General features: G+C 45.0%; 7 protein-coding genes across 10 annotated transcripts in view; 1 reads left to right on the forward strand and 6 right to left on the reverse strand.

The window, feature by feature from the left end:
• LOC110490739 (diacylglycerol kinase iota) overlaps positions 1 to 15,591 on the reverse strand; it is a 68,323-nt gene extending 52,732 nt beyond the window's left edge. Inside the window, exon 1 of one of the 2 annotated variants that reach the window (XM_036944558.2) lies at positions 14,925 to 15,591. In XM_036944558.2, coding sequence (XP_036800453.2) covers positions 14,925 to 15,157 — 233 coding nt within the window. In that variant the 5' untranslated portion in view covers positions 15,158 to 15,591. The remainder of the gene's footprint in view (positions 1 to 14,924) is intronic. The other variant, XM_036944559.2, reaches the window with a different exon arrangement.
• Positions 15,592 to 21,208: 5,617 nt separating this feature from the next.
• creb3l2 (cAMP responsive element binding protein 3 like 2) lies at positions 21,209 to 49,430 on the reverse strand. The gene is made up of 12 exons (XM_021563548.3): positions 48,662 to 49,430; positions 28,707 to 28,938; positions 28,298 to 28,482; positions 28,099 to 28,174; positions 26,248 to 26,456; positions 25,785 to 25,931; positions 24,889 to 24,947; positions 24,578 to 24,646; positions 23,913 to 24,012; positions 23,546 to 23,669; positions 22,585 to 22,819; positions 21,209 to 22,305 (listed from the first exon to the last, which is right to left on the reverse strand). The coding sequence occupies exons 1-12, from the start codon at positions 48,758 to 48,760 to the stop codon at positions 22,233 to 22,235; spliced, it is 1,608 nt and encodes a 535-aa protein (XP_021419223.3). The 5' UTR covers positions 48,761 to 49,430; the 3' UTR covers positions 21,209 to 22,232.
• A 333-nt stretch (positions 49,431 to 49,763) lies between these two features.
• Positions 49,764 to 52,428, reverse strand: LOC110490261 (single-stranded DNA-binding protein, mitochondrial). Of its 3 annotated transcripts, none has more exons than XM_021563550.3 (6): positions 52,297 to 52,428; positions 51,693 to 51,765; positions 51,515 to 51,572; positions 51,111 to 51,339; positions 50,798 to 50,886; positions 49,764 to 50,702 (listed from the first exon to the last, which is right to left on the reverse strand). In XM_021563550.3, the coding sequence occupies exons 2-6, from the start codon at positions 51,714 to 51,716 to the stop codon at positions 50,656 to 50,658; spliced, it is 447 nt and encodes a 148-aa protein (XP_021419225.1). In that variant the 5' UTR covers positions 51,717 to 51,765; positions 52,297 to 52,428; the 3' UTR covers positions 49,764 to 50,655. The 3 variants fall into 3 exon arrangements, with proteins under 3 accessions (XP_021419225.1, XP_021419226.1, XP_021419224.1); XM_021563551.3 differs by having other exon boundaries at positions 51,693 to 51,737; positions 52,297 to 52,357; XM_021563549.3 differs by lacking the exons at positions 51,693 to 51,765; positions 52,297 to 52,428 and having other exon boundaries at positions 51,515 to 51,599.
• A 122-nt stretch (positions 52,429 to 52,550) lies between these two features.
• Positions 52,551 to 74,611, reverse strand: c15h12orf56 (chromosome 15 C12orf56 homolog). Its single transcript, XM_021563546.3, has 13 exons — positions 73,942 to 74,611; positions 72,019 to 72,196; positions 64,771 to 64,849; positions 56,999 to 57,431; positions 56,761 to 56,846; positions 56,366 to 56,510; positions 56,153 to 56,244; positions 55,660 to 55,749; positions 55,405 to 55,525; positions 54,741 to 54,815; positions 54,538 to 54,615; positions 54,225 to 54,403; positions 52,551 to 53,464 (listed from the first exon to the last, which is right to left on the reverse strand). Exons 1-13 carry the CDS (start codon positions 74,197 to 74,199, stop codon positions 53,350 to 53,352), a joined length of 1,929 nt encoding a protein of 642 aa, XP_021419221.3. The 5' UTR covers positions 74,200 to 74,611; the 3' UTR covers positions 52,551 to 53,349.
• A 2,690-nt stretch (positions 74,612 to 77,301) lies between these two features.
• Positions 77,302 to 90,549, reverse strand: LOC110490262 (uncharacterized). The gene is made up of 5 exons (XM_021563553.3): positions 89,666 to 90,549; positions 80,471 to 80,662; positions 80,021 to 80,177; positions 79,191 to 79,373; positions 77,302 to 79,045 (listed from the first exon to the last, which is right to left on the reverse strand). Exons 1-5 carry the CDS (start codon positions 89,946 to 89,948, stop codon positions 78,769 to 78,771), a joined length of 1,092 nt encoding a protein of 363 aa, XP_021419228.3. The 5' UTR covers positions 89,949 to 90,549; the 3' UTR covers positions 77,302 to 78,768.
• A 10,396-nt stretch (positions 90,550 to 100,945) lies between these two features.
• On the forward strand, positions 100,946 to 124,041 carry LOC110490263 (solute carrier family 13 member 4). Its single transcript, XM_021563554.3, has 15 exons — positions 100,946 to 101,692; positions 104,659 to 104,787; positions 107,612 to 107,748; positions 107,855 to 108,036; positions 108,134 to 108,188; positions 108,310 to 108,343; positions 108,441 to 108,536; positions 112,982 to 113,166; positions 119,479 to 119,598; positions 119,737 to 119,838; positions 119,973 to 120,074; positions 120,249 to 120,483; positions 121,372 to 121,533; positions 121,889 to 122,026; positions 122,658 to 124,041. The coding sequence occupies exons 1-15, from the start codon at positions 101,570 to 101,572 to the stop codon at positions 122,793 to 122,795; spliced, it is 1,938 nt and encodes a 645-aa protein (XP_021419229.1). The 5' UTR covers positions 100,946 to 101,569; the 3' UTR covers positions 122,796 to 124,041.
• LOC110490264 (cytochrome c oxidase assembly factor 6 homolog) lies at positions 124,034 to 129,354 on the reverse strand. The gene is made up of 3 exons (XM_021563555.3): positions 129,225 to 129,354; positions 124,994 to 125,158; positions 124,034 to 124,743 (listed from the first exon to the last, which is right to left on the reverse strand). The coding sequence occupies exons 2-3, from the start codon at positions 125,135 to 125,137 to the stop codon at positions 124,642 to 124,644; spliced, it is 246 nt and encodes an 81-aa protein (XP_021419230.1). The 5' UTR covers positions 125,138 to 125,158; positions 129,225 to 129,354; the 3' UTR covers positions 124,034 to 124,641.
• Between the last annotated feature and the right edge of the window lie 646 nt (positions 129,355 to 130,000).

Below are 130,000 nucleotides of genomic sequence, written 5' to 3' on the forward strand. Positions count from 1 at the left end.
ATGTAGTTTAATTTCTGGTACAAAACATTGACCCAGGTGGGACTGAAGGGAAAACTGAGATGGAATAATGTTGTAATAGGGTTAGAATGAGGTCATAACAACATTGTATCACAGTTTAAACAAGAGTTAGATTGTATTCATGTTGTAATAGGGTTAGGCAACGGTTATAATAAGGTTAGAGTTGAGTAGGAATAACGTTGGAACAGGATTAGACAGAGGCTAGGCTTGCTGCTGAGGGAGTGGTGTCTCCTGGCTTCTGTCTCACTCTCATCTCTTCACTGGCTAATAGAATCAATGATTTACTAAATGAGGCTCTGCTACCCAGAGCAATCAGTCCACGCTGGAACAGAGCAGGGTAAACACACACACAACCTCCCAGGCCACAGCTGGAGAGCTGTTCTAGAATTACCGAGATCTCCAAACAACTGTTCTGTGTATTGTGTGCTGTGTGTGTGCGTGTGTGTGTGTGTGTGTGTGCACAGAGAAATTCACAGAGTAAATCTCACATGCATCAAGACTATTGCAATTAACTCCCACACCTGTCTGGATGCTAGAACCACATAATTGTATTCTGTGTGTGTGTGTGTGTGTGTGTGTGTGTGTGTGTGTGTGTGTGTGTGTGTGTGTGACTGGTAGGATTACAGAACACTGCTAGTCCCTCAGCACTCAGAGATGAGCTAATGCCTTGCTTGATCACACACACACACACACACACACACAAACTCTGCTCACACATAAACCCTGACACATTGGCAGATCATGCATTAGGATGAGGATGTGAGAGGTGTGCATCACCTCCTCTCTCTCTCTCCTCTCCCTCTCTTTCTCTCTCTGCCTCCCTCTCTCCATTCTCTCTCCTCTCCCTCTCTTTCTCTCTCTGCCTCCCTCTCTCCATTCTCTCTGCCTCTCTCTCTCCATTCTCTCTCTGCCTCCCTCTCTTTCTATCTCTTCCTCCCTCTCTTTCTCTCTCTCTGCCACCCTCCATTCTCTATCCTCTCCCTCTCCTTCTCTATCTGCCTCCCTCTCTTTCTCTCTCTGCCTCCCTCTCTCCATTCTCTCTCCTCTCCCTCTATTTCTCTCTCTGCCTCCCTCTCTTCTCTCTCTGCCTCCTTCTCTCATTCTCTCTCTGCCTCCCTCTCTCCATTCTCTCTCCTCTCCCTCTCTTTCTCTCTCTGCCTCCCTCTCTTTCTCTCTCTGCATCCCTCTCTCCATTCTCTCTCTACCTCCCTCTCCCCATTCTCTCACGTCTCCCTCTCTCCATTCTCTCTCCTGTCCCTCTCTGCCTCTCTCTGCCTCCCTCTCTCCATTCTCTCTGCCTCTCTCTCTCCATTCTCTCTCTGCCTCCCTCTCTTTCTATCTCTTCCTCCCTCTCTTTCTCTCTCTCTGCCACCCTCCATTCTCTATCCTCTCCCTCTCCTTCTCTATCTGCCTCCCTCTCTTTCTCTCTCTGCCTCCCTCTCTCCATTCTCTCTCCTCTCCCTCTATTTCTCTCTCTGCCTCCCTCTCTTCTCTCTCTGCCTCCTTCTCTCATTCTCTCTCTGCCTCCCTCTCTCCATTCTCTCTCCTCTCCCTCTCTTTCTCTCTCTGCCTCCCTCTCTTTCTCTCTCTGCATCCCTCTCTCCATTCTCTCTCTACCTCCCTCTCCCCATTCTCTCACGTCTCCCTCTCTCCATTCTCTCTCCTGTCCCTCTATTTCTCTCTCTGCCTCCCTTTCTCCATTCTCTCTCCTGTCCCTCTATTTCTCTCTCTGCCTCCCTTTCTCCATTCTCTCTCCTCTCCCTCTCTTTCTCTCTCTGCCTCCCTCTCTCCATTCTCTCTCCACTCCCTCTCTTTCTCTCTCTGCCTCCCTCTCTCGATTCTCCTCTCCCTCTCCATTCTCTCTCCTCTCACTCTTACCATTCTCTCTCCTATCCCTCTCCATTCTCTATCCTCTCCTTCTCTCCATTCTCTCTCCTCTCCCTCTCTCCAATCTCTCACGTCTCCCTCTCTCCATTCTCTCTCCTGTCCCTCTATTTCTCTCTCTGCCTCCCTTTCTCCATTCTCTCTCCTGTCCCTCTATTTCTCTCTCTGCCTCCCTTTCTCCATTCTCTCTCCTCTCCCTCTCTTTCTCTCTCTGCCTCCCTCTCTCCATTCTCTCTCTACCTCCCTCTCTCCATTCTCTCACGTCTCCCTCTCTCCATTCTCTCTCCTCTCCCTCTCTTTCTCTCTCTGCCTCCCTCTCTCGATTCTCCTCTCCCTCTCCATTCTCTCTCCTCTCACTCTTACCATTCTCTCTCCTATCCCTCTCCATTCTCTATCCTCTCCCTCTCTCCATTCTCTCTCCTCTCCCTCTCTCCAATCTCTCTCTGCCTCCCTCTCTCCATTCTCTCTCGCCTCCCTCTCTCAGTTTCTCTCTCCTCTCCCTCTCTTTCTCTCTCCTCTCCCTCCCTTTCTCTCTCTTCCTGTCTCTCTCCATTCTCTCACCTCTCCCTCTCTTTCTCTCTCTGCCTCCCTCTCTCCATTCTCTCTCCTCTCCCTCTCTTTCTCTCTCTGCCTCCCTCTCTCCTCTCCCTCTCTTTCTCTCTCTGCCTCCCTCTCTTTCTCTCTATCTTCCTCCCTCTCTCCATTCTCTCTCCTCTCCCTCTCTCCATTCTCTATCCTCTCCCTCTCTTTCTCTCTCTGCCTCCCTCTCTTTCTCTCTCTGCATCCCTCTCTCCATTCTCTCTCTACCTCCCTCTCCCCATTCTCTCACGTCTCCCTCTCTCCATTCTCTCTCCTGTCCCTCTCTTTCTCTCTCTGCCTCCCTCTCTCCATTCTCTCTGCCTCTCTCTCTCCATTCTCTCTCTGCCTCCCTCTCTTTCTATCTCTTCCTCCCTCTCTTTCTCTCTCTCTGCCACCCTCCATTCTCTATCCTCTCCCTCTCCTTCTCTATCTGCCTCCCTCTCTTTCTCTCTCTGCCTCCCTCTCTCCATTCTCTCTCCTCTCCCTCTATTTCTCTCTCTGCCTCCCTCTCTTCTCTCTCTGCCTCCTTCTCTCATTCTCTCTCTGCCTCCCTCTCTCCATTCTCTCTCCTCTCCCTCTCTTTCTCTCTCTGCCTCCCTCTCTTTCTCTCTCTGCATCCCTCTCTCCATTCTCTCTCTACCTCCCTCTCCCCATTCTCTCACGTCTCCCTCTCTCCATTCTCTCTCCTGTCCCTCTATTTCTCTCTCTGCCTCCCTTTCTCCATTCTCTCTCCTGTCCCTCTATTTCTCTCTCTGCCTCCCTTTCTCCATTCTCTCTCCTCTCCCTCTCTTTCTCTCTCTGCCTCCCTCTCTCCATTCTCTCTCCACTCCCTCTCTTTCTCTCTCTGCCTCCCTCTCTCGATTCTCCTCTCCCTCTCCATTCTCTCTCCTCTCACTCTTACCATTCTCTCTCCTATCCCTCTCCATTCTCTATCCTCTCCTTCTCTCCATTCTCTCTCCTCTCCCTCTCTCCAATCTCTCACGTCTCCCTCTCTCCATTCTCTCTCCTGTCCCTCTATTTCTCTCTCTGCCTCCCTTTCTCCATTCTCTCTCCTGTCCCTCTATTTCTCTCTCTGCCTCCCTTTCTCCATTCTCTCTCCTCTCCCTCTCTTTCTCTCTCTGCCTCCCTCTCTCCATTCTCTCTCTACCTCCCTATCTCCATTCTCTCACGTCTCCCTCTCTCCATTCTCTCTCCTCTCCCTCTCTTTCTCTCTCTGCCTCCCTCTCTCGATTCTCCTCTCCCTCTCCATTCTCTCTCCTCTCACTCTTACCATTCTCTCTCCTATCCCTCTCCATTCTCTATCCTCTCCCTCTCTCCATTCTCTCTCCTCTCCCTCTCTCCAATCTCTCTCTGCCTCCCTCTCTCCATTCTCTCTCGCCTCCCTCTCTCAGTTTCTCTCTCCTCTCCCTCTCTTTCTCTCTCCTCTCCCTCCCTTTCTCTCTCTTCCTGTCTCTCTCCATTCTCTCACCTCTCCCTCTCTTTCTCTCTCTGCCTCCCTCTCTCCATTCTCTCTCTCCTCCCTCTCTTTCTCTCTCTGCCTCCCTCTCTCCTCTCCCTCTCTTTCTCTCTCTGCCTCCCTCTCTTTCTCTCTCTCTTCCTCCCTCTCTCCATTCTCTCTCCTCTCCCTCTCTCCATTCTCTATCCTCTCCCTCTCTTTCTCTCTCTGCCTCCCTCTCTTCTCTCTCTGCTCCCTCTCTCCATTCTCTCTCTGCCTCCCTCTCTTCATTCTCTTTCCTCTCCCTCTCTCCTCTCCATCACTTTCTCTCTCTGCCTCCCTCTCTCCATTCTCTCTCTACCTCCTTCTCTCCATTCTCTCACGTCTCCCTCTCTCCATTCTCTCTCCTCTCCCTCTATTTCTCTCTCTGCCTCCCTCTCTCCATTCTCTCTCCTCTCCCTCTCTTTATCTCTCTGCCTCCCTCTCTTTCTCTCTCTCTTCCTCCCTCTCTCCATTCTCTCTCCTCTCCCTCTCTCCATTCTCTAACCTCTCCCTCTCTTTCTCTCTCTGCCTCCCTCTCTCCATTCTCTCTCCTCTCCCTGTATTTCTCTCTCTGCCTCTCTCTCTTCTCTCTCTGCCTCCCTCTCTCCATTCTCTCTCTGCCTCCCTCTCTCCTTTCTCTCTCTGCCTCCCTCTCTCCATTCTCTCTCTACCTCCCTCTCTCCATTCTCTCATTTCTCCCTCTCTCCATTCTCTCTCCTCTCCCTCTATTTCTCTCTCTGCCTCCCTCTCTCCATTCTCTCTCCTCTCCCTCTCTTTCTATCTCTGCCTCCCTCTCCATTCTCTCTCCTACCCCTCTCTTTCTCTCGCTGCCTCCCTCTCTCGATTCTCCTCTCCCTCTCCATTCTCACTCCTCTCACTCTCTCCATTCTCTCTCCTCTCCCTCTCCATTCTCTATCCTCTCCCTCTATTTCTCTCTCTGCCTCCCTCCCTCCAATCTCTCTCCTCTCCCTCTTTTTCTCTCTCTGCTTCACTCTCTCGATTCTCCTCCCCCTCCATTCTCTCTCCTCTCTCTCTCCACTCTCTCTCCTCTCCCTCTCCATTCTCTATCCTCTCCCTCTCTCCATTCGCTCTTGTCTCCCTCTCTCCAGTCTCTCTCTGCCTCCCTCTCTCCATTCTCTCTCCTCTCCCTCTCTTTGCCTCCCTCTCTCCATTCTCTCTCCTCTCCCTCTCATTATCTCTCTGCCACCCTCTCCCTCACTTTCTCTCTCTTCCCGTCTCTCTCCATTCTCTCTCCTCTCCATCTCTTTCTCTCTCTGCCTCCCTCTCTCCATTCTCTCTCCTCTCCATCTATTTCTCTCTCTGCCTCCCTCTCTCCATTCTCTCTCCTCTCCCTCTCTTTCTCTCTCTGCCACCCTCTCTCCATTCTCTCTCCTCTCCCTATCTTTCTCTCGCCTCTCCCTCTCCATCCTCTCTCCTCTCCCTCGCTCCATTCTCTCTCCTCTCCCTCTCTTTCTCCTTCCATTCTCTCTCCTCTCCCTCTCTTTCTCTCTCCTCTCCCTCTCTCCATTCTCTCTCCTCCCCCTCTCTTTCTCTCTCTGCCTCCCTTTCTCCATTCTCTCTCCTCTACCTCCATCATCTCTCCTCTCCCTCTCTCCATTCTCTCTCCTCTCTCCATTCTCACTCCTCTCCCTCTCATTCTCTCTCCTCTTCCTCTCTTTCTCTCTCCTCTCCCTCTCTTTCTCCCTCTGCCTCCCTCTCTCCATTCTCTCTCCTCTCCCAATTTGTCTCTCTCTGCCTCCCTCTCTCCTCTCCCTCTCTTTGCCTCCCTCTCTCCATTCTCTCTCCTCTCCCTCTCTTTCTCTCTCCTCTCCCTCTCTCCATTCTCTCTCCTCTTCCTCTCTTTCTCTCTCCTCTCCCTCTCTCCAATCTCTCTCCTCTCCCTCTCTTTCTCTGTCTGCCTGTCTCTCTCCATTTTCTCTCCTCTCCCTCTCTTTCTCTCTCTGCCTTCCTCTCTCCATTCTCTCTCCTCTCCCTCTCTTTCTCTCTCCTCTCCCTCTCTCCATTCTCTCTCCTCTTCCTCTCTTTCTCTCTCCTCTCCCTCTCTCCAATCTCTCTCCTCTCCCTCTCTTTCTCTGTCTGCCTGTCTCTCTCCATTCTCTCTCCTCTCCCTCTCTTTCTCTCTCTGCCTTCCTCTCTCCATTCTCTCTCCTCTCCATCTCTTTCTCTCTCTGCATCCCTCTCTCCATTCTCTCTCCTCTCCCTCTCTCCATTCTCTCTCCTCTCTCCTATCCCTCTTTCAATTGTCTCTCCTCTCCCTCTCTTCATTCTCTCTCCGCTCCCTCTCTCCATTCTCTATCTGCCTCCCTCTCTCCATTCTAACTCCTCTCCCTCTCTTTCTCTCTGCCTCTCTTTCTCTCTCTGCCTCCCTCTCTCCATTTTCTCTCCTCTCCCTCTCTTACTCTCTCTGCCACCCTCTTTCCATTCTCTCTCCTCTACCTCTCAATTTTCTCTCATCTCCTTCTCTTTCTCTCCCTGCCTCCCTCTATATCTCTCTCTGTCTCCCCCTCTCCATTCTCTCTGCCTCCCTCTCTCCATTCTCTCTCTGCCTCCCTCTCTTTCTCTCTCTGCACACCTCTCTGACTCCCTCTCCCCATTTTCTCTCTGCCTCCCTCTCTCCATTCTCTCTCCGCTCCCTCTCTTTCACTTTCTGCCTCCCTCTCTTTCTCTCTCTGCCTCCCTCTCCATTATCTCTCCTCTCCCTCTTTCTCTCTCTGCCTCCCTCTCTCCATTCTCTCTCCTCTCCATCTCTTTCTCTCTCTGCCTCCCTCTCTCCATTCTCTCTCTGCCTACCTCTCTCAATTCTCTCTCCTCTCCCTCTCTCCATTCTCTCTCCCCTCCCTCTCTCTCCATTCTCTCCTCTCCCATTCTCCATTCTAACTCCTCTCATCTCCCTCTCTTTCTCGTTCTGCCTCCCTCTCTTTCTCTCTCTGCCTCCCTCTCTCCTCTCCCTCTTTCTCTCTCTGCCTCCCTCTCTCCATTCTCTCTCCTCTCCCTTTCTTTCTCTCTTTGCCTCCCTCTCTTTCTCTCTCTGCCTCCCTCTCTCCATTCTCTCTCTGCCTCCCTCTCTTTCTCTCTCTGCCTTCCTCTCTTTCTCTCTCTGCCTCCCTCTCTTCCTCACTTTGCCTCCCTCTCTCGATTCTCTCTCCTCTCCCTCTCTCGATTCTCTCTCCTCTCCCTCTATTCCTCTCTCAGCCAGACGTGTGTCACAGTGATGGAGTCACTCTCAGCTCAGTTGGGCTGACTGTGGCACCGCCAGATGGACTGGACAGGCCCGAGAGAGGGGGGGGGGTGTATTTGTCTGGGCAGAGAGCTCTGACTGAAAAAACAGCAGGTTTAACAGGCACACACCACACCTGTTCCTGTTCAGCCATCCACTCTGGGGCCAAGTGAATCCTGCTGAAGCTTGGGGCTGTAGTAGGGCCCCTCAGCCTGGTCTGCCTGGTGCTGGGTGATGTGATGTTGGGGGGGGGCAGGAGCCAGGCAGCAGGAAAAGCCTCTTACAGCCAGTCAGACACCAAATAAGGAGAGACTGACTCCACGCAGCCTGAACATCCAATCCCCTTAATGCCTCATCACGCTGCATTATGGGAGAAAAACACCAGCCGCCAGCCCCAACCTCAGCGCTGCTCTGCTCTGGAAAATGCCAGGAGACAGAGAGACCTTTTAAAGGAATAATCTGTCCTCTACTCCTAAAACAGACATCACCCCATTCCTCTCCTCACCACACAGATTAAGACTGACGGTTACCTACACACTCCAATCAAATAAAACACTGGCATGCACACACACACACACACACCTATCACATACACACACACATACACACACACACCTCTCACACACACCTCACACATATCTTAGTGTCAGACAACCAGGACCGGGTATTACAACCCACATGGAGGAGGATGTGTCACACTAATATTGTCCTAGTGTGTGTGTGTGTGTGTGTGTGTGTGTGTGTGTGCTGCATGTGCGCGTGTGTGCGCTCGCGCGTGTGTGCGTACTGCGTGTGTGTACGCATGCGTGCGATTCACAGATTCATGATTAAAACCCCTACACACACACATTCACCGGCTGTCAAAACTCCAGAAACTCAGCAGCTGTCCACCTCCTCGCACCAAACCAAAGCACAGAGAATGATCAACTCCTCCTCTCCCTTTGTAATCAAAGGGTTTATTTAAAGGGGTCACCCCCTGGGCCCTGATCTTTGAGCCCCTGTTTGTCTGTCTTGTCCGTCTGGTTGCTCCCTATGCCTTCTGCCTGCTTGAGAAATACACGAGAAGTCACTGAATGAAGGGACAGAAGGACAGAAGGACAGAAAGAGAGAGAGAGAGAGAGAGAGAGAGAGAGAGAGAGAGAGAGAGAGAGAGAGAGAGAGAGAGAAAGAGACAGACAGAGACGGAGATGGAGAGAGAGAGAGAGAGAGACAGACAGAGACGGAGAGAGAGAGAGAGAGAGAGAGAGAGAGAGAGAGAGAGAGAGAGAGAGAGAGAGAGAGAGAGAGAGAGAGAGAGAGAGAGAGAGAGAGACAGACAGACAGACAGACAGACAGACAGACAGAGACAGAGACAGAGACAGAGGAGACAAGGGGGATCATTGAAACAGGCCAGATAGAAGCAGACAGTTGTAAGCCCTCTCTCTGCTGCAGAGACAGCCGTTCAGTGTGTTATCATTATGTATTCATCTGTATATAACGATGGCGTCAGCAGCACGCTGTCTCTGTGGCACATGAATAAGTTAGAGAGGAAACGGAGGGGATGTACTTCCTCCCTGTTGTACAGCCCAGAGAGAGAGATGAGAGAGAGAGAGAGAGAGTCAAGAGTAACCTTGGGAAAATCCTCTGCATTATTATTAACAGCAGACTCGTACATTTCCTCAATGAAAACAATGTACTGAGCAAATGTCAAATTGGCTTTTTACCAAATTACCGTACAACAGACCATGTATTCACCCTGCACACCCTAATTGACAACCAAACAAACCAAAACAAAGGCAAAGTCTTCTCATGCTTTGTTGATTTCAAAAAAGCCTTCGACTCAATCTGGCATGAGGATCTGCTATACAAACTGATGGAAAGTGGTGTTGGGGGTAAAACATACGACATTATAAAATCCATGTACACAAACAACAAGTGTGCGGTTAAAATTGGCAAAAAACACACACATTTCTTCACACAGGGTCATGGGGTTAGACAGGGATGCAGCTTAAGCCCCACCCTCTTCAACATATATATCAACGAATTGGCGCGGGCACTGGAAAAGTCTGCAGCACCCGGCCTCCCCCTGCTAGAATCCGAAGTCAAATGTCTGCTGTTTGCTGATGATCTGGTTCTTCTGTCACCAACCAAGGAGGGCCTACAGCAGCAGCTAGATCTAATGCACAGATTCTGTCAGACCTGGGCCCTGACAGTAAATCTCAGTAAGACCAAAATAATGGTATTCCAAAAAAGGTCCAGTCACCAGGACCACAAATACAAATTCCATCTAGACACTGTTGCCCTAGAGCACACAAAAAAACTATACATACCTTGGCCTAAACATCAGCGCCACAGGTAACTTCCACAAAGCTGTGAACGATCTGAGAGACAAGGCAAGAAGGGCATTCTATGCCATCAAAAGAAACATAAATTTCAACATACCAATTAGGATTTGGCTAAAAATACTTGAATCAGTCATAGAGCCCATTGCCCTTTATGGTTGTGAGGTCTGGGGTCCGCTCACCAACCAAGACTTTACAAAATGGGACAAACACCAAATTGAGACTCTGCACGCAGAATTCTGCAAAAATATCCTCCGTGTACAACGTAGAACACCGAATAATGCATGCAGAGCAGAATTAGGCCGATACCCACTAATTATCAAAATCCAGAAAAGAGCCGTTAAATTCTACAACCACCTAAAAGGAAGCGATTCACAAACCTTCCATAACAAAGCCATCACCTACAGAGAGATGAACCTGGAGAAGAGTCCCCTAAGCAAGCTGGTCCTGGGGCTCTGTTCACAAACACAAACACACCCTACAGAGCCCCAGGACAACAGCACAATTAGACCCAACCAAATCATGAGAAAACAAAAAGATAATTACTTAACACATTGGAAAGAATTAACAAAAAAACAGAGCAAACTAGAATGCTATTTGGCCCTACACAGAGAGTACACAGCGGCAGAATACCTGACCACTGTGACTGACCCAAAATTAAGGAAAGCTTTGACTATGTACAGACTCAGTGAGCATTGCTATTGAGAAAGGCCGCCGTAGGCAGACATGGCTCTCAAGAGAAGACAGGCTATGTGCTCACTGCCCACAAAATGAGGTGGAAACTGAGCTGCACTTCCTAACCTCCTGCCCAATGTATGACCATATTAGAGAGACATATTTCCCTCAGATTACACAGATCCACAAAGAATTCGAAAACAAATCCAAATTTGAAAAACTCCCATATCTACTGGGTGAAATTCCACAGTGTGCCATCACAGCAGCAAGATTTGTGACCTGTTGCCACGAGAAAAGGGCAACCAGTGAAGAACAAACACCATTGTAAATACAACCCATATTTATGTTTATTTATTTTATCTTGTGTCCTTTAACCATTTGTACATTGTTAAAACACTGTATATATATATATAATATGACATTTGTAATGTCTTTACTGTTTTGAAACTTCTGTATGTGTAATGTTTACTGTTAATATTTGTTTATTTCACTTTATATATTCACTTTGTATGTTGTCTACCGTGATTGCTTTGGCAATGTTAACACATGTTTCCCATGCCAATAAAGCCCTTGAATTGAATTGAATTGAATTGAGAGAGCGAGAGAGAGAGAGGTTTTATAGCTCAGAGTCAGCCTTGAATATTGACAACATTTTGTCTTGTATTTCCCATAGACAACCACTACCAGGCCCAGGCTCTTCCCAAGGACATCCAACCACTAACAGGCCCAGTGCAAAGTTAAAGCTAGAATCCTTAGTTGCTATATCCATTTTTGGACTTCTATGAGATATACCAATCATTATTGAAGACTATAGCCTATAAAGGCCTCACAAGCTTAGTCCAACTGTCGTACTCCATTAGGACCCAAAATATAAGCTTGTCAACAACACAAATGTAAACAAACACTGTTATAGGCTCAAAACATGGTTAAAACTACAAATTTGATGTCATGGATGTCAGTCCATAGCCATGGATACATTTCTCCAGCCCCACAGTTATCTAGCGACACAGGAGGACGCTTTGTTATCGTTTCAGTTAAGGATGAGGTTTTGGATGAGGTTTTGGCAGCTCAGTTGATATACAGCATGAAGCGGTAGAGGTACAGTAGGCCCAGATCTGCCTGTAGGCTACGTCCTCTCTCCTCCGTTCTCTCTCTCCACCTTTTGAAACAAAGGTTAAAAGGTCAACGAGAAGAGGTGACGTGGAGCCCGAACGTGGACGAAAATGCACTTGTAATGAAATGAGAAGCTCCTTGACGTTTACAGGGGCGGATCCCATAATAAATGTGTAAAGTTATCAAAATAAATGAAGTAAGTTGTGCAAGACATTTTACAAGATAAAAGGATAAGTAGCATGTTGTTTCTAAATGTGCTCCGTGCTTTTCTCCTCCGACAACGCTACATTTGATTCTAAGGGGTTGTGGCAGATATCGAAACTCTTCCGCGGTAGGATGCACTTGTGCTTCCTCGCCAAAAGGAGGCTGTCGAGGAGGAGAGGGCCGTCTTCCGTTCGCCTACTAACGAATTGACACACTCCTCGACCACTCGACCCCAGTTTCCCAGCGGTCACGGAGGAGAAAGGACGAAGGAGAGGAGACGGGGGATGGTCTTTTGTCCAAACAAGAAAAGGTCTATGAACCTCTTTCCATCGGAGTTTGTCAGGAACAGAAATCCTTGAATATGCATGTTGAACTGTTCACCGGTTTCGGTCGGGAGGATGAGAAAATGTATCATCTTGAACAACTCTACAATTAGGACTCTGATTGGCTGTTCAAAAAAGCCCAAGTCTCTTTCTGAGGCCAAGTTCCAGGCTGAGCGCTCTACTCTCACACTGTGATAACTGATTACTGTAAACCCATAAAGGCCTGCTGTGGAGTTTTACGCCAATATTTGAGTCTGGGTAATGGATGTTGTGGCCTTTTCATGGCAAACAGACCTTGCCCAATTCTGGGCCGGATTTGGACCGGAACCAATTTTGCTGTCAGCGTCTGTCTGTTCTGGTCAGTTCAATGCTTCCTTCAGTTACTGCAGGCAGGAACTGCGATCAGGGAACCAAATCCAGAAAGCGTCTCAGAGTAGGAGTGCTGATCTCGGATCTGTCCATATAATCTTATTCATTGTGACCTAAAAGGCAGAACTGATCCTAGAACAGCACTCCTACTCGGAGACGCTTTGTGGACGAGGGCCCAGATATCAGAGTTGATGTTATTGCATCTTGTTCCGTTTCTCTCTGTGTGGTTGTTAATCTTCTCTCTGTTGTTGGGTGTCCTGGTTGAGGATCATCACCATCTCTAATTGGGAGATGAAATGAAAACGATTTTATCCCACATGAGAGAGAAAGGCTTTGAACGTCTCCCTCTGGGAGATAGGCTACTCCACATACAACACAGACAAGAACACATGCGAACGCATGCAAACACACACTTGGGTACACACACACACACACATGCGCAAGCACGCTTGCTAATACGCATTCACTCACAGACACACACAGTGGACTAATTTTCAGAGTTTCTAGGGCGGATACATAAGTTAAATTGAGTCAGATTCAGTGAGAGTCAGTTGAAGAGTGTTGTGAGTGAAACGGTAATTTCACAGTATTTCACATAAAGGTGCATGACACAATCCTCTATTCACTCTCACACACACACACACACACACACACACACACACAGTGGTGTAAAGTACTTAGGTAAAAATATTTGAATGTACTACATAAGCAGTTGTTTTGGGTATCTGTACTTTACTTGACTATTTATATTTTTGACTAAATGTACTTGAAATTCACTACATTCCTAAATAAAATCATGTACTTTTTACTCCATATATTTTCACCGGACACCTAAAAGTACTCGCTACATTTTGAATGCTTAGCAGGTGATGAAAATAGTCCAATTCACACACTTACCAAAAGAACATCCCTGGTCATCCCTACTGCCGCCGATCTGGCAGACTCATTAAAGACACTTGTTGGAGTGCGGCCCTGACTATCCGTAAATAAATTAAAAATAAGAAAATGATGCCATCTGGTTTGCGTAATATAAGGACTTTTTTATTACGTATTTTGATACTTAAGTATATTTAACCAAAAACTTTTACTCAAGTAGTATTTTACTGGGTGACTTTCACTTTTACTCGAGTCATTTTATATTAAGGTATCTTTACTGTGCCTCAAGTATGACAATTCGTTTTTTTTCGACCACTGCACACACACACATACTGCACACACACACATACTGCACACACACACATACTGTACACACACACATACGCTGGCTGTCTGAGGGCGAAATTTATGCGTAGCAGACAGAGACGTCTCAAAATAGATGAAAGGACCGAGTGCTTTCTGGGAACACAGTCCTGTGTGATCACTCACCCAGTAGGAGTCAGCTCAATGTGGGGATACAACACACTAAGTACACTCTCTCTATTCTCACTTTTCTCTATCTATCTATCTATCTATCTATCTGTCTGTCTGTCTGTCTGTCTGTCTGTCTGTCTGTCTGTCTGTCTGTCTGTCTGTCTGTCTGTCTGTCTGTCTGTCTGTCTGTCTGTCTGAAGGAGATACCTATTACAGGTCTGAAAGGAGTCATTGTTTACACACACACACACACACACACACACACACACACACACACACACACACACACACACTTAGAGCCTTTGATGTTCAACAGCATAATTTCTCAGGTTTCTTTGAATCACACACATAGACCATGGTGAGCTTGGACTTCAAACAGACACATGAGCTGCATGTAATCATGATGCATTCATTCACTATGGCTATTACAAACCAGACAGACAGACAGACAGACAGACAGACAGACAGACAGACAGACAGACAGACAGACAGACAGACAGACAGACAGACAGACAGACAGACTAAAGATGTTAACATCTCTCCACTCAAGCCAAAAGGCAAACAAATCATTAGAAGGTATTGATTTGACCTCCAAAGCAAACCGTTTTCCAATACAACAGGCAGGCAGACAGACACACACACACACACACACACACACACACACACACACACACACACACACACACACACACACACACAGTCTCTCACTAAGTCAGAACGAAAGCTATAGCTTCATCTGGGTGTTGTTGGGCATTAGCCAATTCCACAACCCCAGAAGCTACCTGTCTCAGCAGGCGATCCGAGCTGGCATTCGGGAGAATAGCCTGCCCTACACACACGGCGTGAGAATACATACATCACGGCGAGAGAACACACACACACACGAACACACACACACGGTCTGCAAATCAATAGAGCTAACCCCCCCTCCCCTCCCACACACGACAACACACAGAAAATACAACAATGCGCACACACACGATGGACACTAGGTCAGAAAGCCGGTGTTCTAAAGCCTATGCTGGTTCAGTCAGAGAGCCTACTCTGATAGTTAACACAATTTAATAATGTAAATGTCTACCATAATAGTAATAATACAGTATTTCAGAGGACCTTATGTCGGAAATATGTGTGCTGTCAAAATATATACATCTCTCTCTCTATATATATAGACATAGATGTGTGTGTGTCTGTTCATTGTGTTTTTGTCAATGTTTGTCAATAACAAACAACAGCCCAAGTGAATGTAAATGGGAAGAGAATGATCTACAGTCCTATAATTCCATCTTCCTCTCTGCTGTCTAAATCCTCGTTTTTATCCAAATGACGTCTAGCCCTTATTCCTGAAGGCTAGCCTTCTACCGTTGACTCACCTATACGAAATCTGTTTCCTAAAAGCCAGACCCTTTAATTTCTCCTCCAGCGTCTCCACCTCCATTTCGACGAGGCTACTGAACGTATCGCTGCCCCCCATGGCCTCCTCTTCGCCGCAGCCGGACTCGCTGTCATCCCCGGCCGCTTCCAGTGCGGTCAGTCGGCCGCTGAAGGTCCCGGGGTTGTGCTCCGCCTGGGACGGGCAGGGCTTGGCCAGGGGGTCCATGCTCATGCTGCGGACGGCACTGGACCCCCTCTCCCCGTCTACTCCGGGAGACAGAGACGGTATACGGTGGGTATCGCTGGATGACAGTGTCCGTCCTTTTTATGGTCGCGGTTGTTGAAGGGATCCAAAGCAGCGGGGACCGGTGTTCACCGCACGGTCAAGCACGCGCTGGTGATCGCGAACAACTAGTGCGAGCTGAAGGTCTGGAAATGGCAGCACGAGCTGCGGCGGCATCAACAAGCGTCAGCTCAACAGAAGCTCACGAGCTGCAGCAGGCAGCATCCATCTCCGGCCCCGACAAGGGCATTGTGGGATACTCCTGCTCACCATGCCTCAGCATCATCACTATGGTAAAAGTAGGGCAGAGCAGGGGTGGACTGGGACAACAATTCGGCCCTGGCATTGCATCCAAACCAGCCCACAGCACCGTGCGCACAGCCAACTAATTTCTCCCTGCTGTCACTGGTGACACTAACTTTGTTGGTGGCACCAGCCCATAATGTGGTCAGTCTAAGTCAATCGTATACCTTCATTAAGAAGTGCAATACATAGGCTACTGAGGTATTTAAAAAAAAAAGTTATTTCATCTAAGCAGTGGAAGCAGGAATGCATGATTCAATATATTTTGATGTGCAACCTAATCCAGGGATTGTCATGAATTGAGTTGACAATTAGAAACAGTTGCTATATAAAATTAAGATGACCAGTGTAGCTGTGTAAATATATATATATTTTTTAAACAATGGCATGGAGGGAACTACATATACTAGACTATACATTTCGCGATAGTCCTTTGAAACACTTGTGTTATTTATAACACAGAAATCAACTACCCATCCACAGTTTCCTTATTAATCTTTGCCTATCTAGCAATTTTACAATCACTCAAGTTTGGTAGCCGATGCTGTTGGATGCACTTTCTAGCCATGGGCGTAGTTGTTCATGCAGTGGTTACAATGTATCACTGATCAAACGTTCTCATTAAAGGTCTGCGTCGTAACCGTAGGAGCAAATGAGTTTGGGACAGGGATAGACATCATTTTTACATGCAAATATGATTGGAGACAGCGTTTGATTATTGAAATATCTGCCTCAATTTAACTTCAGAGTTGCTTTTTTTCTTTCTGAGGGCTAATCGGGGACAATTTCAGAGACCGCTCTAGCTGGGGACAGGCCACAAGAATGTGGGATTGTCCCCGGAAATCAGGAACGACTGGTCACCCTAGTCAATACAGGAGCCCAGAATTTCCTAAGTAAAATCAAATCAAATCAAACTTTATTTGTCACATGCGCCGAATACAACAAGTGTAGACCTTACCGTGAAATGCTTACTTACAAGCCCTTAACCAACAGTGCAGTTCAAGAAGTTAAGAAAATATTTACCAAACAAAGTAAAAAATTATAAAAGTAACACAATAAAATAACAATAACGAGGCTATATACAGGGGTTACCGGTACAGAGTCAGTGTGCGGAGGTATAGGTTAGTTGAGGTCATTTGTACATGTAGGTAGGGGTGAAGTGACTATGCATAGATAATAAACAGCGAGTAGCAGCAGTGTACCAAACAAATGGGGGTGTCAATGTAAATAGTCCGGTTTGATTGTTCAGCAGTCTTATGGCTTGGGGGTAGAGATGTACTGGGCTGTACGCATTACCCTCTGTAGCGCCTTATGGTCAGATGCCGAGGAGTTGCCATACCAGGCGGTGAAGAAACCGGTCAGGATGCTCTTGATGCAGCTGTAGAACCTTTTGAGGATCTGAGGACCCATGCAAAATCTTTTCAGTCTCCCGAGGGGGAATATGTTTTGTCATGCCCTCTTCACGACTGTCTTGATATGTTTGGAACATGTTAGTTTGTTGGGGATGTGGACACCAAGGAAGTTGAAACTCTCAACCTGCTCAACTACAGCCCCTTCGATGCTCCTTTGTCTTGCTCACATTGAGGGAGAGGTTGTTGTCCTGGCACCACACCGTCAGGTCTCTGACCTCCTCCCTATAGACGTTCCGGCCTACCACTGTTGTGTCGTCAGAAAACGTAATAATGGTGTTGGAGTCGTGTTTGGCCATGCAGTCGTGGGTGAACAGGGAGTACAAGAGGGAACTAAGTACACACCCCTGAGGGGCCCCAGTGTTGAGGATCAGCGTGGCAGATGCGTTGTTACCTACCCTTACCACCTGGGGGGCGGCCCGTCAGGAAGTCCAGGATCCAGTTGCAGAGGGAGGTGTTTAGTCCCAGGGAACTAGGGTGTTGAACGTGAGCTGTAGTCAATGAACCACATTCTCACATAGGTGTTCCTTTTGTCCAGGTGAGAAAGGGCAGTGTGGAGTGTGATTGAGATTGCGTCATCTGTGGATCTGTTGGGGCGTATGCAAATTGGAGTGGGTCTAGGGCAGGTATTCCCAAACGGGGTTTGTTCTCTGTTTCTTTTCACATTTTCAAACAGTACATTTATATTTTCTAACGGGGCTACATTTGGGTGACATATTTTTCTCGCCTGAGTAGCCTCGTTTCACTGCCAAAAATCAAATGAAACCATCTAGCGTTCCGTGAAATAACAACACAATGTCAAATACAGGAAGCCTAGTCAAACAATTAACATCCATTCACCTTAACGGTTACTCTCTCATAGGAAATCTTCACTCTTGCGCAGACATTTAGAAACGAAACATGATCATTTGAAAAATACGCCACGGGAGTTTTTTGAGCGAGATTAAAGACGACTTTCGAGTAGTAAGAGATGTATAAACAGAAACCATTAATAAGAAGGGGCTAGAAGTTTATTTTATGGTGAGCTACCGAGTAGTTAGGACAGGCAAGCCCCATTCTATTGTGGAGGACTTAATTATTCCTGCTGCCGTGGATATGGCTGGGACAATGCTGGGGGAAAAGGCCAAAAAAAACAATACAGAGAAGGCCTTCATCAAACAACACAAATGGACTTTGATGGTCAAGATGTGTTGGTATCTGTACTGATGGCGCAACGCTCATGCAAGTAGTTGCTCCTGACTTCACTCGGGTACACTGTAGCATCCTCCGAGAGGCTCTTGCTGCCAAGGGAATGCCTGACAGCTTGAAAAACATTTTGGACACTACAGTGAAAAAGGTTAACCTTGTTAAAGCAAGGCCCCTGAACTCTCGTGTATTTTCTGCATTATGCAATGATATGGGCTGTGACCATGTGACGCTTTTACAACAAACAGAAGTGCGCTGGTTATCAAGGGGCAAAGTATTGACTAAAACATTTTTGAATTGAGAGACGAGCTTAACGTTTTCTTTACTGAACATAATTTTCACTTGCCTGACCGCTTGCATGATGACGAGTTTCTCACACGACTGGCCTATCTGGGGGATGTTTTTCTCACCTGAATGATCTGAATCTAGGATAACAGGGACTCTCTGCAACTATATTCAATGTGTGAGATACAATTGAGGCTATGATTAAGAAGTTGGAGCTCTTCTCTGTCTTCATTAACAAGGACAACACACAGGTCTTTCCATCATTGTATCACTTTTTGTGTGCAAATTAACTCAAGCTTACGGACAATGTCAAATGTGATATAGAGAAGCGCCTGAGTGAGCTGGGTGTGCAATTACGCAGGTACTTTCCCAAAACGGACGACACAAACAACTGGATTCGTTATCCCTTTCATGCCCTTCCTCCAGTCCACTTACCGATTTCTGAACATGAGAGCCTCATCAAAATTACAACAAGCGGTTCCGTGAAAATTAAATTAATTCAGAAGCCATTGCAAGATTTCTGGATAGGGCTGCGCTCAGTTTCTTGCCTTGGAAAATCACACTGTTAAGACACTGATGCCCTTTGCAACGACGTACCTACGTGAGAGTGGATTCTCGGCCCTCACTAGCAGGACAACTAAATACAGGCACAGACTGCGTGTGGATAATGAATTAAGACTGAGACTCTCTCCAATACAACCCAACATTGCAGAGTTATTTGCATCCTTTCAAGCACACCCTTCTCTTGGTCACTTCCCACGAGCCGGATTGTGACAAAACCTCGCACTCATTCTTATGTTTATTAAATGTATCGTATAGTGTGTGTGTGTGTGTGTGTGTGGCAGACTTACAATGATGGCAAAAAACAACATGTGAGAGTGCGCTGACCCTGATGCTTAGAGGGGGTACGGCAGCTGGAGGTTGAATGTTTGAAGGGGTACGGGACTATAAAAAGCTTGGGAACCACTGGTCTAGGGTATCCGGGAGGATAATGTTGATGTGAACCAGCCTGTTGCTAGTTGGCCTTATAGAGTTGGTTTGAGTGCCCTCTTAGCGTTAGCATCGGTCTGTGGTGGTAAATAGACAAGTAATACACTGTAGACGAGAACTCTCCCGATAGATAGTGTGGTCTACAGCTTACCATAAGGTACTCTACCTTACGGTACATACATCTGTATGTGCACTAACTCATATCATAGGATAATTCATTTGGGGTTCAAAACCTGAGGAAGTGGAAACACAAAACACACCAATTAGATCGCTAACTCTAGTACACACAGCTGGTAGCCATGTATTCATCCAACAGTACATTTTATTTCCTACCCATGAGACCTACAGGCTTTGCCCTCGCAATATCAGCTGCGCACTTCGCCATGTCAAAATAGTTGCTATTGAGCTGACTATTGAGAGCTGATAAATAAAATTCTACCTACAGAAAGCTGAGACCCTCCTCTCTTCGTGAAGCTTCCAAAGCGGTGTTTTTCCCGCAATTGCATTATTAAATGTTACAATCAGAACGCATTTGTCTTTCGAGCTGATGGGGGGGGGGGGGGGATAGGAGAGTGGCTCGCTCACCACAACAGAAGGCCCCAGCGAGGACACAGACACAATGGCAGGACAGACACTTTCAATACACTAATCATGAGGTTAATAGCTTTTACTGTTCGAGCAAATCATGGTTTTAGCCACCACAAATTTGTTTTGAGTGAGGTGACAATCCATGATCTTGGCCGTTGCCCACTGATCAGCCAAACCCGTATTATAGATTAGCATACCAGAGAAATTGTCTTTTTTTTTTTTTAATGGCACATGGGCCGCTAGCCATGTCACCTCACTCGTTGTTTTATTTTTATGTTGGTCAGAATTGACATATCAGTTGCATCATTATAACCCACTATGGGAATAAATAGAGAAATGACAAATTAGTTGAGGAATGGAAAGGATGCTTTTGCATTTATAGTGAATCCGTCTGTTTTGTCTTTCTGTGAAACGCAGTTATTATCCAACCTCGCTACCACGAGACGTCCATTCTAAGCCAATCACTCGGTCGGAACATTTTTGCCTTAACACAATTAGGTTAATGTGATTTGAGGTTTTAAAAAAATGAGAATAATCAAGGCTGACAGTTCTTTCACAGGCAGGGAAACAGACACAACCTTTTACAAAATGCACACACAGAAATATGCATATACGCACGCACGATCACACACGCACACTAACACACCAGTTGTGTCCAATAGACCCGTTGTCCAAAGGCAGAGCTTTGATTTGGTTGAACATTGGAGTGTGGGTTAAAACAGCGATTCTCAACTGGAAAGTGTCTGATATTCTTTGTGTAGAAACCAGTAGAACTATTTGGTGGATTTGGTTGATTTCACAGTCTCAAACCAGTGAACTCAACATTCCTCATCAAGAATATGGGCATAATGAAAAATGAAGGACTGTTGTTCCCTTGTCATATAATTAGTACATGTACTATCAATATAGCATTGTAAAAAAAAAAATCCAGATTGCCTTTTATCATAAATAAATAAATAAATTGCAGTGCAAATATTGGATCGCGGCTGAGACAATTTGGTTCTATTTGGTTCCCGGGGTAAAACCAGTGGAGAACCACTGGGTTAAAACATTTGAATAAGTTGATTTGAATGTCTGGGGGCCAAACCTTTGGAATGGGCTTAGTACGACTTCTGGCGCTTATGTCATCATTGACTGACACATGCTCACAGTGAGGGTATGCGTGCTTACAGTCTCAAACACACAGTACATGACTTACGATCACACTTCAAAGCAGGGCAATCGTACACGGCAGTCGATGTTTTTACTACGGAAAATATTTATTTGTTTTAGTCAAAAGCCAAGAAGGACAGAACCCATAAAGACAAAGACAGGTTCCTGTGGAGGCAAAATGTGACTCTACAGTTTATATGGAATAAATAAGAATAAAATGGACTCTTTGGGGATGCTGTGTGAGTGGATTGACTGCAGGGTGCAGGCCAAAGGAGAAGGTGGTTATGGTTCTGTTCATCTGTGTGTATGTGGGAGACAGTGCAGGTGGTAGAGACTATGACCTAGCAGAAACATCATACTGGTTCATTCCATATCACAAGGCCACCATTGTGTTTTCTCCAGCAGGAAGGTTTCTTAGTTTAGCAAACACATTCCCCACACACATTATCTGGTAAAAAGTACTTTGTCATAACGCTGTATTATACACAACTTGATTGTCTCAGCATCCAACCACCGATCAAACATCAGTCAACATTGCGTTTACTGACCTCATACATGCAGGCGGACATTTATATTTACAAAAATAGGACTTGCTACGAAGGCCTGCGGCTTTTGATAGAGACTCGTATTTAATAAGGACACAGCGTGCGATTCTGAGTCCATCCTGACAAAAATCGATAGGAAAAGAATACGTAAAGGAAATAGCATTTGAGATACTAGGCCCCATTACTGTGAAGACATCAGCAGAGTATTCAAAGAGCCACGGGGCCCCATTCTCATAACACCGCCATCACACCAAGGGGAATATCACCATAGAAATACAGAACAAAATACCACTCACTCAAATATAACAGAGCATAATGGCTAAAGCAAAACGATGTCATCAAATATATAAAGAAGTAAGGCAAATAAAGGCAAAAATAAAAGCAAAGTACGAACACAAAAATATATCAAAGAGGTGGTGTACTTTTGGAATAAAACACAATATAAAAGAACAACAACTACATACGATAAAATAACAAAGTTATCCAAAAAGATTCTATAAATACAGAGAGCCTCCGTCTCCTGCTCCTGCAGAGGGAAGGTCAAAGGTGACGGGTCAGAGGTAGACCCTATGACGTCTCGTTGACTGTCCTCTCCAGCTCTATGATTTTAGCGCTGTCGTTCACCCTCTGCTCCAGAGACCTGGCGCAGAAGAGAGACGAACAGATAAGAAACTACAGGACTAGACTTTTACTGACACCAATACCCCAAAATCGTGTAAAAGAAAATAGTTTTTCTGTCTCATACAGTCTCTGATATCATTGCCTACCATAAGTGTGTGTGTGTGTGTGTGTGTGTGTGTGTGTGTGTGTGTGTGTGTGTGTGTGTGTGTGTGTGTGTGTGTGTGTGTGTGTGTGTGTGTGTGTGTGTGTGTGTGTGTGTGTGTGTGTGTGTGTGTGCATGAGTACGTGTGTGTTGTACCTGTGCAGGTCTAAAAGCAGGGGTTTCTGTGGGTTCGTATCACTGCTGTTGCTGAAAGGTGGGCGTGTCTCAGCCCGATGTGACTCCTCCCCTTTCTGCTGCTTTTTCTCAGAGCGCCACGCTGCCATGACAACCGTGGGTCTCTCCAATTGGTCAGGATAGTCCCCACCCAGACCCAGAAGGTGTGGCTCGTCCAGCCCTCTCTCCTCATAGGACAGCAGGCTCCTGGACTTCACTGTGAAGGATCATGGGAAAAAAATATATTATAATTTTACCTGATCACATCATGTCCAGAAAGGAGAAAGTACTCAATGACATGCCTATCTTTTACATCTTTCTTTGTTGAAACGTCTTTTGGTTTTTTAGGGACGGTATAATCCTTTGATGCGATCGTGTCTCCTACAAATGCAATCCTACAACCCTCTTAACAATATGACGTCTTATGAAATGGATTACACATTAAACCCTACCAACAGTAAACCTTGCTCTGTACATATCCTACAAAACAGATTGTTCTGCTGTAGGGGCAGAGTGCCAGCAACACAAATGCTGGGCTCTGTGGCTAACAGGCTGTGTGTGGGAGGGAGAAAAGCTGTAGGGGGAGCAAAGATCAATCATCATAAAATGGCTGCATTGCAGTTTAATCATGCTAATGATAGTCCCACTGAATGGGAAATAATGACATTCAAGTGTACACTCTTCCAGGAGGCCATGCCAAAACACTCCAAAAGGTGTGTGTGTGACTGGTAGGATCACGCAACACTGCTACTTTCTCAGCACTCAGAGATTCAGAGCTAATACCTCGCTAACACACACACACACACACACACACACACACACACACACACACACACACACACACACACACACACACACACACGCCATGCACTGTAAAAAGATCAGCATTAATCCATGAAACATGAATGTGCAATGTGTGACTGACTATGTGTGTGTGTAGTACCTGTAGCTGTGTAAGACTCCTGCATGGCCATGTCTCTGGAGAGGCCAGTCTCTGTGATGGAGGAGCAAGGACCCAGGCTGGAGTAGAAACTCCCTAGGAACACAGCGAAGCACAGCACCACCACCTAGACACACACAAACACACCCACAATATGTTATTAGGCTCCACAGTCAAGCACTTACATGAAAAAGACAAGACAGGCTGCCCACAACAGCTGACACACAGAGCATGCAGGAGTTATATCAAATGAAAAACAAAAGGTTATCCAATCGATATGAAGCACAAATGTGCGCTTGCGCACACACACACACACACACACACGCGAGCACACACACACAGGGCTGAGGGTTGAGTTGAGGAGACTCACCATGAGGCAGGAGGAGGTCTGGGTGCCAGTGACTTTGCAAGAGCGGGGAACCTTCCCTGCCACCACCGCCTGCAGAGAGTGTAGCTGTTGAATTAGAGTCCTAGGGAGAGGTAACGAGGGGAGAGAGAGGGAAAGGGGAGAGGAGACGAGGGGGGAAGGGGGAAGGGGAGAGGAGACGAGAGGAGAGAGAGGGGAAGGGGAGAGGAGACGAGGGGAGAGAGGGGAGAGGGGACGAGGGGAGAGGAGACGAGGGGAGAAGGGAAGAGGAGACGTGGGGAGAGAGGGGAGAGGGGATGAGGGGAGAGGAGACGAGGGGGAGAGGAGAGAGAAAGGGCAGAAGGTAAAGTTGGGCTCAGCGCTTAGTCATTGACACTCACACACATCCTGCCAAAGACAATACACACACACACATACACATACACACCGCTAAATAGACAGCTGAACAGAACAGCAGAGAATTATACACTTCACTGGACTAACATATGACTTCACAGACAATGTTACACGGTGTGTATTCGTGCACAAACACATGAAAACATAGCAAAACATAACGCTCCGTTTGACTCAGCGAGCTGTGTGATCATTTTACAAGGTTGGATTAATATTGTAGGAAAGGATGAAGCACTAAACATAACCTGGAGCACTGTATAATGTATGTCTCTTACTTGTTGGTACACTCCAGATTCTCCAGTTTCCTGCGCAGCTCGCTGTTCTCATTGGAGCAGTTTTCCACCCTGTGGACAAAAGGGGGAATTACAAGATCAGTGACAGGCATAATAACTCAGGGAGACAGAAGCCACTACTGTATTTGTGTAAAAGCACCGTTGAGTTTAATGAATTGTCATTGCCATAATAATAAGTCTTTATCTATTGATAATGACGCTAATTAATTACCAAAGAAATGGGAGACAAAAAACGCATTCCCAAAGCAACACATTTGATTTCACGCTGAATGAGAACATCACGAAAGACTCACTTCTTCTCCAGGGCGTCCATGTACTCCTTCTTCTTTCTGCGGCTCTCTTGAGCAGAGATCTGAAAGAAAGGATGTCAAAATTACACCCCTGTTATGGCTCACGGAAGTATCGTTTTACTGTATCACTCTGAAGTGTGTTATTACGTCTGGCACAGGCAGAAATAGAAAATAATTAAACATATGAGTGAGCATTTCTCCTCTGCCAAGATAATCCATCCACCTGACAGGTGTGGCAAAGCAAGAAGCTGATTCAACAGCATGATCATTACGCAGGTGAACTTTGTGCTGGGGACAATAAAAGGCCACTCTAAAATGTGCAGTTTCGTCACGAAACACGATGCCGCAGATGTCTCAAGTTTGGAGGGAGCGTGCAATTGGCGTGCTGACTGCAGGAATGTCCACCAGAGCAGTTGCCAGGAAATCTAACGTTCATTTCCCTACCATAAGCCTCCTCTCCAACGTCATTTTATAGAATATGGCAGTGCGTCCAACCAGCCTCACAACCACAGACCACGTGTAACCATGCCAGCCCAGGACCTCCACATACTGCTTCTTCACCTGCAGGATCGCCTGAGACCAGCCACCCAGTGAGCTGATGAAACTGTGGAGTATTTCTGTCTGTATTAAAGCACTTTGTGGGGAAAAACTCAGTCTGATTGGCTGGGCCTGGCTTCCCAGTGGGTGGGTCAGGCTCCTAAGTGGTTGGGCCTATGCCCTCCCAGGCCCATCCATGGCAAATTAAGAATAGGGCCTAATGAATTTATTTCAATTGACTGATTTCCTGATGTGAACTCTAACTCAGTAAAATCATCGACACTGTTCCATGTTGAGTTTATATTTATGTTCCTAGCTGTTGTTTGACATTTCAACTCACGAATCGTAATCGCAAGTCCCACCTTGTTCTTGATCTTCCTGCGTATCTTCTTCAGGGCTTTCTCCTCCGCCTTGGACAGGGGCAGCTTGGTGGGAACAGGGTAACCCTCGGCAACCAGGGTTCTCCTCTCTTCCTCTGTCAGCAGGAGAGGGCCAGAGCCCTGCAACTTCTACAGGGGGAGGAGGAGAGAGGAAGTGTCATCAGAGTCCATCAGATAAGCTGACAAACTGTGTCTTATTTCAGTGACGTCCCTGTATCTGTTCTCTGAATAGCTCCATCGCTCATTCCTTCCATTTCGTGAGGTTGCCACTGATCTGACCAGGTTGGATTGGTGAACGCAATAGGGTGGTAACCTCGCATTAACTTATCCAATCTCTCTCGGATCAGTGATTACCCAAAGAAAGGTAGGACGGATTCATATTATGCCGACAGGGTCCCTGTATCTTTTCAGTGAATCCCTGGTCCCCAGTCTGTGTTGTACGTACGTGTGGGGCGGTGAGAAGAGGGGAGTTGGAGAGGGAGGAGGGTGTGCGCTGAGACACCTTGAGGCCGGCCTGGGAGGGTGCAGGGCTGAGGGGAGAAGAGGGGGTGGAGGGGCTCTGGGGAGTGCTGGCGTGTACCGGGCTCTGACAGCCCTCTGAGTCACTGCTGTGGGAGGAGGGAGGGGTGGGTGGCATCTGCAGAGACTCCAGACCTTGTGAGGGGAAACACACACAAACAGGTTACACGCCTGCAAACGTTCTCTAGAGACGATCAACACTAACATTTACAGACTTTACACATTGGATTGTACTTGATGTCAACATCATCCATCAGTGGCTAGAAGGGATCCTCAGAGCAGCACAACACTGATCCGCCTGCATAGCAACTATAGATTTCTTAGGCCATATGGATTTTACATGACTGGGAATATAGATATGCATCTGTTGGTCACCTTAAAAAAAAAAGAAGGTATGGGCGTGGATCAGAAAACCAGTCAGTATCTGGTGTGACCACCATTTGCCTCATGCAGTGCGACACATCTCCTTTGCATAGAGTTGATCAGGCAGTTGATTGTGGCCTGTGATTGTAGAATGTTGTCAAAATCCTCTTCAATGTCTGTGCGAAGTTGCTGGTTATTGGCAGGAGCTGGAACATGCTGTCGTACACGTCGATCCAGAGCATCCCAAACATGCTCAATGGGTGACATGTCTGGTGAGTATGCAGGCCATGGAAGAACTGGGACATTTTCAGCTTCCAGGAATTGTGTACAGATCCTTGCGTCATGGGGCCGTGCATTATCATGCTGAAACATGAGGCGATGGTAGCAGATGAATGGCACGACAATGGGCCTCAGGGTCTCATCACGGTATCTCTGTGCATTGAAACTGCCATCGATTAAATACAATTGTGTTCGTTGTCTGTAGCTTATGCCTGCACACACAACCCCCCCACCTAGGGCACTCTGTTCATCACGTTGACATCAGCAAACCGCACGACAACACAATGCCCTACACATTGGTCTGCTGTTGTGAGGCCGGTTGGACGCACTGCCAAATTCTCTAAAACAACGTTGGAGGCGGCTTATGGGAGAGAAGTGAACATTCAGTTCTCTGGCAACAGCTCTGGTGGAAATTCCTGCAGTCAGTATGCCAATTGCATGCTCCCTCAAAACTTGAGACATCTGTGGCATTGTGTTGTGTGACAAAACTGCACATTTTAGAGTGGCTTTTTATTGTCCCCCGCGCAAGGTGCACCTGTGTAATGATCATGCTGTTTAATCAGCTTCTTGATATGCCACACCTCTCAGGTGGATGGATTATCTTGGCAAAGGAGAAATCCTCACTGACAAGGATGTAAAGAAATTAGTGCACAAAATTTGAGAGAAATAAGGTTTTTGTGCATATGGACATTTCTGGGATCCTTTATTTCAGCTCATGCAACATGGGACTAAGACTTTACATGTTGCGTTTGTATGTTTTGAGAAGAAGAAAAAAAGAAACCCGCACACTGCTCTTGATAGTATCACTGCTCTTTAATAAGCTTTACGTATATGACCTTCATCAGAGCGCTTGTACTTGAAAAATCTATATATTTTGGACATACCATACATATTGTCAAATACTTAAAAGTGTGCTTGATTTATATTCAAAATGTATCTTCAAAATGTATGCACGCATGACAAAGTCGCTTTGGATAAAAGCGTCTGCTAAATGGCGTATATCATACGATTATGTTATTTAATGAGAGGTAAAGAGCACAGTACTTGACACGTATATTTGACCCAGGTCTGGGGATGACATACAGAGAGGTTATGAGTAGTGTGGCAGTACGATATGGTGTGTGTCAGGTCTCACCTTTCGGAGACAAGTTGAGGAACTGGTCCACCTCATGAGGCTCCAGTTTGATCTGGATCTCACCAATCTCCTTCGCCTAAACAATCAAACCGCATAGAGAGACGTCACACACGCGCATACGTTTGTGTGTGTGTGTGTGTGTGTTTGTGAGTGAATGTGGGCCTGTCTGCATGTGCTGTGGCTCTAAACATCTTCTTACCTTGCTGGTCTTGCCCTGTGTGGCCGTCTGTGGGTTGGTCTTGGGGGCTGGTGGGGCCGGGGCCTCAGTGATGTGGCCCTCAGGGGCCAGGGAGAGGGTTAGGGTGGGCAGCAGGGCTGGAGGGTCACACAGCAACACCTCCATCTGTTCCTCCTGCTCCACGGACCAATTCTCACCATCTGATTCTAATAGAGCGAAAGAGACACGACACATCAGCATCAGCACGGTCGCATACTGTTTGTGTCTTGTGTGGCCCTGAACGTACTAAAGCACATAGCTCCACATATCTCTGTATTGCCACCCTCTTTTGTTATAGATACCGCAGATATCCTGCACATTACAGTACGGCATGTAATCTACAACTGTCACTGAGGCCCAAAAACCCTCCCCTCTGTCCTCCTCCTCTCACCTGCATCACTCCCCTGCTCCCCAGGCAGATGTGAGACGGGCGACTGGGGCCGGGAGTCCCCACACAGGGAGTAGGAGTGCTCCGCCTGGATGTGGGGCGGTAGCGGGGAGGACGGGGTGAAATCATCCCCCTCGTCCATGGCCTCTCCTTCCCGGCCGGACAGGAAGGGGTCGCTCAGCAGCTGGCCCAGCAAAGCATCCTGGGAGAAGTCATCCAGGAGGTCTGTGAAGTGCTGTTAGAGGGCGAGAGAGAGAGAGAGAGAGATGGACATTCATGATAGATTGATAAAAGACACATAAGAAACACAGACTTGAGGCTGAGCACAGACATGATACCATCTAGTCATCACACTGTCTAGTTACTACACCATATACCATGTCATTATTATATCATATACTTAAAAGTATATGATATACCCTGCCTGGGCGGCAGGGTAGCCTAGTGGTTAGAGCGTTGGACTAGTAACCGGAAGGTTGCGAGTTCAAACCCCCGAGCTGACAAGGTACAAATCTGTCGTTCTGCCCCTGAACAGGCAGTTAACCCACTGTTCCCAGGCCGTCATTGAAAATAAGAATTTGTTCTTAACTGACTTGCCTGGTTAAATAAAGGTAAAATAAATAAATAAATAAATATGTCTGTAGCTAATTTGTAATAACTGCATATGAAGCTCTTTAATGTCTATCAGCACTTGCCTTTGAGGAAAAGCCCCACAGGCCAGCAACAAACAGCCAATCATAGAGCTGTAAAATCCCCTCTCCTCCTGTGACAATAGAGGCTGATATCGCTCCCACCAATCAGAGCGGCCGTATCTCATCCTCCCATCTCTCAATATGGTGAGACGTTTTGACTTTTGAGTACAGGCCAAGACTGACAGCCACCTTCTCCACTTCTTCTCCTTTCTTTCTTTCTCCCCCCCATCCTACCCTCAGAACATTCCTCCATGCACATTCCTTCCCATCTTCCTTTCTTGATGTGACCCCCCAAAAAAAGTCAAATTTCTCATCACTGCTTGGGACAGGCTAGGACAGGCCTCTCAACCTCAGCTGTTCAGGCGCTTCAATGTTCCTTCCCCTCTCTGCCCTCCGCTTTTTAGATGCCCTACCTCTATGTCATCACGAAGACCTTCGGGTCAAAGAAGTCAACTCAATAAACTGAGGGAGCATTCAACGTGTGTGACGGCATTTGAAAGTCATGATCAGATGGGTGTATACTATTTAACTATCTACCTCTATACCTCTTTCTGCTTATGTACTTCTCTACCTCTCTTTAACATGACCAAACTAATAACGCCTATCAGCCAGCTGGAACGGTAATAATGGTCAGGTTAGGCCATATTATTTGTGGTTAATAGCTACATTGAAACAGCGCGCATCAACAGTAGTTCATTGTGTCTTCTGTGAGCCAGTGGAGGACAGGGACAATACAGTATATAGCCTAGACTTACAAGAGAACTGTTGAATAGAAGACAGTCGCCCGTTCGCGAACACAAAAAAACGTGCTTTCGGTTGGTTTCACGCAATGACGTACAGTGCCTTCGGAAAGCATTCCGGACACTTTACTTAGAACACTTCTTCGTTACCTTACAGCCGTATTCTAAAACGGATTAAATAAAAACATTTCAAACTCAGCCATCTACATACAGTACCCCATAATGACAAAGCGAAAACAGGTTTTGAGAAATGTTTGAGAAAACAGAAATATCTTATTTACATAATATTCAGACCCTTTGCTGTGAGACTTTAAATTGAACTCAGGTGCATCCCGTTTCCAATGATCATCCTTGACATGTTTGTACGGCTTGATTGGAGTCCACCTGTGGTAAATTGAATTGATAGGACATGATTTAGAAAGGCAAACACCTGTCTATATAAGGTCCCTCAGTTGACAGTGATGTCCGAGCAAAAACCAAGCCATGAGGTCGAAGGAATTGTCCATAGAGCTCCGAGACAAGATCGTGTCGAGGCACGGATATGGGGAAGGGTACCAAAAAATGTCAGTAGCATTGAAGGTCCCCAAGAACACAGTGGCCTCCATCATTGTTCAATGGAACCAGTTTGGAACCACCAAGACTCTTCCTAGAGCCCTCCACCAATCAGGCCTTTATGGCAGAGTGGCCAGACAGAAGCCACTCCTCAGTAAAAGGCACTTGACAGCCTGCTTGGAGCCAAAAGGAACCTAAAGACTCTCAGACCATGAAAAACAAGATTCTCTGGTCTGATGAAACCATGATTGAACTATTTGGCCTGAATTCCAAGCGTCACGTCTGGAGCAAGCCTGACACCATCCCTACAGTGAAGCATGGTGGTGGCAACAGTACAGAGAGATCCTTGATGAAAACTTGCTCCAGAGCGCTCAGGACCTCAGACTGGGGCGAAGGTTCACCTTCCAACAGGACAATGACCCTAAGCACACAGGCAAGACAACACAGGAATTACTTCGGGACAAGTCTCTGAATGCCCTTGAGTGGCCCATCCAGAGCCCGGACTTGAACCCGATCGAATATCTCTGGAGAGACCAGAAAATAGCTGCGCAGCAACGCTCCCTATCCAACCAGACAGCGCTTGAGAGGATCTACAGAGAAGAATGGGAGAGACTCCACAAATACAGATGTGCCAAGCTTGTAGTGTCATACCCAAGAAGAGTCGAGGCTGTAATCGCTTCCAAAGGTGCTTCAACAAAGTACTGAGTAAAGGGTCTGAATAAATGTGATTTTTTATGGGGTATTGTGTGTAGATTTATGAAAAAGGAAAAAAAAACAATTTGATACATTTTAGAATAAGGCTGCAACCTAACAAAATGTGGAAAAAGTCAAGGGGACTGAAAACTTCCCGAAGTCAATGTATATAAACCCTGGATTGCTGATGCTATGCATTGGCCATTGAAAGGCTTTGAAGCCACCGGTTAGCCATATTGTCACTCCCTAGTAGGAGCAGTCCTCCATGGAAATGAATGGAATTCTACAGTATTTTAAATACACGTTTCAAGGACAAAATTGCATGTCTTTAAGTATTTTTCTGTTGTAGTTGGGACAGTAACATTATTATGAATTTGTATGTTTAGCGCACATTATATACAATTTAAAAGTATGCATTTAGAATTTAGAATGTAGACAATGTATTTCTATACCTTCCAAAATATTACCACAGCACCCCCTATCAGTCATCTAGTGTATATATAAATCCTTGATTTCACTGCCTCCGCACGCCCAATTTTGGTGAGTTCAACGCTTTATTTGGTTTCTCTCTTTACTGAGACCTGGGGGTGTACTCAACCGTTTAAGAACCAAACAGAACGAAAAGGGGTGGGACCTACCTGAATTTGTCCAATAGAAACTCTTGGTTTTGGTGCAAAACCTTTCCCGTTTGGAGTTTAACAGATTAAATGTTTTGCAACAGAATCGGCTTAATGAATAGGCCTACACCCCTGGTTAGAACACTAACTAGGTTCTGATGCAAAGTGTGGTGTTATTCTAGAGTTCAGCACTGATATTTCCCCGGATTTAACCAGTGGTGGGATGACTAGGATCATTTTATCGTCCCTGCTCTTTCTGGCGTACAGTCTCTGTCACTGAGAATGTCAACCATTTTTGAATCAGACCGCTGGATGGATTTGTATTGGACTTGTATTGAACTGCATTACTGATGTGGGATCTTAATTCGAGCCAGTTTGCTATAGCAGGAAAATAATCCCTCAGAAACAGGAAATGTCAATTATTGTGTGGATTATAATTCATGGACATTTTTGTCGGGATTGATACATTTTTCGTGAGAGAAATTGAAGTCTTTCCTTTTAAAATGGAAATTACAATCGTCAGAAGCCTTTTTAAACCTAAAATACACAATACGTTTTGAACTTCCTGTATTTCTGGAAAGTTCTGCTGCAACAGGGTGATCAAATGAAGACGATACATCTGTAAGCGTCAGGGAACCTTATAGTGTAGCCTATATCTTCAAACTCTCCCATCCTATACCCCGACTACTACATATCTCCATAGACATACACTACCGTTCAAAAGTTTGGGGTCACTTAGACATTTAGTTGTTTTTGAAAGAAAATAACATTTTTTGTCCATTAAAATAACATCAAATTGATCAGAAATACAGTGTAGACATTGTTAATGTTGTAAATGACTACTGTAGCTGGAAACAGCAGATTGTTAATGGAATATCTACATAGGCGTACAGAGGCCCATTATCAGAAACCATCCCTCCTGTGTTCCAATGGCACGCTGTGTTAGCTTATCCAAGTTTATCATTTTAAAAGGCTAATTGATCATTAGAAAACCCTTTTGCAATTATGTTAGCACAGCTGAAAACTGTTGTTCTGATTAAAGAAGCAATAAAACTGTCCTTCTTTAGACTAGTTGAGAATCTGGAGCATTTGTGGGTTCGATTACAGGCTTAAAATGTCCAGAAACAAAGAAAGGTCTTTGCTTCTGGCCATTTTGAGCTTGTAATCGAACCCACAAATGCTGATGCTCCAGGTTCTCAACTAGTCTAAAGGAGGCCAGTTTTATTGCTTCTTTAATCAGAACAACAGTTTTCAGCTGTGCTAACATAATTGCAGAAGGGTTTTCTAATGATCACTTTGATGTTATTTTAATGGACAAAAAAAAAAAAAAAAAAAAAAAAAAAGGAAATTTCTAAGTGACTCCAAACTTTTGAACGGTAGTGTATAATGTGTGTGTGTGTGTGTGTGTGTGTCAGAGAGTGGGGTGATGTTGTACAGTAGGGAACAGTGTTACTGTAGAGCTGAGGGAAAGGGAGGAGGGAGGGATGTTTCAATGTGTTGCTCATTAACAAAGATCCACAGAGACAACACCCTCCTTATGAAACAAAGGCCTTTTCACTCACACAAAATAAAGGCAACCTCGACAACTTCCACAGCTGCTTAGATAGAAAACAGCAGTCTTTAACTTCCTGTTGAAAACTAAGAAGAAGAACACCCGACATTTAAAGTATGCACATCATTAAAACGAATAGGCCTACAGATTTCACAGTAATGCTAAGAAGCATTACTCCATAGGATTTGGAGCCAACTGTTCAGGTTGTATTGCAGTATCCTGGAAACCACTTGAGTAAGCCAAACAGTTACGTTAATTACCTGATTCCACCCAAAAATCAGTTCCCTGAAAGTGCATGCATAACTAATAACCTTCACCTGCTCTAGACTACAGTTCTGTCTCCGGGCAGAACTCACAGACTTGAGCCAATAGGAGCATTAGCCAGACAGGGCCTGTCTCTAAACTGCTACAGCAGGGGATAGGAAGCATCTGGAGAACGTGTCTTGGTAGCATCTCAGGGAGTGGGCAGAGAAAACACTTCATGGGTATCATCTAGTTGGAAAACAGAGAGCAACATTCAGAGGGAAAGGGTGGAATGGCAAATAGGAAAAGAGAAGACAGCAGGCGGAAAAAGTGATGAACACCCTGGAGAATGTGAAAGGAGTAAGAAGGAGAGGGGGACGGAGAGAGAGAGAGAGAGAGAAAGAAAGAAAGAGGGAGCACAAGGAGACAGGGAGCGCAAGGAGAGAAGGGTGGAGATGGCAGGAAGCCAGGCATGTGGGTTCAATTACAGTCTGATTCAGGCCAAGACAGAGAGAGAGAGTGCGAGAGAGAGCGCGAGAGAGAGCAAGAGAGAGAGAAAGGGAGGCTGAGGGAGTGAGACAAAACTGACCACTCGCCATTGAAATGTTCTTTCCGCTCTTTTCCCACTTGTAACATTTTCTACATGTCCGGCTGGAAGGGAACTCAATACAAATGCTAGTCTGTCCAGAGGGCCTACCCCAGTAGAGTCAGAGTGACCTCTTTAACCGACTCTTACACGCTAAACATCCTGTTACATACCGAGTTAGACACTAGTCAATTCCCTATATGGCTCTATATACTCTAAAACACCATAGGAAACACTCAGTCCTGTACACATGATTTAAATAGTACACAAACAACTCCAACCCTCCATAAGGAGTTATGTGGGTGTATATAAGGAGAAGGAATTCAGATCATTTCAGGCATGCCTCTCTGCAATCCTCTAACAGGCCTGGTGTGTGTTTAGTCAGTATGTTAATACTAACACACACACACAAAATGGGCCTCGTGTTAACTGTGTTTAAAAAGTGTCTCGCCCTGCATCTGGCCTGTGCCTTTGGGTAGGGGAGAAGAGAGAAGGGTAGAGAGGGGGAAGGGGAGGGGAAAAGAGAGGAGAGAGAAGGAGAGACAAGTTGGAAGAGAGGTGAGGGGAGAGGAGAGAGGAGAAAGGACTGCTGGCTACGTCACACCGAATCACTAACCAACAGACAACAATTTACAATTTACACTGACGCTGACGTCTCCGAGCAACAGAACAGCCGTCCCCAGCGATTGTCACACAGGAAACTCTGGACCCTTACCAGGACGACCACTGACAGACACACCCCTATCTACCATGTTTGTCCCTTGTCGTCATGTGTTGTGTGACAGTTATGGTTTGGTGAGATAATGATTCTGATAGTGATTATGGTGAGAAAACTGTTGGGTGTTGACTAGCTTTAGACGAGGAGGAGGAAGAAGAGGAGGAGAAGGGAGGAGAGGAATTGATCTCTGGCAGTCTTCTATGGTGTTGGAGGTCTCTAGGGAGAGGTTAGACTCTGTGGAGGCCTACTGAACCACAACCCTCTCCCTCTCTGTCATTACCTTGGCTATTCAGGGACATAAAATGGAGGAGGGGGTTGTGGTGGTGTGTGAGGCCTAGGCGTGCAGGGGGATGTGGGTCATTGGGTTGGGCTCCCTCTGGTCCAGAGGTGCTACTGTTGCTCCTGATGGGAGAGAATGACTCTTTGTCTCAGGCCTGGCACGGTGGGAGCTGGGGTGGGGGTGAGGGAGTGGGGGTGAGGGATGGGTGAGGTAATGAGGTGTTGTTAGGGGTGTTTGGGTGAGGGGTTGTAACCTAACTCTCTGACTCCATCTCCAACAGGTAGACGGACGGTTTCTGCACAACCACATACCCACACGACAGAGTAGGGCCTACGGGGCTACGGTTGGATTACAGGCAACATCCGCACCGAGCTAAAGGCTAGAGCTGCCGCTTTCAAGGAGCACGACACTAATCCGGACGGTTATAAGAAATCCTGCTATGCACTCAGACGAATCATCAAACAGGCAAAGCTTCAATACAGGACTAAGATTGAATCCTACTACACCGGCTCTGAAATGGACTACAAAAGGGAAACCCAGCCGCGAGCTGCCCTATGACGCGAGCCTACCAGACGAGCTAAATGCCTTTTATGCTCGCTTCGAGGCAAGCAACACTGAAGCATGCATGAGAGCACCAGCTGTTCCGGATGACTGTTTGATCGCGCCCTCCGGAGCTGATGTGAGCAAGACCTTTAAATAGGTCAACATTCACAAGGCCGCGGGGCCAGATGGATTACCAGGACGTATACTCAGAGCACGTGCGGACCACCTGGCAAGTGACTTCCCTGACATTTTCAACCTGTAATACCTACATGTTTCAAGTAGACCACCACTAAATGATTACCGCCCCGTAGTACTCAAGTCGGTAGCCATGAAGTGCTTTGAGAGGCTGGTCATGACTCACATCAACTCCATCAACCAAGAAGCCCTAGACCCACTCAAATTCGCATACCGCCCCAACAGATCCACAGACGACGCAATCTCATCCCACCTGGACAAAAGGAACACCTATGTGAGAAGGCTGTTCTTTGACTAGAGCTCAGCACTCAACACCATAGTGCCCACAAAGCTCATTGCTAAGCTAAGGACCCTGGAACTAAACACCTCCCTCTGCAACTGGATCCTAGACTTCCTAACGGACCGCCCCCAAGTGGTAACAGTAGGCAACAACACATCTGCCATGCTGATCCTCAACACTTGGGCCCCTCAGGGGTGTCTGCTTAGTCTCTCCTGTACTCCCTGTTCACCCATGACTGCGTGGCCAAGCACGACTCCAACACCATCATTAAGTTTGCTGACAACACAACAGTGGTAGGCCTGATCACCAACAATGATGAGACAGTCTATAGGGAGGAGGTCAGAGAACTGGCAGTGTGGTTTCAGGACAACAACCTCTCCCTCAATGTGAACAAGACAAAAGAGCTGATCGTGGACTACAGGAGAAGGAGGGCCAAACAGGCCCCCATTAACATCAACGGGGCTGTAGTGCCGCGGGTCGAGAGTTTCAAGTTCCTTGGCGTCCACATCAACAAACTATCATGTTCCAAACACACCAAGAAAGGGCACGACAACACCTTTTCCCCCACAGGAGACATGGGTCCCCAGATCTTCAAAGTGTTCTACAGCTGCACCATCGAGAGTATCCTGACCGGTTGCATCCCCACCTGGTATGGCAACTGCTCGGCATCCGACCACAAGGCGCTACAGAGGGTACTGCGTACGGCCCAGTACATCACTGGGACCACGTTTCTTGCCACCCGGGACCTATATACTAGGCGGTGTCAGATGAAGGCCCAAAAAATTGTCAAAGACTCGTTATCCAAGTCATAAACTGTTCTCTCAGCTACCGTAGGGCAAGCATTACCGGAGCGCCAAGTCTAGTTGCAAAAGGCTCATTAACAGCTTCTACCACCAAGCTTCTACCACCAAGCCATAAGACTGCTGAACAATTAATAAAATGGCCACCCGGATTATGTACATTGACCCCCCCCCCCTCCTTTGCTTTTACACTGCTGCTACCCGCTGTTTATTATCTATGCATAGTCACTTTACCGCTACCTAAACTCAGCAACAACAAAAAACGTTCTCTCACTGTCAACTGCGTTTATTTCAGCAAACTTAACATGTGTAAATATTTGTATGAACATAACAAGATTCAACAACTGAGACATAAACTGAACAAGTTCCATAGACATGTGACTAACAGAAAATTGAATAGTGTGTCCCTGAACAAAGGGGGGGTCAAAATCAAAAATAACAGTCAGTATCTGGTGTGGCCACCAGCTGCGAGATGTTACCCCACTCTTCCACCAAGGCACCTGCAAGTTCCCGGACATTTCTGGGGGGAATGGCCCTAGCCCTCACCCTCCGATCCAACAAGTCCCAGACGTGCTCAATGGGATTGAGATCCAGGCTCTTCGCTGGACATGGCAGAACACTGACATTCCTGTGTTGCAGGAAATCACGCACAGAACGAGCAGTATGGCTGGTGGCATTGTCCTGCTGGAGGGTCATGTCAGGATGGGCCTGCAGGAAGGGTGAGGTTGCCTGCAATGACAACAAGCTCAGTCCGATGATGCTGTGACACACCGCCCCAGACCATGATGCTCCACCTCCAAATCGATCCCGCTCCAGAGTACAGGCCTCGGTGTAACACTCGTTCCTTCGACGATAAACGTGAATCTGACCATCACCCCTGGTGAAACAAAACCGCGACTCGTCAGGAAGAGCACTTTTTGCCAGTCCTGTCTGGTTTGTGCACATAGGCGACGTTGTTGCCGGTGATGTCTGGTGGGGACCTGCCTTACAACGACCGTTCCACAGGTGCAAGTTCATTAATTGTTTATGGTTCATTGAACAAGCATGGGAAACAGTGTGTAAACCCTTTACAATGAAGATCTGTGAAGTTATTTGGATTTTTATGAATTATCTTTGAAAGACAGGGTCCTGAAAAAGGGACGTTTATTTTTTTGCTGAGTTTGTATGTACAAATTAGCTCAACTAACCTGTAAGCCTGCACATTGACTCAGTACCGGTACCCCATGTATATAGCCTCGTTATTGTCATTTTACTTTTTATTTTATTTAGTAAATATTTTCTTAACTCTATTTCTTGAACTGCATTGTTGGCTAAGGGCTTGTAGGTCAGCATTTCATTGTTAAGGTCTACCTGTTGTATTCGGTGTATGTGACAAATACAATTTGATTTGATTGAAGTCGAGAGGGATGAGAAGGGTTTGAAATAATTTTTCTGGTGTTCTGTAATTGCTGACCCTCCAGGGCATACATGTGTGTGTGTTTGTGTGTGTTTAGTGTGCTTCGGCAAAGAGAGGAAGTTGGTTAAGCATGGGGGAAGGGAAGAGGCAGAATTGATGACGCAATGCCTTCCCCTGAAAAAAACAGATGTGCACTGAAAGAGAGAGGAAGAAATTACACTCTCTCACACACACACATATATATATATATATATATATATAAACCATGTCTGTGTGTGTGTGCGCGCATTAGGCTGTACCTTGCCCTGGACTCTTTCTTGTGAACGGACACACTGATAATGACACACACACACACACACACACACACATGTGCATTTCCCTTGGATCCCTTCCATGTGCAACCTAGTCATGTAGCATTAGTCATTGCATCACAGCCAGCACGTCCCTCCTAACTCTAACCCCGAAGACTGATGGCTCAGATAGGAGGCAGGACAGAGTGTCTTCAACAAATGATCAACTCAAAACAACTATGATAAAGACTGAGGCCCTGTTCTGACTGTTGTGGTTGGCTGATATTGGTGTTATTCCCAGCAGGAATGAACACACTCCAGGCCTGGAGCTCCAGCTGCGTTTGGGGGTTATCACGGGCTGACGGCAGGACAGAGGCCCAGAAACAGGGCTCCGACTGGGGGTTTAGTGGGGTTTCAGACAGGGGGGGGCTGGGACTGAAGGGACCAACTGAAGCCAGGGTTGTGTTCCTGTCCTTTGGACCAATGCAATGCTACGATCCAATCCCATGGTCATGCTCCACAGAATTATTTTAAACGGAACACTGAACCTCATGCAGTATTCTTCATTTTTAAAAGTTGTGACCATTAATTTCGACCAAACACGACCGCTATGTGACCCAGTTCTCCCCCTCTGGGCAGGGTGAAGGGTCAGGGGTCAGAATGACCGATGAGACCCACTGATTGGATAGGATTAGGTGGAGTGGGGTAGGGGGTTGTCTGTCATTCCAGGATACTACTACCAGTGGGTGTGACGTTAAACCAGTGTGATGTGTTGACTCTCCACACACTGTGTGTTTCAGAAGATAATCACTAGAAGCAGTCGTGTGAAGTGAGAAGGAAACTACTGCATGACAAAGGACTAGGCTAAATTACATTACTGAAGGGTACATTGACACCACAGGCGGCTGGTGGCGCCTTCATTGAAATGATGGAATGGAATTAATGGAATCAAACACGTGGCTTCCATGTGTTTGATACCAATCTATTTTATTGGATTTATTTTATTTCACCTTTATTTAACCAGGTAGGCAAGTTCTCATTTACAATTGCGACCTGGCCAAGACAAAGCAAAGCAGTTTGACACATACAACAACACAGAGTTACACATGGAGTAAAACAAACATACAGTCAATAATACAGTAGAAAAATAAGTCTATATACAATGTGAGCAAGTGAGGTGAGATAAGGGAGGTAAAGGCAAAAAAAGGCCATGGTGGCAAAGTAAATACAATATAGCAAGTAAAAACACTGGAATGGTAGATTTGCAGTGGAAGAATGTGCAAAGTAAAGATAGAAATAATGGGGTGCAAAGGAGCAAAATAAATACAGTAGGGGATGAGGTAGTTGTTTGGGCTAAATTATAGATGGGCTATGTACAGGTGCAGTAAGCACCAGCTGTCAGTACAGGTGCTGCTCTGACAGCTGGTGCTTAAAGCTAGTGAGGGAAATAAGTGTTTCCAGTTTCCAGATTTTTGTAGTTTGTTCCAGTCATTGGCAGCAGAGAACTGAAAGGAGAGGCGGCCAAAGGAAAAATTGGTTTTGGGGGTGACCAGAGATATACCTGCTGGAGCGTGTGCTACAGGTGGGTGATGCTATGGTGACCAGCGAGCTGAGATAAGGGGGACTTTACCTAGCAGGGTCTTGTAGATGACATGGAGCCAGTGGGTTTGGCCACGAGTATGAAGCGAGGGCCAGCCAACGAGAGCGTAGAGGTCGCAGTGGTGGGTAGTATATGGGGCTTTGGTGACAAAACGGATGGCACTGTGACAGACTGCATCCAATTTATTGATTAGATTGTTGGAGGCTATTAGATTGAGTAGATTGTTGGAGGCTACAGTTTTACAAGGGTATGTTTGGCAGCATGAGTGAAGGATGCTTTGTTGCGAAATAGGAAGCCAATTCTAGATGTAACTTTGGATTGGAGATGTTTGATGTGAGTCTGGAAGGAGAGTTTACAGTCTAACCAGACACCTAGGTATTTGTAGTTGTCTATTCACTCCATTCCAAAATGTCTTATGATCCGTCCTCCTCTCACCGCCTCCTGTGAGTGACACCCTATTGCCCATATAGTGCACTACTTTGAAAAGCAATTCACTTTATGGGAAAGTGTGTATCCTATGTGGTTGGGGAGGGCAGTTGGATCTGGAAAAGAAGACTTTAAAAACTAGCCTAAAAAATGTGGATGAAAGTAGTGAAAATGTATATTTGTTGGTGATGAATTTCAGATCGTCTTAATGACTGACCGTTGAGCTCGTGAGTTGAACATCCTCGGGGTCAGAGTTCAGACAGTGACTCACAGTGTTAACAGACACACACACACCCTTGACAGTCAGACTAAGCAGCAAAGATCTGAAATGGAAAGAGGGAGGGAGGGAGGGAGGGAGGGAGGGAGGGAGGGAGGGAGGGAGGGAGGGAGAGAGAGAGAGATACAAGAGTGTGGAAGATGACTAGTGTCTGGAAAACTCTCCCTCTCTCTTTCTCTTCCCGCCTCCCATGGTTTCCTACCAAGGCAGCTTAATTGAGTCCAGAACTCGCACACCCCGCTTCAGTGACATTTCACTTTTTCCAGGCCTGTTCTGACACAGTGACCGGCCATGCAGTCACTCTGCCCCACTGACGTCCTTCAACTGTTGATCAAGCGTTCTCTCTGTGCGAGTGTAGTGGGTTTGGTTCCATTGAGTCACAGTCCCCTTCAACATAAAGGGCGTCCAGTGAAAGGCTTTACAAGCCTGCTGAGAGAAACAACTTGTTCAACCATGCATTTATTAAGTTGTTCTGAAAGCACTCAATTACATGTCTCTCTGAATAACATCGTCTAATAGGAAAATGATGTCAACGTGAAAAACGCAGGGAGAGAGAGGCATCAGAGAGGTGAAGGAGCTGTGTTTAGACTATGGGGCAGGAGCAGGCATGTTCATCCTTGACTGTCCCTTCCCCCACCCTCCCCCGAGGGTCAAGAGGAGGAAAAGGAGGAAGGATAGAGGAAGCAGTACGTTAAAGGGTTAAAAAGTGAGCAGGTGAGAGAGATGGAAGGGACGGAGGACATGGAGTTAAAACTTGTGAACAGGAAATGGGTTCCAGGTGAGAAAAGAAAAAAAAAACGACTTTTAAAACACAAACCACTGAGCCCTGACAAAATGTCTGCCGCTCTCCTAAACAGCTTCGTCGGTGAATGTAGGGCTGCACAGATATCAGTGGTAAGGCGACACAGAGAGCAGGGAAATATGAGTACAGAGAGTCACTGGATCGTGTTGTAGAACTCTGATTACTAGGTCAAACTATATCCTTACTAGGCTACTGTTGATTTGGCTCCTCTCCCCGTTTAGGGCTGGGACACCATGCCCTACTCTAAAAAGAAACATAGCCAACACCCAGTACACACACACACACACACACACACAGTACCAGTTAACAGCTAACCGGGGCCTCAAGCGAGGGAAAGAAAGGGTGAGTGTAAATGTAGCTGTGCTGTAGAGCGTGGAAGCTAGCTGCTGTGGGTTCGGAGTAATGACCCCTCTCACACACACTAATTACAACCCTACAGCAACTACGAATGTCCGGCTTCAGAACAGAAGAAAAGCTCAACGGAGTGTGGAGGAAGACTTCACAGTGGGAGGGGTTGGAGACACCCTGGTCAAGAGTAGTGCACTAGAAAAGGGAAAGGGTGCCATTTCCAAAGCAGACATGGTTATAGAGCAGCCATTGCCATGGTTACGTGACAGGATGTTGAGCATGGTACAGGTACCTTCCAGTATCAAAGATGGTTTCCCTTCAATAAGGATTGATGAAGTATGAGGAAGAGGCATGCAACACAACACCATAAGCCAGGAAGTAGAAGACCCCTCATTTTTCAGAGGTTATCTTTCCAATCTGTTATTGTTATTGTTTGAGTATTGCAAATGTTTCCTTTTGTCTAAAGAACCAGAATATCAAGTAAAGCACCTCACCCTTGAGCTTATTTAAGTGACGGGTGTTGTTGTTAGGCCCGAGACGAAGTCGAACCAGGTCAATATGTCCTCCAAACCTCGGCTTCGAGGGCTTTATCACATTTATACAATGGGTTACCAGCATATTCAAATAATGATTGACATATTTATATTATAAAAGGTTATTTTGATTAATTTATTCATACTTTTTCGTCCTTCCACAAGATATAGTCCCGACACAAATCTAAGGTTGCTACCCAAGCCGGCTGGTCGTTCGTTCTGTTGGTTCGGTTACCAGAGACGCGACCCAGTCCAAAAAGACTGAACCCAGTTCAGTCTTTTTGTTCTGTATCTATGGACGAGACCCAGTCGTTCGTTCTAAATGTTCCATTGCCATACTGGCTGGCAACGTTGTTATCCCATGCTTGCTAGCTAGCCAACTACGACTAACTTACAGTCACGTCAAACAGTGCAGACAGAATAACAGCAAAGTAGCTGCAGTTGTTTAAGCTGTTTTCTAGTGACATTTATTTGGATACATCCATAACAATGAGCTAATGAGGCACGATTTCACCTGGCAGAAAAAATGTGCTCTCTCGTTAGGACACTTGTTCAGACAAGCTAACCTACAACACAGCTAACACAATCACATCAAACTGAAACTGGAAAGACTGCAAACTAGCTGCACTTCCTTTCGTTTTACCTGTTTTCTATTGATAGTTCTTAGTTCTTCTTCTTCTTCAATCGAATGTTTGGACAAACCTACTCATTCAAGGGTTTTTCTTCATTTTCTACATTGTAGAGTAATAGTGAAGACATCACAACTATGAAATAACACATTTGGAATCATGTCGTAACAAAAAAAAAGTGTTTAACAAATTAAAATCTATTTTATATTTGAGATTCTTCAAAGTAGCCACCCTTCGCCTTGATGACAGCTTTGCACACGCTTGGCATTCTCTCAACCATTTTCTTCTTAATGCGTTTGAAATAAAGAAAAATCCTGGAATGAGTAGGTGTGTCCAATCTTTTGACTGGTACTGTATATCCATAAAAATGATGCCGATTCATGATTTCGACTGGCTGAGAAAAGTTGCCTTCCTGTCTGTCTCACCCCGACACGTTCATTACGATGGGACATCTGGAAATCGAATTTGAATATTGAAACAATGGTGAAAATGTCGGAGAGACAGACCGTAAGGTTTATACAAATCTCTGCTGTTGAAAACAAAATGTTAGTCTAAAAGAAATGTGAGATAATGCCTAGATGCTTTTTATAGTGGAGATCAGGTTGATAAATTGCCTGGCTGGGCTGATGAGACAGTGGATTGCGCAGTCAGATGGAACAGAGTAAATAGGCATTTTAACGTCATAGATTTAGCCGGTGGGATCTTGTGGAATAGACACCGGCTGGAATGCGGTTTTAACCAATCAGCATTCAGGATTAGAACCACCTGTTGTATAAAACAGAATAGCAACACGACATGAATGATACTGGATCTAAATATCTGCTGGAGAGGAATATGATTTGTTGCTGATGATCAAAGCACCTACATGCCTGGGAGGAATGACTGACAGTAATGACTGACAGTGACATGCAGTGGGAGGGAAGAAAGAGCTGGGGAATGACACAGGGGTAGGGCTGGAACAGGGACAAACAAATACCGCACACTTCAAAGCACATCATCATCACATACAAATCTGATTGATTGGCTGTCTAATATATGCAAAGGACACGGTACTTAACACACTCCCTTTCATGTGAATGTTTCTCACACACACACACACACACACACACACACACACACACACACACACACACACACACACACACACACACACACCACCAAATCAGTGCACGTCCTCTCCCACGGAAATGATCCTCTCCTGAAATGAAGGAGTTGATATTGAATAGAATAAGGTTAGGGCAGTGAGTGAATGTGGCCTTGTATGTGAGTGTGTATGTGTGTGCTTGCATTCACACGTGTGCCGTGTGTGTGTGTGTGTGTGTCCCAGACTGTGACCCTCCCTCCCAGCAGACGTCACACAGACGGCCCTTTCAGCCTGGCGGAGAGAGAGAGAGAGAGAAAGAGGGGGGGGGGGCATGTTATGACGGGCCACACAGGATCAGGCTGCCCTGCCCCAGTGGAGAACAGGCATCACTCTGTACACACACACACAGCATGAGAGAGCCCGCTCTGTTTGACTAGCCGTGTGTGCGTGTGTGCGTGAGTGTGCGCCCTTTCCTTCATAGGCATGTCCAACCGGCATATACAGTACTGAGAGAGAAAGAAAGAGGGCTCTATTAAAGTAAGACTGCCAACCGTACCCTCCACCTACCCCCTCCTAATACACCTCTGAGCTGATTGATGTACTGCACTGTATCATTCTTTTCTGACCCTGCTGATCATTTATGAACATTTGAACATCTTGGCCATGTTCTGTTATAATCTCCACCCGGCACAGCCAGAAGAGGACTGGCCACCCCTCATAGCCTGGTTCCTCTCTAGGTTTCTTCCTAGGTTCTGGCCTTTCTAGGGCTTTTTCCTAGCCACTGTGCTTCTAACCTGCATTGCTTGCTGTTTGAGGTTTTAGGCTGGGTTTTCAGCTGATGTCAGAAGGGATTTTTCATTCAATTTGAGTTGATATGTCCTCTGGCGACCAACTTTCTCAGAGAGAAAATATTTGCATGACACCACAGGGGAGGTTTCAGTAACCTGGAGTAGGATAACCAAACCTGCAGGTCAGGGTGATCCTGCCGCCTCTGGTTCCGCTCCACAACACTGAGATCAGTTTAAACCAGTCGTAGCGTTTCCACTGAACACTCCTAGACATAATGGTTTCTGAATATGTCCACGTGTTAATATACTACACAAGACACATCTAGAAAGTATTGTTACCAGTCAGACACATAGGAGGTACAATCTGTCCACTCAGGCCTATCTCTGCTCCCTGGCCTCTCCTGTAGCTCTCACTCGTTCTAAATATGGACAGAACAAACACAGCGGCAGACGTGTTGGTTTTGGGCATACAGACGTTCTCCTGTGGGCCGGTGGCTTCAGATTTATGAATCTTAGACCTCGGACTTCCTGTCATCCAAATGCCTAGGCAGGCTGAGCTGAACTAGCAGAGCTGTTAATGGACTTTCCCGAGCTAAATCACCGCTGTGACCTCACTGACTCAGTCGTGATAGGCTCGTTCACCAAAGACGCCTTCTCTGTTCTCTTCAGCAGCTCTAACAGTACAGTCTGCGTGCTATCTAGAACCTAAAAGGGTTCTTCGGCAGTCCCCATTGGAGAACCCTTTGAAGAACCCTTTTCGGTTCCAGGTAGAAGCCTTCTGGTTCCAGGAAGAAACATTTTGGCTTCTACGTAGAACCCTTTCCACAGAGAGTTCTACATGGAACCAAAAAGGGTTATCTTAAGAAGAACCCTTTTGGAACCCACTTTTTCTAGGAGTGTAGCGACAAAACAATGTTCTCGATCTGTCGCTCGGCAGATTCAGGGACGAGACTCCATAGACAAGACAACTTTGGAATTTCATCATCATCATCAACACACACTGTGCCTTACAAGGCTGCAAAACAGCAATAAATACCCTTTGGTCCAACCTTTACAGAGAGAGAAGTGCAAGGCTGACAGCGTGATAGTGATAGTGTCTGAGAGAGGACGCATAGTTAGCATATCTACGACTAATAAAAGCCATAAAAAAGTGGAGAATGTAAGTTCCACAGTAGGGCTGTGAAAGAACGGTGAGGGCAACAATCGGAACTTCACTTCAAACTGCTCTCAGGAAAGTACACACAGGGATGGTAAATGACAGAGTATTATAAACCCATAGATTTATGACTAGGATCCTAGGGAGTTCCTCCTTTGATCGTCACACAAGACTGCGACTTGATTAGTATATATAGAACGGTTGGTAGGCTGTAACGCAGAACTTAAATGGTGTTTGTGCGTAGACGGGAGGAGATGAATCATGTCTGGAAAATGTAGGATAGAAACAAAGCAATACTGCAGCTGTCTGATAATAGGCAGGGTAAACCACGGGATTTGACGAATAAGACAAAAAAACAGGCCCCAGGTGCATGACCACGAACAGCGACACATTCTAGATGTTTGCGAAAAACCGGACTTCTAGCTCTTCGTAAATATTTGGGCAGAGATATTTTTTCCCTTGAGATCTCCTCTGGCAGCAAAAACCACATCAGTGTCTGTCATCAAGTCTGAATGAGCTTTTCTGCCAAAAGTCAGCCAACTGCCGTTCCATTATGTTGCCTTCGCTACGGGCAAATGTCATGCTGTTGTTTCTCTAAGGACTGATCGGCCCTGGGTATATAAGACAAACATGTAATAGAAATAACCGCTGTGTGTGACTGTCCTTCAGACTGACTATCTCCGAGCAGTCGTCTATGAAGAGCGGATGGGGTTTCTCTGAACGGGGTGTGAGTGGTGTGGATAGGTCGTTGTGGAGAGGAGATGTGATGACGCCACCTCAAAAAAAGACTAGCTGCGTTATCGTGTTGAGAAACAAGAGCTACGTAGACCTGCATGAGGCACGAGTAGCGAAGAGAGCACTGTGCAAATGGAATTAGTCCGGGATTGAGCTGACATCTGCGGCCTCCTCGAATGTGGCGCGTTGCCTTTAAAAGGGTGCAACTGCAGACACGGCGTGATTGGATTGAATTCCGTCCTCGCGAATCCATAGAAGTAGAATGACATAAAACGACTCATTCTATTTCAATGTAAAGCCCAGACGTCTGTTCAACGGCCAGTCTTGATAATGTTGATTCAACGTCGGTTTGTACTCAGTGGGAGGGAGTTGCAGAGAGATGTGCCCTTCTCCCTGATGGGAGATCCAGATGGGAGTCTCAAGAGTACACACACATACATACCAATCAGTACCAGGGGAGGTGAGAGCTCAGCTCTGCAGCTGAGAACAGTTTGCATTGTTGTGAGAAATGCCATGTCAACAAACCCCGGGGAGAGAAAGTGAGAGTGTGTGTGTGTGTGTAGGCTTCAAACCCAAGGAATGGGGGGGGGGGGGGCATGGACGACTTGAACAAAGACACTGCTCTGTTCTCGTGCCATCTGAGAATATCAACCTCTCCTCCGCTCACACACACAGCCTGCTACTCACTCTCTCACACAGAGGTTGTACAGTTTCTTCTCACATGGCCTGTGGATTTACTTTTCCCACAGGCTGCATGGATCTGCAGGTCTGTGGACACAGTTCCCTCTGCTGTGAGTTAATAACAATGGCTTTGCTGAGTTATGTTACAGTGCAATGTGCATGCTGGAGTTCGAGAACATTGGAACTGGGAATGTGTAGACAGACGGCAGAAGGGTTGACTTGGTCCCGATACACAGAAATAAAAGCGGCATGGTGTGGGTTCACTGACGTTTTAAGATTCCAGCTAGTGTCCCTAATCTAGGGCATTGGCGGAAGAAGTAAGGAAATGTCGTCAGTCACACCAAATCTAGACAGTGGAGAAAGTCTCAGTTTAGTGTGTCTGGTTCCCATACTCTGAGCCAGCTGGATCCATCATTATCCGTCACCCCAAACCAAATAACTGATAAATTAGCCCATCGACCGAGCTCACTCGTGTGGTGTCTAAGTAGGACAATAAATAGGCTAATCATAGTTTGCATTGAAAACAGCAGTGACTCAATTGAAAATCATATAATAAAAAAATTAAAAAACGGATGAATTTGACGGATGGCATATATTCACTATCAGCCCAGTGAAACCTCGAGAACCTTGGTATGGTAATCAATAATAAAAGTGCTATTGACAAGTGTGGCAGTGCCATAGCGGTTCGTAGTGTTTATAATATTTGCCTATCTGTAACTTACTGTGCTGTATAAGACGTGTTCGTTTTCCCCAGGCTCCGACAGCTCGCTGAGATTCCTATCCCAGTGTAAAAAGGACTCAGTACTGTCCAATATTTCCATCCTTGGCGATGCGACCGCTCTGATTCACAATGCGTCGTTAGATGAGGACAGTTCCCTTGATGATACTTTGCAGCGCAGATAGCAAATACACTCCTTCACCCACCTTGCAGCGATTCCAACCGCAGAATGTTACTTTTTACTCCGTCCACGCACAACTTCAGTGAAGAAACGTAGTTAAATTGATGTCGCTACAACGACGTAATACACGCAGTAGTGCTGCCAACAAAACGGTTGTCCCCGAATTACAATATTTAAAAAAGGGTGAAGAATAGAGCAAGGCTGCCCCGTGTTGGGTATTGTTTATTTTCTTGGCACAGAGTTTGTATGGACTTTTTCTTCCTCGTATTCCTTGATGAAGTTTGCTACCCACGTCCAGAGCAGACCAGACAGGCAGGAATGCGGGTGGGGGCAGGGAGAAGAGTAGCGACATCTAATCAGACTAAAAACCCTACAGTGTTTGCATCTCACGATAAATGGCAACATACATTACAATGGATGTACATTTAGCGCAACACCTACAATGTATATGGAGACTGTTCGCATGAACACTTCGCAATAATTTCGGTCAGAAATTAATAGGGAATTTTACAACTGAGAAAGACCTGCTCCTGTCCATCTGCGTCAAAACCAATCAAACGAGTCCTTCTATTCAGACCGTCTGTGATTGAACAGGGTCCGCGACCAATCCAAAGGCTTTGAGCCCGAGTCTTTGATTGGCAAGCGAATAAGCCAATTAAATAATATCAACGTTATTTTTTTGTAACAAATCAGAGAAAGACAAGAATTCTTCGTTCTTAAACACTGCCTCCCCGGAAATGCAAATCAACCAATCAAGTTAAAGCCTCAAAAAAAAAACGCTTGAATAGCCAACTTTATGCTGCAATAACTTCAACCGCAACTCTAGAGTGGTCTGCCAAGGAACAGGTCAAAGAGGACATTCTGCGAAGAAACATGAAATTATTCCACTAATGTGTGGATATTGAAATTAAGAGAAAGGCAAAAGTTCTGGGGAAAAAAAATGTATATTCTACATGATACATACAAGTACATTAAAACAACATGCGTACAACATTTGCCCAGACAGAATGGAGGTGAGAATCTGGTGATTTCCGGAAGGGAAAAAAAAAATTATTTTTAAAGTGGAATGAAACCGAAAATAAACAAATAGTTACAAGTTTCAAACTATCTTTGAAATAGAACAGAAAGACATGCTTAGAAGAAAACAGGTGGTATAACATTCAATATGAAACTGGCACAGTCATAGTTTTGGGTTCAGCCTTATGTCAGTCACACATCACCCATTTATTTCTCTCATCTGTGATTTGGCTTCTCTGGGAAAACAAGCATAAGTCCTCACCTTTAAGGCATGATCCTTTTCATCCTGCATTGAACTGCAGTTCCATTAGTTGTACTCCACCAATAATACCACAAATGAGCGTAAACTAAGATTAGTAACAACAATTTTGGTGGCTAAAATACACACGTGTAACCACATGTTTAGGTATACCCTGGTGCACGCAGAGAATGATAGAGTACTTTAATACTCATAAGCATGTTTTAGCATGGGCAGTGCCATTGAGGACATTGACCATTTTGAAGTAGTCAATTGGATGGTACCTCCTATGGGTTAAGGAAGGATCACATGATTCCATCCAGGTCATCAGCCAATTAATTATACTCGTGAGCAAACATTCCATAACTGCAGGTTATCCCCAAACTTGGGTTTATACCCGTTCCAACAACACTCACTCTACAGTCAAGAGAGGTTTTACTCTGTGTTCTGTCCCATTTAGATAGCAGGCACACAGCTCCAACAGTCAGTTGATATATAGACACTAGAGTAGCTACACAGAAAGAGCTCCAGTCTTCCTCCTAGATGAAGAGTGCCACTTCCTTCATTGGTCCCTCCCTCGAATGTTGTCGCTTAAGAATACAATATTGTCTGTAGAAGGGAAAATAATCAAATTTTTTAATTGTTATGAAAATATAATTTCTGTGAATGTGAAATGTGTTTGAGTGGGTGTTCTCCTCTCTCACCTGCAATGATGGTAGTAGCCTGGCGTCTGACGTTGTTCTTGTCTACGTATTCCCCGTAATCCAACTTCCCCTCCACCAGAACCCTCGACCTAGAGCGGAGGCACACAGAACCAAGGAATGTGTTACTGATATAACGTTTTCTGCAGATTGTTATAAGACCAGTTATCACCTGTATGTTTACGGCAAAGACACTTCTAAGTAGATAAGACTGAAAAATATTTACTTATCAGGCTCCTAGTCCCCAGAAAAACAGAAACAGCCTGAGAAATTGACAACCCACAGTATACAGGGTGACACAGAGTGAAGAACATACCCTTTCTTGACATACTGGTAGGCCACATCCCTCAGACCAGGCTTGAAGATTGACACACGATGCCACGTCGTCTTCTGGCTGACATCTCCTGCGGGAGACGTCTCCACGTCCCCGGAGCGCCACATCTCGTTGGTTGCCATGGAGAAAATGGTGACGGGGTTCCGTCCCTCCACCTGTCTCATGACAGGGTCCTGCCCCACGCGGCCCAGCAGCTGGACACGGTTAATCGCTGTGGGGTGGAGGAGGGGGTGCACACATGTCAAAGCCACAGGGGAAGACATTAAGGAGTGCACACGTCAAAGCTATGGGGGAAGAAAGAGGAGCGGACAGACATCAGCTGGTCTGGATTGTTTGTGATCAATAGAGGAGAAACCTGAGAAAGTGCCCTGACAGTCTATACTCACATCTCTCCAGGATCAGGCTGGTGTCTGTAGACTGGTGTCTAACCAGCTGTCTGAAAACCTGCAGGGAAGAGGCATAAAGACGCATTACACTACAATCAGCCAAGGAGTCACAGCCACAAAAGTACAGTAGAGTTGCGATTAAGGGGGAACAGCTGGAGTAGGTGTGTTGCACACTTACCTGTGCTGCTCCGTTTCTCAACATCCCCTCTGTTTGCTGGACGTACTTTATGGCAGTAAAGTGGACAGACAGACTGTAAGAAATAGTATCAAATTGACTTCCTCTCAAGATGATGCGATGAGGATTAGTTAGAGCTTTAATCCTGACTAACAGCCAGCAAGTTACATGGACACAATTGTCTTTATTCTATAGTCACACCTGTCATATTTGGGTAGCTGTCCCAGTGGGTAACGTTATCTAGATATAGTATCATTATTCAAATACCTAAATCTAAGATAATAATAGTAACGTTAGCCTACCGCCTGCTGCTTGAACTATGTATAGTGTGGTTAGCTAGCTACATGGTCTCCACAAAGATCATTTGTATCGCATTATAACCATGTGTAAATGGCTTGCTAACGTTACATTGTAATCTCTACTACTGATGTTACGGTCATGCCCCGCCAGCTCGCTACATTAGTTGCAATGAGAGTGGATAGATAGCTACTAATAGGGAAGAGACATGAACTGCCATAAAAGGTACACTTGTCCCACACATTTTTAGCATGCTTGTTCTTTATCATTATATATATCTAAGGATATACAGAAAGTTCATTCAACTTACATGATGCAGAAACCGAAATCCTCAGTCCATGCTGCTTCCGGTCCGTCGCTAATATAGGTCCGTGGATCATTGTAGAAGGCAATAGACAGTTCCGCTCATACTTGGGGCTGGATCAAATACTTTCAAATGACCATTTTTAAGTTGATGATGAAGAATTATATATGTGGGGGACATTACATAACCTGTAGGTTTTATTTCCAAATAGTATGGATGTTGTCTCCCGCGAAGCTGCGCGAAACAAGATATGAACAATAGAGCTGGTAGTATCTTTATTTTAGGCCATTTAACAAGGTTGAGTTCTAGAAAACCTTTGGTTACAATCCTTCGCTCACAGAGAGTACTCAGATGATGATATACAATAAAATCTAAATAAATGCATACAATTTTGAATCAAAACAAATAGATAATGTGTCTAAGTTAATACTGAACACAGGGTCTTACAAATCAGTAGGCCTATATAATTTACTACAGTAATAAGGTACATCTTTGGAACATGCCTTTTTCTCAACAAGTGGCATTTTTATTCATGTCTAGTGTAAGCTGAATATCCTAGAAAGTTAATTAAGCAGTACGTTGATTACATTAATTCATTTTTATTACAACCAATCTGACCATTCTGACTACCATTACATGACAGTTAACCTGAGAACAAGGCCATGTGTAGGAGAGAAGAGGAGAGAGAGATGCCTCGCATCGTACCTCTCACCAGGTGTAAAGGGAAACTTCTAAGGTCCTTCAGAAAGCACACACCACTCAAAGGCACACCTTCCCAGAGCAATGTCCTGTCCCTATGTTCTGTGAGAGAGTTTGATAGAGTATATGTCCAATTGACCATCCTCTGTGACCGAAATCGTCCTCCAACGACCCAAATTAAGAAGAAATGTGATTGTAGCTGTATTCTCATATCTCACTACCCACATCTCACATGCACAGGGCCCACTTTGGGTCCCGACCCATAGTTTAAGAAACCCGGATATACAGTATACTTCTAAAAAATATATGACAATAAGTACTTCTGTCTATGAATCAAGGAAACTCATGTAGTGTATGTGGTCAGGACTTCTGTATGATAAGTCCCAACAGTTGAGAGACGAGGCGTAGAGCAGGCTGGCTGATGGGGTAGTCGGGGGGCAACTTCTCCTCCACACAGGGCAGCTTCACATAATACCTGCAAGAGAATACCATAAAAGATGGAAGATTTATGCAATACCATTACCCGTAAGCTGGACAGTGCAGTACAATGTATACAGTATATACAATACCATTACCCTTGAGCTGAACAGTGCAGTATATATACAAGTATATATACGTATATATATGGTTTGTGTATATATACACATATATAGGCAGTCCGTCTGTGAGCTGAACCTGAAGCGCAGCTACAGTAGGTTATGCAGCAGGTCAAGGATCCAAAACATACAATCAAGTCGTGAAAATGCATAAAAAGCAACACATTTGAAGTTGTGGAATGTCCAGACCTAATCCCAATTGAGATGTTGTGGCAAGACTTGAAACGACCAGTCCACGCTTGAAAATCCACAAATGTCGCTGAGTTAAAGCAGTTCTGCATGCAAAAGTGGGCCAAAACTCCTCCACAACAATGTGAGACTGATGAACAACTACAGGAAGCCTTTGGTTGCAGTCATTGCAGATATTGAGTGTGAGAGGGAAATTACTTTTTCACACAGGGGAATTGGGTGTTGGATAACTTTGTTAATTACATAAATAAAATATGCAGGTTCCCTTTATTTAATAGTAGGTTTAGATTGAAGATCTGATAACATTCCGTATCAAAAATATGCAAAAATAGAGAAAATCAGAAAGGGGCCAATACTTTTTCACGGCACTGCCATCTACAGACCACAAATGGAACAAACATTTCTAAGGTAGAGGAACTGGAACCATGTTTGACTGATTCTACCTCTCACCTGAACTCCTCTCTGTACTCCGTGCGGAGGTGCTGGCCCAGGTGGGAGCTGTACTTCAGGCAGGCAAGCAGAACCCTACAGCGCTGGAACAACAAAGCAGCCTGGGACGGGCTGAGAGGGGCCTGGGACCCAGACAGGACCACTACCACCTGCCGAGCCTGGTACCCCACGAACGACAGCTGTGGAGATAAATAGAGAGATACGGGGGGGGACGACACCAACCATGAGACAGGTTGACAGAGGGAGATTCAACTAATCAGACGAGGTATCAAATAATTGAAGTGTACATCCATTCAAATATGTAGAGGCTTACCAAAGAGGGATGAGGCTGCAGTATTCTCAGGATCCAGCCTACAGTCAGAAAATGCTCTGGAGACGGAGTTCGGCTGGCCTGCAGAAACAGAGTTGATCATTAGGCGACATACTGTACAGTTAATATGTATACTGGTATGCAGTATATTAGCATGCTTAGGGTGTGGGAGTTTCCTTCCATTGCCCGCTGTGAAGGGTACTCACCTCCTGACAGAGTACCACCAGTTCAAATAGCAGAGAGCACCCTGCATCCAGGTACTCCGCGAACAGGCCCTGCAGCTGACAGACAAGTTGTGATGGGAACATTTGAGATGAATAGAAGTTCATATTTCATGCAGAGGGATTAGCACGATTTAGCCTATTTATAGATTTTCTGTTAACGCCCATCGGTTTCCAGTGTTCTGTTTGTGCAAGATTGTAGGTTGATGGTCACTCGACGTGAATGTTACGGGATAGTTCTCTCGTCTGTCGACAGCGTTAGACACCAGACTGGATGTGCAAGGGCCAAGGACACGGATTATACACTGTTGCGTGGTATTAATGGCGTTCTGATGAACACTGTGCGATTCTATAGTCGCTGGCAAAGTCACTGCCTTTTTGTTTTGACTTCCTGCAAGCCTCTTGGGCTGATGTTTACAGAACAGTTGTCTGCTGAATAGGATACTAGGGCCTTGTCAGAGAAGGCCAGTTAGACATTTTCTCTGCTTCTGGGCTGGAGGTGTTTCCCTGTTGCAACTTGTAATAAACCCGACTTGACTTTACTGCTCTTCTCTTCTGGAAATTCCTATTACACAAGTCATAAAAAAACGTATACACAACCACACAAAATGTTAATGTCCAGCCAATTATATCCAGGGCCCACACTTACCTCTGAATGTGGGGGCGAGCCCTGTCTTGAGTCTGGGGAAACTCTCCTCGATCCCTGTGTCTGGCTCTGGAGCTCTGGGTCACACACCAACGCTAGTAACAGCCTGGCTGTCAGGGCACCTCTACAGACAGGGACAACACACTATCCTGTTAGCTATACCTCTGTGATATCAAGGGAGAGAGAGAGGGAGGGAGTGAGGGAGAGAGAGAGGGAAGGCATAAAGGAAGGAGAGAGAATGGGTGTGCGTGTACTCACTGCTTGGCCGTAAGCATGTTGAGTCGAGCCGGCTCGATCTCTGTCTCTCTGAACATCAAGGCCAGGGTCTGAACGATCAGAGTACACAGCCTGGACACAGGAGACAATGAGGGTTAGGGGCAGAGATAAACCCATTTTGAGAACAGGTATGATGGAGTTTAACCATTATATTCTTGACCACTGGAGGGGGCTAGTGAGACTTGTCGCCTGTCACCTACCTGACCTACTACTCCTCAGTGTAGTAGTGCCACAGAGATCCACATTAAAGCCATAATCTAGTTGCATAAAGACAAAGCTGCTTAAAACCCCCAAAGAAAACCCAGCGGGGTTCCTTAGTTAATCCACACTCAGGTGTTTCACAGAGGCACTGGTGGTGATGTTATAAAAGATAAGAGGTAGTCTTAACCCGGTGTTAACCAAGGATCACCGTAGTCACTCAAAATAGTCTGTCAGCTTTGTGCACACACACACACACACACACAGTGTCACTCACAGTAGGCTGTCTGCTTTGTTGGTCTCCGGCCTCTGACAGCTCCGGAGGGAGTCTTCCAGCATCGGCACCAGGAATGGAAACATGTCATTGGACTAACACACACACACACACACACACACACACACACACAGTTATGTATGGAGAAAGAAGGACAGAGAAAGAAGGACACACACAGTCACAGACACACACACACATAGATCCATGTGATCTCACCCTCCAGAAGAGTTTCCTGAGGGTGATGCTGCGGTGTGCTGCAGTGCGGAGCTCCTGGAGGAGCAGATATAGGCTCTCCAGGCTGATGCCCTCCTGAAGCAACTCACCGCTCAGCTGGCGGAACAGGTGGGCTGTACGCTCCCAACTACACACCGACAGGGGAGGGAGTGACCATGGAACAACATGTTGGAACAGTATCTGATGGGGAAAACTATCAACTGGGGAACAGTATCAGGGCTGTCTTTCATTAGGGCAGCAAAACAAGTGTTTCTTATTGGACTCGTTCAGGTGGTACCTCCCCATTTTGATCAGTTTTCTTACGTTTTGTGTCAACGGAACACGACCCTGATGGGAATACCAACAGCATCTGATAGGGGAACAGTATTTGAACGTACCTAATGGGGGGTTGTTTCTGTGGGGATGTGCTCAACATGACATTGCATCTCCTTCGGTAGAGAGGGTCCAACAGCAACGTTGACCTCTGGAGGAAAAACAACAACATACACACACAGTATTACAACATTATAACACACACACACACACACACACACACACACACACACACACACACACACACACACACACACACACACACACACACACACACACACACACACACACTGAATGACTCACTATAATGTAACTGTTCCAAGAGCTTTGCAGGTGCAGGTAGATCCGAGACGTAGGCGACACAGCGTACAGATGCAGCTCCGCCTCTCTCTCTCCTCCCTCCTCTTCATCCTTCTCTCCATCTCTCTCTTTGACCACCCTATCTCTCTTCAGCAGGCGAGCCAGCACCGAGCCTCTTCTCCTGGGCACCACAGGGGCCTCCGGGGGAATCTGGGTCCGGTCACCCGGGGGAGAGGGAGAGAAAGAGGGAGAGTGGAGGGAGAGGGCTGGGGAAACTGGATGGGGTAGAGGGCGAGGCAAGGTCAGTCTTAGACCCTGTCTCTGACCAAGTGTTTCAGGGTTAGGGCAGGAGGCTGAGCGTGTGGTCTTCAGTCGGAGCACCTCTTCCTCTTCCTCCTCCACCTCCTCCTCCTCCTCCTCCTCTTCCCTGTTCCTACTGGTGAGACAGAGATATGGTACACTCAGTGTGACTGTGTCAGAAACACACCCACACACCTTACCTAGTCAAACACACACACAATTTGAGCCACATTACACAACTCAGAGTAAGTTGTACTGTGGTAACGTATCGTGGCTCGTGGCAGGACAGCAAGGTCATGCTGTGTTAGCCCACCAGGGGGCAGAGTGAGAGGGCAGTGAAGAGGGAGGATATTCCCCTGGCACAGAGAAACAGCTACCTGATCCTGACCTGGAACCTTGACACGGTCACTCACTCAGTAAGCCTTTCTCTCTCTTTCTATCGGCTCTTCACTTCTTCTCTCTCTTCTCCCTCCCTTCTCCTCTCTTTCCTTCAACTCTCTTCGAAATCCCCACTGAGGAAGAGCTAGAGGAGGGTATCTTTCCATGTGGATATCTTTCCATGTGCAGATTTACTGTCATGATCCTTAGAGGAAACCCCAATTATTTAAAGAGCCTGTGTCTATACAGATGTAGGGTCTTAATTTGAGCCAGTTTTCTACAGCAGGTAAATAATCCTGCAACAACAGGACATTTTCATTATTATTTTCATTTTCATTATATAATGAATTGACATTTTTGTAAGGGTTAATACCTTTTTCGTAAGGGAAAAATCAAGAGTGACATTTCAAAATGGAAATGACAAACTTCAGGAGCATTTTTTGTTGTTGTATTTTACCCCCTTTTTCTCCCCAATTGCGTTCCTCACTCATCGCTGCAACTCCCCAACGTGCTCGGGAGAGACGAAGGTCGAGGCATGTGTCCTCTGAAACATGACCTGCCTTACCACGCTTTGTGAACACCCGGACGCCAGCTGCACCAATGTGTCGTTCAACTGTAGTCAGCCTGCAGGAGCCCGGCCCACCACAAGGAGTCGCTAGAGCACAATGAGCCAAGCCCCCTCCCAGCAAAACCCTCCCCTAACCCGGACAACTGTGCCCCGCCCCATGGGTCTCCTGGTCACGGCCGGTTGTGACACAGCCTGGGATCGAACCCCCTGCCTCACGCACTATGATGCAGTGCCTTAGAACGCTGCGCCACTCGGAAGGATTTCAGGAGCTTAATTCAACCTCAAAATACACTACCGCTTTACATTTTCTTTGCATTGTATCTTCGCTTTGCATTGTATCTGTATATAGTTCCTTTGTCTCAGTGCTGCAATACAGGGTTAGCTGTTTTTTATCAGTAACTTACACTATTAATCAACAGTATGATACTGTATAAACTAAATACAGTAGATTATCGTAGTACGCACAGTAAAATACAGTACATTTGTTTTACAGAACACTATTAATCAACAGTATGATACTGTATAAACTAAATACAGTCGATTATCGTAGTACGCACAGTAAAATACAGTACATTTGTTTTACAGAACACTGTAATTTCAACAGTAATATAGTGTCGAATGCACAGTAAAATACCGTAGATGTGTTTTAAAGTAATCATTATGGTGCATTGTGGGAAAATGTTGTGGGTGGGGAAAGAGTCTCTGGCCCATTAACATATTTTAAGGCATGCCTTGTGAGAGGCTATATTTGTGGTGCCCGTGAGTGAGAATGCTATACACCCACACAATATCGTAATATGCTTTAGGAATCCTACAAAGTTCTGTCAGGAAACTCAAAGCAATTTGACAGTAATTTACTATAATTCAGAATACAGTACTGTGTTTTTGAAGATCCAAAAACCTTTTGAATACTAGTTTGTAAGCATCAACATATTTTGAGACTATTACTGTAAAAGGCTATGTTTGTTGCATCTGTTAGTGAGAGTGCTGTACCCATTTAAGTGATATGTGGTGGTGGCTCCCTAACAATGACATTTAAGGGACACATCAGCGTGCCAGCCAGTCTCAAATCTTTAATGGTTGAGTGGCTATAAATGTCCTTTCGGTCTGTTTTGCCGTGTAGTCACTGTCAGTTTAGAAGGCTTTGTTATGGCCTAAAGTGCAAGTGATGGAAAACATACAATATCACTTGGTGTGCTTTAATAATTATAGAATTAAATAGTCACTATTAGCCATTTCTGATTATATTTTCAATACAATTCAACAATGTAGTACTGTATTGCTGTTTTGCTATATATCTATATATCTACTGCAGCATACTGTAAATTATGGAGCATTGTGGGAAAATATTGTGGCTCATTAGCATATTTTAGGCATGCCTTGTAAGTGGCTGAATTTGTTGCACCTGTTATCGAGAGTCCTGTACCTATTTAAGTGATATGTGGCAGTAGTTCCCTAACAATTAAATGTATATAGGGAACAGATCAAATTGGCAGCTGGCTTTTTACCTTTACAATGTCTGACTATTTATCCATGTCCATTCGATCGGGTTTTCCCTGCCAGTTTGGAAGCCTGTGTTTAGGCCTCTAGAAGTGCAAGTGATAGAACAGCTAATATTCATGAATATGCTGTAATATGCAAACGCCTACAGCCAACCTGCTTGCTCTAATCCCTTGTAGTTACAGTAAAATAGAATAGAAAAGAAAACATTCTAACCGTTTAATAGCCACTTTTACTGTATTGTACTCTGTTTCATTGCTCTGGCATGAAGTTACTGTGAATATGCCGGTAATATATTGCCGCTATCCAGAGATAGTCAGAGATATATCAAGAGGTGTCTTGTTGTAAAAAAAATGATTTTGAAGACCAATGTATCCTTAGCTACAAAAACATTTTCAGTAACCATTGCATATTTTCTTTACTTGCTATGACTGTGATATATATGTATATATATTTTTTTTTATCAACCTTGGTTGAAACGTAAGTTGATAAGGACAAGAGCGCCCACTAAATAACCAAAACGAAATTCTGCAAAGAACACTGGGTAATATATCACTGCATGGGAAATTCCAGTAATATACTGTACATTAGATTACAGTAACATGTTTGTTACCGTAAAATGTATCACAGTAGCGGTACTGTGAAATTAATTACAGTAACTTACTCCTGGCCAATTGCTGCCAGTAAGTTATTGTACATTTTACAGAAAATGATTCACAGTGTAGGTTTGGGGCATCATATGTACTGATGCACATAGTCTACTAAGATTTCCTTGCCTTGAACTTGACATGTTACCAATAGTCTATATAGACTTTTCAACTCCTGGTGGAGCACAGTCTCAGTGTACAGTATATTGACTTGAATACATGAAGCTTGTGCCAACTTCTGTGTGTTGTATCATGCTGACAGCAGCTCCTTCATGGCTGTTACATCTTCTGATGATTACTGACACTGTTCAGAGACTGTCTCACAGCTCAGCGGATGGATGTGTGTGTTAATGACCTCCCAGGGGACAGTGTGTGTGACAGAGAGAGAGAGAGAGAGAGAGAGAGAGAGAGAGAGAGAGAGAGAGAGAGAGAGAGAGAGAGAGAGAGAGAGAGAGAGAGAGAGAGAGTTAGATGGAGACAGGAAGACGTTTATGCACTAGCTGGTTAAGACACATGAAAGACCATTCCACATGCACACTGGTTCTGGTTGTCCTCTGTGGATCCAGGACAGGGAGAGAGCACACATGTGCATGGACACACACACACACACACAAATGAACAGAAACACACTGGTCAGACTAAGAGCACGTTTTAGTAGGTGTTTTACTGCAGTAATAGGGTTTTTAGTACCCTAGCAACGGGTGAATGACGTCAGAGTACCTCACCTACTTCCTCCCGTTTCTAAGCAGTTAGGATCTGCTTGTCTGTTATGTGAATTATAGACACACGCACAAGCGCGCACACACACACATTGTCGGGAATGGGCTCGTAAGTAAGCATTCCACAGTAAAGTCTACACATGTTGTGCATGTCGGTGCATGTGACCAATAAAATGACCAATGACCAAATGACCAATGACCAATAAAATGTGATTTGATTTGAGAATCACTGGATTTGTGTGTGGCTGTGGTGAATTTTGATATAGTTTATATTATTTGTCTCTATTTGTGTATACAGTATGCCGTCTGTACTGTGCGTTGTGAATGCTGGCCTTTAAATGTGTCTCTGTACCTGAGTGTGACGTATTTTGTACTATGCACTTATGATTTAAATTGTTGAGTGTATGTAAAAGCAGAGAACCTGATCTGAAACTCTCTACGCTCTCCTCTGGTGCACATTAAACAGTCATGAGCCACATGAGCAGCCTGAGCACCCCACCCAGCAGTCTGTAGCAAGCAGCCTGGAGAACCTGAAGTAGCCTGCCTCCTCTTAGCAGCCACACTCACATTACAGCCTGCAGGACCAACCTGGCCTCTATCCCTGCTCCAACTCCTTCAAAACCTCCAGCAATATCTCCACCTCCCTCTCTCCTCCCTATACTCCCTCTCGCCTCCCTATACTCCCTCTCTCATCCCTATACTCCCTCTCTCTAAGCCCCTTACATTCCCCCGCATTGAGAGTCAGGAAGACAGACCTGAGAGAATGACCTACTACCGTCACCCATCCCTGTAAAACACAGCTTTTGTCCTTCGGCAAGGATACGAGAGAGTGAGAGAGAGAGAGAGAGAGAGAGGGGAATGTCTGAAAACAGATAAGACACATCTCGTCACACAGACTTACTCGGATTCACTGTTGTCTTTGTTTTTATCCTGTCTAGTTCACTTCCCAGATGAGTCTGTTATCATGTTTAGTGTTTTCCCAGATGAGTCTGTTATCATGTTTATAGTGTTTTCCCAGATGAGTCTGTTATCATGTTTATAGTGTTTTCCCAGATGAGTCTGTTATCATGTTTATAGTGTTTTCCCAGATGAGTCTGTTATCATGTTTATAGTGTTTTCCCAGATGAGTCTGTTATCATGTTTAGTGTTTTCCCAGATGAGTCTGTTATCATGTTTATAGTGTTTTCCCAGATGAGTCTGTTATCATGTTTATAGTGTTTTCCCAGATGAGTCTGTTATCATGTTTAGTGTTTTCCCAGATGAGTCTGTTATCATGTTTATAGTGTTTTCCCAGATGAGTCTGTTATCATGTTTATAGTGTTTTCCCAGATGAGTCTGTTATCATGTTTATAGTGTTTTCCCAGATGAGTCTGTTATCATGTTTAGTGTTTTCCCAGATGAGTCTGTTATCATGTTTATAGTGTTTTCCCAGATGAGTCTGTTATCATGTTTAGTGTTTTCCCTGGTTAGTCTGTTCTTATGTTTAGTCTACTTTTATATACTTACTGATTCTAATGTGGGAAATTATTGCTTCTTGTTGTCACTTGCCGATTACCTCTCCACGTAAAGTGACTTTAATTCTAATTATTATTAACTTCTCCCGATTGTAAGGCAACAGGCAGCTGCTGCTAAATTGTCTGCAAAGCAAATCTCAAAATATTGATCCAGTTTCTAAGCAACTGGTGCTACATACAGAGACACGCCCATTCACAAAGAGAATGTCAGCAGGCCAACCACAGAACCTTACAGTGCCTATAGAATGTTTTGACACCCTTTAACTTTCTACACATTTAGTGATGTTACAACGTGGGATTCAAATAGAGTTAACTGTCACTTTTTTTTGTCAATGATCCAAACACAGTACTCTGTAATGTCAAAGTAAAATGACATGATTAGATAAGTATTCAACCCCCTGAGTCAATACAGCGATTACAGGTGTGAGTGTTTTTGGGTCAGTCTTCAAGAGCATGAACAGCATACCGGGATTGTACAATATTTGCCCATTATTCTTGGGTAAATTCTTAAAGCTCTGTCAAGTTGATTGTTGATCAATGCTAGACAGCCATTTTTAAGTCTTGATTTTTTAAGTCTAGATTTTTAAGCCAATTTAAGTTAAAACGGTAACTAGCTAACTCAGAAACATTCAATGTCATCTTGGTGAGCAACTCCAGTATATATTTGGCCTTGTGTTTTAGGTTGTTGTCCTGCTGAAAAGCACATCTGTTTCCCACTGTCTGTTGGAAAGCAGACTGAACCAGGTTTTACTCTAGGATTTTACTGTGCTTAGTTCTATTCCATTTATTTTTGTAAAATAAAAAAACTTGCTAGTCCTTGCCAATGACAAGCATAACCGCAATACGATGCAGTCACAACATGCTTGAAAATATTAAGAGTGGCACTCAGTGATGTGTTGTATTCAGGACAAAAAGTTCATTTCTTCTCAAGTTTTTCGCAGTGTTACTATAATGCCTCATTGCAAACAGGATGCATGTTTTGGAATATTTTTATTCTGACCAGGCTTCCTTCTTTTCACTCAGTTGTTTAGGTTAGTATTGTGGAGTAATTACAATGTTGTTGTAGTTACTCCACTGTGACGGTTTTAAAGTCACCATTGGCCTCATGGTGAAATCCCTGAACGGTTTCCTTCCTCTCCGGCAACTGAGTTAGGAAGGACGCCTGTGTCTTTGTAGTGACTGGGTGTATTGTTACACCATCCAAAGCATAATTGCTCAAAGGGATATTCAGTGTCTGCTTCTTTTTTTTCACCCATCCACCAATAGGTGCCCTTCTTTGCGAAGCATTAGAAAACATCGCTGGTCTTTGTGGTTGAATATGTGCTTGAAATTCACTTCTCGACAGAGGAATCTTACAGATAATTGTATGTGTGTACAGAAATGGGGTAGACATTCAAAAATCATGTTAACCACTAACCACTATAATCCATGCAACTTACTATGTGACCTGTTAAGCAAATGTTTACTCCTGTATTTATTTAGGCTTGCCATAACAAAGGGGATGAATACTTATTGACTCAAGACATTTCAGCTTTTCATTTTTTATGAATTTGTAAACAAATATGAAAATAAAATTCCACTTTGACACTATGGGTTATTGTGTCTAGAACAGTGACACAACATTTCAATGTAATCCATTTAAAATTCAGGCTGTAACACAACAAAATGTGGGAAAAGTTACAGTAAGGGGTGTACATAGTATCATCATTCATATCGGCACATACCGCTGTTGCCAAGTTGCCTACAGCCCCCACCTGCCTACGCAAACACACAAGGCGTCTCTCTAGCTATCTGTGTTGGCCGTGGTGTTGCAGCTCATGTACCCATGTCACATGCTACCACTAAGAAAGGCTTAGACAGTAAATAAACCAGACTATCTGTGAAACCACAGAACCATGTTCAGGCCTGCAGTCTGTCTCACGATGGTCCATGGCCTGACCTGTGTTGGATTGACAGACTGACTGTCTCCTGTAACAGTAGGATAATGGGATCTCACTGTATAATGCAGAAAAGGCCCTCTAGCCAGCGTCAGCCTGGAAGACAGCGATAAGGCCATTTCAAAGGGGACCGTAAGGCAGGGGACTGACTGGGACTGAATGGGTCTGAAGAGCGTCATGGCTGTTGAATGGGAATGGACAGCAGGTCTCACCTCATGGGGACAGGGGAGACGTTCCACCCGTCTCTTTCTGGGGGTTCTGAGAGGGTCGACAGGAGAGTTCCACCAATACCTTGAGAGAGACAGAGAGAGATGGGGAGAGAGACAGAGTAGGGGGAGAGTGAGAGGGACAGAGAGAGATGGGGAGAGAGACAGAGTAGGGGGAGAGTGAGAGGGACAGAGAGAGATGGGGAGAGAGACAGAGTAGGGGGAGAGTGAGAGGGACAGAGAGAGATGGGGAGAGAGACAGAGTAGGGGGAGAGTGAGAGGGACAGAGAGAGATGGGGAGAGAGACAGAGTAGGGGGAGAGTGAGAGGGACAGAGAGAGATGGGGAGAGAGACAGAGTAGGGGGAGAGTGAGAGGGACAGAGAGAGGGGAGAAGGATGCAGAGAGGTTTATGAGATCACTCTATGTAAACGGAAGCCCTTATGATGAGACCCGGTAATTTATACTTAACTGGGAAACAGTCATCGAATGGGCAGAATGAGAGAGAGAAGAAGGTAGACTGAAAAAGAAAGAGGAAGGCAGATGGAGGCTGAGAAAGAGAGAGGAAACAGAGAGAAAAAGAGAAAAGGAGAGAGGGAAAGAGGAGAGAAAAAAATATGGAAGGGGAGAGAGGGTGTGTGGAGAAGGAATTTCTCATCTCTTTGGAGAGAACAGGCTTTGGGAATGTAGCAACAGTGACAGTGACGTGTCAGAGAAGATAATGTGAATTCCTGTGTGTGTGTGTGTGTGTGTGTGTGTGTGTAAGTGCCTAAGCATCACACTTTCACTGATACGTAAACTCCTAACTCTCCTAGCCCTAACCCTTACACAGGTAAGCCCCTGGCACACGCAGCCCAATCCAGCCAAAGGCAGCCTAACCCAGTTCAGGTCAGGGCAGTTGGCTGTAGGCAGGTGGATGCATGGCAGAGAGAGAGAGACTACCTCTATGTTAGCAAACATACGGTACGTCAATGCTATAGGGTTTAAGAAGCTTACAGCTGGCTTCCGGGTTGGATGCGCGCTGTGTTAAGAAGCAGTGCCGCTGGTTGGGTTGTGTATCGGAGGACGTGTGACTTTCAACCTTCGTCTCTCCCGAGCCCGTACGGGAGTTGTAGTGATGAGACAAGATAGTAGCTACTACAACAATTGGATACCACGAAATTGGGGAGAAAAAGGGCTAAAAATTCAAAAAATAAAAAAAAGAAGCTTACAGCAGAGGGAAGTGAGGATCTGACGGTGCAGATAGGCTGGAGTATGACAGACAGAGCAGCAATGTAATGAAAACTGTCATTTATACGGTAATTTGGGCTATTAGAATCAGTAGAATACTCAGAATTGTTTTACTGCAGCATACAAATGATGGTGCATTGCGGGGAAAGAATTGCTGTATTTCGAAAGGTACTGTACTTCCACCCCACAGAATACAGTACCGTATCTTTAGAGCTCCTAAAACCTTTTGACCACTAGCAGGTGCATGGTATGCTTGTTTCTGGCTCATTAACATATTTTGAGGCGTGCCTTCTAAGAGGCTACATTTGTGCACCCATGAGTGAGAATGCTGTATCAATTTAACCGTTATGTGGTTGCCCGACATGAGTCAGAACCCCCCCCCCCCCCCCCCCCAGTATCCAGAATGAGCAACTGACCAGCTGCCTTGAGGCGAGTAGAGTGTTGCCGAGGCAAGGCTTACTCCCTCTACCCTAGGCCTTCCTTTTTTTCCAGCTGCCCTCAGGCCACCACCAACCAGACCAGGACCAGCAGACCGCCAACCACCCAGGGCAGACAAGACAGCGTCACCCCCTGAGCCAGAGGCGAGGAAGAAGGACCAAAGACAGCAACCTGACGCTAATCCCCAACAAGGAGGCTGCCGAGGACAGTACTGTCAATCGCTGGGGAGCAGCAGGAGCAGCAGCAACAACCGCCAGACCAAAAACCATGACCTGCCTGAAATTCAGCAGGGCAGTTCTCCAGAGAAGTATGGGCATTGTGCCAACTGAACTGCGTGGTGAAATCACAGGTCCACAAGAATCATTTGAAGCCAGTTTCAAGATCCCCCAGTTACTAGAACAGTTTTGGTCAAATTTCAGAAACTGCAAAGATACAGCCCTTTTTAACAAACTCTATACCCCCTCTTCAACAAAACATCCAAGGTAGTTACAGTACAGTTTCACATTGAATGCTTTCAGGACTACGACAAACAAGTTTGGTTAAGCAGGTTTGCTATCCTCAGGTCAGTGGCTAGGAATGTCCTGGACGCAACCCCAGCACCATCACGCTGGGAAATAGAGGCTCCGTCAACTACTACGGCATGCCCAAACTGTGTAGGAACTGCGGCCAACTGGGCCATCAGCCTGCATCCTGCACAGTCATCATCTGCAATATCTGTAAATACTACCACGAGCCTACCCCCTCTTCGACTGTACCGCCACATGCCCCTTCAACCTGTGCGGGAAACTGGGCCATTTCTTCAGAACCTACCCAGTTCCTGCACCGGCAGGGCAAGGGCTAATGCCACCAACCCAGATTGCAAACCCACCAACCCCCCACCCCCTCCATCAGACAACAGCAACGAAGACCCAGATCTTTCCACAAACACCGCCCAACCAACCACCCAAGATGTGCCAGAAACAGCCCCCATCCCTGAAGGTACTTCTAACGTTGCACCCCCAATGAATCCCTTCCTTGCCACCTCCATCCCCGCCAAACCCCTGGTCAAAGTGAAGCCGGTTTTGAGAGAGGTCATACAACCGGAAGACCCCCTCACCACACAACTCAAGTTCTTAGAGGATGACGACGACCCAAACTGGACAAACATTACCAAACAGAAAAGACCAGATAAACAACAGACCAACAAGAGACCAGACCAAATGACCACTCCAGAACCTAAACCCAGACGCCAGCAAACTCAACACCCCAGACCCCTCATCATACCCCCTCCCCCACAGTCCATTACTTTCTCTGATCGCTCCTTCCTACACCTTACTGTCCCTGATTCCCCACTCCCACCACCAACAGCCCCTGACCATACCCCCTACTGCCCCTGACTCTTCCCCCTGCTCCTTAGCAACCCAGATCCACACCCCTTAGCCCTCCTGGCCCACAATCCCACACAGCAGCAAACCAGCAAGCTTTGAAAACGCGTCTAGGGATGCCGTCTGGGCGGGCAGCCTTGCGAGGGTTAACACACTTAAATGTCTTACTCTCGTCGACCATGGAGAACGAGAGCCCACAGTCCTTGGGAGCTGGCCGCGTCAGTGGCACTGTCTTATCCCCAAAGCAGGCGAAGAAGGTGTTTAGCTTGTCCGGGAGCAAGACTTTAGTGTCTGCAACGTGGCTGGTTTTCCTTTTGTAATCCGTGATTGTCTGTAGACCCTGCCACATACGTCTCGTGTCTGAGCCATTGAATTGCGACTCTTGGCTCTGTACTGACGTTTTGCCTGTTGAATTGCCTTACGGAGGGAATAACTACACTGTTTGTATTCGACCATATTCCCAGTCACCTTGCTGTCGTTAAATGTGGTGGTTTGTACTTTCAGTTTTGCGCGATTTGATTAAATTAAGTTGCATCAATTATTTATTGTTTGAATTGTTCATTTTTTAAGGTTATGTATATTTGATTTGAAAAGTTTACATGTAATTAATTATGGAAAAAACAAATAAATTGACCTAAATTGCCATGTCATTTTGGTCTGTTTTGCCCTGTATCAATGGTGTAACTTATAGATGAGATGGATATGAAGTGTGAAAATGGTAATATAGGTACCATTGACTTGCATTGGATTTGTGCCACAAATGCTAAAAGGTTAGCGTTTGAAACAGCGGCCAGGTATACAAAGCCAAAGCATGGCTTGCTGTCATACCTTGACAGATTCTCAATTGGGCTAGTCTGTCCTCTTCTCGACTCCTCCGTCCTCCCCTCCTCCGTAAAACGTTAACCGGTAAGTGGTCGAGTGATTGAGGAGAGTGTCACTTCGTTAGTTGGCAAGCAAAGGAGTCTGCTGCCCTCTTCAATAACTTACTTTGACAGAGGATGCACAAGAGCATCCTCGCGGCAGGTAGCGCAGAAGTGTTTTATGATCCGCCACACCCCTTTGAATCAGTCGTTTTCTCAAAGGAGAAGAGCATGCAAACATTAAAAAATGATACCCTTTTCTCTATAAAATGTCTTCATAACTAGATACATTTGGTTTTATCATTTTACGCATTTACTTCGGGATTCCAGCCCTGTAAACATAATTTTGCCTTATATCACGCAAATGGAGAAGGAGAGTCACAAGTGCATTTGTTTCCACGTTTCCTCGCTACTCGATTACTTTTGACCTTTTTCAAAAAGAGGCGAGGAGAGGATGGAGGAGAGGAGGCTAGCAAACAAATTAACTCCCCATGTCCATAGACTGCTTACAGGGTAAGGAAACCAATAAAGTGCATTCAGAAGGTGTTCAGACCCCTTGACTTCTTTCACATTTTGTTATGTTACAGCCTTATTTTAAAATTGAATTTAAAAAAAACTCAATCTACACACGATACCCCATAATGACAAAGCTAAAAAATAAAAAATAATAATAATTTTTTACGTACTTATTCAGACCCTTTGATATGAGACTCGAAATTGAGCTCAGGTGCATTCTGCTTCCATTGATCATCCTTGTGGTGTTTCTACAACTCGATTGGAGTCTTCCTGTAGTACATTCAATTGATTGAACATGATTTGGAAAGGCACACACCTGTCTATATAAGGTCCCACAAAAAGCAAGCCATGAAGTTGAAGGAATTGCCGTAGAGCTCTGAGACAGGATTGTGTTGAGGCACAGATCTGGGGAAGGGTAGCAAAAAATGTCTGCAGCATTGAAGGTCACAAACAACACAATGGCTCCATCATTCCTAAATTGAACAAAGTTTGGAACCACCAAGACTAGCTGGGTGCCCAGCCAAATTAAGCAATAGGAGAAGGGCCTTGGTCAGGGAGGTGACCAAGAACCCAATGGTCACTCTGACAGAGCTCCAGAGTTCCTCTGTGGAGATGGGAGAACCATCTCTGCAGCACTCTACCAATCAGGCCTTTATGGTAGAGGGGCCAGACGGAAGCCACTCCTCAGTAAGAGGCATATGACAGCCCACTTGGAGTTTGCTAAAAGGCACCTAAAGGACTCTCAGACCAGGAGAAACAAGATGCTCTAGTCTGATGAAACCAAAATTGAACTCTTTGGCCTGAATACCAAGTGTCATATCTGGAGGAAACCTGCCACGATCCCTACAGTGAAGCATGGTGGTGGCAGCATCATGCTGTGAGGATGTTTTTCAGCGCGGGTACTGGGAGATTAGTCAGGATCAAGGGAAAGATGAATTTAGCAAAGTACAGAGAGATCCTTGATGAAAACCTGCTCCAGAGCGCTCTGGACCTCGGACTGGGGCAAGGCAGCTCAGGAGTGGTTTCAGGACAAGTCTATGAATGTCCTTGAGTGGCCCAGCCAGAGCCTGGACTTGAACCCGATCGAACATCTCTGGAGAGACCTCAAAAAAGCTGTGCAGCAACACTCCCCATCAATCCTGACAGAGCTTGAGAGGATCTGCAGAGAAGAATGGGAGAAACTCCTAAAAATAAAGGTGTGCCAAGCTTGTAGCGTCATACCCAAGAAGACACGAGGCTGTAATCGCTGCCAAAGGTGCTTCAACAAAGTACTGAATACAGGGTCTGAATACTTATGTAAATGTGATATTTCAGTTATGTTTTATTACTTTTTTGCAAACATTTCTAAAAACCTGTTTTTCCTTTTTCATTATGGGTTATTGTGTGTAGATTGATGAGAAGAAGATTTTTTTTTATCAACTTCAGAATAAGGCTGTAATGCAAGAAACAGGTAAAAGTGAAGGGTCTGAATACTTTCCGAATGCACTGTATGTCATTTTCTATCCCTTAAACATTGAGGGGGGGGGATCCTTCACACCTTATTCACACTGGTAATATCAGGATGTATGATGATAAACCTATCAACCTAAATGACTAATTTCTCTGAACAGGGGAAAACAACCATCAACAAATTCACTGAGAATACAATACATAGTATGAAGAAATATTACACTGAGCCGCAGCTCCATACTACTTGCCAGACATAAAGAACTGATACTATTTACTGGTTGTTTGAGAAGAATTGGTGTGGGGGGTCAGTGGGTGGTTTTAGATTTTGGGGGGAGGGGATTCATCATGTCTTACTCATTGTTAGGTAGAAGTTTGGTCCAAATCGGATGTTTGGTACTATATTTATTGAATATTATATGAATCCTTAAAATGAAAATGACCAATTTGGGTGCCAACCAATAGCTTAGCCCTTTACACTCATTCCCGTATACTGTATGGGTTGAAAATGGCAGATTTGGGCACTAATAAGCGTCTAAATTGGAACGTATACATGACGTCAGAGTTCTGGCTCTGAGCTTCACAGTGCTGTATGGGTTTTGACTGACAGACGTTCTGAACTTGAGCACCACGCGTGACAAGAAGTTGCCCCTATCCCTCCCTGCAAATGTTTCGTTGTCTGAGTGAGGGAAATGCAGTGAATTAGGAGGACGCAATGTATTTTGAAAGATGAGACGTTGAGGATTATAATAAATACCGCTTTGATGTAATACAAGCAAGCCAAATGTGGACTTCACATTTCCAAATGTCATATACAATGGCAACATTTATGATCACTATGTTGGAGGACATGTCATATCCTGGGTCGTTTATTTGCTTCTTGTGAAGAAAATTTGCCGCAGTACACATCTGAATGCACTTATGACTCCTTCCTATGCTCAACAAAATAACAATATTTTTCCCATTATCTCCAAACTGTTCCCTTCCAACAATTTAGCCCTATTCATATAGGCCAATTCCCACGAGTGTACAGGGTTAATTTCTCAGAAATGAAATTATATTTCAACAAAATAAAGCAGGAATGCTAATCTTATCTATACCTAACTACATAAGTGATTTCAAAACAATTTGAGATGCTGGGTGTAAATAGCTTTCTGAAATGACATGGAGCGACAACCCTACAGTAAAATACATTCATTCATTTAATTAATTCCAATTATGGTTGCATTTACTTTTGTTTTTACAGTATAATACAGTAAATTGTATGATATTCTACTGTCTCATTACCAAGTATATTACAGTAGGTGTACTGTTATATGAAATTCATGACAACCCCTTTACGGTGTTTACCTGTTATACCCTGATTCAGAGAGAGAGAGAAAAAAATCAGTTGTGTGTTTACCTTCCGTGGAGGGGGAGATGGGCCAGTGCTGGCGAGGAGAGGGGACGGAAGGAACGCGAGGTTCTCCTCTGAGCAGACCATTTTTCTTCCCAGATGTCTTTGCAGTGGCGTAGACCACACGAATGTGCTGCGAGCGCTCCCGGTCCCGGCCACTGAGGAACTCTGGTAGATCATTGACCTGGAAAGCAGGACCAGAACTGCTGTCTTATTTGGAGCAGAATCATTGACATAAGTGATCAGAGAAGTGATCACTCATTAACACTTTGTTTAAGCATCTTTGTTTCTGGGAGGTCCTTGGGAGCTGTGATGACATTCGAGGACAGTAGGTTACATCTGAATCTGAATCATTATGTGAATGTGAACGGTCTCTCGGGACAATATTTGAGGACACCACTTGGGAACAATATCTGGAGACAGTAGAAGGACAGTCTCCCAGCCGCACTGGCTTGCTGAAGCTTTGCTCCTCCTGGTTCTGCCACAGGAAACAGCTTGCTCTGGTTACTGACTGACTGTCACACACACACACACACACACACACACACAGACACAAAGAAACACCCACACACAAAAACACATGGGATTGCACTCGCGCACACACAAACACACATACTGTACACACTCTTTCTGGACTGGCAGACTATACTGTGAGAAAGGGGCAGGGTGAGCTAATTCAAACAGCATTAACTGTAGATGGGAAACCCTGGTAAACTGGAAACCAGTGACATAAGGTAATAATGCCCAGGTAGTAACACTAATTTACCATGCTTAAATAATTTCCAGCTTATTTTGTGCCTGCAGTCACTTATTTTGGGCCAACAGTCACTAAAAGTACAGCACCCAGAGTATTTTTCTCTGATGAATTGCTGTGGTGAGGAAAAACTCCTTGCCCTAACCCTTGACCTATAACCTAGAGGCTGTCTGTTATTGTATTCTATTCCAATTTCCATGTGCTTCTGCCCACATGTTTACACGTTAGTCACACATTTTTGTAGTAAAAAAACACCTCTCCTTGATAAAAAAAAAGAGGAACACACACACCACACATATTTTCAAGCTAAGGCCCCATGTTCCCTAGCCAGTCTGTTTGTGCTATAATGCAAATATTTGTCATGACAATGGACATGTTAATTTTGCGTCGTCCGGTGCCCCAGCTGGGTGGAGTTTGATCATTTTAAACCATTCCATTGGTCCTGAAGTGTAATCTCCACCCTCTGAGCACAGGGCAATGCAAAATGATCTCACCCAATGAGTGTCAAGGAGTTTGAATAATAACACAAAGCAGACATTGCTGTCTAATATGATCTCATCCTCACACTGTGTGGTAGTGAGGTCTCTTCGGGTCTCCTCAGCCTGTGTTCATGGTTATCATGCTTGCCTCTGTCCAGGCTATCAATAGGTCAGGCTATCAAAGCCACTGTGTCTGCCATAAGCAGTTAAATAGGGCTTAACATGACAGGATCAGCAGCACAGCGTCCTGTCACTATACTTAGCCCAGGCCCAGGGCGGTAGGGAGGGCAGACAGTACCGGACACTAATTATACAAAGGTCAAACAGAGAGATAACAAAGAATTAGAGAACGGGTCAAATGACATACAGTATGTTCAGTATATAATCAGGAATCAGGAATAACTCCTGTGTGTGTGTGTGTGTGTGTGTGTGTGTGTGTGTGTGTGTGTGTGTGTGTGTGTGTGTGTGTGTGTGTGTGTGTGTGTGTGTGTGTGTGTGTGTGTGTGTGTGTGTGTGTGTGTGACCAAACAAGTCAAGCCAAACAAGAATGGTTTTGTTGTTTGGCCAATAAAAATAGATATTATGCATAAAGGCAAGTCATAGAAGTCACTAAAGTTTTTGATGTTTGCATTACACAATATTCCAACATTGTATTCATGTCCCAACACATATCATAACTCTCTAGGCAGTCCTTACCAGCTCGATATCTCGGATGTGTCTGAAATCGACCGCGGTTGTGAGGGTGCGCGGCGGGTACTCAGCCAGATACACACACTCATCACTGAGAACGACATGCATGAACACCTTATTCACCCTCTCCGAGACCACCACGCACGGTTCATAGGCGCGGATCCGCTCATACACCCCGCGCTCGGTGTTCCTCTTGAGAAATGAGTCTAGTTTACTGTTGCGCCTGCACTGCAAGCCTCCCGCGCCCGTCATAGCCATGGGCATATTGGGCACAGCCGGGGCACCAACGGAGCTCACCTGCCACTTGCATCAGAGAAACACGAACGGAGAGAAGAGACTCGCATTCCTTGGTCTTTGTTCACTAGAGTTTTAGAGCTACTTCCACTCTCTGTGAGTTGCGATAGCAATGCTACACACCACGGGATAAAGTAACCTAGGTGATATTACATCCATGGCTTGATCGTTAAGAAAGTGTACGCTCTGGTCGCTTGCGGTACGCCCGTGCGCTCTTCATCCCAGCGCTCCCCAACCTGAGTTGTTCTAAACTTCATTGGTTATATATAAAGCTCTTCGCTGATTGGTTGACACCCTGCCACCTCTGCTCCTCCTGTACCTACGTTACTGTCTTTAGAGGTCAGTTTAGACGCAGCGGCCCTCGGGTGTAACGTTACCTCACAGGGAGGAGGGACATGAGGGGACTTTTCTCCTATTGACATCAGTCCATTTACAGGTACCTGAGAGCGAAAGTTAGGATTCCTTCCTTCAGTTAATTGATTATTGTGGTCATATAGCGCCACCTAATGGATGAGATGATGGTTTTCATCTAGAAGAGAAATATGGTGGGTGAGTGACAGTGTGAACAAACAGGAGGCAGAAAGAGAATTCACTAGGTATGTCATTTGAGAAAGGGTCGTTTTGAATTTATTTGCATAGTAGCGAATAGTAGTTGAAAAAACAAGCATACAACATTTACATAATGCATTTCATTCACCATCTGCTCAAACTGTGCCACACTAAGGGACCACTTACCAGTCACTTCGTCCTCTCTGCGCTCTCTGGCTTCTCTGCTCTCTCCGTCCTCTCTGCTATCTCTGTCTTCTCTGCTGACTCCGTCTGCTCGCTCTGCCTTCTCTGCTCTCTCCGTCTCCTCTGCCTTCCTCCTCCCTCTTCTCCAGAAAAAAACCCACCTGCTGCTGCATTTCTCTGGCTAGGTAGAACATGAGACCAATGTAGCCGCCAGAGCTAGGGAAGCAGAGGTGAGGAGGAAGGACCAAAGACACCAACCTATGCCTGGCACGAGCAGATCACATAGGAGTCCCTCCATTGACCTACGGGTCGCAGACTTCCAGGTGTGTCCTTCCTTCCTCTGACGGACCGGAGCAGACTCAAAAACTACCACCACCACCTACCTGAACAAGAGGACAGGGATGAACCCAGGAGTGATGTGCCGCTACGACTCGGTGAGGCTGACGCTAAGGCAGAGAAGCCATTCATTGAACACAATGAATGTCTACTCTGCTCTCTCCGTCTTCTCTGCCTTCCTCTCCACTCTTCTCCAGAAACACCCCACCTGCAGCTGCCTGGCTCTGGCTAGGTAGAACATGAGACCAATGTAGCGACCAAAGCTGGGGAAGCATATCATCATCTTCATAACATTGCACAACTTTGTATCCAGCTTTGTAGACTCCATGAGGAAAACGAGCGTCTAGAGCACTAGAACACCACCGCGGTGGGCTCTAGGACAGCTAGCATATTCTTCAGGGCCCTCCTCTTCAGAGACAAAGTTGTCTTCCCCTGGCTCTGACTCTGGGCAGGGCTCGGTTTCCATAGCGTCCAGACCATGCTCCCGAGACAGCCCAGCATTAGCAGGAAGAGGACGGAGATGACAGCGGCGAGCTGAGGAGGTCATCGAGTTCCATGAAGCCCGTGAGGATGATCAGACTCGGGGTGATGGCTCACACCAGGTCGTAGACGGCCAGCTGGTACTCCCACTTACCCAGATGCAGGTAGAGGACGGGTTGGGCTGCAGCATGGTAACGCTCCACACACATGCAGGCCAAGAGGATGGGGCAGTCCACCAGGTTGAGGATGGTGATGGCCTCGCCTGGAGAAAAGAGGGGCCCTGGGTGGCTGATGAAGTTGGTGTAGATGGGTATGGGCTTCAGGAGCAGATAGAGCAGGTCCAGAAGAGCCAGGTTCAGACCCCGAATCAACTAGCACCACACAATCACAGTAGTCATCTAGAACCTGAGACTCACAGTACACCATTTAGTAATCTATAGCCTACTACAGAGCCATGAACAACAGGCATATCAATCTGGCAAAGGTAAAAGCATAGAAATATAATCTATTTAGAATCTATTTAGAATATATTTCTATGGATAAAACAAGCACATAGCATGATCGTCATAAGTAAAACCTTCAAAACCTTCAGTGCTAGAAAAAAGTTAGTACCAAACTAAGTGCCAGGTGACGCAGAGCGACTGGGACGGTAGACAGACAGACCTTAGATGCAGACAGAACCTTCCCTCCCTTCAGCTGCAGCCACAGCAGAGCAGCGTTTGGCTAGAAGACCAGTCAACATGTTGACAACCTCAACCTCCATCCTCAACCGCCATCCTCAACCCTCCATCCTCAACCATCCTCAACCATCCTCAACCTACATCCTCAACCTCCATCCTCAACCGCCATCCTCAACCCTCCATCCTCAAACCTCCATCCTCAATCTCCATCCTCAATCCTCCATCCTCAACCTCCATCCTCAATCCTCAACCATCGTCAACCCTCCATCCTCAACCGCCATCCTCAAACCTCCATCCTCAACCCTCCATCCTCAACCGCCATCCTCAAACCTTCATCCTCAACCCTCCATCCTCAACCGCCATCCTCAAGCCTCCATCCTTATGTTCTGTGAGGTCCTTCCGGATACTTTCCAGTCCACGTGGACATTCCTCTTCGGTTGTAGTTGAGACAGCTGGAGTAGCAGAAGAGCTGAGGATAGTTTGACAGGACGAGAACGCCCCTTCCCCCCCACCTATTGATGGATATAACTACTGTTCACATTTCACCCATCATTATACAGGAGGGGTCCACATTTGGTCTAACACTACACAGCTGATTCATGGAATCAATTCCTCATCAAGCTTTGATGATTTGAATCAGCTGTGCGTAGTGCTAGGGCAAAAAACTAAAGGTGCACACTTTGGGGTCCGCAGGACAGAGTGAAACGCTGGTTCAGAGCATGTCAGTGTTTTCTATGGGACTGATCTGCTGCTGAAGAGTGCAGAAATGACAGTTGATGGATAAGGCACATTGCTATGGAAATAAAGGTCACGTGGAGACACAAAATACTCCCAGAACACTACATTCAACTAAACAAAAATATCTTTAATCAGTTTTTAGGTAGAAACCATTTTTCATACAAACATATTGCGGGAATAGTCAGCGCAAGGTTCTTGCAATTGCTATTGCCAGCCCGTCAGTAAAATCCATAAAGTGCAGGTTAGTTGGTGTGACTGTTCCAAGTCTCCTACCACCGTAGAAAAACACACGACAAAGACTTCAACAACAGGTAAGGAGCTCTCCAAAGTTTCAGTCCAAAGCTTTAGAACAAATAGGGGGAAATAATGGGTGAACTTTGCTGAAAGGCCTTCTCATATCATGAAATGTCCTGAACAGTCATTCTGATTCCCATGTAAAATAGCCTTTTGAGTGACAGAAATATCCCCCATTATGTTATTTTGGGATATAAATGCTAAAAATGTTGGAAAATTACTTTTTATTTCATGGCTAACTACCAGGAAGTGATACACAAAGCAACTCAAACAACATTGAAATTGCATCAATGACATACATATTTGATTTATACATCTCCCGTTTGACATGTTTCTGGTTCTGGTTTCTGGACATGTTTCACAGTAGCACTGACGGATGTGTTGACCTGACAACTGAGAGTTTTGAACGACCTGTCCCCCCTTTAGTTCCCCGCTGGCTGAAGACCTAGCTAGCCAGTGACTAGCTAACACCAGTAGAGTAGCTATCTAGCTATATAAACCACGCCCCTCTGCAAACACGCTTTCTCCGATGCTGGTTACAAGGCAGTACTTATTTAAATTAGGTAAGAGAATATCATGTTACCATTGGTGTATTAAAATGAGAGAGTTAGGGTGATGTCACCCTATCCCCTTAATAATCCCGCCTCCTGAATCCAAGAATCCAAACTTTATCAATGCAGACGAAACAGTCATTTTTCATACTTTGGCCATCATACTTTCATCCAAATATCATCCAATTTCATGAAAAACATGAATTTGCATATTCATAACCTTTAAGAATAATATATTATACACCCATACATGGTTTTGGGGATGATTTCTGTATCCACCTTCCTCAGCTAAGTCCATTTCTTCTTTGGTCGGTGGCGACTTGGGGACCACTGCCAAACAACATCTCACAGTCTTCAGTCAGTGACATCAACAAGTGGATACACTAGAAACAGCAGAAAGGGCTTCCTCAGTGAGAGAAGAGGCTGGAAAAGATCCTCTGGTCTCTCTGTCAGTCCATACCATACAGTATATACAGTAACACGTGTCCCATCCAGCCATCCTTGCAGTAGTAGAAGCATCTCGCTGACAGGGGTCTGAGGGCTGTTCTCAAATGGTAAATAACACCTTATTCCTTTTCCTTATTACTTTTGACCAAAACTTGTATAAGGTTAGCTGCATGGGGCTCTGCTCAAACGTAGCGCACTTATTAGGGAATAGTGTGTTATTTGATCCTTCCTCATTGACCCTTGACCTCCATAGAGGGAGAGAGCGAGTGGACAGTGACAGTTCAATGGGGCTGCATTTGCCATGGAACTCGCTGGGGGGTGGAGTTGTGGATAGGATACTGCGGGGTAGGATATGGGGGCATGTGGTGTGGCTGTGAGGGAGCACATCCGGAGTTGGAGGCAGAGTTGGAGGGAATGTTGTGGGGGTAGACAGGGGCAGTTGGGGCAGTTGGGGCAGTGGGGGTGGGGACTCTCTGGAGCACCACGTGGGGGTAGATGATCTGACTCTCCGCCCGGAACAGACCAGGAAGCGGGGCCTTCAGTAGGCTCTCCTGACTCCTAGAGAGAGAGAAGGAGAGAGAGACCTTAGAATGAGTGGAAACAAACCAATATATTTGGTGTCTATAAAAGGTGCATACTGTAGCAGGTTTCAATTGATATTTACAACACGTTTAGGTTCATACAGTAGATCTCAGGTTCTCACCGCTGGTATCCACAGTTGTCGAAGCCGGCAATGCCCCCCAGGTAGACAGGGCTTTCTGCAGCCAGCCGGAGGTCCGGCCGCTGTGACAGGTGGAAGATCTTAGGAGGGGGGAACGTGCCCCAGTCCCCCTCCTCTCTCTCCAGCCAGCACTCACTATGCCGAGAAGACCTGGTGTCTCTACGCCTGGAGAGAGGTGGTTATCATCATCTCCATCAATATCACCCTTGTCTCCTCTTTCCGGTAAAGGTTCGGAGCGTGTGTGTGTGTGTGTGTGTGTGCGTGTGTGTGTGTGTGTGTGTGTGTGTGTGTGTGTGTGTGTGTGTGTGTGTGTGTGTGTGTGTGTGATATTAATGTGTTTTCTAATATACGAAATATGCCACATATTGTTGTTGTGGGGGGAAGTCAGAGGGAGGTGCTCATGGACGCCTACATGGAGCAGACATTTGCTGCCAAGTTGCTGAAATACCAGACCCTCGTGTCACGCCTGAACAGCCTTGGTTATCAGTGCAAACTTATAGTGCTGATATTTGGGAGTCTCGGCCAGGTTGATGGTACGTGCTTTCCGGTTGCAGGCCTGCATCGCACAAAGGCAAAGCGTCCTACGAGGTACTGCTCTGTGTCAGTGGTCATGGGCAGCCTTATTGTTTGGATAAGAAGGTGCTTTCTGTATCCACAAGTGTCGATATATCCATGACCTATGAAATGTTTGAATTCTTCTTGACTGTAATGTGATATGTGATTTGTGGATTCAAATAAAGCATTTCAAATGTGTGCGTGTGTGTGCTTGCTTGCTTGCGCCTATGAATGAGTGTGGGTGTGTTTGTGTGTACCTGCTCCTGCCGTCCCTCCTGGTGGCCCTGTCCTTCCCAGTGCGTTCCTGCAGGCAGCAGATGATGAAGGAGAGAGACATTGCCAGGATGACGATGCCACTGACCACTGAGGCCAACACGGCCACGCGCAGACCCCGGTCCTCTGGCCTCGATATGGCTGAGGGGATGGCAGGTCAAAGGCAAGTCAATTCAGTCCAGTACTGAGTCTCTGACAAATTACTTTCACCTATCATGTCGCTTCGGATATATTTTTTAAGATCTGTGATCACTGCAGGGGTACATAGGAGCAAGGAGTAGGGAGCTAGGAAAAGAGGGTAAGAGAAATGTGTAGCAGCTAGGAGAAGGGAGCTAGTGAAGGAGTGTATGAGCTAGGTGAAATGGGCACAGAATAGGAGAAGAGGCTGGGAGCTAAAGGGCTAGCGAGGGATTGGACCAACTGTGTTGTCTCACCCTCACAGACTGGCAGGAAGTTGCTCCACTGGGGTTTGCCTGCCCAGACGCTGCAGGAGATCTTATCACTGCCCACCAGCTGGTAGCCCTCCCTGCACCAGAAGGCCAGCACTGTACCCACCGACACCCCTGTCCCATGCTCCACATAGAATGACCCGCGCCTCGGGGGAAGCACGGACACACACAACAGACCTGGCGAGAGCGTGAGATAGAGAGTGAATATGAGAATTACAAAAGCAGAACAAGAGGAAGGGTTTAGAATATTTTGATTTTCATTTATTACTGATGTTTATATCTGGCATAAGGTATACACTCTCAAAAGTGTTCAATCTAAAACTCTCAGAGTAAATTTTACACAGTTTAATTTGCTGTTTATAGAAAGAGGGCAGAGAGAGAGAAAGAGATTGAGGAAAATATATGTTTCAAGGAGAGGGGGGTTGAGGTAATTCTCTGTAAATACACAATAGAACTCAGAGAGTTTTCTTTAATGGAAGCTCCTCTAACATCAGATATGTACAGTGCGGTGTCCCTCAGGGCAGTTGCCTTGGGCCATTACTCTTCTCTATTTTTACAAATGATTTGACACTGGTCTTACACGAAGCTAGAATGACTATGTATGCGGATGATTCCACATTCTACATGTCAGCACCCAAAGCCAGTGATCTCACTGAAAATTTAAATAAGGTGTTACAGTCTGTGTCAGAATGGGTAATTAATAATAAACTGGTCTTAAATACATCTAAAACTAAAAATGTTGTATTTGGTTCAATGCATTCTCTAAGACCTAAACCTCAACAAGTTGAGGAAGCTAAACTCCTAGGTATAACTTTGGGTGGTCAATTACAGTATCATGGTCAAATCATATTGACAAAGTTGTTGTGAAGATGGGGAGAGGTATGTCTATTATTAAAAGATGCTCTGCGTTTTTGACACAAATCAACTGTAGTAGTTGTTCAGGCTCTGGTCTTGTCCCATCTTGATTACTGTCCGGTAATATGGTCAAGTGCAGCAAAGAAAGACCTAGCAAAGCTGCAGCTGGCTCAAAACAGAGCAACAAAAAACAACAGCTCATTATGGACTGTGAAATGACACACACACAAACGAACACACACACACACAGGCACACTATCACACTCCAACACAAACAATCTACACACACATTATTCTTTAGTTGTATTGTTTGTATATCAATGTATTTGACACTTGTGAGACTGTTCTTGTATATCAGTAACCAGGTTTCCATCCAGACTTTTTATGTAAGCAAAGTACGTAGGATAAGAAATGTCACGACAGGCCTGATGGAAACAGCAAACTTGTCGGTAAACTTTCCAAATGTCGACAAAAGAAAATACGCTAGACAAGGTGGGATCTTTTTGTGTCGGTACAATTAATTATGCAAGAAATGGCGGTGGAAACGCCTTTATGCACAAATACGGATATAATAACCATCATATCGAAGTAAACCTGGAGTCACGCGACCATGTTGTGTGGTCCTCCCACTATGACTCGGGGAAGCATGCAGTTTATTAGGCTACAGATGAAATAAGTTATGATGAACTTCACAGGGTGGTGAAAGTGCACGGTGATTAGCATGATGCTCTCTTCCAATACATATTGGGGGTCTTATTCTGGAGACACGATCATAGATGTGTTGGCTGCCGTTTGACAAATACAAATAATCTCGCTCTTCCGTCCATAATAATCTCATCATGTAGCAGGCTATACCTCCACTGTATCTGCTTGCCAGTCCCCTTTCCTTTTGTCTATCAAGCTGTCATATCAGCTTAGCCCACTAGGGACTTTTATATCATTGTTAGTAACCAATATCTACTGTTTGTTATGTATTTCTGTGATTATTTAGTCAGTTAGTAAATACAGTGCCTTGCGAAAGTATTCGGCCCCCTTGAACTTTGCGACCTTTTGCCACATTTCAGGCTTCAAACATAAAGATATAAAACTGTAATTTTTTTGTGAAGAATCAACAACAAGTGGGACACAATCATGAAGTGGAACGACATTTATTGGATATTTCAAACTTTTTTAACAAATCAAAAACTGAAAAATTGGGCGTGCAAAATTATTCAGCCCCCTTAAGTTAATACTTTGTAGCGCCACCTTTTGCTGCGAATACAGCTGTAAGTCGCTTGGGGTATGTCTCTATCAGTTTTGCACATCGAGAGACTGAAATTTTTTCCCATTCCTCCTTGCAAAACAGCTCGAGCTCAGTGAGGTTGGATGGAGAGCATTTGTGAACAGCAGTTTTCAGTTCTTTCCACAGATTCTCGATTGGATTCAGGTCTGGACTTTGACTTGGCCATTCTAACACCTGGATATGTTTATTATTGAACCATTCCATTGTAGATTTTGCTTTATGTTTTGGATCATTGTCTTGTTGGAAGACAAATCTCTGTCCCAGTCTCAGGTCTTTTGCAGACTCCATCAGGGTTTCTTCCAGAATGGTCCTGTATTTGGCTCCATCCATCTTCCCATCAATTTTAACCATCTTCCCTGTCCCTGCTGAAGAAAAGCAGGCCCAAACCATGATGCTGCCACCACCATGTTTGACAGTGGGGATGGTGTGTTCAGCTGTGTTGCTTTTACGCCAAACATAACGTTTTGCATTGTTGCCAAAAAGTTCAATTTTGGTTTCATCTGACCACAGCACCTTCTTCCACATGTTTGGTGTGTCTCCCAGGTGGCTTGTGGCAAACTTTAAACGACACTTTTTATGGATATCTTTAAGAAATGGCTTTCTTCTTGCCACTCTTCCATAAAGGCCAGATTTGTGCAATATACGACTGATTGTTGTCCTATGGACAGAGTCTCCCACCTCAGCTGTAGATCTCTGCAGTTCATCCAGAGTGATCATGGGCCTCTTGGCTGCATCTCTGATCAGTCTTCTCCTTGTATGAGCTGAAAGTTTAGAGGGACGGCCAGGTCTTGGTAGATTTGCAGTAGTCTGATACTCCTTCCATTTCAATATTATCGCTTGCACAGTGCTCCTTGGGATGTTTAAAGCTTTGGAAATCTTTTTGTATCCAAATCCGACTTTAAAATTCTTCACAACAGTATCTCGGACCTGCCTGGTGTGTTCCTTGTTCTTCATGATGCTCTCTGCGCTTTTAACGGACCTCTGAGACTATCAGAGTGCAGGTGCATTTATACGGAGACTTGATTACACACAGGTGGATTGTATTTATCATCATTAGTCATTTAGGTCAACATTGGATCATTCAGAGATCCTCACTGAACTTCTGGAGAGAGTTTGCTGCACTGAAAGTAAAGGGGCTGAATAATTTTGCACGCCCAATTTTTCAGTTTTTGATTTGTTAAAAAAGTTTGAAATATCCAATAAATGTCGTTCCACTTCATGATTGTGTCCCACTTGTTGTTGATTCTTCACAAAAAAATACAGTTTTATATCTTTATGTTGGAAGCCTGAAATGTGGCAAAAGGTCGCAAAGTTCAAGGGGGCCGAATACTTTCGCAAGGCACTGTAAATCATTAAGCCAATGTGTATATTGCTGATTCATCATTTATGCTAGGGTTCGTGCAGATGACCAAGAATTGATTGACTGCTATTGATATAAAAGATCTTCAGATCTTTAAGAGTGGATTCGGAGGTAGCCGCTCTATATAAACTAATGCTTCCGCGGTGCCTCAGACTCCTAATGAGTTAGTTATTGCCTGATTAATTGAATCAAATAATGAAACGTTAGGTAATCGATTGGAAAATAGCAGGTCATCTCATAACCATACTAGAGACACAACATCATGTTTTATGTTTTTTTTGTGGACCCCAGGAAAAATAGTTGCTGTTTCGACAAAAGCGAATGGGGATCCGAATGAACCAATAAACCAATAAACAATCGATCCAGCAGAGAGCAGTACTGATGCTGAGTTGTAATGTTATTTCTGTGTCGTGAGGTTATTAGTGGTCTAAGACCCTGAAAGCATGCAGGCTGCTGTCTGCTGATTAGACATGACAGATGGGGGGATTTTTTGTTCTGCAGCGGTGCAGAGAGAGAGGGGGGCTAAGAGAGAGAGAGAGAGAGAGAGAGAGAGAGAGAGAGAGAGAGAGAGAGAGAGAGAGAGAGAGAGAGAGAGAGAGAGAGAGAGAGAGAGAGAGAGAGAGCTAGCTAGCCACGAGGGGATGAAGGATGTTGACACTACTGCACTAGGGCTTTACTCTCTCTCTTCTCCCAAACACACACACACACACACACACAGACACACACAGACACACACACACACACACACACACACACACACACACACACACACACACACACACACACACACACACACACACAGACACACACACACACACACACACACACACACACACACACACACACACACACACACACACACTGGATAAAAGCCAAGACAGGCACACATACAAACATGTGAATAACAATATGACAGACACGCGTGCAGAGGGTCCACGGCAGTTCATTTTCCCTACTGAGTCCAGCATAAGATTGAATCTGCATCACCATGCAGCATCTGCTTGCATATATTCATGCCCTGATACACACAAATACACACACGCACGCACACACACACGCACGCACGCACGCAAGCACGCGCACACACACACACACACACATACACACGCACATGCATACACACACACACGCACACACACGCACACACACGCACATACACACCAGCCAAGCTAAGACCTGAGTCATCATAGAGTTTAATCAGGAATGCAGCCCCTAAGCCATATGCCTCCCCTCCCAACACACACACACACACACTCACACGTGACAGACCAGTATTGAACCCGAGTTGTCTGCACAACTCAAGATTGTGTTAGCCAACTGAGCTAAAGTCTATATTAGTGGACCTACAGATCAATGTGTATTGGGATGTTCCCTGCACAGCTCAGAAAATACCCCTTCCACTCTAATATCTTGTGGAGTGGACTTTGAACTGCCATTAGAGTACTATTTATATTGTCGTGTTCGACTGCTGGGTTTGGCTGCTGGGTGAATGTTGGGTCTGTCTCATTCTGATCAGCTTATCTCCAGTGGGCCGCCATTCACAGGGCTTAGCTGGCATGGCAAAACCGTGGGCTGCCAGCAGCCAACCTGGCAACCTGACTCTCACAACATAACAACCGCCCCTTTCTTCTCTATTCTTGATGTTCCCTATCTCCCTCTCCGCCTCAGGGTCCTGACAGATAGGCGCTCAGAATAGTGCCTGATTAAATAAAGATTAGGGCCACCATTAAAGATTCATCCACACACAAAAACACTCATATACACACGCACGCGCACACACACACACACACACACACACACACACTCACTCTTCGCTTAGAGCTGCTTCACTACTGACCATACACTCCCTGTGTTGCCCTGCAGCAAGGCAGAGAAGGCTGCTGGACCACCTGGCATATTACACATCCCAGAGGCCACAACAACCTCTGTAATCTAGATATTACCACTTCTCTAACATAGCATCATCCCTCCATCTAAATTAGGGTTGAAATCTTGAGGTAACTTTCCCCAAATTCCCAGGTTTTCCAGAAAGCCCCGTCGGAAGATTCCCTAAACAGAGGGGAATAAGCAGTAAATCCGGAATCCTTCAAACAGGATTTCTGGATTTTGGGGAAAGTTAACGGGATTTCCAGCATAAAAAAATAACTATACTATACTATGGTATAAATACTATAGTATTTATTTTAGTGTTTTTTTGCAGACTGTAGTATACTGTCGTTTTTACTGTAGTGTTTTTGCAGACATTACTGTAGTATTTTTCCATGCTGCTTCGGCAAAAGCGAATGGGGATCCCAATGAACCAATGAACCAATAAACTAGTGAACCAGCAGAGAGCAGTACTGATACTGAGTTGTAATGTTATTTCTGTGTTGTGATGTTTGTTTTTTTGATAATACTGCAGCATGTACTGTAGTATCCTACAGAATACTACAACATAGTAAGTATTGCACATGATCGAGGGATACTACAGTGTAAGTACTGTACTATTCCATAGTAAACTGTCATGTTTTTTCATGTGGGTTAGCAACCCTGAAGCTGAGTAACCCCTATTGACCTAATACATGAAGCGGTAGAGGCTAAACCACCTGATTAGCCTGGTGTTCTACTGTCTTCTGTTTCAGACAGTCAACATTTTGCTAAACAAACTGCCCTCTTATGTTTGTATTCTCTCTTTTGTATTCTCTCCTTTTCTCACCCCCTCTATCTATCCTATTTCTCTCTCTGTCTGTCAGGGATACCTCTCTGTAGTAAACCTTCCAACTCCCACACTGACCGACGTCATAGGCTCTCTCTCTCTCTCTCTCTCTCTCGCTCTCTCATCCATCTCATCCCTCTCTCCATCAGAGGGTGAGGTTGCAGCAGTCTATTCCTGCGGTCTCTCTCCGTTACTCTCTGACACGGCCAATGACCGAATCCCCTTAAACACTCCACGTAGCGTGAGAGGGGTGAGGTAGGGATAGAGGAATGACAGGGATGAGTGGAAACAAGGTGCTGCCCTCCCTCACTGTAGAACTCTCCATTTCTCTGAATCCTCGCTGAGTTCTAGATGAGCGTCCTGGATGTGTGTTTCACACTGGTTCTCAATCCTGGTCCTGGGGACCCAAAGGCGTGCACATTTCTGTTTTTTTTGCATTACTAGCACTAGAAAGCTGATTCAAATGATCAACTCATCAAAAGGCTTTGATGATTTGAATCAGGTGTGTAGTGCTAGGGCAAAAAAACAACCCTTTGGGTCCCATGGGCCAGGATTGAGAGCGAATGGTGTGTCTCATTCTCACTCTCTCTCTGTTTTTAAGAACGAATGGCTGATGAGAAGAGAGTTGGTGTTCCCTCTAACCTTTCCCTCTAATAATAACCGACGATAACTTTATCTCGAGAACTATGTTTGTCTTCTCGCTCCCTTCCTCACTCCACCTATCCCCTCTCTCTCTCTCTGTTAAGGGCTGGACCTGTGCCTTGTGAGGCTGGACCTATTGGTTAAACATAGCTCGGGTCTTCTGACCATGCGGTGACTGGTAATAAGAGGACTGGTTGTGTGCCAGCAGAGGCTGCTAGACTGACTGACAGCAGCTAGACCTCCCCAATTAGAATGTCTGCATTGTTTCAGCTGTGGAACATGGATCTGAGAGTCAGTTCCATTAACTCTCGGTCCATTATCCCTCTGAGCTGAATTACACTCTAATGTACAGTATTTTTGAAACAAGATCGTTTCGAGAGCTGTAATTTGTATTTTCAAAATACTTTTCTAGAAGAAACATTTAAGTGGTTTACAATTTTGTAGCCCCTTTTCACCCTGTCAGTGGTGGGGAAAGTACACAATTGTCATACGTGAGTAAAAGTAAAGATACCTTCATAGAAATTGACTCAGGTAAAAGTGAAACGTGAAAGTGTTCTCTTGATAAGTGAGTGACCATTTTCCTGTCCTGCTAAGCATTAAAAAAATGTAACAAGTACTTTTGGGTGTCAGGGAAAATGTATGGAGTAAAAAGTACATTCTTTTTTTTAGGAATGTAGTGAAGTGAAAGTAAAAGTAATCAAAAATATAAATAGTAAAGTACAGATACCCCCAAAATCTACTTAAGTAGTACTTTAAAGTATTTGTACTTAAGTACTTTACACCACTGCACCCTGCATTGGTATCAGAAGTCTGATGGCACTATGGTGTGATAAGAGTGTCTGCAAAATAAACTAAATATAAATGTCATGTAAAAAATGAATAATTGCATAGCATGCTGAGTATTATTCTAATGAGCTCCGTCCCAAAACAAGGCCAATACTGCTTTGCAGTTCATTTTGGTATGTTCATATACTGTACATTTACATTTTGGTCATTTAGCAGATATGACTTACAGTCAGTGTATTAAACTAAGGAAGATAAACAAGAACATATCACAGTCATAGCAAGTCAAACGTTTCTGTAACTATTACTGAGAATGTTCCTGCTGTTCGGCCTGGCATTTTTGTATTTTATAATAAAATACTTTACAAAATACAAGTATTTTGTAGTTTATTTTGATACATTGATCTTTATGGTATTTCGTAATTGTATTTTGTTATTTTTGCCCATTCCTGTGCCACAACTGCACTATACACACTCTCCCCTGCTAGCAAAACAACTAATGGAATGGAAAAGGGAGATAAAGTAGGGAGATAAAACTACAAATCCATCACTACCATTGACCCCCTAATGGCTATACAAATATGCTATTTACAGAGTGTACTGGTAGGGACCAGGGCAGTCTAGTCACAGGGGAGCTGCTCACGATTCTGCCCAGAAAGAGAATTCTGAGGCATAGAGAAGAGAGGGCTGATGGGAAGTGTGCTGTTGACCAGCGTTATCTAATATTAAATATGTATTCCCACGGGGAGAGTGAAAGAGAGAGAGAGAGAGAGAGAGAGAGAAAGCTGCTGTTATGAAACCAACTGTGTGTTTTTTAAACCTTTAAGGAGATTTACATCGTTGTGGTTAGTGTGTGTCCATTTCTGTCTGTGTGTATGCACGTGTTTATGCCATGCACGTGTGGGTGGTGGTGGGACTGTGTATTAGTGTGTGAGCACTAGTGTGTGTGTGTGTGTGTGTGTGTGTGAGAGAGAGAGAGAGAGAGAGAGAGAGAGAGAGAGAGGGAGAGACAGAGAGAGACATAGAGAGAGAAAGAGAGCGAGAGAGAGAGAAAGGCAGATAGAGAGAGAGAGAGAGAGAGAGAGAGAGAGAGAGAGAGAGAGAGAGAGAGAGAGAGAGGGGGGGGGCATGGGATGCCCCACTAACTGCTAACTTATGCACACAGCAGCACCATAGTGGCATCTTGCTGATTTCTCTTTAGGCAGTGCAACTGAACAGTGGACATAACGAGACATCACAACCACAGCACCTGAAGCCACGAACCCCCCCAGGCTCTGATTAGGAAGTTCTGAGTCGGAACTGCTTCACTTTGGATTCTAATAACGTTTAGACAAGTCAATAACACCTGCACACTACTTAAGCTCTCATATGACGGCTGATACTGCCATTCTGTGTACAGATAGGGAAACCGTGAGACATGAACATGCGGACAAACAAGCAACAACATAGGCCCACTTGCACCTGCAAGCATAAAGTAGTACACACCAGAAACACAACACAAGTTTGTCTGTAGTATTAGTTTGTAGCAGTATTAGACATCAGTCCAGGAGAACTCGGACTCACCTGTGTGGTTGATGGTAGCTGCCTGTGACTCTAACTCTGTTGGGGACTCAGTCTGTAGCTTAGGCTGTGTCTGTGGTTCTGTCTGTGTCTGTGCCACAGTCTGTGCCTTTGTCTGAAGCTCTGGCTGTGTCCATACTCCAGTCTGTGTCTCTGTAGCAATGGGAGGATCAGAGGTGGTCTCTTGGAGGAGGGGGCTGACCGACGAGCATGCAGCCAGGGTCAGTGCACACGCCAGGGGCCACATTGGGGCCCACTCACCCGGGGGCCTACCTCCTCTAGACATGGGGACAGGCAGGAGAGGAAGATACCAAGACGTCCTCAGTAGCAGTAGATGTCCTTTCTCCGTCACTCTCTCATGGCCAGATGACACTCACAGCTGGTCCCTTACCGCCCCGCCACTCAAGGTGCCCCAGCAAAAGCTGCAGAAACACAGTTGTTCTTCAAATCACTTCCTCTCGCAGTGTCCTGTCCTCTTCCCAGTCCTAGTCTCGTCTCTTCACTCCCTGAGTGGAGACAAAGAGGTCTGTGTGTGGCCCATGTCGCTGGTGCGCTGTGGATCGTAGCCGCTCTGTAATCTTCCTGTCCCTGCAATCTCTGCACAATGCCTTTTTCTCTCTACTCTCTCTCTCTTTACTCCCTGCCTCTGTCCCTTCTCTCTCTCTCTGCCTTCCTCTCTGCTTTCCTTCTCTCTCTGCTCCCTGTGATCCCCTGTTCTGACGGCAGCTCTTACGTAACCCGCTGTAGAGCGGTAATTCATGCACTCTTAAATCCTGATATTCCTGGTTGCTGCTCCCCCTCCCTCTCTCTCTTTCCCCCTATCCTCCCACCCTCCCTCTTCCCCCCTATCCTCCCACCCTCCCTCTCTTCATCCCAGGGCTGAGTGTGTGAGAGTGAGAGAGAGAGAGAGAGAGAGAGAGAGAGAGAGAGAGAGAGAGAGAGAGAGAGAGAGAGAGAGAGAGAGAGGAGAGAGAGAGAGAGAGAGAGAGAGAGAGAGAGAGAGAGAGAGAGAGAGAGAGAGAGAAAGAGAGAGAGATCATGTTTCACAGGTAAGTGGATCTGTGCGGGAAAAACAGTTTGCAGTATTGAGAAAACTGCATAAGCAGCCAACAGCATCGGCCAGCATCACCTCTGGGACAAAGCATAGAACAGGAGCGCAGCAGTATGCTCAGTACATCGATAATGACATAAAAATTATACTGCGCTGTTTGAAGTAAGATCACACTGTAAAGATGCAAAGCCACAATTCCCATCTCGGGACGGCAGGGTAGCCTAGTGGTTGGAGGCAGGTAGCCTAGTGGCTAGAGTGTTGGACTAGTAACCGAAAGGTTGCAAGTTAAAATCCCCGAGCTGACAAGGTACAAATCTGTCGTTCTGCCCCTGAACAGGCAGTTAACCCACTGTTCTTAGGCCGTCATTAAAAATAAGAATTTGTTCTTAACTGACTTGCCTAGTTAAATAAAGTTTCAATAAAAATCTCTAACAGATCCCAGGGAGATGGGTTAGGATGGAGGAAACTAGAAGCTGTGAATGGCTCGTTCCTCCTGCAGTACTCTCTGGTCACTAACGGGCTGGACTGGCACAAAAAGTATATTTTAGATCACAGCCTCTATTATTCAACAGTCATCAGCATGGCTTCCTGTCTTGTCCAGGCTGCAATCTCTGACCTGATTCACCTGGCACTTTAACAACCACGGTGAAAAACATTCACAAATATCACCGGTCAAGTGTGTATGTTAAATTCAATGGTGTTGTTGGGCTCAGTGAAACGATCATGTCTTTAGATAAACGTGCAGGGGTCTTGTCGGGGTCACAGATCGTGACTTTAAAAAAAGGTGCAGGGGTCTTGTTGGGGTCACTGATCGTGACTTTAAAAAAAGGTGCAGGGGTCTTGTTGGGGTCACTGATTGTGACTTTAAAAAAAGGTGCAGGGGTCTTGTTGGGGTCACTGATCGTGACTTTAAGTAAAGGTGCAGGGGTCTTGTCGGAGTCACAGATCGTGACTTTAAAAAAAGGTGCAGGGGTCTTGTTGGGGTCACTGATCGTGACTTTAAGTAAAGGTGCAGGGGTCTTGTCGGGGTCACAGATCGTGACTTTAAATAAAGGTGCAGGGGTCTTGTTGGGGTCACTGAATCTATCATGACTAGATAAACATAGACTGAAGCCATCTGAAATGGCCGACAAACTCCTAGCTCGAATCGTAATGTTCTGCTTCACGTAGGATTCAAATGAAGTTGACAACATAACACAACAACAAAAACAACAACAACAAACACGAAGCAGCGTCTTCGTCACAATCCCCAGATGAATCGTCTTCATGGAGACAGAGATGATAAGATACACGGTTCAGTAACACAACAACACAGAGGCAACGCATCGTTCTTCACAGCCCCTCTGTGTCTCTGGTGGATATGTGTCACACTTCAGTGCAGGGGTACAGAGTGCATAAGAGCACAGATGAGTACAGAACTGAGGAGCACAGCAGCACGCAGCTAAAGCCACTAACAGGATGTGCTCTGCAGGAGATAACTGAGGAGCAGGTCACTCAGGGCAGATGAGCTTTGCACCTACAGGTCAAGGGCAATCACAGCCACACCGTAAATGCATTGTGAACGGCGGGAGAGAGATACACAGAGAGAGATAGAGAGAGTGATGCACACGTAGACTGTTCATATACTACCACCACATCACATTTGACCAGATCTTATCAACATGGTCGGCTGTTACAGTCGTTTCTCTGAGAGCGATAATAACCGTAGAGATGTTTTACTGCTGTACAGTTACAGTAACCTAACTAAGCTAGCAGGGCCATGTGAAAGGCTGTAAAGGTCTGTAACAGGGAGGCAGCAGGCAGCAGCTTTAGAGAGGGGGATTTAAGGCCTCCTGGGGCTGAAAGGCTACAGTAGATACAACAGTGGATCTGATTCTCAGGCTCATGCCTGCTGTGCTGTGGTTCTGCCAACCTTGGCCCTGTCCCATCCCCTCATGTGAACTTGTGGGTGTAGCAAGCGCTCCAGCAGGTATATTTCACTAGTCACCCCCAAAGCCTACTCCTCTTTAGCCACCTTTCCTTCCAGTTCTCTGCTGCCAATGACTGGAACGAATTGCAAAAATCACTGACGCTGGAGTCTTATATCTCCCTCACTAACTTTAAGCATCAGCTGTCAGAGCAGTTTACCGATCATCGCACCTATACACAGCCCATCTATAAATAGCCCACCCAACTACCTCATCCCCATATTGTTTTGTTTTTTTTTGCTCCTTTGCACCCCATTATCTCTACAAATACATTAATCTTCTGCACATCTATCACTCTAGTGTTTAATTGCTAAATTGTAATTATTTTGCCACTATGGCCTATTTATCGCCATACCTCCCTAATCATACTACATTTGCACAGACTGTACATAGATTTTTCTATTGTGTTATTGACTGTACTTTTGTTTATTCCATGTGTAACTCTGTGTTGTTTGTGTCACACTGCTTTGCTTTATCTTGGTCAGGTCGCAGTTGTAAAAGAGAACTTGTTCTCAACTGGCCTACATGGTTAAATAAAGGTGAAATAAAAACCAAATAAAAAATGCTTTACCATGATGGGATACTCCCTCTATAGTACTAGCTTATGGTGACTTTGCACTGAGAGGCTATATGGAACAATGTACTCCAGAGTACTCTGCTTGACTGGATACTGGAGAATACTGTGATATAGGCCTACTGGGCAGTGTAGCACTAGAGAGTATTTTGATGAATTGGGTGCACCATCTATAGAATTAGAAGTAATTCTATCTGGTTACTAATTCTACAGTCTTCAGTCACTGAGTCTTCACGTGTGCTAGGCGACTATAGCCTCTCACGCACATAGCTGATGAACCAGAATACCAGACACAGTGCAATTTACATATGTCGGATCTTAAATGGATCACTCTTTCGTTGATGAGAATTTTCCTGCACCGCAGGAAATGCAGATGAGCTTTGTGTTTTACATAAATTTGCTGAAAACCAAAACTAACACACGGTTATTTTAACAGTATTGCACTTTTCATGAAGCCTACTTTTGGCCAGCTAATAGCCCAACCACCGATCAAGCAACAATGTGGGCTAAACGTAAAAATCCTGTTTCTGCAGGATTATTTTGTTGAGACAATATAGGTCAAATTAAGATCCTACATCTGTACCTCACTACAGGACCATACGTATGGCTCTGTACCAGACTAACCACACACCCACCTTTGACACAGTCTCAGTGAGCTGGGAGCTCTATGGTACTAATGAGTCTGTTAACCTGACTCTTACCCCTGGGTTTTACCCCGACACAGAACCAACCAGTCCCAGACCTAATGTGATGATCGGCCCCAAGCCAGTCAATCCAACCCACCTGTTCTTAGTGTTACTTGTCCATACTAGAAGGCAATGATCTCCTGATCCGCACCACAACAACAAGAAAAGAAAACACACACATATAAACACACACACATGTACACACACACATTGTTCAGCAACATTGACTAAGTTGATCCCTGTTACGATGTAAAGAGGGTTAGGAGGAATTAGGCAACATTGATTGGGTTATACAACACCTGGCCTTGTGTCCTCCCTGCAGACACACACGCACGCACACACAAGCACATATACATACACACACATGCATGAAGGAACACACATTGACACACACACACACACATTAGACACACACACATTATATCAGTCAAGACAGATCAAGGGCCAGTGGATCTATACAGGCTAACGTCCATGTAATGTAATGTTGTGGTAGTCTATGAACAGTCTATGTTTGCATCTCTCTCTCTCTCTCTCTCTCACTCTCTCTCCCTCTCTCTCTCTCTCTCTCTCCCTCTCTCTCTCTCTCAATTCAAGGGGCTTTATTGGCATTGGAAACATGTGTTAACATTGCCAAAGCAAGTGAGGTAGATAATATACAAAAGTGAAATAAACAATAAAAATTAACAGTAAACATTACACATACAGAAGTTTCAAATATACAGTGTTGTAACAATGTACAAATGGTTAAAGTACACAGGGGAAAATAAATAAGCATAAATATGGGTTGTATTTACAATGGTGTTTGTTCTTCACTGGTTGCCCTTTTCTTGTGGCAACAGGTCACAAATCTTGCTGCTGTGATGGCACACTGTGGAATTTCAACCAGTAGATATGGGAGTTTATCAAAATTGGATTTGTTTTCAAATTCTTTGTGGATCTGTGTAATCTGAGGGAAATATGTCTCTCTAATATGGTCATACATTGGGCAGGAGGTTAGGAAGTGCAGCTCAGTTTCCACCTAATTTTGTGGGCAGTGAGCACATAGCCTGTCTTCTCTTGAGAGCCATGTCTGCCTACGGCGGCCTTTCTCAATAGCAAGGCTATGCTCACTAAGTCTGTACATAGTCAAAGCTTTCCTTAAGTTTGGGTCAGTCACAGTGGTCAGGTATTCTGCCATTGTGTACTCTCTGTTTAGGGCCAAATAGCATTCTAGTTTGCTCTGTTTTTTTGTTAATTCTTTCCAATGTGTCAAGTAATTACCTTTTTGTTTTCTCATGATTTGGTTGGGTCTAATTGTGCTGCTGTCCTTTGGCTCTGTAGGGTGTGTTTGTGTTTGTGAACAGAGCCCCAAGACCAGCTTGCTTAGGGGACTCTTCTCCAGGTTCATCTCTCTGTAGGTGATGGCTTTGTTATGGAAGGTTTGGGAATCGCTTCCTTTTAGGAGGTGATAGAATTTAACAGCTCTTTTCTGGATTTTGATAATTAGTGGGTATCGGCCTAATTCTGCTCTGCATGTATTATTTGGTGTTCTACGTTATACACGGAGGATATTTTAGCAGAATTCTGCATGCAGAGTCTCAATTTGGTGTTTGTCCCATTTTGTGAAGTCTTGGTTGGTGAGCGGACCCCAGACCTCACAACCGTAAAGGGCAACGGGCTCTATGACTGATTCAAGTATTTTTAGCCAGATCCTAATTGGTATGTTGAAATTTATGTTCCTTTTGATGGCATAGAATGCCCTTCTTGCCTTGTCTCTCAGATTGTTTACAGCTTTGTGGTAGTTACAGTGCCTTGCGAAAGTATTCGGCCCCCTTGAACTTTGCGACCTTTTGCCACATTTCAGGCTTCAAACATAAAGATATAAAACTGTATTTTTTGTGAAGAATCAACAACAAGTGGGACACAATCATGAAGTGGAACGACATTTATTGGATATTTCAAACTTTTTTAACAAATCAAAAACTGAAAAATTGGGCGTGCAAAATTATTCAGCCCCTTTACTTTCAGTGCAGCAAACTCTCTCCAGAAGTTCAGTGAGGATCTCTGAATGATCCAATGTTGACCTAAATGACTAATGATGATAAATACAATCCACCTGTGTGTAATCAAGTCTCCGTATAAATGCACCTGCACTGTGATAGTCTCAGAGGTCCGTTAAAAGCGCAGAGAGCATCATGAAGAACAAGGAACACACCAGGCAGGTCCGAGATACTGTTGTGAAGAAGTTTAAAGCCGGATTTGGATACAAAAAGATTTCCCAAGCTTTAAACATCCCAAGGAGCACTGTGCAAGCGATAATATTGAAATGGAAGGAGTATCAGACCACTGCAAATCTACCAAGACCTGGCCGTCCCTCTAAACTTTCAGCTCATACAAGGAGAAGACTGATCAGAGATGCAGCCAAGAGGCCCAGTAAAAGCGACACAGCTGAACACACCATCCCCACTGTCAAACATGGTGGTGGCAGCAGCATGGTTTGGGCCTGCTTTTCTTCAGCAGGGACAGGGAAGATGGTTAAAATTGATGGGAAGATGGATGGAGCCAAATACAGGACCATTCTGGAAGAAAACCTGATGGAGTCTGCAAGAGACTGGGACGGAGATTTGTCTTCCAACAAGACAATGATCCAAAACATAAAGCAAAATCTACAATGGAATGGTTCAAAAATAAACATATCCAGGTGTTAGAATGGCCAAGTCAAAGTCCAGACCTGAATCCAATCGAGAATCTGTGGAAAGAACTGAAAACTGCTGTTCACAAATGCTCTCCATCCAACCTCACTGAGCTCGAGCTGTTTTGCAAGGAGGAATGGGAAAAAATGTCAGTCTCTCGATGTGCAAAACTGATAGAGACATACCCCAAGCGACTTACAGCTGTAATCGCAGCAAAAGGTGGCGCTACAAAGTATTAACTTAAGGGGGCTGAATAATTTTACACGCCCAATTTTTCAGTTTTTGATTTGTTAAAAAAGTTTGAAATATCCAATAAATGTCGTTCCACTTCATGATTGCGTCCCACTTGTTGTTGATTCTTCACAAAAAAATACAGTTTTATATCTTTATGTTTGAAGCCTGAAATGTGGCAAAAGGTCGCAAAGTTCAAGGGGGCCGAATACTTTCGCAAGGCACTGTACCTGTGGCGCTGATGTTTAGGCCAAGGTATGTATAGTTTTTTGTGTGCTCTAGGGCAACAGTGTCTAGATGGAATTTGTATTTGTGGTCCTGGTGACTGGACCTTTTTTGGAACACCATTATTTTGGTCTTACTGAGATTTACTGTCAGGGCCCAGGTCTGACAGAATCTGTGCATAAGGTCTAGGTGCTGTTGTAGGCCCTCCTTGGTTGGTGACAGAAGCACCAGATCATCAGCAAACAGCAGACATTTGACTTCGGATTCTAGTAGGGTGAGGCCGGGTGCTGCAGACTTTTCTAGTGCCCGCGCCAATTCGTTGATATATATGTTGAAGAGGGTGGGGCTTAAGCTGCATCCCTGTCTCACCCCACGACCCTGTGTGAAGAAATTTGTGTTTTTTGCCAATTTTAACCGCACACTTGTTGTTTGTGTACATGGATTTTATAATGTTGTATGTTTTACCCCCAACACCACTTTCCATCAGTTTGTATAGCAGACCCTCATGCCAAAATGAGTCGAAGGCTTTTTTGAAATCAACAAAGCATGAAAAGACTGCCTTTGTTTTGGTTTGTTTGGTTGTCAATTCGGGTGTGCAGGGTGAATACATGGTCTGTTGTACGGTAATTTGGTAAAAAGCCAATTTGACATTTGCTCAGTACATTGTTTTCATTGAGGAAATGTACGAGTCTGCTGTTAATGATAATGCAGAGGATTTTCCCAAGGTTACTGTTGACGCATATTCCACGGTAGTTATTGGGGTCAAATTTGTCTCCACTTTTGTGGATTGGGGTGATCAGTCCTTGGTTCCAAATATTGGGGAAGATGCCAGAGCTAAGGATGATGTTAAAGAGTTTTAGTATTGCCAATTGGAATTTGTTGTCTGTATATTTTATCATTTCATTGAGGATACCATCAACACCACAGGCCTTTTTGGGTTGGAGGGTTTTTATTTTGTCCTGTAACTCATTCAATGTAATTGGAGAATCCAGTGGGTTCTGGTAGTCTTTAATAGTTTATTCTAAGATCTGTATTTGATCATGTATATGTTTTTGCTCTTTATTCTTTGTTATAGAGCCAAAAAGATTGGAGAAGTGGTTTACCCATACATCTCAATTTTGGATAGATAATTCTTCGTGTTGTTGTTTGTTTAGTGTTTTCCAATTTTCCCAGAAGTGGTTAGAGTCTATGGATTCTTCAATTACATTGAGCTGATTTCTGACATGCTGTTCCTTCTTTTTCCGTAGTGTATTTCTGTATTGTTTTAGTGATTCACCATAGTGAAGGCGTAGACCCAGGTTTTCCGGATCTCTATGTTTTTGGTTGGACAGGTTTCTCAATTTCTTTCTTAGATTTTTGCATTCTTCATCAAACCATTTGTCATTATTGTTCATTTTCTTCGGTTTTCTATTTGAGATTTTTAGATTTGATAGGGAAGCTGAGAGGTCAAATATATTGTTAAGATTTTCTACTGCCAAGTTTACACCTTCACTATTACAGTGGAACGTTTTACCCTGGAAATTGTCTAAAAGGGATTGAATTTGTTGTTGCCTAATTGTTTTTTGGTAGGTTTCCAAACTGCATTCCTTCCATCTATAGCATTTCTTAATGTTACTCAGTTCCTTTGGCTTTGATGCCTCATGATTGAGTATTGCACTGTTTAAGTAGACTGTGATTTTGCTGTGGTCTGATAGGGGTGTCAGTGGGCTGGCTGTGAACGCTCTGAGAGACTCTGGGTTGAGGTCAGTGATAAAGTAGTCTACAGTACTACTGCCAAGAGATGAGCTATAGGTGTACCTATCATAGGAGTCCCCTCGAAGCCTACCATTGACCATGTACATACCCAGCGTGCGACAGAGCTGCAGGAGTTGTGACCCGTTTTTGTTGGTTATGTTGTCATAGTTGTGCCTAGGGGGGAATATGTGGGAGGGAATGCTGTCACCTCCAGGCAGGTGTTTGTCCCCCTGTGTGCTGAGGGTGTCAGGTTCTTGTCCGGTTCTGGCATTTAGGTCGCCACAGACTAATACATGTCCCTGGGCCTGGAAATGATTGATTTCCCCCTCCAGGATGGAGAAGCTGTCTTCATTCAAATATGGGGAGATATAGGTAGCACACAGGAGGACATTTTTCTCTGTTAGGATAATTTCCTTTTGAATTTCTAGCCAAATGTAGAATGTTCCTGTTTTGATTAATTTAATGGAGTGAGTTAGGTCTGCTCTATACCAAATTAGCATACCCCCTGAGTCCCTTCCCTGTTTCACACCTGGTAGTTTGGTGGATGGGACTACCAGCTCTCTGTAACCTAGAGGTCAACCAGTGGGTCCGTCTCCTCTCTCTCTCTCTCTCTCTCTCTCACTCTCTCTCACTCACTCCTTCAATCTCTCTCTTTCAATCTCCCACTCTCAACATGCAATGTACAGGTATATACAGCCAAAGCAAAAGACTTTCAGATTCAAGTCATCAGGAATCCTCTCTCTGTCACACAAAGGTGTTTCTGTTTGCTGTTTGGTCGGATTATGCTGATTATGAGTTAGAAGTGTGTCATGTGACTAGTTAGCCGGTCAGTAAAGTTTAAAATATACTTATTTATGTAGCTTTCATGTTAAACCCTTAAATGACCATGACATTATTTAGCCTATAATTAGCTATTTTATAGCTTTTTAAACAGCCAGGCCACGCCCTGACCGTGGTTCCTTTTTATGCCTCTATTTTGGTTCGGTCGGGGCGTGAGTTGTGGTGGGCATTCTATGTTGTTTTTCTATGTTTTCTTTGTGTTTGGCCTGGTATGGTTCCCAATCAGAGGCAGCTGTCTTTCGTTGTCTCTGATTGAGAACCACACTTAGGTAGCCTGTTCCCACCTGGTGTTTGTGGGTAGTTGTTTCCTGTTTTGTGTTGTGTCACCTTTCAGGACTGTTTCGATTTTCGTTGTTTCACTTTGTTATTTTGTATTTCGTGTTCAGTTATATTAAATTAACACGGACACTTACCACGCTGCGTTTTGGTCCGATCTTTCCTGTTCCTCAGATGAAGAAGATCGTGACACAGGCTATATTCAGTTGTATAATGACGAAACATGTGACAACTAACATTGACATATTCACACATTCACAGAACCGAGGAAAGCTTTGTCTGAATAAATAAGGCAAGATAGATGTGTAAAGAGAGTGGATCTCTTCAATTCCACAGCCCTCCACTCAAATAGGGGATTTAGCACTTACTGTACAGACAAATACCACCTGAGGGCAGGCTCGGGCTGCACTTCACTCTGACTGGTGAGGTATCCGTCCTTGGTACCAAGGACGCGCTGTGCATGGCTCAAAACTGGCATGGAACAAAACCGGTGCACATGGAACAACAAGCTATTACATTCAATAATCTGTTAATACCAGCACTTTCATTTATAAAGCACTCAAAACGATTATTTTTTCTTTACAAATCAAATCAAATCGAATTGAATACAGACTGTACATGTGGGTAGGGGTAAAAGTGACTAGGCAATCAGGACAGATAATAAACAGAGTATCAGCAGTGTATGGGAACGTGTTTATGTGTTAGCATTGGTGGCGTCAATATGCATGTGTGTGTGTGTGTGTGTATGAGCGTGTGTAGTGTGTGTGCGTGTGCGTGCGTTGGAGTGTCAATGTAGTATGTGTGAGTATGTGGGTAGAGTCTAGTGAGTGTGCATAGAGCCAGGGCAAGAGAGTCCGTGCAAAACAACCAAGATAAATGAATAATAAAGGGAGTCAGTGTAAATTGTCCGTGTAGCAAATGTTAGGGTTACCAATGGTACATGACTGTAATATTATTACACATTGGACGCACTAAAACATCATCATCATCATCTTCTGCACACCATGCTGCAAACTCATGACAAGTCATTACTAAAAACTGATTGGCTTAGAGACCAGTGAGGCGGGGTGAAGGATGAGGTTGAGGAAATTAGCATACTGGAGGGTCATAAATGTGACATGTTATGAAAAGTCTTGGTGCTGAGAACCTCTTTATATAGACATTTGTTTTGCACTCACGGTAGCCGCCTGGTCTATCTCAAACATCAGCATTTTACAACATTTTATTTAGCCTTTATTTGAGCAGGGAGTCCCACTGAGATCAAGGTATCTTTTGCAAGGGGGCTCTGCCTTATCTGGTATTCAGATAAGAATAGGTAGACAGTATTGAAAAAGAAGTCAGGAACCTATTTGTTGCACTTTTGGATCTCCTAGCTGAACTCAGAGGTGGGGGTTGCCTGCAGGTCAAGTACTGAGGTGAGGTTGTACAAAGAGCAGTTATTTCAGACGGAGGACTGTGCCCTGCAGACTGCAGTACATCGCCACCAGAACCAAACAAGCAGAGCCTGCCAGTTTTCACTCCAGAAGGAGACATTTAAAGGGATTTTTCTTTAACTTTCATTAAGACTTCATGTCACGCCAAAAAAAACGTTAAAAGGGACAAACAAGCCAGCTTCTCTGCGCTAAGACCGAACCCAGGCGAGCAGTCCCCGATGAGGCTGGAGGCCGCGGCAAGGATGGACCTTATCAAGAAGCTATGGAGAGCACGCAAGCTGATCCTGGTGGTGCTGATCCCGCTGTCGCTGCTGCCGTTGCCCCTCATCCACCCCACCAGCGTGAGTACCCGACTTCATCATATCATATCACTAGCATGACTAATATTGCGCATGGGTAGGCTATCGGCATTGTTCTTCCGAGTTAGCGTACAGTACATGAAGCAGAATCAAATTGGGGGTGAGAACAGCTGTAAGTGTCTTTATGATTATATTTAACCATAATACATACCCACAGTGCAAATATTTCGATGTACCTCATATTCTATTAATGCTTTGCTGATGGAGACTTGTTTTACGCATTATTTAAGCTATCGGCGTCTGTGCGTAAAGTGCACCATTTCGCGTGTTTACACTTCACAGTAGGGTGCATTGTTGTACAGCGGTTGGCACCACAGGCGGCTGGGAGAAGGGGAATCTGTGCCAAGCTATTAGGTTATATAACTCAGCTCAGCTATGTGGGGACGGGTCTGGTCGTTCTGTTTGCCTAGAACCACCTGCGGTTCCAGAATGCCCTCTCACCAATTACAGAATTTGTCAAGTTCAGAGAGGGACAGAACAATGGAGCATGTGGCCAGCTGCAGCTACAGAACCCCTCATGCTCTGTTTTCCTGTGTCAGCCTGAGAGAATTGTACTAATGTGCCTCTCTGGGTTCAAACCCAGGTTTTTTTTACACCGGGACTGTGTTAGCCCACTGAACTAAATCCTAGTCTTCAGGGTCCTTATTCATTATGATCTAAATCGCTAAACTGATCCTGAATCAGCACTCCTAGTCTGAGACGCTTTATGAGTACTGGCCCCTGGTCTCAGGGGCCAGTAGGGATCGTCCTTATCTCTGACAGCAGGATGAACTCAGCTCCTTGGGGTTTGAGTCAGGAGAAAATAATGTCTGTCTAATGAGCAGATTAACTGACTGAACTGTGTTCAGAGATTATCAGTAGAGATCATCATATGAAGGAATGCAAAACAGTGTTTCTTTTTAATCATCGTTGTTTCTCCAGAGGAAGATAAGGGTTGAATTGGCCTAATGAGTGAATCCATTCTTTCTGTAGTCATCTGGAAAAAAAATCTCACAGTCAACACTGATGAACGGTTATCCAGATTAATCATCTTTATAAAAGCATTTGGCCTTGAAGAAGAGATAACATGAATGCCTGAAAAGCCATCTTCTTTCGTTGATCTCGTCACTCACTTAAGGGTCATGTTGAGGCATGGTCTGAAAGGTGAAGTGACAATGCAACCTCCAGATGTGGACAGAAACTGTCTGCTGAGTCACCTTTGACCTCTTGAGAAGTGCTTGCTCATTGCAGTGAAATATCACACAGTCCATCCATACACATGCCAGATTGGAGAAACAAATTGAGCAATTGACCATTTAGAAACATATTTCCCTACTATCTAACCAAACGAAACCTGTCGGTAAATACGAGATACCCCATGATCGCCTCAATAACCCAGTTCTCTGATGAAACTGGAAAAAGGATGAGATTTTGAGTGAGTTTATTGATTCATTGAAAGTCCATTCATTGCATGGCAGTTCTCTACTGTGTGACAACCTCTGATCAATGATCTCTTGGGATCACTGATTGTCTCTGTCCCCAGTCTCCTGAATGACCGAGATCAGACATCACATCCCGTATCTGACAAACACTAACTACTGGGAGATAGTCAGGATCACCTCAGTTTCCTGGGGCAAAAGCTGGGGGCGCTTTCCCTGTGGCCAAAGTACATTATTACTGGACATGCCCAGTAGATCACAGAAAGGGGGTGTTGTGTTCCCACCTGGGGCAGTGTGGTCAGGACTGGGCATGTCCAGTAGGGCACATGTGGAGAACATGCCCAGGCAGGTGCTAGTGGCCAGGGTTGGTGGCTGCTGCCTCAAAGGCACCATAGAGGGGCCAAATAGTCTCTGTGTGATACACAGCAATATTCAACATTGTTTTCAATGAGCGGTTACACTACCAGTGTGTGTATGTGTGTGTGTGCATAGCTGGACAGTCCGATGGCGTGTGTGTGTATGTATAGCTGATATATTGCCAGACCCCTTCACCTCGCTGGCTAGACATCCTCTACTCGACCGGGAGTTACACGTTTACGCTAGTCAGACAAGAGCCTGACACATCACCTGTATGCCACATATTATGGAAAGGGGAGATTTCTAAGGCTTCCTCACTTACGCATGATAAGTTACCGCTGGTTTACTGTACAATGTGACCACCACTGGTCCTACGGGACGTAGGAGTACTGTACGCTACCCCGTCTATGGTAACCAAGGATCATTCAGTGTGAGGATCATTCAATGTGGTCAAAGATATTCATCTATTTGAGATGAAAAGCTGCCTCAAGTTTCCAGAAAGCAAAAATGTTAAACAGGTACGTTTGAATGAAGGACATAACAAATCCCATTTTGATTAGACTGTTAGATTGGAATTCGGATGGGCTCTTTCACAAACTGAGCACATTCTCCATTGTTTCCATGGCAAATAAATGGTGCTGAAAGGTGAATAAGGAACACAGAGGTTCGGTCTCACGGTAACTTAGGAACTTGATAGATGCACACACACACGCGCTACTATTTGAATGTTTTTAAATGTGTGTAAATTGTAAAGTCTTTTGTCTGTGATGTATTTTGCGTTATGTGTCAGACCCCAGTAGGACTAGCTGTCTCCATTGGTGTCAGGTCATGGGGATCCTAATCAATCAAATCCAATCAAACCCTAACCCTAATCACTTTCTTTCAGGCAGCAGTGTTATTGCACTCCGATAAACTCAGACATATGAACCCTGACAATATGTGGGACCTAGAAATGAGTTTGTTTGACCAGCATTTCACATCAAGTTTAACATTGACATATATGAAATAATTGACCGTGCTTTTATGATGAGAAACGTTAGGATACAATACAGGCATAAATGTATGAGGTATGGCCCTTGGCAAACTGCATTGTTGCATAAAAGCCCAATCCCTTGTCTCTTCCCTATGTCTCACCCCCTGTGTCTCTGTCCCCGGTGTCTCTGTCCCATGTAGGAGGCCTGCTGTGCGTACGTGTTGATAGTGACAGCGGTGTACTGGGTGTCAGAGGCTGTACCCCTGGGAGCTGCTGCCCTCGTACCAGCCTTCCTATACCCGCTGTTCGGAGTGCTCAAGTCCAGCGAGGTCAGTAAACTATCACTCACTCTAATCTCTCTTTTTCTCGCTCTCTGCTAAGGGCACTGAGGAACAGGGGCGCACACACACATATACACTGAAAAAAAACATAAACAGAACATGCAACCATTTAAAATATTTTACTGAGTTACAGTTCATATAAGGAAGTCAGGCATTCAAAATATATTCATTAGGCCCTAATCGATGGATTTCACATGACTTGGTCACAGATACCTTTAAAAAAAAAAAGTAGGGGCGTGGATCAGAAAACCAGTCAGTATCGGGTGTGTCCACCATTTGCCTCACGCTGCGCGACACATCTCCTTTGCATAGTTGATCAGGCTGTTGATTGTGGCCTGTGGAATGTTGTCCCACTCCTCTTCAATGGCTGTGTGAAGTTGCTGGATATTGGCGGGAACTAGATCCCTGTCATACACGTCGATCCAGTGCATCGCAAACATGTTCAATGGGTGACATCTCTGGTGAGTTTGCAGGCCATGGAAGAACTGGGACATTTTTAGCTTCCAGGAATTATGCACAGATCCTTGCGACATGGGGCGGCGGATGAATGGCATGACAATGGGCCTCGGGATCCCATCAGAATATCCCTCTGCATTCAAATTGCCATCGATAAAATGCAGTTGTGTTCACTGCCCTAGCATATGCCTGCCCATAGCATATCCTCACCGCCACGATGGTGCACTTTGTTGACAACATTGACATCAGCAATCCGCTCGCCCACACAACATCATACACATGGTCTGTGTTTGTGAGGCCGCTTGCACGTACTGACAAATTCTCTCGGTTTATGGTAGAGACATTTACATTAAATTATCTGGCAACAGCTCTGGTGGACATTCCTGCAGTGAGCACGACAATTGCACGCTCCCTCAAAACTTGAGACATCTGTGGCATTGTTCTGTGTGACAAAACTGCACAGCCTTTTATTGTCCCCAGCACAAAGTGCACCTGTGTAATGATCATGCTGTTTAATCAGCTTCTTAATATGCAACACCTGTCAAGTAGATTGATTATCTTGGCAAAGGAGAAATGTTCACTAACAGGGATGTAAACAAATTTGTGCACAAAATATTAGAGAAATAAGCATTTTGTGCATATGGAACATTTCTGGGATCTTTTATTTCAGCTCATGAAACATGGGACCAATACTTTACATCTTGCATTTGTCTTATTTTTGTTCAGTGTACAAACACACAAATGTACATTCAAACCAAAAATATGTATTTTCTAATAATTCTTGTTCAACTGTAGATACGGTAATCTGAGCACCTGACTCCCACCAAGGCCGAATGAACTTGTATGTATTTAACTAGGCAATTCAGTTAAGAACTAATTCTTATTTACAATGACGGCCTACCAAAGGCAAAAGGCCTCCTACAGGGATGGGATTAGAAATGAAAATGTATTAAATGAAAATCTAGGACAAACACACACAGCTACATGTGTGGACCAGATGGATGTGAAGCGTATGGATGGATGCTTTATAGGAAGAACCTGAGAAGTCCTGTCCCATTGCTTTGTAATGCCTCTGTGATGACTGAAAGGGAAGTAGGTTGACACCTGGTTTACACCCGCTAACTCGCTAGATGTAGCCTCACGCGTGAACTAACAACCACAGACGATGTACTTGTACAGCACCGTCTAAGGTGTTTCTAAAGGCTTCATGAAGTCTTAAACGTTATCCTTCATTCATTATCCTTATCCTTATCCTTCATTCATTCATTATCCTTTCACCTATACTCTAAATTCTCCATCCTCCTCTCTTGTTATGTGAAGAGATGGTCATGATGTCACAGACCCATGTAAACATGTGAGTAACGTCATCAGATCATCAGTTATCACGAGGTGTCTGTATGCTAACGTCTAATATAATACAGGAAGCATGGTCGTCAGAACCTCTCTGTCCGTCTCCAGTGAAACACTTATCACTGAGATGATGGCCTAATGTACTGATCAAAGTAACCTATTAACCCCTGCTGGACAGGAAATGGTCTGTCATTAAACCAACCCAAAGTGGTCCCAATGACCACCATTAATGGTTCCCTCTCCTCACTATGTCAGTGTTACATAAAAAAAATAACCACTGAGTTGCTCATGTGATCTGATCGCATGGACAAAACCTGCCAAAGAAGGCTATTAGTGTTATTATAAGCTCTTGTAATCGTGTTTGGTAAATATCCACGTTTTTCTGCAACTCTTTGCTCTGATGACTAGACTTGTGTACTGTACTTAGTGCAGCTCTCTCACACCTCACCTTGCCTCGCCAATGGGATTGCTTTACCTCAGTTTTAACCTGGCACAAACAAGAAGGTGTTACGTGGAAAACCTTCCCCCTGCTCACTCTCGTGCCGTGCTATGAGTTTTGGGTCACATTTTTGGTTCGTATGCCTCCAATTGCAAATGTTTGGAAAGGAGCAAAGCTCAGACGTGTTGATCCAACTGATCCATCTGAGCCCATCCTGGAGTACAGTATGTTCTTCTCAGAACTCAACCGGTTCTGATTAAAAATGAGAACTAGACAGAGACTGGAGAGAAGTCATGGTGGTTAGGAATATCTAGTCTAGTTCCAATAATCACAAAAGGTCAGTTCTCTGTAGTTAGAGGTCATGACCTGTGGTGGTATACAACAATATACTGACTAGTGACCATGTCAATACAGGATTTTTTGGGGACAAACATGAACATATAAGAGGTCAAAGTAAACATTTTTTTAAATGAATCCAGGTGTGTGTTCGTGCGAGCCACATGTAAGGGTTGAGTGTATATGTACGTATAGAGTGCTATAAATACTGTGTGGTTGTCTTTGGTACAGGTAGCTGCAGAGTACTGTAAGGACACCACTCTGCTGCTGATGGGGGTGATCTGTCTGGCGGCCTCCATAGAGAAATGGAACCTCCACAAACGCATCGCTTTACGCATGGTCATGATTGCCGGAGCCAAGCCTGGCATGTAAGTACGCAGCTACCATGACACACACGTGCGTGCACACACGCAAGCATATATAAATCAATTACACACACCCTCAACTTCTCCTCTCTCCTGTGTGTATCCTCAGGTTGGTGCTGGGTTTCATGTGCTGTACGGTCTTCCTGTCCATGTGGCTCAGTAACACCTCCACTACTGCCATGGTGATGCCCATCGCTGAGGCCGTCCTGCAGCAGCTCATCAGCACCGGCGTGGCCGACACCCAGGAAGACTCCGAAACCGTCGAGGCCACCGAGGACGACTGCCTCGGCGGTATGGCTGCCCTTTCACTGCCTGCAGTAAACATCAGAGACATGATAAATTGTGCATCACTATAATCGTTAAACGGTTTTATTTTGCTCCTTTGCAGACAAGGAAGAGAATCTAGAAAAGAACCAACTAGAGCGTCTGTATCGCAGAGACAGGTAAGACCTGGGGAGCTTCTGAGACAGTCACTGAAGAATCACATACGATACGGTCTTGCAGTCCACATCATGAAAACAACTCCAGTGTTATGGTTTTGAACGTGTTGTGTTTTATCCACAGCTGCGTGAAGCAGGAGCTCTGCACTCTGACTGAGGTGAGAACATAAACCTTTGAAAATCTGTGTAAAAATATCTGTTGTTCCATTTTCTTACTTCAACGTTAATTCTCCATTGTGTGTTTTGTTCTCTCAGTTGCCGACTGTGGAGACTAACGGGGCTGGTAGGAAGGCCAGTAAGACCAGTCTGGGCCAATTGTCCCTAAAGCAGACCAACGGACAACTGCCATCGGTCAGTAGACAAACTCACTACACTCAGAGGCATAACCAGGGTTTGAGTTTTGGTGAAGCTCGGAAAGGCAGACCTTAGCGGTTAGAGCGTTGGGCCAGTAACTGAACGGTTGCTAGATCGAATCCCCAAGCTGACAAGGTAAAACTCTGTCGTTCTGCCCCTGAACAAGGCAGTTAACCCACTGTTCCTAGGCCATCATTGTAAATAAGAATTTGTTCTTAACTGACTTGCCTAGTTAAATAAAGGTCAAATAAAATACATTAAAATCAATACCCAATATATATTTTTTAAAAGTTGAAGCTAATTTATTGCTATTTGGAAAACAGCAAAAACGAGCAAAAATGACCCCAGACATTATCACCTTGGCTGCTGTAGGTTAATTCACCTCAATCAATCTACAAACACATCTGTAATGTTATACCCCTGAAAGGAAAGAAATTATCAACAGCCACATCACTGGCTGTTTTAGTAGCCTACTCTCTGTAAAGCAACATTTTTATGAGAACGTAGTATCCTTGGGACGTCCCTACCCCATTGAGTTGACATTTAAAATGGTTAAGGTTAGGGTTAGGTAGGGGTTTTGGCACCTTAATTGGGGAGGACGGGCTCGTGGTAATGGCTGGAGCGGAATTAGTGTAATGCTATCAAATAAAACAACTCCACTATCACATGGTTTCCATGTGTTTGATTCCATTCCATTTGCTCTGTTCCAGCCATCATTATGAGCCGTCCTCCCCTCAGCAGCCTCCACTGATCTACATACACTGCTCAAAAAAAATAAAAAATAACACATCCTAGATCTGAATGAATGAAAGATTCTTAAATACTTTTTTCTTTACATAGTTGAATTTGCTGACAACAAAATCACACAAAAAATATCAATGGAAATCAAATTTACCAACCCATGGAGGTCTGGATTTGGAGTCACACTCAAAATTAAAGTGGAAAGCCACACTACAGGCTGATCCAACTTTGATGTAATGTCCTTAAAACAAGTCAAAATGAGGCTCAGTAGTGTGTGTGGCCTCCACGTGCCTGTATGACCTCCCTACAACACCTGGGCATGCTCCTGATGAGGTGGCGGATGGTCTCCTGAGGGAAGTCCTTCCAGACCTGGACTAAAGCATCCGCCAACTCCTGGACAGTCTGTGGTGCAACGTGGCCTTGGTGGATGGAGCGAGACATGATGTCCCAGATGTGCACATTTGGATTCAGGTCTGGGGAACGGGCGGGCCCGTCCATAGCATCAATGCCTTCCTCTTGCAGGAACTGCTGACACACTCCAGCCACATGAGGTCTAGCATTGTCTTGCATTAGGAGGAACCCAGGGCCAACCGCACCAGCATATGGTCTCACAAGGGGTCTGAGGATCTCATCTCGGTACCTCTGGCGAGCACATGGAGGGCTGTGAGGCCCCCCAAAGAAATGCCACCCCACCCCACACCATGGCTGACCTACCGCCAAACCGGTCATGCTGGAGGATGTTGCAGGCAGCAGAACGTTCCCACTGGAGTCTCCAGACTCTGTCACGTCTGTCACGTGTTCAGTGTTAACCTGCTTTCATCTGTGAAGAGCACAGGGCGCCAGTGGCGAATTTGCCAATCTTGGTGTTCTCTGGCAAATGCCAAACGTCCTGCACGGTGTTGGGCTGTAAGCACAACCCCCACCTGTGGACGTCGGGCCCTCATACCACCCTCATGGAGTCTGTTTCTGACCGTTTGAGCAGACTTGCACATTTGTGGCCTGCTGGAGGTCATTTTGCAGGGCTCTGGCAGTGCTCCTCCTGCTCCTCCTTGCACAAAGGCGGAGATAGCGGTCCTGCTGCTGGGTTGTTGCCCTCCTCCACGTCTCCTGATGTACTGGCCTGTCGCCTGGTAGCGCCTCCATGCTCTGGACACTACGCTGACAGACACAGCAAACCTTCTTGCCACAGCTCGCATTGATGTGCCATCCTGGATGAGCTGCACTACCTGAGCCACTTGTGTGGGTTGTACACTCCGTCTCATGCTACCACTAGAGTGAAAGCACCGCCAGCATTCAAAAGTGACCAAAACATCAGCCAGGAAGCATAGGAACTGAGAAGTGGTCTGTGGTCACCACCTGCAGAACCACTCTTTATTGGGGGTGTCTTGCTAATTGCCTATAATTTCCACCTGTTGTCTATTCCATTTGCACAACAGCATGTGACATTAATTGTCAATCAGTGTTGCTTACTAAGTGAACAATTTGATTTCACACAAGTGTGATTGACTTGGAGTTACATTGTGTTGTTTAAGTGTTCCCTTTATTTTTGTGAGCAGTGTATACATATCTATACGTGACTACCAGTTGTGCACTCATTCTCAGAAAGTAGTTTTTTGTTTCTTAGGGGATGCCTGTAGACACGGCAGGAGTCGCAGGACAATTTTAAAATTGCCTTTTGACCAGCATCTCGCAAACACACTATCAGCAGCGTCTACAGCTTTGCCAACGTCTCTAGTAAGCCAACTTCGAGCTGGGGTAGTGCGTTTCACGTCTCAGGCCCTCAGTCTGTGCCGCGAGAGGGAAGAGTTAGCCGTTTGAGAGAGTGGTCAATGTACTGCTAAAAAAATGCAAATCCAGGAAGCAAATCCAGAGGACGCATGCGACCATAACTAACAAACCACTGTTCATGATTCCACTCATTCGCAAAGAAGCAGGCTCAATAAAAACTTGGTCAGATCAAGAATATAAGCGTTCTTAGCTTTGACCAATGCTGAGAGAAATATTTAGATTTTGACCCATCATTTATTTTCTTTATTGTGTACGAAATACAAATGTATATACATGTACATACAGTGGGGAGAACAAGTGTTTGATTCATTGCCAATTTTGCAGGTTTTCCTACTTACAAAGCATGTAGAGGTCTGTAATTTTGATCATAGGTGCACTTCAACTGTGAGAGACAGAATTTAAAACAAAATTCCAGAAAATCACATTGTATGATTTTTAAGTAATTCATTTGCCTTTTATTGCATGACATAAGTATTTGATACATCAGAAAAGCAGAACTTAATATTTGGTACAGAAACCTTTGTTTGCAATTACAGATTTCATACGTTTCCTGTAGTTCTTGACCAGGTTTGCACACACTGCAGCAAGGATTTTGGCCCACTCCTCCATACAGACCTTCTCCAGATCCTTCAGGTTTCGGGGCTGTTGCTGGGCAATACAGACTTTCAGCTCCCTCCAAAGATGTTCTATTGGGTTCAGGTCTGGAGACTGGCTAGGCCACTCCAGGACCTTGAGATGCTTCTTATGGAGGCACTCCTTAGTTGCCCTGGCTGTGTGTTTCGGGTCTTTGTCATGCTGGAAGACCCAGCCACGACCCATCTTCAATGCTCTTACTGAGGGAAGGAGGTTGTTGGCCAAGATCTCGCGACACATGGCCCCATCCATCATCCCCTCAATACGGTACAGTCGTCCTGTCCCCTTTGCAGAAAAGCATCCCCAAAGAATAATGTTTCCACCTCCATGCTTCACGGTTGGGATGGTGTTCTTGGGGTTGTACTTATCCTTCTTCTTCCTCCAAACACGGCGAGTGGAGTTTAGACCAAAAAGCTCTATTTTTGTCTCATCAGACCACATGACCTTCTCCCATTCTTCCTCTGGATCATCCAGATGGTCATTGGCAAACTTCAGACGGGCCTGGACATGTAGGATTTTAATCCATGACGGCGTAGTGTGTTACTAATTTTCTTTGAGACTGTGGTCCCAGCTCTCTTCAGGTCATTGACCAGGTCCTGCCATGTAGTTCTGGGCTGATCCCTCACCTTCCTCATGATCATTGGTGCCCCACAAGGTGAGATCTTGCATGGAGCTCCAGACCGAGGGTGATTGACCGTCATCTTGAACTTCTTCCATTTTCTAATAATTGCGTCAACAGTTGTTGCCTTCTCACCAAGCTGCTTGCCTATTGTTCTGTAGCCCATCCCAGCCTTGTGCCGGTCTACAATTTTATCCCTGATGTCCTTACACAGCTCTCTGGTCTTGGCCATTGTGGAGCGGTTGGAGTTTGTTTGATTGAGCGTGTGGACAGGTGTCTTTTATACAGGTAACGAGTTCAAACAGGTGCAGTTAATACAGGTAATGAGTGTAGAACAGGAGGGCTTCTTAAAGAAAAACTAACAGGTCTGTGAGATCCGGAATTCTTACTGGTTGGTATGTGATCAAATACTTATGTCATGCAATAAAATGCAAATGAATTACTTAAAATCATACAATGTGATTTTCTGGATTTTTGTTTTAGATTCCGTCTCTCACAGTTGAAGTGTACCTATGATAAAAATTACAGACCTCTACATGCTTTGTAAGTAGGAAAGCCGGCAAAATCTGCAGTGTATCAAATACTTGTTCTCTCCACTGCACATGTTTTTTCCTCCCCCACAAACAGTGACTCACTATACTTGCTCCTCTCTCCGTTCCAGACAGCAATCAGCATCCCAGAGCCTAAGAAGGAGAAGGAGAGCAAGAACTCTCGCTATCCCACCAAGAGAGATCATATGATCTGTAAATGTCTCTCTCTCAGCATCACATACGCAGCCACCATTGGAGGCCTCATCACCATCACGGGCACCTCCACCAACCTTATCTTCGCTGAACAGTTCAACAAGTAAGCTACATTACCATACACTGCATTGAATGCAGTTCAATAAGTACAATACCTGGTAAATACCCCATGGCCTATCAATACACTATCAGACAAATATCCCATGTGTAACAGTATTTCCAACCTGGGCTCGAACCAGAGACCCTCTGAACATATCGAAAACAGGCACCCACGAAGCATCGTCACCTATCGCGCCACAAAAGCCACGGCCCTCACAGAGCAAGGGGAAAAAAACGTTCAAAGTCTCCGAGCATATGACGTCACCAATTGAAACGCTACCAGTGTGCACCGCTAAATAGCTAGCTAGCTCACACTGGTCACACATAGTCTATTAATATCAAATCAAATTGATTTATTTTGCCCTTCTTACATCAGCTGATATATCAAAGTGCTGTACAGAAACCCAGCCTAAAACCTCAAACAGCAAGCAATGCAGGTGTAGAAGCACGGTGGCTAGGAAAAACTCCCTAGAAAGGCCAAAACCTAGGAAGAAACCTAGAGGAACCAGGCTATGAGGGGTGGCCAGTCCTCTTCTGGCTGTGCCGGGTGGAGATTATAACAGAACATGGCCAAGATGTTCAAATGTTCATAGATGACCAGCATGGTCAAATAGTAAGGACTGTGAACAGGTCAGGGTTCCATAGCCGCAGGCAGAACAGTTGAAACTGTAGCAGCAGCACGGCCAGGTGGACTGGGGACACCAAGGAGTCATCATGCTAGGTAGTCCTGTTGCATGGTCCTAGGGCTCAGGTCCTCCGAGAGAGAGAGAGAGAGAGAGAGAGAGAGAGAGAGAAAGAAAGCAATGTTACGTAACTGAAAAAAAGCTGGAAAGAAACAATCTTGATATGTTCGTCAAAAGAGAGATCAGGGTCCAGAGTAACACCGAGGTCCTTCACAGTTTTATTTGAGACGACTGTACAAAAACAATAGTGGTCCTAAAACAGAACCTTGAGGAACACCGACATTTACAGTTGATTTGTCAGAGGACAAACCATTCACAGAGACAAACTGATATCTTTCCGACAGATAAGATCTAAACCAGGCCAGAACTTGTCCGTGTAGACCAATTTGGGTTCCCAATCTCTCCAAAAGAATGTGGTGATCTATGGTATCAAAAGCAGCACTAAGGTCTAGGAGCATGAGGACAGATGGAGAGCCTGGGTCTGACGCCATTAAAAAGTAATTTACCACCTTCACATGTGCAGTCTCAGTGCTATGATGGGGTCTAAAACCAGACTGAAGCATTTCGTATACATTGTTTGTCTTCAGGAAGGCAGTGAGTTGCAGTGCAACAGCTTTTTCAAAAAAAATTTAGAGGAATGGGAGATTCGATATAGGCAGATGGTTTTTTATATTTTCTGGGTCAAGGTTTGGCTTTTTCAAGAGAGGCTTTATTACTGCCACTTTTAGTGAGTTTGGTACACACTCAGTGGATGAAGAGTCGTTTATTTTGTTCAACATAGGAGGGCCAAGCTCTTTCAGTCGTTTAGTTGGAATAGGGTCCAGTATGCAGCTTGAAGGTTTATAGAGGCCATGATTATTTTCATCATTGTGTCAAGAGATATAGTACTAAAACACTTGAGTGTCTCCCTTGATCCTAGGTCCTGGCAGAGTTGTGCAGACTCAGGACAACTGAGCTTTGGAGGAATACGCAGATTTAAAGAGGAGTCCGTAATTTGCTTTCTAATGATCATGATCTTTTCTTCAAAGATTTTCATGAATTTATTACTGCTGAAGTGAAAGCCATCCTCTCTTGGGGAATGCTGCTTTTTAGTTAGCTTTGCGACAGTATCAAAAATACATTTAGGATTGTTTTATTTTCCTCTATTAAGCCGGAAAAATAGGATGATCGAGCAGCAGTTCGGTGTGGCGCCATTTCCGTTCCAATTTTCTGGTAGCTTGCTTCAGAGCTCGGGTATTTTCTGTATACCATGGAGCTAGTTTTTTATAAGAAATGTTTTTAGTTTTTAGGGGTGCAACTGCATCTAGGGTATTGCGTAAGGTTAAATTGAGTTCCTCAGTTAGGTGGTTAACTGATTTTTGTTCTCTGACATCCTTGGGTAGGCAAAGGGAGTCTGGAAGGGCATCAAGGAATCTTTGGGTTGTCTGAGAATGTATGTAGCATGACATTTGATGCTCCTTGGTTGGGGTCTGAGTAGATTATTTGTTGTGTTTGCAAACATAATAAAATGGTGGTCCGATAGTCCAGGATTATGAGGAAAAACATTAAGATCCACAACATTTATTCCATGGGACAAAACTACATCCAGAGTATGACTGTGGCAGTGAGTAGGTCCGGAGACATGTTGGACAAAACCCACTGAGTCGATGATGGCTCCGAAAGCCTTTTGGAGTGGATCTGTGGACTTTTCCATGTGAATATTAAGGTCACCAAAAATTTGAATATTATCTGCTATGACTACAAGGTCCGATAGGAATTCAGGGAACTCAGTGAGGAACGCTGTATATGGCCCAGGAGGCCTGTAAACAGTAGCTATAAAAAGTGATTGAGTAGGCTGCATAGATTTCATGACTAGAAGCTCAAAAGACGGAAACGTCAGGTTTTTTTGTAAATTGAAATTTACTAATCGGAAATGTTAGCAACACCTCCGCCTTTGCGGGATGCACGGAGGATATAGTCACTAGTGTAACCTGGAGGTGAGGCCTCATTTAACACAGTAAATTCATCAGGCTTAAGCCATGTTTCAGTCAGGCCAATCACATCAAGATTATGATCAGTGATTAGTTCATTGACTATAACTGCCTTGGAAGTGAGGGATCTAACATTAAGTAGCCCTATTTTGAGATGTGAGGTATCACGATCTCTTTCAATAATTTCAGGAATGGAGGAGGTCTTTATTCTAGTGAAATTGCTAAGGCGAACACCGCCATGTTTAGTTTTGCCCAACCTAGGTCGAAGCACATACACGGTATCAATGTGGATAGCTGAGCTGACTACACTGACTATGCTAGTGGCAGACTCCACTAAGCTGGCAGGCTGGCTAACAGCCTACTGCCTGGCCTGCACCCTATTTCATTATGGAGCTAGGGGAGTTAGAGCCCTGTCTATGTTGGTAGATAAGATGTGAGCACCCCTCCAGCTAGGATGGAGTCCGTCACTCCTCAACAGGCCAGGTTGGTCCTGTTTGTGGGTGAGTCCCAGAAAGAGGGCCAATTATCTACAAATTCTATCTTATGGGAGGGGCAGAAAACAGTTTACAACCAGCGATTGAGTTGTGAGACTGCTGTAGAGCTCATCACTCCCCCTAACTGGGAGGGGGCCAGAGACAATTACTCGATGCCGACACATCTTTCTAGCTGATTTACACGCTGAAGCTACAGTGCCTTGCGAAAGTATTCGGCCCCCTTGAACTTTGCGACCTTTTGCCACATTTCAGGCTTCAAACATAAAGATATAAAACTGTATTTTTTTGTGAAGAATCAACAACAAGTGGGACACAATCATGAAGTGGAACGACATTTATTGGATATTTCAAACTTTTTTAACAAATCAAAAACTGAAAAATTGGGCGTGCAAAATTATTCAGCCCCTTTACTTTCAGTGCAGCAAACTCTCTCCAGAAGTTCAGTGAGGATCTCTGAATGATCCAATGTTGACCTAAATGACTAATGATGATAAATACAGTCCACCTGTGTGTAATCACCAGATAATTAGACAATGTCGGCTACCCATCTGCCTATTGGCTTATTTACATATTCAAGCCTTTCTCAAAATGAAACACTGCCCCTTTAATTTTGACAAAAGCTTTTCACGGCAATGGCTTTTTAAAAACCGCTTGAAATGTAGCTTACACATTTTGTGTTGTTGTAGGAAGCAGTAACTCCCCATTGCTGACCTATACTTATCTATAACTGGCATAATAACTCGCTAACTAGCAAAGAATATCAACAAATGTGCACACCAGCCAATAGAATTCTACTCCGTTTCGCTCTGGCTCTGCCTACAACAAAATCACACACTCAATCTTGCAAAGTGAGATTTGTTTTGGTTTGTTGCATTGAAACGGGCCTAATTATAATGTTGATTCGGTCATAGAAAAAAACGTTGATCTATATAGCTCAAACTAATCATGCAAATTCAGCGAATTTCAAGTGTCCCTACTCCGCATGGCATTTCTTCTGGGCTGCAGGCCTGGAGGAAGTGCGCGGCACCAGCGCAGTTTAGAGGGAACATAGAATTATACATGTCATGTTTAACTCAGTGACAGAGGGTGTCAGGGTCCATAGGAAACAAAAGGACAAAGAAGCCTGGGATTGATGGATTGAAGGATTGGTGTAAACCCTCTCAACAATCCAACAAAGCCGATTTCCTGGGCACTTTAATAAACCAGCTAGGCTAAGCCAGGGAAAACGGACTCTTTTCATGTAAAAGTAACTCGGACTGTAAATATCAGACTTCCTTCTCTCCCAGTCTATCCCCCTCCTTTCCTCCCTTCCCAGTGCAAGTAAAATATGTGAGACCCTGCTTAGCAACTCCTTCACGTCTAGCCCGGTCAAACTGGGGCCCAGATTGGTAAAGGACAGCTCTGTGAGCCAGGGGGTTTGCTGGTGATCCCCCAAAAGATGATTTATTGTCTTGAGTAGCTATAACAGGTCCACACTGGTGAAACCTAACCCTGTAGGCATTTGTATCCTGCTATTGCGGGAACAGAGACTTCCAACAGAGCAATGTTCACAACAACACCAGACCAGACCCATCCTCTTCAACACCAGTATGCAGATTTTGTCAAAGCAGTCAATCATCTGCAAAATTATTTAGAATTATTAGTATTAAATTATATTGATAGTCAAATGTGGTAATAGAAATAACTAATGATACTCAATATATTCTGCCTTGCACCTAATATGCAATGAGACCAGACTCCAAAAGATTCCCTCAACATCAATAGTCATTACTTCAGGATTTTGGGATACTTCAGGATTTTGGCAATTAAGCCCTTTATCGACCTCCCCAGAGTCCGATGTACTCATGAATAGCATTTTTATATCTGCACACAGAGGCATAAAATTGATATCTGTACAAGTCCATCTGACTGTGTGTGTGTAAACAGGACCTTGGCCGGTACTTCCACATGGAAAAAGGAATGAAACCCCTCAATAACCCTTGACCGCAGACAGTGTGTGTGTGGGGAGGGGGGGGGGGGGGGCAAGATATCGAACAGCAGAGCAAGTATACGAAGAAGAAGCAGCGAGTCAGCTTGTCTTTCAGCAAACAGAGATATTACCATATCTCTTCCCAGTATTGACAACTACTAGATATCCTTCCACATAGGCCAGAGGCAGAAAATAGACCTGAACGTATTCTTTGTGTGGTCAATTTTTGTATTTTTTATTTTATGTCACCTTTATTTAACCAGGTAGGCTAGTTGAGAACAAGTTCTCATTTACAACTGCGACCTGGCCAAGATAAAGCATAGCAGTGTGAACAGACAACACAGAGTTACACATGGAGTAAACAATTAACAAGTCAATAACACAGTAGAAAAAATAAAAAAAGAGTCTATATACATTGTGTGCAAAAGGCATGAGGATGTAGGCGAATAATTACAATTTAGCAGATTAACACTGGAGTGATAAATGATCAGATGGTCATGTACAGGTAGAGATACTTGTGTGCAAAAGAGCAGAAAAGTAAATAAATATAAACAGTATGGGGATGAGGTAGGTAAATTGGGTGGGCTATTTACCGATAGACTATGTACAGCTGCAGCGATCGGTTAGCTGCTCAGATAGCAGATGTTTAAAGTTGGTGAGGGAGATAAAAGTCTCCAACTTCAGCGATTTTTGGGTCTTCAAACCCAGAACTACAATCTCCCGTAATTCCATCAGATGCTCCATTGGGTTCTGGGGGAGATGTATGAGATAAGATACTAACGAGACTAGTGAAGTCTCCACCCCTCTTAAAGGAAACTCTAAACCAAAGCCCCTCCACTTCCCAAAAATATTCTGCTTCAAATCTGTGCTTCAAATCCAAGCCCACATTTGAAGCACAACCTTCACCCAACCCTGAAACATCTAAATAACCAGTGCCAGAAAACATCGGAGCAACTGTTTCTCTTTTGTTGTCGCATCCATTTGGTCTGTCCACGAGAGATTACCCTGCAACTAGCAGTCCCTCACCATAGACATGACACCAAAAAGGTCAGATTCTGAACCTCTTGGCTAGATTGCTGGTGTTATACTATGAGGACAATACCCTTACCGATTGTGAGGTGCATTGGTTTAACGTTAACCGTGCTCTCTGTATCTCCTCCCATCACTAACTATTCTCTCCCTCTCTCTCCCCCCTTGCAGTCGCTACCCGGATGCGAAGGTGATCAACTTTGGGACCTGGTTCATCTTCAGTTTCCCCATCGCGATCATCATGCTGCTGCTGACCTGGGTCTGGCTGCACTTCCTCTTCCTCGGCTGCAAGTAAGCACCTCGCATGCATGCATGCGAAATGGAGGAAGACACACACACAGGAACACGCACGCGCACACACACACACACACACACACGTTGTGCAGGTATCTCAGTGATATTAACCTTATCTTGTTGTTGTGTGTCCAGTTTCAGGGAGACATGCTCGTTGAGTAAAAAGCGTAAGACGAGGAGAGAGATGCTGTCAGAGAGGAAGATCCACGACGAGTACATAAAGCTCGGGCCCATCAGGTGATTTTTAGACTCTTTTTCCAGTTATAGCTGGGACAAGAGACTAGCTGTACAGCCATATTTGAGGACTAATTGACTAAAAGCTGAATGAAAACAATAACACTGACCTGTGCATTGCCTCTCCTGTGCTGTAGCTATCCAGAGGTGGTGACAGGAGTGTTCTTCATCCTGATGACTCTGCTGTGGTTCACCAGAGAACCGGGCTTCGTACCCGGGTGGACGTCGCTGTTCGAGAAGTGCGTAGCCACCCTTTTGTAGTGTACTATCAAAGGGGGGGAAAATGGCGCACTATTAACGGAATAGGGTACCATTCCAAATGCAGTCTCTCTCATTGAGACTAACCTCGAATAAGGAACGTTCATTTTTTTTTTAAAAACAGCCTTGTTAAATGTCGTGTTCTGTTTCCGCAGGAAAGGCTACAGGACCGACGCCACTGTCTCTGTGCTGCTGGGCTTCCTGCTCTTCCTCATCCCGGCCCGCCGGCCCTTCTCTCGGGCCCCCAGAACCACAGCAGGGGGCGGCTCCACAGAAAAAGACCCAGACCCCCTGGCCCCCATGATCACCTGGAAGGACTTCCAGAATCTCATGCCCTGGGAGATCGTCATCCTTGTGGGAGGGGGCTACGCCTTGGCTGCTGGCTGCAAGGTACCAGGTTATATAGTATACTGTACAAACATGTAGCTACTCACCACAGGGCGGATAGCTTAGGATGACAACCATCTCAAACGGCCTAGTTCATGCTGCAAGGTAACATACAGGAGCTTTAATATGGATACTAGGCTATATACACTATACCAGGGCTTCTTCAACTAGAGTTCGGAACCCAAAGTGGGCCCTGGGCATGCGAGAGGTGGGTCGCAAGTTATGAGAGTACATCTATAATCACACACTATTTCATCCTAATTTGGGTCAATAGAGGACAATTTGGGTCACGGGAGGACGGTCAATGTCTCATTTGGGTCCCGATTTGAAAAGGTTTTACAACCAAATCTCTATGTAAATGGGATGTTATAGAAGGTGCCAGACACTTTTTTTGGTTATTTCACTTTTGAGAAACTTACCCCAAACAGCAAATCACTTCCTAATTATTGTTGTGTAGTATGGGGGCCTTGAAAAAACATAAACAAAGGCTCCAGAAACACCCAAATACATCCTTTTAGAAATGACAAAGTTCTCAGTATAGTGACGCAGGTCTTTAGATGTTGTACACATGAAACGTTAGTTTCAGTTAATAAGAACAAATTCTTATTTAGAGTGGCGACCTAGGAACAGTGGGTTAACTGCCTTGTTCAGGGGCAGAACCGATTCTTACCTTCTCAGCTCGGGGATTCGATCTAGCAACCTTTCGTTTACTGACCCAACGCTCTAACCACTAGGCTACCTGCCGCCCCATTGCGGGTTACAGTATATACTGTATACACGTTACTGTGTGAGCTATGAAGTTGCGTCACAATCTATAGTACAGACATTCGGCATGGTGTGTGTCTGATCATGTGGTGTGTGTGTGTGTCTGGTCATTGTGTGTGTGTTCAGGTGTCAGGGCTTAGTGTGTGGATTGGCAGACAGCTGGAGCCGATGAGTGGTCTCCCCCCGTGGATGGTCACGCTGCTGGCCTGCCTGCTCGTCTCTGCGGTTACAGAGTTCGCCAGCAACCCTGCTACTCTCACTGTGTTCCTACCTATCCTCTCTGCTCTGGTAAGAATAACAGTCATTCTCTGTCAGTCTTCTCTACCTTTCCTCTCGATCGTCTCTGGTAAGAAGCACACTCTGCTCTAGAGAGAACCACAGTCATGGTCTATTCTCTCTTCCTTAACTATCCCCTCTATCGCTGAGAGCCCGTGAAGAAAAACCTAAACCCCATCCATCAATTTATCAGCTCGATTCCGAGTGTCCTCAAATAGCCTACACACTTCTACTCTCTTCTCTCAACATCAACACAACCATCTGCTCGCCTCCTCTCTCTGTCAATGTTATTGAAAACACTCTGAGACACCCTGTTCCTTTGCCTGACACTCAGTTATGTGACCTCTCTCCTCTCGCTCCCTCTCAGTCCGAGACCCTGAAGATCAACCCTCTCCACACACTCATCCCTGCCACCATGTGTGTGTCATTTGGGGTCATGCTGCCCGTCGGGAACCCCCCTAACGCCATAGTGTTCAGTTACGGACACGTGCAGATCAGCGACATGGTGAGACACAAACACATAAGCACCAACCCCCACTGGGACGGGACTGCACAGTGCCAAGCAGAATCAAAGGCCGTTGTTGCAATAACACGCAATTCTGCACGTTTTTACGTAACACTCCTATTATACAAGATTATAACAGATTTATTTAATAGTCATAATACCTTTTAGTGACCAGCAATCAGTCACTATAACTAGAGCCCTGTGTTCTGCGCAATCATGTGACATGCCTGGATCTGAACCTTTTCATTTACAGCTTTTTCATCAGACTGTCCGCGTTTTCCTTTTTCCATCAGATGGTCCAGCACCATCCTCAGACAATTTCCTTCATTTTTGGTGTAATTCTCATATCTGGATAAATGCACGTTTTGTCGTCACATGCTCAAGTACATTGAAATGCTTCATTTGCAAGCTCCACCCAACAGTGCCGTAATCAACATCAAAATAGTATACCTAACAAAAATATATAGAGTAAAGAAGACATGAGAAATAAGAGGACTTGCTAAGTCACATAATTGCACAAAAACACAGGGCCTTAAATAGAACACAGAGGCTCAGGCACATACTGTAGCTCTTCAATGATAAGTGAGAGAACAAGCACATCTTTCTTACCCAGTGTTGTTGTCTGTCTCAGGTGAAGGCAGGCTTTGGGGTGAATCTGATTGGTGTTCTAGTGGTGATGCTGGCCATAACGACCTGGGGCGTGCCCCTCTTCAACCTGACTGAGTTCCCAGACTGGGCCGTCGACAGGAACATCACTGGCAGCTTATAACCACGCGGGGGTGCAGACAGTCGCACAGAGAGAGAGAGAGAGAGAGGCAGAGAGCGGAAGAATGCAGAAGACGTCTCTAAACAGAGACACTCGCCGTCTCTTTTACTGTAAATGCCAAATTGAAAGGGACTGAGGCTTATACCTTCAGCCGGGCTGGTAACGTCTGAGAATCGTGCAGGTTGGGGAAGACTGAGTGGAAGAAGCACCACAAAGGAGGAGTCGCAGGGGCTGCCTTTTCATAGGCGGCCCAATTCAGAATAGTTTTTTTTGTTTGTTTTTTTACCACTAATTGGTATTTTGACCAATCAAGATCAGATATTTTGCCAATAATTGCACAAAATATCTGAATTGGGTTGCCTGTGTAAACACAGCCAAAAGTAGCATGGAATAGACTCCGACTCTAGTCAATGGATCATATTGCCTTTTACTCCATATTACTGTATGTTGCTGCAAGTGTTACGTTTTATGGCGGTTCTAATCTCTCCAACACATAGCCCACCAAAAGAAAAAACATTGATTCACACATGACACAGCATCACTGCATGTCACATAATATTCCTATAGGTTCCGCTAGCACAATAACCACAAAAACAGCATTATATGCCTATGACACCGCTAACTCGGAGTATACTCTATATTTACAGTAGTATACAATCTTCACGGTGTTACATACCGGATCCCTACTGTTAGTGTGCTGAAACACCCTACATAGTACACTACTATTGACCAGAGCCATGGAGAATAAGGTGTCAAGGCAGATAAAAGAAACCAGAGAGAAAACTGCAGAGTAAAAGTGCCTCTCCAATCAATAGCCAAATCATGAGCTGTCTGTCGCTATGACGACAGGGCAAAGTGTACATAATTGTAGACCATATGACTTGTATAAAATGCTTTATATTTTGTTGTTGTTGAACCAATTGAAATGTAACCGTGTGCCTTTTTTTTGTACTTTATTCAGTCGCCATGAGAACGTAGGCGCGTTAAGCAATCTAAATCCCACATCTCGGTCTAGAACTTATCCAAAGTTGCACAAGTTCATACGTTGTGGTTTTAGAAGAAGGATCTAGAACCTTTGTAAATACATGCCAACTTGTGATATAAAAGATGTGCCGTGTGTCAAACCAATCCGACGAAGTGTAACGTTCATGAATAACATTTAACGTTGTGGTTCCACTCGTAGTCAACTCACTCAGAATAGGCCCAGATTCATGGGAAATGAAACCAATGTTATAAAATAATAATGAACCATTGACTCATCTTTATTTAACACAACAAATCACACACACACAGTCACTGTCTATTCATAAATAAAGCATCTCTGCATCCATCTTTGACAATAGCATGAATAAGAAATGAGTCGGTGGTTAAGACTATCCGTTACGGAGCTGTTGATGTGTTCAGTTGATATTTGGTCAAATAAAAGCATTGTCACACCACATACAACCACTTGATGTTGTATTGAGAGAGCAGAGAGACACGGAGAAAGCCTGGAGAACCATTGTCAGTGACTTTTGAGGGGTGCACTTTCCACAGCACTCGCCGTGGTTACGTCACCACACACCTGTCCCCCGTGTGACGCCGGTATGGTCACTAGTCGGAGGCAAGGTGTGACCAAGTTAAGTGCACACTCGAGGAGAGGCTTGAGAATCTGACCGCGGCCCGTAGGTGACATCTACCCCGGAGTGTTCAGGTCCAGGTGTGAGGTCACTGACCTCCAGCGGCTGTCGTCGCTGGGAGGCATAGCAGGATTGTGCTCTTAGTGTCCAGTGACAGTCCACTGCTGTCCATCCTCAACCAGGAGGCCCCTGGAAGCCCTCCTCTCAGTCTTCTGACCAGTGGCTACCGGCTAGGACTGTGACTCTTTAGGCCCGGCAGCAGGCTCAAAGCCCTCCGTCTGCATCTTCTCCTTGTACTTCAAGAAGTCTCTCCTCTTGGTGAAGTATTTCACCTGTCGGTATCAATGTGAGATAGGATGTATTTGAGCAGGACCAGGCTTGGTGACCACAGTGAGTTTACTAATGTAGCTACATCAAAGCCAGTAATAACGGAATTTAGACCACCATGAATAGAAGCAGGGCTTTATATACATACATTCGAAATCTAGCCCTCCCTCTCTGGCTACCTCTGAGACAGTCTGTCATATTCCACAGAGTAACAGGTAGGTTATCGCTAGACCGACACCAGACAGGGAGACTCACCCACTGAGCAGGACAGCTCGCCTCAAACTCTTTCTGGAACTTCTCACAGGAGGCGGCATTGTCCTGGTTATAATCAAGGCACTTCCACAGCTCGTCCCTAGTGCCCCAGCATGCTTTTCTCTGTTTCGAGTCAGGGGCAGACATCGCTGGGCTCGGGGAAATTTACTAAAACAACAAGAGGAAAAAACAGGTTAAGTCAACCACATGGCACAATCTGCAATTTCAACAGCCTGACCTTGCCACTATGTTTGGTAAGGTCAGAGATGGGGGCTGGGGAAATATAATCACTCCTCCACAGTGCATTCGGAAAGTATTCAGACCCCTGGACTTTTACCACATCTTGTTACGTTACAGCCTTATTCCAAAATGGATTAAATAATTTATTTTCCTCATCAATCAATACACAATACCAAAGCACAAACAAGCTTAGAAATGTTTGCAAATGTATAAAAAAAAATGTAAACTCAAATATGACATTTACATAAGTATTCAGACCCTTTACTCAGTACTTTGTTGAAGCACCTTTGCCAGAGATAACAGCTTTGAGTCTTCATAGGGTATGACGGTACAAGCTTGGCACACCTGTATTTGGGGAGTTTCTGCCATTCTTCTCTGCAGATCCTCAAGCTCTGTCAGGTTAGATGGGGGAACGCTGAACAGCTGTTGTCAGGTCTCAGGTTCGATTGGAATCAAGTCCAGGCTCTGGATGGGCCACTCAAGGACGGACTTGTCCCAAAGCCACTCCTGCGTTCTTGGATGTGTGCTTAGGGTCGTTGTCCTGTTGGAAGGTGAACCTTCACCCCAGTCTGAGGTCATGAGCACGCTGTAGCAGGTTTTTATCAAGAAACTCTGTATTTTGCTCCGTTCATTTTTCCCTTGATCCTGACTAGTCTCACAGTCCCTGCCGCTGAAAAACATCCCACAGCATAATGCTGCCACCACCATGCTTCACAGTAGGGATAGTGCCAGGTTTCCTCCAGACGAGACTCTTGGCATTCAGGCTAAAGAGTCCAAACTTGGTTTCATCAGACCAGCCAAATCTTGTTTCTCATGGTCGGTGTCCTTTAGCAGGCCTTTTACTGAGGATTGGCTAACCCAGACGACACTGGGCCAATTGTGTGCCGCCATACTGGACTCCCGATCACGGCCGGTTGAGATACAGCCAGGGATCAAACCAGGGTCTGTAGTGACACCTCTTGCACTGAGATGCAGTGTCTTAGACCACTGAGCCACTTGGGAGGCTTCTGTCTGGCCACTCTTCTGTAAAGGCTTGATTGGTGGAGTGCTGCAGAGATGGTTGTCCTTCTGGAAGGTTCGCCCATCTCCACAGAGGAACTTTAGAGCTCTGTCAGAGTGACCATTGGGTTCTTGGTCACCTCCCTGACCAAGGCCCTTCTCCCCTGATTGCTCAGTTTGGCCTTGCAGCCAGCTCTAGGAAGGGTCTTGGTGGTTCCAAACTTCTTCCGTTGAACAATGATGGAGGCCACTGTGTTCTTGGGGATCTTCAATGCTGCAGAAATGTTTTGGTACCCCTCCCCAGATCTGTGCCTCGACACAATCCTGTCTCGGAGCTCTACCGACAATTACTTCGATCTCATGGCTTGGTTTTTGCTCTGACAACATTGGGACCTTATATAGACAGGTGTGTGCTTTTCCAAATCATGTCCAATCAATTGAATTTCCCCACAGGTGGACTCCAAACAAGTTGTAGAAACATCATGGATGATCAATGGAAACAGGATGCACCTGAGCTCAATTGAGTCTCATAGCAAAGGGTCTGAATACTTATGTAAATAAGTATTTGTCATTATGTAATTTTGCTTTGTCACTCAGTGCTGCCCACTCTCATTGAGAAACTCAAATTGAAGGCCATCCTGGGAACTGCAGGCTTCCATTAGCAACTAGATAATCCTCATAACTACTTGTGTGTGTGATTTGAAAATAATCGGTTCAAGGAGATACAGTGCCCTCCATAATTATTTGGACACGGAATAATTTTCCTTCTTTTGGCTCCGTACTCCAAAAGTTTGGATTTGAAATAAAACAATGACTGAGGTTAAAGTGCAGTATGTCAGCTTTAATTTCAGAGCCCTTCCATACATATCAATTACCGCACTTTTTGTACATCGTCCCCTCCATTTAGGAAAAATTAACTTATGTATATTGAAGTAGTCAATATATTCATGGCACACAATGACTACATCAAGATTGTGACTCTACAAATGTATTGGATAAACATGCTGTTTGTTTTGGCTGTATTTCAGATTTTGTACCCAATAGAAATTAATGGTAAATAATGTGTCATTTTGTATTCACTTTTATTGTAAATAAGAATATAATATGTCTCTAAACACTTTCACACTAATGTGGATGTCACCATCACGGATAATCCTGAATGAATTGTGAATAAGGATGAGTGAGAAAATTAGACACACAAGTATCATACACCCCAGAAATGCTAACATCCCATTATTGAAACGGCGAGAGGTTAGCGTGTCGTGGGGGTATGATATTTGTGCGTCTAACTTTGTCACTCATCTGGTTTAATACATCCAATTATTGGTACCACGATTGTCTTCAAATTGTGTAACAAATGCAAATGATTTGGTCCTATGTCAAGTGTACGCAGACGGGAGGGGTATCATGTGCCAGTTGACCCTAAATGCTGCAATTGTGGTGGTGAACATGCACCCGAATTTCTGTAGTGTCCTGTTCGGCTCAAAGAGATGGACGGCGTCTAGAATAAAGGCTGTCCAGCATGTCACCTCTCCAGGGGCATTGAGAAGAGTGGAAGAAAATAATGATGTTGAAGAACGAATGTTAGTAGGAGGAGACGCCAGATAATATTATTTGTCAACAGAGGGATCCTGACATGTTGCATGTGAAAGAAAGTGGACTTTGTGGCGTTTATTTCATTGGTTATCAACTGCAAAGCGCACACAGAGAGGAAATCAGAGGGGGAAAAAGTCATTGTTGTGAGTGCGGATGAGTGTTTCTTTGTGACTCAGGGATTTTACAGCAGAGGCATCCTGTCGATGAATGCGCCGTCCTCACTGCCACCTGAGACTGTTTAGGGATGTGATTTTTATATAAAGGGTTCCCTCCCTGTTAGTGAGCATTTATCCACTGCCAAGATAATCCATCCACGTGACAGGTGTGGGATATCAAAAATCGAATTAAACAGCACGATCATTAAACACATGCACCTTGTGCTGGGGAGAATAAAAGGCCACCAAAATGTGCAGTTTTGTCACACAACACAATGCCACAAGTTGAGGGAGCTTGCAATTGGCATACTGACTGCAGGAATGTCCACCAGAGCTTTTGCCAGAGAATTGGATGTTCAATTCTCTACCATAAGCTGCCTCCAACATAATTTTAGAGACAAACACAATTGCATTTTAAATGGCAATTTGAATGCACAGAGATACCGTGACGAGATCCTGAGGCCCATTGTCATGCCAATCATCTGCTACCATCGCCTCATGTTTCAGCATGATAATGCACGGCCCCATGACGCAAGGATCTGTACACAATTCCTGGAAGCTGAAAATGTCCCAGTTCTTCCATGGCCTGCATACTCACCAGACATGTCACCCATTGAGTGTGTTTGGGATTCTCTGGATCTACGTGTACGACAGCATGTTCCAGTTCCTGCCAATATCCAGCAACTTCGCACAGACATTGAAGAGGAATGGGACAACATTCCCCAGATCATAATCAACAGCCTGATCAACTCTATGTGAAAGAGACGTTTCACGCTGCATGAGGCAAATCAAATGGTTGTCACCTCAGATACGGACTGGTTTTCTGATCCACGCCCCTACCTTTTTTCAACTGATGCGTATCTGTATTCCCAGTCACGTGAAATCATTAGATTGCGGCCTTTTTGAATTCATTTCATATATGAACTGTAAATCAGTAAAATATTTGTCATTGTTGCGTTATTTTTGTTCAGACTACAAGCTGGCGAGCTCTATTATAAATCAGTGACGCATAAACCAACGCACACATATCCTTTTTTTCCTGAAGCCCTCATATTCAACAGCCCCGACAGAGGTAAGGAGAGACTATAGAGGCTTTTAGCTAGCTGATTTACAAGTTTTATTCCTCGAGAATCAAGCTCCAACCTTACAGATTGTGCCTTACTAGCTTACTCTGTTTCCAAGCCAAACTATTATCAAATAAGCTAGCTAGCTAATGCGCACACGTTATAATCTTGACAACTCACCATGAATGTTTATATCACTACTCCGGTATGAATAGTTTGTTCAATAATGCCAAAAAGAGCATTTAGTTGTGTAACATGTTTCCCCAGTGCATTCAAGGACAGCTGCTTGTGGAGTAAGGACTTCCGTCGCATCTCAGTGACGCAAAAGTTTGGGGTTTTTCACCATAGAGAATGACAGAGGCCTCTGGTAGCCAAAAGGCTATTTATCACAGAGTTTCGAAACCCAGAGACACAACATCGAGAGACTTCCGGGAACGTCACGAAACAGACAAAATAGGGGGTTTGGGGTTTGGGGTTTGAGAAGTCATTGAGAGAAATTAACAATTATTCCTTAGTTGTTAATTGTCTCGAAATCTAAAGGCACAACCTAGATTCCAGCGAATGTCTTAAGCAGTTTAAAATTGTATTACTCCGACCTCATGATCCCTAATAAATACAAATACAAAGTGACAAAAGGAGTGCCTTTGAATTGACAGCCTAAACATGCACAGTTCGGCGCCAGAAGACCGTCAGACCCTATGACGTGTTTCTATGCATGAGCTTAGCTAGCCAACGTTGCCATGACATCGCCTACAAGTGTGATCATTGGATATTGTAGAAGCAGTTTTAGCCTATCTTTGTATTGTACTGTCTTTGATATTAGCATGGGCAGCACCGTTGAGGGCTTCCACCATTTTAATGTAGTCAACTGGGTGGGATAGCAAAACGTAAATGGCTGATCCTTCCTGGGGACCCAGTTGTAGTCATGTCCAACCAGGTCATCAGGAGCGATCAGC

This window comes from Oncorhynchus mykiss, chromosome 15 (assembly GCF_057628025.1).
Source record: "Oncorhynchus mykiss isolate SJ-2025 chromosome 15, ASM5762802v1, whole genome shotgun sequence".
Lineage (NCBI taxonomy): Eukaryota > Metazoa > Chordata > Actinopteri > Salmoniformes > Salmonidae > Oncorhynchus > Oncorhynchus mykiss.

Coding starts and splice junctions, on each gene's coding strand:
- LOC110490263 (XM_021563554.3), top strand. CDS start 101,570: ATGAGGCTGGAGGCCGCGGCAAGGATGGACCTTATCAAGAAGCTATGG. Junction 107,749..107,854: donor GCCGGAGCCAAGCCTGGCAT/GTAAGTACGCAG, acceptor GTGTATCCTCAG/GTTGGTGCTGGGTTTCATGT. Junction 108,037..108,133: donor CGAGGACGACTGCCTCGGCG/GTATGGCTGCCC, acceptor GCTCCTTTGCAG/ACAAGGAAGAGAATCTAGAA.
- c15h12orf56 (XM_021563546.3), bottom strand. CDS start 74,199: ATGCCCATGGCTATGACGGGCGCGGGAGGCTTGCAGTGCAGGCGCAAC. Junction 56,511..56,760: donor CAGAAACAACCCCCCATTAG/GTACGTTCAAAT, acceptor GTCGGTGTGTAG/TTGGGAGCGTACAGCCCACC. Junction 54,616..54,740: donor TGGTGGTACTCTGTCAGGAG/GTGAGTACCCTT, acceptor CTGTTTCTGCAG/GCCAGCCGAACTCCGTCTCC.
- LOC110490264 (XM_021563555.3), bottom strand. CDS start 125,137: ATGTCTGCCCCTGACTCGAAACAGAGAAAAGCATGCTGGGGCACTAGG. Junction 124,744..124,993: donor CGAGCTGTCCTGCTCAGTGG/GTGAGTCTCCCT, acceptor TGATACCGACAG/GTGAAATACTTCACCAAGAG.
- creb3l2 (XM_021563548.3), bottom strand. CDS start 48,760: ATGGAAATATTGGACAGTACTGAGTCCTTTTTACACTGGGATAGGAAT. Junction 28,483..28,706: donor GGAGCAGGGGAGTGATGCAG/GTGAGAGGAGGA, acceptor TCGCTCTATTAG/AATCAGATGGTGAGAATTGG. Junction 24,013..24,577: donor AATCTGGAGTGTACCAACAA/GTAAGAGACATA, acceptor ACCTCTCCCTAG/GACTCTAATTCAACAGCTAC.
- LOC110490261 (XM_021563549.3), bottom strand. CDS start 51,599: ATGCGTCTTTATGCCTCTTCCCTGCAGGTTTTCAGACAGCTGGTTAGA. Junction 50,887..51,110: donor TACCAGTATGTCAAGAAAGG/GTATGTTCTTCA, acceptor CCTCCGCTCTAG/GTCGAGGGTTCTGGTGGAGG. Junction 50,703..50,797: donor GGCTACTACCATCATTGCAG/GTGAGAGAGGAG, acceptor TCCCTTCTACAG/ACAATATTGTATTCTTAAGC.
- LOC110490262 (XM_021563553.3), bottom strand. CDS start 89,948: ATGTCTAGAGGAGGTAGGCCCCCGGGTGAGTGGGCCCCAATGTGGCCC. Junction 80,178..80,470: donor CTTCCTGCCAGTCTGTGAGG/GTGAGACAACAC, acceptor CCATCCCCTCAG/CCATATCGAGGCCAGAGGAC. Junction 79,374..80,020: donor AGGAGGGACGGCAGGAGCAG/GTACACACAAAC, acceptor ACCTCTCTCCAG/GCGTAGAGACACCAGGTCTT.